General features: G+C 38.3%; 1 protein-coding gene across 1 annotated transcript; it reads right to left on the bottom strand.

Annotated features, from left to right (window-relative positions):
• Window positions 1–42,261: 42,261 nt before the first annotated feature.
• ANO2 (anoctamin 2) lies at window positions 42,262–133,454 on the bottom strand. Its single transcript, XM_053463573.1, has 25 exons — window positions 133,292–133,454; window positions 130,150–130,325; window positions 127,238–127,699; window positions 113,067–113,165; window positions 112,742–112,896; window positions 110,837–110,891; window positions 110,586–110,637; window positions 106,902–106,957; window positions 106,506–106,547; window positions 103,705–103,769; window positions 100,971–101,105; window positions 100,087–100,247; window positions 96,758–96,840; window positions 87,295–87,360; window positions 72,987–73,061; window positions 72,018–72,219; window positions 71,627–71,738; window positions 70,949–71,006; window positions 69,750–69,850; window positions 56,143–56,291; window positions 49,341–49,493; window positions 48,774–48,826; window positions 47,642–47,823; window positions 45,081–45,186; window positions 42,262–42,938 (listed from the first exon to the last, which is right to left on the bottom strand). The coding sequence occupies exons 1-25, from the start codon at window positions 133,452–133,454 to the stop codon at window positions 42,657–42,659; spliced, it is 3,243 nt and encodes a 1,080-aa protein (XP_053319548.1). The 3' UTR covers window positions 42,262–42,656.
• Between the last annotated feature and the right edge of the window lie 2,463 nt (window positions 133,455–135,917).

Raw genomic sequence — 135,917 nt, 5'->3', positions numbered from 1 at the left:
ATTTAGGGGAAACAGGGGTGGACTGAGAAGACATGGATTGTTAAGCTGTTAAGATTTTTCCAATGTGTGGCGAGCCTCACCAACATACCTGGGAACTCACCAACATACCTGAGAACTCACCAACATACCTGGGAACTCACCAACATACCTGGGAACTCACCAACATACCTGAGAACTCACCAACATACCTGGGAACTCACCAGGTTTGGTCTGGAGAACTCTGAGAGAATCGCCGCTTCTCCTGTTCTCAGGGTCAACACCCCCAAATCCTCCGGGTCGCGGGAACGGGGTCTTGACACACCCCACTCCCTGCCCATTTCCCTTCTAATGGGACTGTTTCCCGCGATGTCAGCAGGAACGCCCACTGATGGCAGCGGGAATGCCCTTAACATCAGCAGGACCGCCCCCAACATAACCGGCACGGCCCACCGACATCATCGGAACCCCCCCATGATGTCAGTCAGAGCCAACAAGCTCCCAGATATGCCCACCATATGAAGATAAACTGAGTCGCCTCCAAAATTCAATGTATAGCGGGGAATAGTGGGGGGCTGGGCAATGTTAGGGCCTTGATACAAATTTCCCTGGGATTCCTGTATGGTGTCCGTTCTTTGCTGTACGCGTATATGTGCGGTGCGAGCGTGTAATGTGCGGCCCCTCGTATTCAGCCGGCGGCTTCACATACATCAATTAGCCGGCCTTAAAGTGCCACGGCCACCTTTCATCCTCAATCTTGTGCGTATTATTTTGATGTGGAACTGTAAATGTTCAAATATTTAAAAAATAAATAGATAACAAATGAAGGTTCCTTGAATTAACATATACTTACAGCATTATTAACACACATTTAATGAAATGAAGTCACACCAACACGCTTAACAATACGTAAATACCGAATCTTCAAATATTCTCAGAACAAACAGTGCTTACATTCAAGATTCAGCGGCCCAAATGTCAACTATACGTTTCCCAAGTGCCATGATGCATATATAATTTGTGCCGCTCGGCCACAAAAATGTCATCCACGCCATAAAGAAGTCTCCATTTCAACAACAGACTTTTGTTTTACCATTTGTCATGCTTTGGAGAGCGTCTTAAAATAGTGTGTGGGGTTTGGAAAGGAGTTTTTCTCTGCGGCCCTTTTGTTAACAGTGCGGAGAATACGCTGGAAGAGATGTATAAATAAAGTCACTATTTCTAACACTGAACATGTGTCCCTTTTAGTCAAAACTGCGTTGCCTCTGCCTTCGTACATGGGGAAACAACCTTACTGTGGGGTTTATCCACTAATCAGCACATTTTAGTGGCAGCGGCATGGAAAGTTATATTTTTATATTAATTATAAATTTATACTAATGACAAAATGTGATTTTTGTAAAATAATATTATGAAGGTCATCCTTGAGTATCTCTGACTTGGAGTTGTGGTTAAGGTGTCGGACTTCCACCCCATTACTCGCAAGTTCAAATCCGGCTACTGCCGGCTTGTTCCCACACGGCTGTAAGCTCTCCGTGGCAAAAGTGGTGGTAACTGTTAACCATGTCGCGATTACCTTGGTGCCCATAAATTCAAGCAGCTAAAAGGAAAAAAAATGCTCATTGTAAAGGTCATCTCCAGTGGACATATATTTTATTTACATGACAAAAAAATACGTACATAGATTGTGCTAGTGGTATTCCAAGATGTATGGATTAATAGCAAAAAAAATGAATTTTTGAATCATTAATAAATGATTATGAATTCTTCCCTTTGTGGCAAATTATGGTCCTGTTTCCCCTTTAAGGAAAGAAGGCCAAGGGGTGACAAAAAAAACGTTTAGAATTTTAAGTATAAATTGTGTTTTCCTGCAACACTTATATAAACATATAAAAATAATTTTAGAAGATTTTTTAAAACCTTAGCGGCACTTCAGATATCACATCAGTCCTGTTTAATCCCCCCCTTCAAACAAAGTCATGGGAAATCATTTGCTCGCCGTTCTTTAAGAATCGAAACAAAAGAAATTGTGTCTTTTCAGAATTTTTTTCGGCAAGTCTAATCATCGAGTGATTAAGCGTAACAACATAACAATTTAAACAGTGGGATGTTTTTGGTACTTAATCACTAATTGGCAAATGTTCCAGAATTTCATTAATAAAAGCAAAACACACACACCCAGAGTAGCGTTGCCATATTGGACATTTTTTTCCGGGATAAATGTAAATTTTACATGGTACCGATCAGGGGACAGCTGGCATCTTCTGGCCCAGGAGGCAAGTGCAGCAAAGGGGCCCTTCCTGGACATCTCCCCCCTATTATTGCACACACACACACACAAAGTCTCACTCAAACTATCACACACTCACTCAGACATGTATCAACTTACCTACCATGGACCGTTTGTTTAACCCTCCTCACGTGACTTTGCGTTACTTGACCCCGGTGCGTTACTTGATCCCAGAGCATGATGATGAGCCTAAAATGGACCCAATTTAAAGAGAAATGTATACTGCCTCTCTTGCTGTCTACCACCCATAATGTTCTTGCATGCATTATGGAAGCCTTATAAACTTTATAAACTACACCTGAGATATTCTTCAGAATCCCCATATGCGTTTGCCGCTTTCCATGCCCAGCTAAATGTTGTGCTGGAGATTTGTCCGGCCAAATAGATCTCCATGCACGTTATATACATACCTGGGACCTTCTTCACTCCGGCTACCCGGAGACTTCCCTTTGCGGGACGCGGCCAGGACTGCCCACTGACGCCAGCGGGCGGTCCTGTGACGTCGATGGGGGGTCCTGTGACGTCGGTGGGAGTTCCCGCTGACGTCGGAGGTGTTCCCGCTGATGTCAGCAAGAAACACCCCCATTTAAAGGGCAAATGGACAGGGAGCGGGGCGTGTTGACCTGGAGAACCGGAGAAGCGGTGCTTAACCCAGAGATCTCTGGGTCAAACCCGGAGAGTTCCCAGGTATGCTGATATACTACAGCCATGCGCATGTGTGGAAAACCCTCCTATTCACTTCAAGCAGCCCGTCAACGGAATGAAGGACCATGGAATGAGTGGTTCACAAAGTACTTTAATATGCATTCTTCTACAGTGGAGGTCTGGGGGACATTAAACTGTCTCTTTAGGCAACTGATTTCCTTGTTTGAGATTATAAACCTCACATACTCCAGGGTTGCAACAAAAAAATATCCGAAACGGCAGCCCTATATGTATGAGGCATTAGTGTGAATTTTATTAATGCATTATTACCGTTTTCCTTTTTTTTCTCCACTTGCCTTCCAACGCTGTTCATGTAGGCTTGTATGCCAACGCTTCTTATGTACATACAATATTAGAAAATACAAAAATAGTCTCAAACATTTTTTCCCCCCAATGTCAATTTTTACAAGTCTCTGATGAAAAAAAAAAAGAGAAGAGAGAAAAAAAAAAACTACAAAGCAAGAAGTTTAGAAAGACCATTGTTCTAATATGAATTGCAAACATTAATCCGAATGATGCAAAACAGATGGTAAGCAGAAGGCTTTGTTAGGACTGTTTATAGGAAGGCAATGTGGTATTATTGGCTTCCAACAATCTTTTGTCAGACTCCAGTCTCCTTTTTGTTCTCGGTTTTATATTACAAAAAAAAAAGTATAAAGGCTATCATTAACCCTCTAAAAACCAGGTGCCTCTAACATGTGACCTCCGTTTTTTTCACTGGAGGCATTAAGCCTTGGTATGCGTTACATTGAAATTCTATGCAGTGTTATGTTACCCGTAAAGCCTGTTTACATATAAACAGTCGCACACGTGAAAGTAAAAATTGTTCCGGGGCAATAATTACAAATACATGCCACAAGGATTTCACGCCGCGTTCCTTCTGGGGTGAATAGACTACCGCTTTAGAGAGGACTACAGTTCTTGCTCTTTTATTGCTCGTCAGAGTACTTTAGAGTGAACAATACTTCTACCTTTGTGTATTTAAAAAAAATATAGTGTAATGAGAAATAAGAAACTGTTTTTTATATCGGCAATTGCAAATATGACCATAGGAGTGTCCTAGGGTACAAAAATCCGCAGCTGGTCTGTAGAGTTATCATCGTAGCTGTTCTACTGGAAGGACTTGCCACCATAAAATCAAAAAATACATTTGAAAAATCAAAATGTATTTATTGGCTATATTGCTATTATTTGATCCTTAAGATTTCAAGGCGCCATGCTTTTTGAGAACTTGTCCACCATACTTTTGCACTTTGGCGCTTTGTGGTGTCCTTTTGCCTATATTTCTTATAACCTAACTAGATGAGCAGTGATATCCGTGTTTCTGATAGCATGAAGCATAGCACACATATATATATCCCCTCTCCTACATTTTTGGTTGCCATCAGGATAAATAACCTACTGCGCTACTCATTCTTTATGATGTAAACTACACTTAGTCTATCCTATGGGGAAGTGAGGAGATCCACCTGTGTCAGAGATCTCCAAGCTGCCCCACTAGACATACAGGGAACTCTCTGGGTTTCACTCGGAGTCTCCAAGTGAAGCAAATCTTCCCTGGGGTCTCAGGGTCACTCTTCTCTTTCTCCGGTGTAGTTGAGTGGCATTAAGCACTCAGTGTCCAATCCCACCCCTAACCCTTTGAACATCATCTGTGGCTAGCCCTGCCCTTGTTAAGGCATAGCCCCACCCATCATGCACTTCATGTGCATAGCCACACCCTCATATCGGGCTACCCCCGCCTCTCCAAAAGCTACTCCCTTAGAAGAGTGGGCGCTCCGGGAAGTCTGCCCTGGGACGTTCCCAAGGATGCTGCTAGGCCACAAGAAGATGGGGCAGCAGAAGGTCCAGAAAGCTCCAGGTTTCCATGAAGCTTCAGTAGAATAATCATGGCATGATATATAGAGATCAAAGGCATACAAAATTATTATATCTGGGAAACTGGTAAATTTAGTATTTTAAAAATAAATAATTTTTAAAAATATTTTAATATTTAAAAAAAGTTACTGTTCATTTCTATATAATTTCTGATCACTTTTACTTTCAAGACACGCTGCTTTTTTTAGAAGAAAACATGACTGCAATGTGTTCTCTGGAGATAAGGCTAGCCTGTCAATTAATTGCCACAATTAGACCTTGATGACCCCACCGGCTGACAACAGCAACTCCAAAAATAACCCATCCTGCTCTTTATTCTCACTTAACAGGAGATAAAGGCTTAAAGACCGCTCTTAGCCTGTAAGAATTTGAACGCAAATTGCAGGTAATGATAAACTGCGGATCAGTTTAAAAATAGAATACGCAGAACTATAACGTATTACATTTGAATTTCAAAACTTTATTTTTCATGCAAAACGTCTTGCAAATAAACTCGAGTTGTCACATTAAAAATAAACACTTAACAAAATAGTAAAGGCTATGCTGCATTCCTCCGATGGTTAAGCCACCACCTTTATCACACCAATGATCATACCTAGGAGCTACCCAGCAGGTCCGGAATGGCCATCTGGCACACCGGACTAATGCCCCAGTGGGCCGCTGGCGGATATCGCTCGGTACGCACTTGGCTTGGGTGCTTCCACCTACTGGATATGCCAGGTGACATGGTATGTGAGCATAAAAAACTTAATATGTGGCTTCTCATATCAAGTGCCACAAAATGCCAGAGCTGCCTTATCATCCGCAGTCCGACACATCCGAGTATGCTACCGGAAGCTCGCCCTCGTCTGATGGAGTGGCTTTGTGTTTGGGCAGCTCAAGCCATATCTGGAAGTGGGTTACCCATGCACTGGGCAAGGCTAGTTGCATATAGGGACATGGGCTAGTGGGTAGGGGGGAAGTACATGGTGGTGTTTTAAACCGGACACCCGGTTCCCAGGTATACCTGTGATGGCTTTGAATAACAGAAGTTGTAATAAAACATGAGCTGGTGAATCCATGGTCACCTCTGATCGTCTCTAACCAGGACAAAAAAAAACCGAAATAATTTTAAAGGGATTAGAAAGGATCAAGAATTTATCACTGATTTAACAGTAAATAAGTCAGCGTGGGTGTTTTCTTACAGTAAAAAAAAAAAAAGAAGTAAGACCGTAAATGTTGGAAAGGAAGACATTTACAGAACAGCACCACGACTATTAAATGGAGGGATTAAAGGTTTGAGTTAAGTTTGTACTCTAGGCGAAAAACACCTGGATGCCGCTCTCATTGATTCAATCCACCAGACTACAAGTGCATACTTGTTTAGTGACACTAAAGGGAATTTGTCTCTTGTTGTAAAACTCTGCTGGTCTGTTTTGCTGTTCCCGTAAAATTCTCAAATAAAAAAAAAAAAAAGAGTGTGTGGGGAGAATGAGCTGAATGAATTGCATGCTTGTGTAGAACGTTAGAATGTTCACGGAGAATCTTAGATGGATAGTAGGTGACATCTGTAGGAGATCGGTGAATTTCATTGGATCAGGCAAAAGACGAGATGAAAACAGAAACAGGCAATTTATTGATGTGCTAGCTTTGCCCTATTTTGTCACAAATATCAGCTTCTCCAACTTGAGTCAATTACACTTAAAATGAAACTCTGCCCAGCTGTGTTTTCTTTTAAGTAAAGTATTAAGTACGTAAGTAATACATATTTAATGCTTATAATATTTAATTTTACTTGGATGTCTAAGATAAATATTCACCATGATTCTCTGACACCCTCCAGCCTCTACCCTCATGACCTGGATGTCTCCTGTAGCTCAGAACAGTAAAGCAATGATGTCATCGCATATGTAAGAAAGATGCCAATTGCATCATCATCCAATACGAAAGACACGTATTGTCAAATATGCAACTTCATGTAAGGTGCATCTCATAACATATGGAGGGTACCACCACCCCATTTGGTCCATTGTCCAGCTAGGCGAGGCAACTATAAAGCACAAGAAAATCAGCCGGAAATACAGCCTGGATACAGCAAGGAACCAAGCCATGACACTCATGGAAAACGTTAGGTACCAGAACCAACAACAAAAATTATGGGAAGGAGATGAGACATTTCATTGATTTAATTCTATATTCATGCCTTCATTTAAATTGACATATTCAAAATTAATATTACAGAAAAGCATGGGATATAACGATTACTGCACCAACCTTGGCACCAGAGCGAACCACACCAAGGTACACTATATGACCAAAAGTATGTGGACACGTGACCATCACACCAAAAGGAGCTTGTTGGGCATCCCATTCCAAAACCATAGGAGTTAATATGGAGTTGCCCCCCTCTCCTTTTTGACTTAACTACTAATAAGTAAAATCATGAATTGATGGTCATTTGTCCATCCTCTAAATGATGGAGCCATGCCTTGGTAGATAATCTCCTAGAAGATAACTAACTCTACCCTGTACTACCCGCGTTCCTGCATATCATTTTCACACTAAATTGAGATCTCGACTTTTGGTCAAATGGCCAACAGTAACAATCTACCTGCTTATATATGTGTTTTAATTTTAAAAATACTACTTAATTGCCAAAAGAGGTCCTTTACCATTAAAGTTGACTTGTGTATTGACACAGCTGGAAAGAAGTGGAAACATGTTGAATAAATTAACTAACTAAATGACCTTCAAAAAAAGTGTGCGTATCCTGAGTTATCTTTATTATTTTTTAGCTTTTTTTGATGAATTCATGTTTCTCATCTGATGTTTATCCAATTGTGTACATTGATACATTCCTATGAACCCTGACACTCCGACTCCACAATTGTTCTATTCTTTTGCGCCGATGGACCAACTCTGCTAGCTTCCTCTTAACTTGAGGTGGATGGGGGCTTAAGTTGCATGTTTCTTAAATACAGCCACCTGTGCCAACTCCCAGAAACCTGGGACTTAATGTGGGAAACCCTCAAGTTTCTGAATCCCACAAAAACCCATAATCTAGTAAGTAGCAATCTTATAACAGCTGATGTAATTAATCTCTTTCACTCGCAATTTCACGGGACACAAAAGAAATTAGCCTTCAGATGATGTTCTCTAGAAGCTTTTTTTGAGGGGAACGTTAAGAGTTTAGATTGACAGCATAATTTAAAAAAGAAAACGTTAATTACATAATTACTGTGCAATTCCGAATATTATGTAACTCATTCATACTCAATATTGGAGAAAAAAATATATATATATTTTTTTCTTTTTTTTAAAAAAATGTACTTTAAAAAAATCTAAAAAGTTAAACAAAATTGGAAGATTTCATAGGAACGCATAAATCATGGAAATTTATATATATATACATTTCGAACGGTCCAATTCTTTGCTAAAAAAAAATAAGCAAAAATATTCTAAAACAAAGATTATTTTTAATATGTTTTCCATATTTTTTATTTTATTTTATTTATTTTATTTTCCAGTTGTATTTATCTTTAACTAACTTAAGTTTTTGTACTAATTTTATTTTAAAATTTGGGCCTTTTATTTTTTAAAGCTGTTAAATTAAAATATTTTTAGTTCCCACGTTTAACTTGATCATAGATGTGGTCTTAGCATCATTGATGATATCCCCCCCCAATGAACTCTGAGCAATTGTTTGTGTTCTATGGTTAGTTGTTAACAATGTATGCCATGAAAATATAAATTTATAAACATATAGTTTTTAAACAAATCTGCAAAATACCATAAAATATTCAGAAGAAATTAGAGCCAAATGTTCCAGCTGCTGGCATATAAAGCAGAAGCCAGACTCAGTCTAGAAAAAGTGTTAGTTACAGTAAAGGATCCTATTTATTGCCATGATTACAACAGAAACAAAGGTTCTTTCAGTAATTTATGTGCCACTTTTTTCTGAACATGAACTAGATATTTTACTTTGCTCACCCTGTTTTGGTAAAAACTTCCACTGCATGTTTTTGTTTCTCACCGTTTATTATTTGGACAGTTCTTTAGTAACTATAAATGTATCTACTGATTTTCTCCACCTCACCAGATCTTGACCCCCCAAGCAAGAAAAGTAAAACACATAACACATTATTCACAATATTTACACTCAGGATTATAGTCCTCTGGATGTTTTTTTTTTTCCCAAGTCTTCTCCGCAATACGCACCCAATACAATCCAATATTTGAGATCCTTAACTGAGGTGCCCCAAAGCACTAGAAGGTCTATTCTAGTAGAGTTCTATTCTAGTAAAGTATGTGTTATCAAGGACTATTCACAGTAAGCTTATCCTGAAAGAAGGTCTGAGTTAGGGTTAGGATTTAGGTACTGTGGAAAATGTCTTAAACATTACCTATACATTATACAGGGGCACAGGTCTTCTGGCTTTGTCCAAAATGTCTTGGTGTGTCCCCTTCAGCATAGCAAGACATTTTGGACAATGTTATGCTTCTAATTTTGTGGGAACAGTTTGGGGGAAAGCCTTTTTCTATTCCACCATGACTGTGCCCCAGTGAACACAGCAAGGTCCAAGACATGGTTGGATGAGTTTGGTGAATGGGACTTGACGTGCCACACAGAGCCCTGACATCAACTGAGATTGCCAGCCAGACCTTCTCGTCCAACATCAGTGCCTGACCTCACAAATACTCTACTGGATGAATGGGCCTAAATCCCCACAGAAACACTCGGAAATCTAGTGGAAAACCTTCCCAGAAGAGTGGGGGCCAACTACCTATGAATGTCTATGTATTTAGAATGCGATATCATAAAAATCCCTGTTGATGTGTCCAGGTGTCCCAATACTTTTTTCCATATAGTGTATCTTGAGGACATTGTATGGAGAAACCGTGTGGCTATAAGAGGATGTTAGAAGGAGGAAACAAGCGTATTTAAGATTAAATCATATTTCACGAACCTTGTTTGAGAGACCTTCAGTTTTTGTATTTTTTATTGCATCTTGATATTTGTTTTGAAGATGAACCATGTGGATCTAAGACTGTTAATACTTAATTATGTTTTTTTCATAATGTATTTTTTCCTAATGAATTCTGATATCTAGTATTTACACAGGACTTTTATTGGTGTTTATTACTTATTTTATTACTTTGTTTCTGTTTCTTGTCGTTACTTTTGTATTATTCATTTACACTGTTATGGAGAGTATTAAGTTGAGCTTTTTATTATCCACTTCCACTCATGTATCCAATCTTGAGAAGTGTAGCTCACCATTCAGTACTTAATGGGGAAAATGTTAAAATTGTTACTCATTTTTTGGATTACTTTCTGATGTATCCTTCTGTGTACGCAATAAAATGTAAAAAGGCCAATAAAATAAAGACTCAGAATTTTTTTCCGGAGGATATCTCTTTTTCTGGACTGTTCATCAAAGCTGAAGTTTCATAGACGATATGCAAATAGTGATCGAAAATGAGAACAAACAAAAAAACAAACAAAACCAAACATGAAAAAACAGCGTATGCGGAACCCGGAGCTTTTCCTATTTACTGGTAATGGTATGTTTCATAATTTAGTTACTCTTTCTTTATGAATAGGTGCCAAGGCCTCGGGCTTTGGCAGCTTATCACGCATAATAGTGTATTGTTACATCTAACTTTTGTTCTTTGCAACCAAATGTGCCCTGCAGATGTATCTTTCTATATAATCAGCGGGGCATTCATAATGCTGTTTAGTTTCCTCGTACAATAGGATCATAAATACCATATTCATCAGTCATAATGAAAGATTTATGCAGCTTTTATATGCTGTAGATGATTTGGAAGCCTGGTGCACCTATGCAATATTTATCGCTGTGTATAGTTGAGTCAGACAAACGTAATGTTTTATTTTATGGTTCACTAAATACGTTGAATTCGACTTGTTTTATTTGCCTGCTAGGTAATTGTTTTCCACATAGAGTATGTCGTTCGCTATTATGTACATCAAAAGAATCAATACTGTTAAGTGGGAGAGAGACCCAGCTGAACCAACAGAGATGGGGGCCATGACTGTAGGACTATGCTAGGCATATCAGTCGCTAGTAACCTCTTTGCTAATTGGTTAAGCTCTTTATGTCTACAATGTTGGAAAATCCGAAACCCTATGTAACCTCAGGTTGCCCACGTCCTTTGGATCTGAAAGGCCATAGGCCTGAACAATCAAGTCTTTGGCTACTTCCATCACCCTTGTTATAACAAAGCAAGAATGCACAACAGTATAAAATAAAGAATGAACATAAAGTTACAAAAACAGTTCATATTGTAACCAGTTGCGTTATTTATGGGGCCAAAAGTTACATTCCATCCGTTTCAATGGTAACCTTCAGAACCTTGTCCTTGATGGGCCATCTGGTTGTGGTGAGCTTTTACCTACTTTTTATATATATATGTTTTTGTCATAATTTTAATTTAAGTACAGTTTCCTCGCTTGAATGCCATGCTCTGTTCATACAGTTCAGTAGATATCAGTATCAGTTTTATTTGACAAGTTTGGTCATGTGTGACACTAATATGAATTGTAACTGTAGGAGGCCTTACTATCGCTGTATTACATTCCCATAACCAAAGACTATTTTAGCTCTGGTATAATTAGAAATAAATTGTGATGTATGAAGCAATAAAGTAACAATATTTTACAAGACCTTTGCTGTTAGAGATACAGGCAGGCCCGGACTGGCCACCTGGCAAATGACCAGTGGGCTGCTGAGGGACATCGTTCCATACACACCCTGGAGGAGCATATAAAGGGCTGTAATGTGCGGTCAAAGGCTGCCATATCTAGATACGCGTTTACATCATTAGGCGACCGCTGGCTTTAAAGTGACAGGGCCACCTTGTAATCCCCTGGGTAAAGGTCACAATCTTTGTATATTCTGGCTTCAATTTAGGTACCTCAATAAATGTACTTCTTGGCCTACATACTCTCCTCAAGTTGTTTAGGCCTGCTATAAAGTCATAGAAAGGGCACAATTTAGGGGACATCTTCAGTTAGCTTGCAAGGTTCAGTGTTGCTTCAGATGGATAGTGCCACCTTCTTAGACTTTTTTTGTTTGTCTGGGTTTTATTCAAACAGGAAGTTGGAGCATGACTTCATGGGAAATGAAGTCAGCAGAGGAAGTTTGGTCATTCTTTCCATAAATAACTACCCCTTATATCAGGGAACTTTTATGAGAGGTACGCACTTGAGATAATAGGAAAGGAAATTCTAGGGATCACATTTCAATCCCTTCATCTCAGGTCAAAATGCAGAAATGTCTTAGGATGGGTAGTGCTTCTTCATAGAGCAGAACTTATTTTGTTCACAAATACATTTTTTTCCAATTAAATGGTACATGACTTGAAACGAACAAACCAAGTATCTGGTATATTCAGCCTCCACTTGCTAAAGAAGGCATTAAGTCAACCTACCTCAGTCAATGAAAGCATCTTTTTTAACTCAAGGTGAATCTGCCAATTCGCGCAAATGTTACAATTTTTAAGCACTAAGTGCATATGCAATGGTGTTTACGGGTTAAAACAACTAATATACATGTATTAGAAGCCAGCATTATGTGTATACCACAGAAGTGCTCATCATGACGTCCTGTTCAAAGGATTTGCACAATTAGCCCTCCCTAATTAATGATCTCTCCTTTATGGTAATTGCTGATTGTTGTTGATTGGCTCAGGCAGCCTTTGTAAGGGTAGGGAGAGATGACGGGAGCAGGAAATCAATTACATTATTCAAATGCCACACTGAAACAGTTTGGAGGTTGTGAGGGTCCTATGGACCCCATACCACCTTTCAGCTAGCTGATCCATTCAATCTTTCCTTAAGACCATAGGCCACAAGGGATGAAATACAGACTGGACATAAAAAAAACTGTAGCACAGAAACATTACTGAAAGGAAAAGTGGTTTTAAAGGAAATATACAAGTACTTTGTAGTCTACATTGTCCACATTTACTCACTGCATGTTCCTCTAGTAGGTTCATAACTCAACGTCTGTGTTGTATCACTGCCAACAATTTAAATTTATATTTAATCCCTCTTCTGTCATCTAGTAATGTTGTTTTATCAAGTATTTTTCTTTATTGAAAAAATAAATTTTGAGACGTTAGTAGTCAATAAAGCATCTTACAAACAGGCCACGCGTATAAAGCATAACATAAGCATAATTTATGGCTATTATGATTACACTGTTATCGATTTCATTTTGTATACATTTTTAACAATAACACAGCGGTTCGCCAAACTGTGGAAATGTAGACGAAAAGGTGGGCTCCTTTTTTTTTTTTTCCTAAAAAATTGCACATGTGTTTTCTATAATATGGAACAGGTGTTTGTTAAAAATGTCTAGCGATAAAAAATGTTACACTTAAACAAAAAAAAGCTTGATCAATGTTAAGAATGGGTGGTGTTTTAATAATGATTGCAGTGTTTTCTATTAAAACATTATAAGATCTACATGAAAATCACAAAACCGCACATAACAGATAGTGTTTAGAATTTAGTGCCTCACGGAAGGCAGCATCGCTTCTAGGGGCAAGTGGAGCTCCTGGTCAGGGCCACACGATTAGGAGGGCCCTACGGTGTCCCTGCTTACCGCCCTTGCATGTCATGGTGGGGAAGAAGGGCAAAAAAGTTTTGACCAAAGAAGCTCAAGATGGAATCAGGGTAGGCCCGTTACCAATAATCGAATAATATTGGATGATTTCAACTGGGGATTGTGGTTACCTGTGTACCCGTTAATGTCTGCAGAAGAAAAGAAAATATATATTGTCTGGGGTGAACCTACACAATAGGCACATCTAAAAACTAGAAAGGTCTTTCAGGTCCTTCTACACTATAGAAAGAAAGGAAAGACGTCTGGGTCGCAGTAGATTGAAGAATTTGAGCCCCAAGACACTGCTTTACCATTTTCAAATGATAAAACCCATTATAGATCCATATTTTAACTATACGGGCCTATCCAGAGGTCTCTAACATGTAGCTCTCCAGCTACTGATAGCTATCTGGGTTATCAAGTCTGGAAGAAGAAGGTAGTGTATGAATCGACTTCAGAAATACCTAAAAAGTCACCTAAAATGCTTCCAAAATCCCTAAAATGCCACTTAGTTCTCATTATATTTTCATTGTAGCGGTCAAAAGCCTTCCTAAATCAAAAGCAGGTCTTATTAAATGTAAGGTCAGAGACCCATGGGGTAATCATTAGCTTACAAAGTCCCTTTACTGCCTCGTTAAGTGTTATCAGAGGGACACCTTGTATCGATGTGAAGCCAAAGCTAATAACAGCATCTCTCCTGGCCGATGTCCCTCATCAGAAGAAGAAGAATTACCACTGAGCCAATTCTAACCCTAATGTTTTATACTTTTTTTATGTTTTATACACCATAGATGTTAAAATATTTCACAGCCTGGTTTCTTCATAATTTTTTTTTTTTTTAAACAGTCTTTCAACTGTTGTGCCAGAAAATTCAGAGAGACCATTAAAAACGACTGGTAGTCAGTTTAACTACTTCCATGCCGAAGGGTAGGGGTAAACTTGAACCATAACTGTTCTACAGACAATGTATTGCCCCCTGGGGGCCACATACCTTTGATTTTGTCATATAATAATAATAAACTAAATTAATCACGGATGCGTGGGGATCATATTTCATATCCACATTAATCTGTCTCTGCATTCTTGATTTACCTGCTGTTAAATAATAAGTACGCGCTAATATCAGAAATGGCTTGTTTATCTAATTTTTCTATCATTCAACATTATTATTTAAATGTTTTCCATAACAGTTACACACACTTACACACAATCACACTTACGTCAACTCATCACCGGTACAATGTACAATTTTTTTTGTCAATTGCAATACCAAATTCAATAATAATAATAAATATAATAATAATTATAATAATAATACTTTGTTTTAATTATTTTTAATCTAATATATTTTCGCACTACTTCAGAGTTAAAAAAAAAATCACCAGCAAAGCATTAATATTATTTAATTATGTTCTGTTTGTTTCATTGAAATATTGGAAGTAACATATACTTTCTTAAACTTTTACAAGCTTGTTACAAACTAGAGATTAAATTGAATTTACTATTTTAATCCATTGTCCTCTTTCATGGCTCTCCGCAGTCCTGATTATCAGCACCGTGGAAGGAGCTAACCAAGGCTGATTTACATTGTACCTGTATTTGTCAATTATTATTATTATTATAATTTTTATTATTATTATCCTTTATTTATTAAGCACTAACATATTATACAGCGCTGTACAATAAAAAGATGGACAAATAATAAATATACTTTTACACATACAGATACAGCAGATGTTCAACACGATCGGTATTATGCGTCTCAGTCGTACAAATGAACAGTAAAACTTTAAGGGAAAAAAGGCTTTTATCCGTCTTATCTGGTTCCTATCTCAAGGATATGTTTCAGAGCTATTACAGGTGAGCCCCCCCATTTCCATTAAAGAGCTTGAGCGTTTTACTGGTTTACTCCTTCAAAACCTGCGATGTGTAAAGTTCAATTTACTAAATCTTGTTAGAGAGCCTTTTTTTTCCCCAAATCGTCCTTCCTTTACAAATGTATCCACAATGAAGAACACGGCTGGATATTTGATTCCGTCGGTCTCAACGCTCCAATAATTCTTTGCATGTGCGTTCGCTCGACATACAGGAAAACCTTCGTCTGAGTGCTTGACATCCGAGTTGCTCGCATACATGAGTTACAGATGGCAGGTGATTGCTAGAGCTGGACGCTACGGCACACAATGTAATTGTGATTTCTCAGTTTTCATTAGCCCCACAAAAATAACTCGCTTGGCTGCTTTAATGTCCATTGTGCTTGGGAAAACCGAGATTACCTAGAGACCACTCGGATCCCTGTTGGAAATCAGTTAAATTGGAAACGTTCCAGGAAAAGTTGAGGCTCAATATAAACATGTTCGCTTGACAGTTTTAAACTTTTTTTTTTAGGAATTCTACTCTATAAACCCATCCACCCCACAAACAAATACATTTTTTTGGATTTTCACCTTGACTTGAGCGGAAATGGGAAAATATAATATTTTTAGTTGCTCATTTATAAACTAAAATTCCTTTTATACTTATTAACCTGGCAACCCCAACTTTATTATTTTATTGAATACCGGCTGACGCCAGTGATGACACATTGCGTAATTTCCAGTATTAAAAAAAGCTAATTTGTGAATTTTGTGTATGGGCGTTTTTAGAGGTTTTAGGTGGGCAGCTCTTTACGAAGAATTTTTATTTGATTTGTATATATAAAGGACTTTATTTACACACACTTTATCCTCGGAATCCCTGTTTGTTCTTAGGAGAGGTCTACCCTTGTTGACTTTGCCCTCACATCAAGGACCTCCTCAAGTTTGTATCTGAACCTCTGGGTCTTACAGCTACTTATAAAGCCCCTGGGGCAGCTTGGTGTTGGGGGTTGAGTGGAATGTACCATGCATGGCTAGCATTGGCCCACCCGAGCCTGTTCTGCCCTCTCGAACCTCCAATATGGAGAAGGACGCATAGAACACTGGGTCATTTCCCATGCAAAACATACCTGGTATACCACCGTTCTACCTGTTCCTGTAATTAGTTTCAAGCTTCCAGTTCGCTGAGGCTCACATGTACCATTTCAGGCAAATCCTTCAAAGTTTAAAGTCTAAGGCATCCAAACTGCATGATTGTTAAAATAGATAACAATTGAGTAGGTAGCTGCTGAAATTGTTGCAAATAAATCATACAGTGCAGACAACGAATGCAAAACATGTGAGAGCATTTATATTAAATCAAACCTGGGATCAATGGCGGGTTGAAAAAGGACAGAGAGTAGGCAGTGAATGTCTGGAATGGTTTTATGCCACTATGAACTCTCTGGAAATTATAGTTTGGCATTAAAAGGTAAAAGACCCTCTTAAGGACCCAAATCCTCTTCATTTTTCCTCATCTATGTCCCTCTTTTCTAAGCTAAGTTAAGAATGTTTGCTGGGCATGAGTGTATTACAGTGTTCTACAGCTCTAAAACACACAATAATGAGTAGCCAAACAGTAGAAAATGGAATTATAACCTATATATATATAGAATAAAAGACTTTCTACATCTCAAAAAATAAAACAATAGCAAATTAGAATATCTGGAGGTCGCCATTGTCCACCATCAATCTCTGGGCCATACCACCAAATATTGGTATGAGGTTTCGCTCCTCCCATCTGGATAAGTAGGGTCGAACCATTCTTTTGAGCTGATACACTCTAAAAATACCCATCCAAGTCACATATAGAATAGAATTATGTCTTTTGGCTACTTTTTTTTTTAACGGTAATATAAAAAGAGAGATGGTTTTTGAAATAGAAACAGAATAACGATTAATATGTCCTTATCCTATAAGTAGTATAAATCATACATGGGATATTATGAAAGATACTTAATTTAGTGTGGGATTAATTTAATGCCTCATCCGATAAAAAAATAATCTTCAGTGGTTTTTTTATTTTTCCCTAATGCACTTAGCAGTCGGTAGTAGGAAGGGAATAAGTTCACCGAATCTATAAAATTAGAACCTGCAATAAAAAAAAATAAGGTGATGTGTATTGGTTGTCAATGAGTCCTCGGATTTTCCTTTCCCAGACGGCATTTTAATGGGTGTTGGAAAGAAGAAGATGATGAATTGGCTTTGATTACTTAAAACTCTCAAAACAGAGATGTATTTTTTTCTCATCGTCTGGGTTCATCTGGAGTTTTGGGACTTATTAAATTGGGTCGCATTAGTCAAATGCAGATGTGGGAAACATATTAATCTGTGCCACTTAGCCAAATGTATTTTTTTTTTAATGTTGAATTAACGTCTTGAGCACCAGGAGCAGATTTTAAAAAAATCGCATGTTTAACACGGTCCTTTTGGAGCTAATGTATATGTTATCCTCTTATAGTATTCACAAAAAATACAAAAGGGAAGCACTGACCTAACAAGCATATGAAAATAGGTTTTGAGATGTCGCTCAAAAGACCAAAAGACACAACATTATGTTCAAAGTACTCCTAACATGACTGTATTGCCTTCCATGGAGCTGAATCAATGGGGTCTTCTAATAATATTAGGTAGTCAAGCAATACCTTCATTCATTGTCTATTTTCCCTCATTCTTCTGTTTCGTTGTTGATCTTGGCATCTTGGTAAGTGAGATCTTTAGAGTATTAAATCATATTTGAGTCCTCCCAGTTTTAATACTTTTGGAGCCATGGAAAATAGATCTGAACCTTCATACCCGTCCCTCGGCCACCTTCTACCAGAGTGCCTTTCTCAAGGAGATGGTATAGACATATTGATAGGGGGGGGTAATAAGGCAGCCTAAGAGCTTGAAATGTTGCCCCTTTGGTAGGTAAAAGTGGCTCAGTCAGTAGGAATATTCTATTTGTTGTGATGACGAATACTCAACTTCTACCACTTAGCACCAGAATCTTTTCATATATATATATATATATATATATATATATATATATATATATATATATATATATATATATATATAAAACCAGCAATGAGTGTACTAGAAGTGTGGTCTCCTTGTGGTCTTTAACTTTTGTAGATGCAACATGTGCTGGCCAATTGGGGCCCTGTTACGTCTAGAAAAATGATGTACGGAAAATATAACCCAAAGGACGAGTTCTTGATGACCACTGTAAAAGTTCATGGTTAGACTTTTCAAAATGTCATATATAACATAAACTACAATCAATAAAGGATTCTGGGTAGTCTACGTTCTTCCGAGAATTCATCACAATTAGCATATCAAAAGCTATTGTCATTAAATGTTCTCCACGCTATGACTCTTTAGACTCTTGGATTCAACACAACAGGTGTTAACGTCATAATATAAATTATGTATTTGCTGCAAGGGTTTTCTCCTATTATTTTTCCACTCATTATTTGCGCATTACATTTGTTGAACTTTAGTATTGGTTTAGTAAAGTGTTTGGGAAACGTCAGGGAAGGTAATGACTAATTTATTGCGACAGCTCTGCGGTCATGTAATTTTCTGTCATATTATATATACTAAACCCACCACATCAAGTGTTTATTTTGATTTGTTTTGAACGGGGGGGTGTAACCTGCGGTGGTCCAGATGCTTCATAGAAAGAAGAAACGCTATTAACGGTTTAGTCCGTGAGTCAAGTTTCCACGAATAGGTTAGGAAAATATACACAAAGAAAAATCTTTCATGTCTTATTGTATAGCTAGGTGGGGTCTGAAGGACATGGCTATTCCTGGATCTGTGTATGTTATAAATGCATGTAACCATTAGCCGAACGAGAATGAAATAGGGTGTGATACCAAACGGAGAAATGTTTAGATAAAAATCGTGCATCCTCCATGGAAAATCTAAAGGAGTGCCCCCTCTTAGTGAAGTAAAGAGGCTCCTCATTATAGGCTAATCAAAGCCTGGCCAGATTATCCAAATCCACGCCGTTAGTAATATATGCAGAGTAAACCTTTGTAAACCCTGGTGCAAACTCAAAGGAACGGGGGGAAGATTTTTACTTTTTTGCTCACATGTGAGGAAGCCGCCTTTGAATATTTTTGGAATTAGGAATCCTGATGACAGGAGAACGCCCAAACTTGTAAATGTAGAGGAGAAGCACCAGAAATGGATTGGCTACTGGACAACATACAGACCGGAAATCATGAAATAATAGGACAGCGGCAGGCCCCCCCCAAAAAAATAGGGCCAAACCCCCCCCCAAAAAAATAAATGTGACGGATTTGATATCACAGGGGACAATCAATAAGATCAGGCATATCCTGAAGTCGAGAACCAGGAAATCGAGCAGAATCATAAATTCCAACTGTTTGGTTGGAATAATCTAGAAAGAAAGAAAAAAATCAGAAAAGGCAAAAGTTGTCCTATGGTAAATTTTATATATACGGTTCATTTAGCGGTAAACGTAATGTTGGTGAATTGTTTAGCAGATCCATTACAGTGACTGAATTCTACTACCAACTTTTAGCGAAGAAGCTCTTAAGGGTTCCGATGATCGTTTTCCTTATTGTGCAGGGTATAGACCAAGCCAGTCATAAAAAGTACTACTTCGATAGAACATGGCTCACCTAATATTAAGTAAATCGGAGGATTTTGTTGGATTTGAGGTTTCACAGTTGATAGAGGAATTGGCAGACAGGGTTGACTATGTGGTTTATATCACTGTCAATCTGATTGTTTTACTTTCTGAAAAATTAAACTTCTTCTTTTCTTAGAAAAACCCCCAAAAGCATTAATTCAAGATCCATTACCCTCTTAACAGGCAACTTTTTCCTCCTTGAAGAAGTAATTAACAGAACCTCTATTTCAGACTTTTTCCCCTCAGAATTCTCTCATCTGTTGATTTTAATCATATGTTGGTCTCTTGTGAGCCTTTTATTTTTTGTAATATCATATTATTATGTCCTGCGTATTTTACACAGGGACCTTAGGGAGTTTATCATTATGAGGATGCTTTTTATTTGACCGCAAGACTATCGTTATTATGCCACTATTGAGACTAAAGGCCCCGGACCTTCCCAAGTTTCATTCATATAATTACTTGTGGTTTTGTCAGTGAACTTTTCTTTCTGTTAATAAAATGGTAGATTGATTGCTGGGAAGTGGTGTCAGGCTCGTGCATGGGGAGTCATTCTGCTTGATTCTTCAAAATCGAATTGATTTTCCTCTGTATATCATCATAAAGTCATGCTCACTTGCACCCAGATCTGCTCATTCTCTCATTCTCATTCTTCCACTTTGGATTCATCTAAGGATGTTAGCCATATTCCATGTTTTAACTTTTTACCTTCAACTTTCCATTAGACTTGGAGATCCCAGAGTGTCCTAACTAGATGTTTTGAAACATAACCACTGGGAATATTCCTTTCACCTATTCACAAGGGTATCGCAAGGGCAGGCTACTGGGGCTGAAGGCTGAATCTCAAAGCTATAGCCCTAAATGGAAACTCTGGGGATAAACTATGCTTTAGCGGCTAAAATACTTTAGCCCCAGAGTCCGTTGCGTGCCGAATGTTACCTTTTCGTCCATTAACCATTGGCAGATGAGCCCCCCGCTGACGACCAATAGAGTTGCTCATACGGACATTTAAACTCCCCGTATTAACCCCTTAATCGGAAAAAACTAAGAAAAAACGAACATGAAGAACGTCCACGAATATTCGCCCAAAGAGAAGACAGGAACAGGCGAATATTCGCGGAATCCGAAGATTTTTTTTTTTTGCCGAAGACGAACACGAAGAGCCCCCTGGTGCCCAAGTCTACTAATAACGCGTCTGCTTCCATGTTAAGTCAGTTGACTTGAACTTCTTGATTATTGCCCTGATGGTGGAAACGGGCATGTAAACCATCACTGGGAATATACTTTACATATACAAATATATTTTTCTCATATAAATTCCTAGAGGTGCCAATAATTGAATAATTCTGGCACACCTATATTTAACATTGTTTTGGGATAAACCTGTTTATGCATGCAAGGGTAAGTGTAAGCCAGAATGTTTATATGTAAGGGCAAGTGTGAGTGTGCATGTATATGTATGTGTTTATGGGTTTGCCTTATAAGAGTAGAGTTTATGTGGGTATTTTGTTCATCCATTACTGTTTCAGTCCTAAAGGGTATAGAATGAATACAAGGTGTGTCTGAGCAAGAGGGAAGCCTCGACTCAAAGGAGACCTGAGACCCTGAGAGGAGACCACATTGGGTGCAATCTGGGTGTAGGCTAAATCCTGTGGATGCAATCTGGGAAAGTCCTGTGGCTGCAATCTAGGTGCTGGGATCTATGTAAATATTATAGCAGATAGACTTGGTTGCATATTTCACAGAAGTTGCTAGAAATAAGGAAATTATTATTATTGTATTACTTTAGAAATGTTTTGCTCCCAAAGCAGACTCCACTGCTAAGAAATCTGCTAGGGGCTCTAACCCTAGCAACGCCCTGCCTGTTCACATAGTAGTCAAGTGTCCAGGCTATGTAAGGGTTAATTCAACTGACCACACTTGACTCAGGTTGCATGCCCTCACAAAACAACTTGCATATTGAATAATGACTTAGTGCATGGTGTATTGAGGAAGTATACTGTAAAACAGAGGTCGTTTGATCAGCAAGACAAAAAAAAAGGAAGTTGCAATAAAGGTTTATGGGGCTTTTCAGGATCCAGTCAAGAAAGTGCCCTGTGGATATTTTATGCCTCACAGAAGCTGCAAGGAATATATGCAGAAAGCAGCAAGTATGGCCCCCTGCCGAGATGAGAGCTCCAGCTCCCTCTTAGCCGTCTAGCTAAACAGCTGTGTTACTGCGAGTGAACGTCCTCAGAAAACTAGAACGTAGAAACAGATTGAAAAACCATGGGCATTACCTCTCTTTGCGTAAAGTCTCTTTACTAATTGCTGGTCTGAATCTGACATGAATCTTTAACAAATCATAGACATTAATCCTTAGAGACAAGAAGAACACCTTATGGTTTCCTCTATATAATTAAAGCCCTGCTTTGGTGCTTGTTAATAACATAGACTAGCCAAAAAGGGCGGTGCTTAAATAAATGTTTTTATTTTATTTTTATTTTTTTTTATTTGGGAACAATTTGCCCGGTACCCACATTCACTCTCATTCACTCTCTCACACTCTCTCTCATTCTCGTTCACGCTCTCTCTCTCTAAATGCTTCCCTACATTTTCTGCTTACCTATCTTCTTTATCTTGTTCTCTCTTCTATCTTTGTCCACATCTTAGCAGACTTAACCTGACGGGAACTTCCACCACATTGTGGTGCTTGCTATGACATCCTGTCCCTGGGCTTCCAATCGGGTTACGCCTGCAGAGATACAGATGAAGATAGAAAAGAGAAGATAGAAGATGAAGATGCAGAAGTGGAGGTGGTCGGCAGAAGCGGAAGTGGTCAGAAAAGATTGTAGCTAAACATTTACAGAAGGTGATAGAGAGTGAACGAGAATGTGAGAGAGTGTGAGTGAATGTGGGCCCATATTTACTCGTTTCCGTCTGATTCGTGGGGGGGGGTGATCTTGTTTTCGGGACTTTGTGCGAAGTGTAGAATTTACTAAATGTCCTAAATATATATATATATGACCTCACTGAAATGTTTAAGTACTTGTCAATTAAATCCTGAGACAATGGTCAATATTTATGCTCTCTTTTTTCCATACTTATATTGTTATTATCATACCTGGGAACCCAGACCTCTTCTACTTCTGGAGGAGTAGCTTTCCGAGGGGGCTGGGCTAGCCAGGTGTGTAGTATGGCTGGCCACGTATGGGGCATGACTGGCTGTGGGTGGAATGGGGCTAAAGTAGGTGGTGAGTAGGAGGGGTAGCGGGAGGGGAATGGGTGTGGTCACATGCCACTCCCCTTCCCGGAGAAAGAAGAAAGTGACCAATTAAAACAAGTCTTCACCTGGGTACTCTCAGATCTGCTTTTTATCTTCTATTTCCATTCAATTACAAATTTAACCATAGTCTGAAACTGTGCATCTGTCATTCGACCTTACAATATGAGGATGAAATACATACTGTATATTCCGTCTGTAAATAGAATAGAGATTGTTAGTGTAAAATTTAGGATTTAGAAAAAGGATAGATCAATTTTAAGATTTAAATTTCCATTTTTATTTCCATTATGTTGGTACAGATGGTGCCAGCCCTGCTATTCCTGTATGATGATAGTAATTCAGTTTGGAGATTCCCACAGCAGTCCTCTGAACAGCCAGCCAATAAATGTCCAGTGACATGCGAAATATCCACGCCATGCGAAACAGCCCTCGCTCGCGTGTAATGCACGTACTAAGCAATGTATTTTTGTCTTGCTGAAAAACAGACCGTAAAACAAATAGAACAGAAAACAAATTTAATCTCCTTATTTATATAGACAAAAAAAAATAAACTTGTTACTCTGTTACTCTGTTTTCCTGAGTTTGATAACCTCACATTAAGAGTTAAAAAGAGGCAAACTATATAATAATAATAATAATATAATATTCAGTACGGTTTTTGGCATCAGTTCTTAAAAAGATATCCGAGCACTAAAATCAGTACAGAGACAGGCGACAAAGTTTATTAAGGGCATGGGGTTGTCAAGTTTAACTAATGCCCTTATAGCTTAACTAAGTAATATAAACTAGATACGGTTTATGAGGTTTTTAGTTTAAGTATATAAGTATATTTATAACAGTTTAGGATTTTTTTTTATAAAAACCTTTTTTATGTGAAAGGTATACCTCTGGGATGCAACATTAACCAAGAACCAGTTACCAGCTCCAGGGCATTGATATCCCAAGATTAGGGCAAGATGGTGGGTCACCTAAGCATTATTGCTTAGGTGACCCACCATCTTGCCCTAATCTTGGGATATCAATGCCCTGGAGCTGGTAACTGGTTCTTGGTTCAACCTCATGGACTAGCTGGCTATGTAGGTGTGTGCCACGATACAACTACCAAGTACCAAACAGTCATTGGGCTGTATTTACATAAAACAATTTCTAGAAGGTTCTGACTAATGGCTCCAACTGTTGGGCATTACGAATACAGGCGGCCTGGACTGGCCATCTGGCACGCTGGCAAATGCCCATACTATGCCCGAGTTATGACACGTCACTTACGTCATCCTGCTGCCACTGGCCTTAAAGTGCCAGGGCCGTCTCTTCAATTTTGAGCGATGCATTCTATTAACGCAAAATCCTTCTTCAAAGCAACACAATTCTGCAAATCTGAGTAACTAGAGAAGAAAACATGATAGATTAACAAAAAAAAGGGATCTATACATTTGCTACATTTTTAATGGTGCTCTCACGCTTCCTAAACCACAACCTCGGACTTCCCGAGTGATGCAAGAATGAAAAAGAGGCCTTTGAAATTATGCGCAATTTTCTTTCTTTTTTTTATTTTATTTTTGGAAAGTTTCTAGAATACCCAAGAACTGTGAGATTTTTACGGTTTTATAAGGCTGGAAATGTGATCTGATATTTCCTAGAGGATTTTAGCAAAATCCAGAGGCAACGGAATTGCTAAACTTGCATTCCGTGATAGATTTCCGCATATCGAATAACAGAAGGGCGGCTATAGATACAAAGTTTGAGTAGACTAATACTAGCTAAAGTTATGTATGCAGCTGGGATGGCCATTTAAAAGGACAGCTCTCTTTAACAGACAAAAATAATTCTTAAATTTGTTAATTACCATGTAATGTATGTTGTAGATGGGTTTTCGGTGAAATCTTTGGATTAGCAATATTTTGGGACACTTCAGCCTTCATATAAAATTCATGGACATTGAGGGAATCATCTGAATCCCCCCTATGCAGTTGCTGTCTTTCCCAAGCTCCTTGGTGTAACCCAGCTTCAGGTAGAATAGGACTGGCGGGGAGAATCCACAGGGCAGAACCAAGGAGACGATACAGAATCTGGCAACAGAGGCATGGCAAATGCACAAATACGAGAGCGAGGTCTGGGGCAAGCTGAGGTCAAGGGCAGGAGCAGGCAGAATAGTCAGGAATGAGCCATTGGCCAATCCACTGAGAAAACACAAGCAAAGATACAAAGCCCAGAGTACTTGAGGAAGAAACTCTTTTGACAGGCAACTGGAAGACAGCTAAACTGTCCTTAAATAGCCCTAGTAGAAAAATAACCTCAAACCCTTCAGATGATTACAGGGGCGGGCAGAAATAAGGGTTATGTTCCTTTAATTTGTGACCTGCACATGCACAGTAAGCCATAGACTGTGGCGGTCGTCCATGTTTGATGTGGTTCACCCATGCATAGTGGGTTGCCGGTCGGCCATCTTGCATGCGGCTGAACCCGATGCGGAGCTCTGTGTCTGTCGACAGCAGGTTCCACACAGATAGGCTGCTACCTCGGTAAGTGGTTGACACTTAGGTTGTAGGAGGTGCGTACGGCCAAATATATATCCCGCCTTCAAGTCCACAATGGCGGCATACTCACCACCAGCCAACTCTAGAGCTGGCTCTCGCACAAGTTCCAGGAGCCCCATGCCCATGCGGAGAAATAATTCCCATTAGTTTAACTTTCCTGCCAGTGATTGGGTGCTTTAATCAGCCAAAACTGTGTGTGTATTCATAAAAAACAATACAGATACCTTCCGATGAGGCAATCATACCTAGACAAAAACCATGAATAGTTGTTAGGCTTCTTACCCACCTTCTTAGCTTTATATCCTGGCTTATTCTTTATTGGTTTTGACCTGGTTTATTTATTGCTTTATGAACCTGTGCTGCCTGCCCTGATCCCAGAACTGTCCGACTACAAGTTTTGTTGTACCACTTAATTACCTCGCTTTTGGATTTACTTGAGATTCTATTCTAAAAATCCCTGGATTTTATGTTTCTTCTGACAAACTGGTGCAAAATCAGACAATGGAAGGTGTGGTGAGATCTCCTAAAGGCAATACATTTTTTTCTCTTCTTCCAGATACACATATTAAAAACACTTCCAAAGTACCCTAATATTCATTCTTCATTGGTGGGGCTGCATGGGACACTGGAACACACCATTGACTATACATTGTGCAGACCCAGCACGCCCGTTATCCCAACCAAAGGTCACCAAGGTTGACCATTCTTAATTCATAGTTAATTCAGCAAGATGAAATGTTATATCTGAACCATGGTTTACTGAATACATCCGATGAACATCAGTCACACGCCAATGCAAGAAAATCAAAGTTTGGAAAGTGGATCATTACTACTGATTGACCCAGTCCATTGGTTCTTATGCCAATAAAAAGCTGGAACAAGTATTGGACTTTCCTAGGCACTGATGGATACAATATTACACTTGGCTGGTACTCAGGCCAGTTAAACCTAGTTGGATTCTCTTCTGTCTTGGTAAGGCAGACAATGTTTTTTAAAATGTATTTTATGGTTGTCCTTATAAAACACATAACAGTGGAATAGATACTATCTCCCCATACTGGAATAAATTATTCCACCTTGTGTTCTAAATCCACTGAGAATAATTTGATCACATTTCTGGTCGGTGTAGCATAATCTGCAGTAGAATCAAGGTTTAATTTCCTGCAGTGCATGTGTTGCGTGACAGTTCTTTGCAACATTTGGTTGAGTAATTCTGTTAGTTTTTTTTCATGGAATAAATCTACACTTTTACCTTTTTTTAGTGTAATCTCAGATGCAGTTTTAAATTTGACTATAGCAAGAATTGAATTTACCGTATTGGCTCGGATATAGGCCGCCCCCGTATATAGGCCGCACCCTAAAAGTTTGGTGCTTTTTTAAAGAAAACATTTTTTTCTTTAAAAAAGCACCAAAAAACATGCTGCCACTGTCCTCCCCCCGAGATATGCTGCCACTCTGTCCTCCCCCCCTCAAGATACGCTGCCACTCTTTCCTCCCCCCCTCGAGATACGCTGCCACTCTGTCCTCCCCGCGATATGCTGCCACTCTGTCCTCCCCCCCCCCGACTTACCAGAGCAGACTCCCGGGTGTCTTACGGGGCCGGAGGGGGACATCTATGCACATCGTGTATACAACTCCCGGTGCGATGCGCTTAGACAACCTCCCGTGCCGGTACTCCCCCCGTGGAAAGTGCCGGCAGGGGAGGCTGTCTGAGCGTATCAGACAGTAGGATGCAGGTCCCCTGCACCGCTGCGGGGGATCTGTATCCTAACCCCCCTGCCTGCCCGGCGCCCGGGACTGCATGTCCCGGGCGTCGGGCGCTAGACCCCGAATATAGGCCGCACCCCCACTTTAAAGACTTAAAGTGGGGGAAAAAAGTGTGGCCTATATTCGGGCCAATACGGTACTTTAAAAAAAAAAGTCATACTCAAAAATTGCAACACATAATAAGTATCAAATATATTTAAATGCTGTGGCAGACTAATAAAAGCAAATTATTTTCTTAGATTGTGTTATTGCAATTTAGGGTGCTGAGATGGCCAATATGTACATCCAGTGAAGCAAGGAATCAGCGCCCACCCAGCAAATACTATTTAAAAGTATTTATAAGTAGGAGGTTGGCAGCGTTGCTGGCACAGTTGATAAATTAAACATCACTTGTCTAAGGCATCACTGTGACAAACAATACATACTGTGCCTTTAAGGAATATGTCAAGACAATGTTGTATGAAGGAGAGCAGACACATCTTTTAGCCTAACGAAACTCTCCTTTTTGTGAAAATATCCAACTTTATGGATTAAACGTCTGAGATTTAGATCTGAGACACGTGCGAAAGCGGGTCACGCAGAATATCCCTTTGAATTTATACTACTAATGCCTGCAATTTATACAGCTGACAGGACATTCCTCTGATGTTGGCGGCACGGCTTTTCCACATATTCAGTAGTGTCAAAATATATCAGGATAACGGCAGAATGGAATGGATGGTAACATGATTTTCCCTGAAGAAGAACTTGGAGAGTATTCCATGGACCTCCTAGTTTAACATGACCGGATTTAAAAAAATGAGACCCGGGGGAATTTTTGCGATAGTATATTTACATGATTTCAGTACGTTTTAGGCAAAGGAGCAGAACATATGTACTGTACATACGTCTCTATAATAAAGAATTTATAAGGAGGAAAAAATGTTTTGTCTGCTGGTAGAAGTTTCTTAAATAATGCCAAAAGCAGGTAAACTGATGTATTTAAATTAATATATCTTCATATTTAAAGATGAATACATATCTTATCACTCTAACATGAACCTTTCACACACGATAAACATGATGTATCCTGTACGTTGCCAGATAATGAATAGATGAAAAATGTTATATTCAGATGAAAAAGAGAAAGATAGAGGAAGGCTGATCTGGGGCAGTAAAAGCCAAGAGGTTAAAACCACACACACACTGGAACACTTATTTACACACACTCACGCTAACACATGCTTACACAAACTTACAGACACACACACTCACGCTAACATACATGTACGTAAATACACTCCTTGTAACACACACACATTCATGCTAAAAAACGTACACATAGACACTCATGCTAACACTCCCTATAACACACAGACAGATACATTTATACACATATACTCATGCTAACACACTCCCTCTAACATACACACTTACACATGCACACTCATGTTAACACACACAAACACACTGATGCTATCACACACCCGCTATATAGAGTTAGGTATCAGGGGTGTGCACAGCATTAGTGCTGCAAGAGACAGAAGGTAGGCAAAGTGCATAGGTGTGAGGTTTTAGAGTAAGCCAGACTTAGAGCAAGTTTGAGTGTTAGTAAATGCGTGTGATTTAGTTGGGGGTTGCGCTAATGACATACTGCACCGAAGGCACCACTAAATAAAAAATTTGCCATTAGGAGAAAACTATTAATACTAGAATAGCACGTGCACGGTTAGAGATAAAGGTCGTTCCAAGGTTATTCATTTGGCATATATTAGGCTTCGGAATAATGGAGAATTCAACATCCTCCCGCACGCCTGAGTTGCCTCTGCAAGTCTTCCTCCTCAGGCAATTCACTAAAACTACACAACTGAGACCGACTTCAAAGTTACATTTCTTTAAGGAAATGAAAATGACAAATAATACACATAGAACAAGAAAAGGCATTTTTCTGGTCTCTGCATGTCAGGGTTGGAACTGTTCTGAGAGCACGTTGCTCACAGAACAACTCTCTTTCAGCATGATGTAATCAAGTGTTGATGACATCATGAAGGTGGAGGCCATTAGCAGCAAACATTAAGCCCCGTATTATTATATTCTGGGATAATCCTTAGGAGAACAAAGTAATAAATGGTGTCAACTCAAGTGTTCTGGATAGAATACAAATGATTCAAACAATGTAAGTTTTGACATATAGGGGAAATAAATAATATAAATATAAAAAAGGCAATATGGCATAGGAAAAAAATTGATCAGGAACCGAAAAGATCATCTCCTATCACGTTCTAAAGCGACATCTTTTGACTTAATTATGATACCTTTAGATGCCATGTCTAATTAGGTCTCAGAAGGTCTCAGAATTTGTTCCCTGAAGCTCCTGTTTTTTCCTTGAGGCGTTCATCTTCTTTTTTCAGTAAAGGCAGTTTTGTTCCCCCCTCTGACATATCTGTACATTACTTTAAAAAAGATACGGTGTCGGATAACGTTGGTGTTTAGGCTTTTGTCCCCTTCTAGTTGTTTTCTGTTGCGTGTCGCATAGTTAACCTCCAATGATGTCAGATGTATGTTGATGGCCCTGTGCAAGTCCTTCATCTGGAAGAACATGCTGTTATTTAATTGATAGCCTCGTTAGCTGTCCAAAAAAAAGCAACTGGCCAGTGACCCTGTTAAAAGTTACCCATGAAAGCAAAATCGCCACTTTCTGTGGTCAAAGTCTTAGATCCTGAATGTTAGTTTTCTTTTTACGTGGATTTGGTATCTTAAATTTTGATTCTCAGCTATTCCAATTTTAGAAAATTGTTATCGGATGGTAATTAACTTGGAACTTAGACTTAGAAGGTAGTTTGCTAGCAGAAACCTTCAGGTAACTCAGAATGTTGACTAGAACCAATGCTGGAGATAAATCTAATGTATCATAAGTATTTGAAGAGCAAGCAATCCTGTAGACCAGAAAAGGAAAAAATAGACAAAAAACAAGTGTATATTGGATCAGTTTCATTAATTCTAATATTTTTCCATAGAGAGAGAGAGTTGTTAGAAGGCTTTGGAGGACCGTTGTGGTTTTAATTCCCTTTATGATATATAATTAAGGGCCAACACTACCAAGATTCTCTATCCTGAAGTCAGGAGCTAGTCTTCTGTAACGAGTAATTCAATGCGTAAGAAAAGTGATAAAATCTCACAGTTTATAACTATACATCACACAGGGTAGCCAAACTATTCCTGCCACAGAAGGCCAATGGGTTGGAAGCACAACTCTTTATAGTGAATAAACCCCAATGGTCACTGTTTTTATTACTCATATCATAAAGCTCATATCTTTTATTCGGTCAGCATAGAAAAAGATACCCTGTAAGGTTCTTTTTAGCTTTCAGCTTATGTAACATCTTTTCCATGTATTCCTTTGGAACCTCACGTGTCTCTTTTTATGCGATTTTCCATCTTATTCTATGTTGGCCCAATAAAAAGTAAAGAGACTAAAGTCTCTTGGACCAATACGAATATATCCATTTTCCTCTTATTGAATTACTCGTGGCAGATGTGTCTTTGGCATTAAACCCAAACCAATGTATAGTCAACTATTTTGATTTAAGATTAAAAAAAGTATAATGTCAGGGACACAACAGGATCCAATAAAATGTACACTTGGGTCTATTTTTAATATCGTAGAACATATCTGAAACCCTTTCAAACCACAGCAGTGTTATAGGGTCAACCTGTTGTGTATTTTCACAGTATTGAAAGTGGAGTATCCATGGATATCTTTATTACTAACCATAGTGGGTTTCAGATTTCACTCCCTATTGATTATGGTATAAGGAAATTATGATATATGTGTCATTTTATCTAAAACATACAATATGGTGTGATTATACGAGAAAGCTACAGAATGAAAGCTAGGCAAATGACCAATTATTTTAAGTTTCTACTATAATTATTGGATCATGTGATACTCTTTTTGTTTAGCCTTGTTTCTAGTGTGTGATACTCACATTATATTCATTTTGCCCTCTAGTAAGTCTTGGTTACCATTAAAGTTGTTTAGAATGAGTCTGCAGCTGCTAAATAAATAAAAGATAATACAAATAATAATAATAATAATAATAATACTTTGGAAGCAACTAACAGTTATGAGCAGGTGACGGTTGACAAGGGGACCCATGGGGCAAATCCCCCATGGGTTGCTGTGGTTTTAAAATATATCGGAAGCGTTTTTGACTACTGGTTGCAATTCCGCATTTATCCACTGGGGTGCCTAGAGCAGCAAGGATTTAAGGCACCATTTTCATCCTGACTGGGTCCTTTATGTTCTTTTATTATTGGCCTTCTATGCATTATTTTCTGTAGATGTGTTCTGGGCAGAACCTTTATGTACACTTTGAGCATCTAACAAATATGTCTTGGGCTGCTTTATTTTGGTCCATTTGGACTTGCCCCATGGTGCAATGCAGCCTTCTCCTAGTCAAAAGGGTCTGCCCTGGGGGGCAGGGGTTAATATTCAGCCAGGCTGATCCAAAATATTAAAACGGGTCCAGGGTAGAAGCGCAAGAGCTCACATCACATGCAAGCATGGCTCCAGGTAAGCGTGAGTGTGTGTTGAATATGTGCATGTGTGTATGTACATATAAATAGGATTGGAGGGCCATTGGCTTCCCTCTGAGACAAAATGTGCCAGCCCTCCCCTATTGGTCACAACTTGATTATTTACTTGGTAGTCATCTGAAAGCCTGACCAGATGGCCACCACTAACCTCAGCCTGGCTAATGTGCGCCATCAGGGTGAAGAAAGAAAACGGAGCTCAAATACATTGTTTGTAAAAAGCGGCCCCTCCAAAGGGTGACAGAAGTAGCAGTCAATAAAGAAACATTTCAAAATCCTTCATTTTTATAAATAACTTTCCCTTTCAGCTCATATTTTTTTGATTAAACCGATCTGAAAAAAACAAACAAAAAAAAAAAACCAACAGTTTAATAGCATTTATTCCCCTGTACTTTCCCCACTGAGTCAACACCTCTTCCAAGTCCATCATCAACTAAATATGCTTTGCTGATACAGACACCTACGTTGGCATTTCACTGATCCCGGCTTTCTGACAGATTTACTTACATCAAACAAGCTGGTGGGATGTGCCAAAATGTCTGAACCAGAGGAGGAGCGCGCTCGGGAAGGTGTGGGAGATTTGAGCTTCACAGAACGGATAACTGGGGGAGGGGGGCAGAGGACAACGTGGGGGGGGATTTCTAAAAAGAATTTTACGACGGAGGAGGTGGATACATGCTCAGTGTGTATCTCTAAATCCCCAAACGTTAATGGGATAAGATTGGAATTACTATTCGTTTCAATATATTTTCACTTCCAAATACGCAAAGGAATATGAGACATCAGAAGGAAAATAAAGCTGATCGCCAACTGTATTTACAGAATATATGTCGTGAGCTTGCCGTGTGAATAATTCAAATACGGTTGAATAGTACTTACTCATTTAAATTTAAATTTCCTATATAAAATAGCTAGTTTAAGATCCTGCTGAGTTCTAAGTAAATCTTATTGGTAGCCTCTTCCCTCCTGCATACCGATAAAGAGACCTCAGTTTGTCTTTGGGACCCAAATCTTCTTCTTTTTTAGAATTTCTCGGAATGTTTGCGGGTGTATGAGGGTATCACAGTATTCTACAGCCTTAAACGTAACAGTAAGCAGCTTGTTAATTAAACTGTATAATTAAAATGGGTGGTCATCAGGCGCCAGCGCCAGGCGGTGCCCTAGCCCTGACTTGTGGCCACCATCTTCACTAAAGGTCCTCAGCATATGACATCATATCCTAACATTCTGTGTCTTAAAGGCAGCGCCTTTTAATGGAGTCTGGAGAGACCTGCGCCGGTTCTGCATAGCCTCCATAGCATAAATGGGCTGGTTGGGGATATCAGCACACCAGGAGGGCTGGTCAACCAAGAGGACAATCTGCTTCCCAGTTTTGTAGCAGTTAGAATGCTGCCTCCTGGACCTGCTGGACTAGGTCTAGTTTGCCTAGGCCAGGATACGTCACCTGCTGGTCAGTGTTAAGTCCCTGGGCCAGACAAGTGGTGTTTAGTCCTACCTTCTCCCACCCATCAATCATTCTTTATGATAAAACCTCCTCTCCTTAGGCAGACCTCTGATCGCACCCTCTAAAGTTTGCCTGTTGAAATTATGGGCGGTAGGCCTGGACGGACCATCTGGCACGCCAACCAGATGCCAAGGCCACGGTTTGGGACATGCAGTGTACGGCCGCTGATTAGATATCCATGGCCACATGTATAAAAAATATATAAAAAACTATAAAAAGGTAACATGTGGCTACGTGTTTCCAGCCAGGGGCCAAACATATGTCATTTGGTGGCCACTGGCCTCGAAGTGCCAGGACCACTTAGTCATTCCCAGTTCAGCCCTGATGATATGCCTCTCGTTCTAACTCCATGAGTACTTTGATGTTTAACGGCTTCCCCGAGCATTGTCTCTCTTTCTGGGCCTGGCAGTAATGCTCCCTTAAAGTTGAGTCATTGGCTAACGACGCCCTACGACAAGTATAATTTTCAGGGTTGAGGGCTAATAAAAAAAATTACTGAGTTAGAAAAAATATATTTTAGGCAGTTGTTCCACTAATAAATGGGGATTCCACGACTCTGATTGTCTCAACACTTGCGTTTTTAATGTAAAACACAACATTTTTGAAAATGCTTGACACAGTGTCATTGTCTTGATTTTATTGACCTATTAAGTATGATGAAAGAGAGTTTTTTCCTTTTTTCGAATTCCAAGTGGTAATATTGTTTGTGGGCTTCTGGAAAACCTTATTTTAGTAAAAATTAAAATGTTCCCCAGATGACATTTTTTAATATAAATTAGACTGTGGTATTGCTAAAAAAAAAATGCAAACAAAGTTTGCGGCTGAAGAGTTTAATGATCTAAAAGTCTAACCAAAAATTCTTTGCTGTTAGCAGTTTAAGTTTTCTTTTTATTGCTTCAGATGAGTTAATTTAAAAATTGTATATCTGTTCAAATAAAATAGAACTCTACAAAAATATATAATTGGCCTCTCATGTACTGGTTTAAACATCTACCAACTTGTAATATGGTCAGGGCCGAACCCTGGCACTTTAAGGCCAGTTTAAGGCCAGTGGCTGCCTGATGGCTTCAATTTTATCTAAAAGTCTCATGGCATTCATGGCATTGATATCTTATGTATATGTGCATGAATTAGTGGATTCATAACGCATTCTTCTTTAGTAAATCAATACTTCCTTGGCTCATATCCCTAATGTGCTTTGGTCACACTGGCATTTTAATACTAGCTTAGACATGTTCAAAATGCTTGGTTTCTTACAAAACAAGAAGCATCTTAACATTTTTTTAATATTCAAGTATAATGCATTAGAGTCATAATTCAAGGTGTTTATGGTCCAACTTATTAATAGACAAATACAATTTCCATGTTGAAAACTTACAAACGTTATTGTCAGTTTTAGCCACACCCATTTCCTTCCTACTCAAGACTGTCTGGGGCTAGCCCCACCCCTATGTGAGGCTAGCCCCACCTTTACGGCTAGCTAGCCACACCTCTCACAAACCACTCCTTTAGAAGAAGGCATGAGTGCAAGCCTCATATCCGATGCCAATTGGGTAATGTATAATTAAGGGTGTCTATTAGCTAGGGACATATTAATTAGCCAAATAACCCCACTGGTATGACATACAATGAGCTCTTTTCCCCCAAAGTGTAGCAATCTTTGGCAACTCCCAGCATTTTTGGGATTGTCTCAATTAAATTAAAACTATTCTGTTACTTTGTGGATATAATTCAGATGTGTCATGGATATGTAAAAGATAATCATGTTTGGTGTTTGTATCTATGTATGTTTGCTTCATCAGAAGGTCTTCTTCATTGTAGAAATACATTATAAGTAAAAAATAAAGCTCCATATAATTCTGTTTTGAAGATTATTTGATTATTTGATTCTGTTTATGGATTTCGGTTGCACCTTGTCTGTTAGTCTGGAAGTCACATCTGCTCTCTCTTTAATTCTTTCTTTTAACACATGCTCGTTGTGAAACACCGGCATCACAACAAAGCCGTTCAAATAAAGAACAAGTGTGGGTACATTTTACGCTGAAAGGGAGGCAGATCTGCGAGTGCGTTAAAAAATAAAATCTTAAAGTTTACCAAGATTCCCATGGAAAATCTGTTTTTTGGATAAGAATTATATCTACCAACATGCACTGTCCCTGGTGTAAAAAACAATAATCGTGTTTTTTTCCATATAATATTTCAAGTTTGCATAAAACACATCCAGCTATTTCACAATAAGGGCGCATTCGTTCCATCAAAGGAGTGGCTCGAATTTATTCAGATGGCTTTCGTAAAGACATATCAATGTGTGATGTTATTTAATAACAATACAGAATAATGTGTTGTCTCTTCTGTTGTAGTCTTGAATAATTCAGTTGTCTATCCTACCAAGACTAGGAATAATAAATAAAATAGACAATTGTGTCTGTCCAAGATAGGCTACTACAGCGTCAATCATGATGATCAACGATGTTGGCAGAGCCAATGCTCCAAATCAATCTAATGATGTCACACCCCGTTGGGATGAGTAGGGGATATTGGTCCTACTCATACTCCACCTTATCCTGTATATGCCCCACTCCTTGGGCAGGGCTTGTACTTTGGGCCTACCATGAAAAACTTCTTTGGAAGTCAAGGGTCCCGGGGTCAGCTTGGTTACAAAAACATTAGGGTAATAATAAGGCAAAAGTTGATTTAATAATTAATTTCATAAACAGATACCAGTATTAATTGCTAGAAAACAGCTGCTATTATTACATGGTGGGGTGGTACTTATTTCAAGGAAGGTTTACAAATCCTGGTACACTATGTAATTTGAGATTATCATACAGAATTGTTACTCTTTAATGAACCGTCTGTATTTGATTTCATGCAGTGTTAATGTGGTTTTTGTTAGCCTGGTCTCTGTTCATTAAAAGTGACATATGTATTAATAGGAGCGTCAATTTCCATTTATTTATGCTTGGATAACCCAAGAAGGCAAACAAAATTGAAATAATAAGAACACAGAATCCAAGTTAAACGCACGCGATTTGGTTTCTAGATGTTCAATCCATGGTGGATTAGACTAATTTCTGCTACATAGAAAACCTAATACACAGTACACTTCTGATCCCCTGTAATTTGCAGTTTAAATCACTTCATTGTGTCAGTTATTTTAATTAGCATGTGTTGGATTATAAAGACATGTGAACCAAAACATATGCTACGCAGTTTAAACTTGTTGTAGTGTGGCAGTATCTACTCTAAAGTATGAATAGGAGGGCTGGCACAACCCCCGGCCAGGTTGAGTTAGCTATTGGATTTGGCTCTACTATACATAACGGTCATGGGCCAGTCCTGTGCCAGAACAGTATGGTACAGTATGGTGCCACAGATGCATACGAAGGGACTTAACTGGGTCTACACTGCAGCCCCAACAGCAAAAAATACTCTGGCTTCAGTCCCTTAGTTCACAAGATCTGTGTCTCCATCAGCTGCTTCTCCTCAATCTGAGACTTTGAATGTAGGTTGGCCAGACATGATTCTGCGCTAGCCAGTATCCATAAAGCTCTCCAACATATACCCCATTTTATATTGCATTAGGGCCAAATAGTCATCTGGTACACATCAATTACTGTACTATTTCCAAACTGGATTTAGTGCGAGTCCCTGGTATCCAGGAGCCAGAGTGGTGAGGTACCAAAAGATCCAAGATGGCAGACCCCAGCTACCAGCAGAAGGCATGATCAGGCAGATTCCCCAGGTTGCTATTGATGGAAGCCTTGCTATGGCAATATTGTAGCAACATACCAGTAAGTTATTTTTCAAGGGCAAAGGTCACTACCCTGCCATGGTATAAATAGCCACTCCTCCTCTCCATTATTGCTTCATTATTTAGCAGCTACTATTTTGTGTTACCAATGTTCCTGGATCTTGACCTCCTGATTGCAACTTGATTATGATCCAAAACTATCAGCCCAGACCTCTGCATTTATCTTACCTTGCCTCTGTTTTTGCTCTTGAGCACCCACTCACTGTCCTTAAAGTTGCCCCTACCTCCAACTATTTGGGACGTGTGTGTGCTTCCTGACCTGCTCCTGGACTCCATCTTCAGAGGTAAGAGACCTCGACTCGACACATGGCAGGTAAAGCCATGGTTAACTTTGTAAATGAAAAGGTCTGGAAGTCCATATATCAGGCAAGCTGTCAGTTGAGTATTGGGCATTTACAAAATAAACTTCCAGTTGAAAACATTGATAAGGAAGGCTTTGTAGCTTTATGAGCTTATGTAGTGTAATATTTTTCTTGGCTGGTGTCTTTTATACATTTTGTATTTGTACATGGAGCCAAGAATCTAATTCTGCCACTTTCTCTAGGTTCATTTTGAATTCAAGAACAATGACCTCATCCATTTATGTTTAAGGGAGTTCTGTATTCATTTCATGATACTGTCTCCTCTTATGTTTTCAATTTTCTTCTAATACTCTGTATTCTGCTATCTTTCATATACTGTATTTTATACTTACTGTTTATATTTCGGGCGACGGTTGTAGATTACGACCTCAAGTTTCATAGAAACCTTCTGATTCCATCTGTTGTAAAAGCATCTTAGAAATGGAAGATTTTATTAAACAAACCCCCATCATCCCTAGTAAAAATATTGCATAAGCCATCATGGGAGTTGGTAGGAGACAGCAACTGCCTCTGCCCTAGAAATTCCTTGATAGGCCACCCTTAGATGGGGCTACACTTAGATGGGGCCTGCAGAACCTGTCTATGAGCAGTGCTGCTCCTATCCTCTTAACAGCCTTTGGGTTCTCTGAATGGTTTGCAGATGTTTTGGTCATAACTGGGAACTTGATGGCTCCGGCTACCCAGAGCCAGAGTCCAGCTACCCAGAGCCAGAGTCCAGCTACCCAGAGCCAGAGTCCAGATACCCAGAGCCAGAGTCCAGAAACCCTGAGCCAGAGTCCAGAAACCCTGAGCCAGAGTCCAGATACCCAGAGCCAGAGTCCAGATACCCAGAGCCAGAGTCCAGATACCCAGAGCCAGAGTCCAGAAACCCAGAGCCAGAGTCCAGCTACCCAGAGTTTTCCAGTGGGGAACTGGAGTCCCGTAGAATCCGTTCCCAGGTTCCCAGGTATGGTAATGAGCCTTGGGCACTTTATTACCCCATTTTAGAGCAAATACAGGCTTTTATTTGATGATTGTAATCTAGGTTTTTTTGTTGTTGGTGGTAGTGTTTTGAAGTCTAGCTGCCAGTTGACTGACTGACAAAGACTAAGAAACAGATTGGATTTTAATTTCTATAAACCACTTCCATAAGCCTTTTTTATGTGTATGGCATAATATTCAGGCTGTTAGCCCCAATCATGCATTCCTCCATGTCTTATTTTGAATCCCACTACTACCAAAAATGGGCTGTAAATGTTATATGGCCTCCCCCATATTTATTGTGCAATAAACATAACACCTGCATGTGTATGGGAAGCAGTGGTAGATAACCTTGTCTTTATGCAACTGCACAAAAGAGGTCACATAGTTGTTTTAATGAACACCCACACAGATTTCGGTTGTTCTAACCACATTGCATGCTAACAGCTAGGAGCTTGGTAAGGTTTATTGGATCTCATGCAGAATATAACGTCTGACCTTGAACACTCCACAAACCTCCCACAAAAGGCTGCCAGCACATATCATACTCCTGGCTGCCTTACAACACATGCCCAAAGCCTAAGGGTCATTTCAAACCATAACTGCTCAGGGGATTTCCAATCGACATTTTTATGTTTCCTCAACGATTGCTGTTAAATGCCTTTTAAAAATGGGCTTGGATTTGTACAATTGGATTCTGGTTCAGACAACATCCAGAGCATTCACTTTCAAATACAATGATACATTTGCTTAACCCCTTAAGGACAATGGGCGGTCCCTAAACCCATTGAAAACAAGGCATTTTGAGCCCGTACATGTACGGGCTTTGTCATAAAGGGGTTAATAGCTTTGAAATGAATCCGTTCTCCCATAATATTTATTGATGTTGATGTTGTGATGGTGTGAACGCGTGTTCATAGAGGTGAAAGTGTAATGGTCACCCAATAACCATATATTTGGTGCATTGGAATGGATGGTCAAACCTTCACTTTAGTAAAATCATCCATTTGGAACTTTGAAGCCATATCAGATGAAAACTAAGTCCACTTTATTAGAAGTATTCAGCAGAAATGAATCATCTTTTCTACCTGGCCCTCTCCTGAAACCGTGATCCTTACCAGTCTTTGGCCATGATGTTGTTTTTGTCTTCTGCCATACTTGGCCAGCAGCAGCAGCTATAAGTTGTGAGCACCAAATTATTTCATATAGCAACATCACAATCAAATACTATTTTGTTTAACTTTTAGAATGATGTGGCATTTGTGAAAATATCAGTGTAGCAGCGTTTGTTGAAGAAGACCGCCACTGGGCTGGAACATATTTTCCTAATTAAATTATCTAAAGGTCGAGTACAGCCAAGTTTGAAGCAGCATGAGTTGGATAATAACGTGAATTTGAAAGGTGTTCCACCTCTAAGAGTCCAGTGCACTATAGCAACAATTCATCCTTCCACCACTAGGTGCTGCTGGATATACAGGACTATATATATATATATATATAGACACTCTGGCTCAACTAGAAGTCGTGTTTCAATCAACATTTTTTTCCCCAATATATAATATGTATTCATAACTTCCTTTTTCATCATATTTTGGTTGGCCAATTTCTATGGTGCAAAGTCATTTGACCTTACCAGATAGGTATCAAAAGCAAACAATTAAACAGTTTGTTGGGGAATTAAAGTTTGGTTTTGGTTGGACGCTGAAAAGTGTGGACACTGAAAATGATTGCTTATATGTAGCTTGCAAATAATCTAGGCACTACATAAGTGATGGGGACAGTGGTGGCCCTGGGCCCCCTGTTTGATTTATATGGGATATTTAATCTTCCACCCCACTAAAGGAGGCAGGCTACATATCTCCCCTAGGATTCATTATATTTATCAACCCTCATCCCACAGCATAGAGGGGTAAGAGTGTGTGGGGGGGGGGCATAAATGAGTACCATACCCCAGAAGGATTCATTGTTAACCCTTAAACCAACACAGGGTTTTTTTATTATTGAAATGTTCTGTACTGACATTACCTTGCTTTTGTCATTTGCCGATGTGGTATTTCTTATGTGCCTTTGTTTTATTTCTGAACCGATAAAGAGAATTTTAAAAACAAACCACACTTAATACAATATACATTTTACACAATATACGTTACTTACATAACTTTGTTAATAATGGTTATAAAAGCATGGTTTTTAATAATAAATGAGACCTGACATTTGTTTTATTTTTTCTGTTCACTGTTTTCACTTAAAGTGGTTTTTTTTATTATTATTATTAAATTCAGTGGTATGAATTGGTTGTTCAGACAAAAAAAACAAAACCATAATTATGAACTATCAGTTAGCAGGTTGTGGATGTGCCAGACCAAATTATGGTTTGTGGTTCACCTCAATGTTTCTCCAGCTGCGAACGTTAAGTAATTCTGACAGTCCAGATTTAAACTTAAAAATGAACATATTTTAAAAAATGGAAATATCTCAAGAGCTGAAGCCAAAGCTCGGTGAGAGAAGTTTGAGTACTGGTAGCCCTAAGTTTAGCCATAAACATGTTCCTCACCCAAACATTGAGTTGAGCATGAAGGGTCCATGTGTGATGATCATACTTCTTAAAAAAAAATAAACCTTCCAGTACACTTTTGCCTTTTATATATATATCACTATTAATAATAAACCCAACAAATAAAACAAAGTAAAATGCCATTAACACAATTCAAGAAAAAAAATAGTTTATTATCAGCTCTGTCCATACAGTCTTTCTTTCGAGAATCCCAGTAACTTAAGAAAGTTTTGTTACAATTTTGTTGGATGATTGTCATATTTTCCCCAATATCAAAAGTAATCTTTGATACATCATCTTAAGTACAGATATAAAATTAGCCCTGAGGTTTTTTTTTTTTTTTTTTCTTTATTCATTAATATGTATTTAAATACATACACATAAAAATCTCATGAGCACCCAAGTGAACACAAAATAATATTGTAGTGCACTTTGTGAGTGATCTGCGTAATGTAATGGAAGTTTTCAATAAATAAAGCTGGAAGAGTTTGTCTCTGCATTCCAACATTCTAAATTAGAACACTGCACAGCCAATGGGGAAAAACAGGGCATTGATTCCAACTCCCATTGGCTACACACAACTCCTACTCCAGCCTAACTTCCTTCTCTTCATCTCAAACTGAACCAGCAGCTTTTTCTACTCCTATGATCGTCATTCTCAGTAATTCACATGCATACACACTATAATAACCCCATTCAAAGATAGTATTTTTTTAAATTAGCATGTAAATATTTTATATATATATATTCCCTTTGTTTTGATGATTTTAGCAGCCTTATTTACGACGTATTGAAAAACAATATATGCTTCAAGTGCGTTGTTATAACAGCCTAGTTGCCTTATGAGTCTTTCATAAACGCCAGTAAAGTACAATTTTAAAAGCACAGAAGCAAAGTTCTCATTAGCGTGCATTGTATTAGAAGTGATGTCATACCATTTAAAGAAGTCCGCTCATTAAAATGAAAAAGAAGAAGAATGAGCTTGACTAGCCCTATTGACTTTATGTTACAAAACCTGCGCTCCTTTTCCTACCTCGTGTATTGTACGCAGGTCCCTGTTACTCAAATAACGAAATTAACAGCAGACCAACGCGCACAGTTTACGTAAATCTGTGCTATATATTGGAACAGACGTTAAATGTTACAAAGCCTGCACAAAGGCTTTTTGGAGACATTGACGAGAGAAAAATTATTTTCTTTTTTTCTTATTCTTTTCTCGTTAGCCTTGCTCCATCCGTATGTCCTTCCGTCTCTGGTTTCAAAATCACATGCTTTTATCGTACAACTTTCTTGCATGTCTGCGACGCTCCGGAGGACTCACACGTCGGTGTGGTGTGAACTGAAAGACGTAAAACTGCCACGTTGGCTGCGGCTGAACTGGCAGAAGCTGGCTGCTCGGCTCCTTCGTCCTCTGCTTTCAGTTTTGCTCTTCTGTTTGTCGTGCATCAGGAAACTCTCTATCAGCTGGAGCTTTTTGTGCTCTTCTTTCAGAAACACGTTGACTAACACGGTCTTCTCCTTTTTAATTTGTTCGCTTATGTCCTTTGGAATGTCAGGTATTAGCCAGTCCACCACAGCACTTAGAAACATGACCAGGTTCTGAAAAAGAAAACAATCAAACGAAAAAAAAAGAAAAAATGCATTAAAGAAGGCATGGAAAAATTTAAAAGAAATGGTATCTAAAGAGAAAAGGATTTATTTTAGGATTTAGGGTTTTTTATTAAGGATTTAGGTTTATCGAAAGGGGCCATCAGCTGCTGAAATTCTTAAATTCCCATGATACTCAGGCAACTTGGCCTATATAAGAACCATGGGAATTTTATCTCTACAGCAGTCAACGGGTACATCTTGATGTTGGTTGTAAATATGTGCTGGGTTGTTTTTTAAAATATGGCATAACCTTTTTTATCTTTTTCCATCAGAATCATTAGATTTGTAGCATGCCACTGGAAAATCTAGCAATCACAGTAGAAAAATGACATTGTGGGAATGATAGTTATCTGGCGGGTGCCCAATAAAGTTGGCTGTTAAACAGACACAAGTCCCATTGACACATTGGAATTGGTGGCAGGCATGAATTCCAGCCAATTTAAAAATTAGCTGCCGGGTTCCAGTTCCCCAAAAATCGGCTTTATAGAACAATTCAAGATCTCCTGAAAGAGCCAATGCACAACTTCAAAGGTAAAACAAAAATACGAAGGAATATAATATTTAATATAAGTATACAGTTCTGTAAAATACAGAGTAAACTTCAGCCCTAATGTTCTAACCCACATTAGATAAACATAAAAAAAATCACATTGGGAAAATAATCTTTTGATACCCAAAAATTCTCTCTCAATCCATGTTTTTCTGGCTCGGAGGTTGATATTAATGAAAACATTATTAAGGAGGGGGCATAGGAATTCATACGGCTTGTAAACAGATGAATGGTAGTGAAAACACATCATGAGATTCAAATTCTAAGAACTATTTAATTCATAAAATCCCAACAACAGAAACTAATTTCCCAAATCATTCCAGAGATGTCTGTGGTTATTGAGCCACTATGTAGATTTTTTTCTCTTATATTCTGAGATTCCATCTACAGTCATAAAAAGGATTTAATTCAAAAGATCGTATAAACAAATTAGCTAATGTGGACAATAAATCTTCACGGGTTGGAGGAAAACAAAATTATTTCAGAGGAACTATCACTGTGATCTCTTTTTAAACCATTTTCCTTCTTATGTAATATCCTAGCAACAAGCTTTCAAAAACACATTAAAAACTAAAACTATTATTAATATACCTGGGAAATTCCAACCCAGGGGGGGTGGACAATACCCCCCATAGAGCAAAAAGTCTGGCGGGTCACGCTAATCCTTTGCTATACCCATAGCCTCTGAGGCAAACATGGAACATTTCCTTGGTACGATTATTAACCCCTTAAGGACAATGGGCCGTCCCTAAACCCATTGAAAACGATGCATTTTGAGCCCGTACATGTACGGGCTTTGTCATTAAGGGGTTAATAATTGAGAACGTTATAAAAGAACATAGGGCTCTTCTCATAGGAACTCCTTTGCTGTCCATCACAAAGGTTGGATGGTAGTGATTCATTTGTCACTAATGGTGGCAACCAGATGGATCTAATAATGTGTCTTATTAAAACCAGGGCTATTCAAGACAGTATTGTGAATAATCATCTACACTCAAGGAGGGATTTCAGATGTGGTAAAATCCGAAGAAAAAAACTAATTGGGATGCTTAGATATCATGAAATCAGAGTAGAATACGACGGAGACCTCCAAGCCATACAACCCCAAAACCGGGTAGTGGAGCTTGATCAAAACCGGGTAGTGAATCTTGATCAACGATAGAGACTACTTAGGAGCACCAGAAAGAGGGAGACAGGATTATACAGATGTAATACATGGAGTTAATCCTCAAATAGAGTGCATTGTACTTACTGCTCCAGAAGGGTTTAAGAGCCAAATGTGGTCTTTGGACAACAAATACTATAACATTATTTTTCCCCCTGGTTTCTATTAACTATTGCAATGTCATTTCAGAAAACCCCATAAACAGAATAGATCTACAGTATAAGGGATATGGGCCCAGTAAGTAATCAAACATATAATATCTTAACCCCTTAAGGACAATGGACGGTCCCTAAACCCTTTGAAAACAATGCACTTTGTCATTAAGGGGTTAAATTATTTGATTAGGATATTGTGCTTTTAGATTAATCACGCTTACCTGAAAAAGTATAACAAATGCCAGGCGTACAGCTAAAACGGTCCAGTATTGCTTTGAAAAATCATATTGGTTGGGGGACCAAGGAGGCTCTCTGTAATCCTTATACCTATTCAGGAACACAATGGAATATAACAAATCATTTTAATGGAGGGTTAATGCCCATTTTTTCAGGGATTACTGAAGTACAATTTTCCTATCATTTCACACAAATTCTTGCTACACGCTGGTAAATTTAGGGTCAGAAATTGTACTTGTTTAAATCAAATGCTACTTGGAGGGGAATGTGTGTATCCAGTCTGATATTTATTATTCAGTTGACTTTGATTGTTGTTGAATTATTGGTCACCCTCCCTCTTCTGGCAGAACGGCTTCCTAGGGGCATTTTTTTAGTTGGAGTGAAAGTAGGTGGGATGTAGGCATGGCTAAATGTCACCAGCCTGGCCAGGAGACCCGGGGAAGCAATGCTTCACCTGGAGACTGCGGGTCAAACCCAGAGAGTATGCCTTTTCGTAATCCTTACTTCTAACGACTGTGTGAACCAATCAATAACAATCAGTAGACCTGTGCAAATGGAACGAGAAAACTGGACTTCCCCAAAAGGCCCGAGCTTCAGGCACATCCCCCCCCCAGTTTCTCCAATGGCGGCGAGGGTGCGGCCAGGGGCTCTGCCATTTTGTGGAAGTTCAACGAGAGGCCAGATTAACGAAGGCAGATTTACAAATTGATGAAATTGACATTGAAATTTGTAAGAATCCTAATCTACGTGCGAAAGAACAAGAAAGAGTGGATGAGAGTGAATGACAACAAATTTTGTTTCTGAAAGGGCAGAAAAACAAAATTGGTTTTCTGTAAACCGATGGACCAAAAAATTACGAAACGAAAATGCTATTAGATTATTTTATAATAATTGGGGAGACGTGACAAATCCACTTGAAGCATTATCACTCGGCCACGGTCTGGGGCAGCTGACAACATTCTGTCAGTAGGTTAGGGTGACCGAATCTCCACTGGGGTAGAATGGAGTCATTAAGGATGTAGAAGCCACACATGATGTATTTTATTATATGTGACTGCGGTTATACGAGACATCTGTAATTAGCGTTACAGTGATTTTAGTGGCCATTCACATATGATATGTCAGCTTTACGATATAATTTTTTGCCTCCAAGGCAGCAGTGACATTGTGCTGAACGCACGACTCAATGTTCCAAGTCAATACGTGGACAAAGCTCTTTGGAATCACGCCTACAGACTTGTAAATATTATCATTAATACTTTCCATCTTTTTAGTCCAAAAAAGGGTTCTTCTAAACACGCACTAATAGTTTAGTACACTAAATAAACCCATGGCATAATTTTCATGTCCATTCTTGTTTTGTGGCACTGACAACATTGGGTATACAAGTCACTAGGAGATGTTGTTCCACCAATAACTTGTTAATCGCACCTGACAGAGCACATTTGATGGGTCTCTATAGATAGGACCGAGAGTCGCCTCTAAATTAACCCAGTAACTTGGCTTATTGCTTTGTTTGGGACTCAATAAGTGTGGTGCAAACCATTCAGAATCAAATAAAACTAAATAAATAATCAAATAGTATAAAAGTAAAAAACCTGTTATATTTATTAGTCAACCCAGATACACCTAGAAAGACTCGACATGCACAAGGATGAGTTGGAAAAAAAGAAAAACGGTTGTTCATTTAGTTTCCCCACCCATGTCTTCATTGTTCTTATTATTTAGGGGGTTCATATTGATGTATTTGTTATAGATTGTCTTTTCTGTAGGTGACAGTTTCCTGGCATATGTTTTTAATTATATTCAACTCAAACCGTCCAGGATAAAGACGAGTCCACGTTGAGTATTATTTCACTGCTTCGCTGATGTAGTTTGGAGTTTAAATTAAAGTAGGTGTACGAGACAGCCCCGTGTTCCGGCGGCAGCAGGCGATGCCCTATGGAAGATGTGAGACTTCTCGATAATTATAGGAGTATATGCATATGCCTTCACAACACATGGAGTTATAATTATACTCTTGTCATCCACACACTGAGGGATCTGGTATTACTTGAGTCCTCATAAAAAAATAATTAGATTTTTTTTTTGTTGCTACAAAGTGCTGGAAAATAATTGCTTCTGTGGAATATTCACTTTTTAAGTTATTCTGTCAAATGGGTCTAAAGGGACATAATATCCCAAATAAGTCACTGATAATTGGGTTTATGTGGGATATCAGTGTTTTTTGCTAATAGCCATTCTATATGTGTCACTGCATAAATAATGGATACCCCCAACATTTCAGGTGTCCATATCAGGACCCTTTTGTTGGCGTGTATCGCAAGAGGTGCCGGACCAGCACTGGAAATCGGTGGTCCTGGTCCCAGAGGTCACCTCGCCATTTTTTTTAACTAAAGAACAAAGTGCTTGCTTAAATTATAATATGAATCTGGATTAAATGCGTTTTTTCTCCATTTTACCAAATTGTTTAGGTTCCCGGTAATGTGGAATTAACACTGGGCATGCAAACATACATTAACGACTCAAGGTTGGGTCATGTTACCTGCAGAACACCACATCCTGAGCAAACTGGGAATTTTCAGGTTGTGTTCCTGGTTTCAAGTGACTGACATTGAAATAGGAAAGGGTATGATTGATGAAGCCATGCATGGTCCCATTTTCACTGTACATGTACTGATACACAAGACGAGGGATGAAGTCGGATGTGACAGATATTACAAATGCCTGAGGAACAGAAGAACAATGGGACAGTCCATTACTTTCAAACGTTTATTATGTCTTGTCTATCTCTAACTGTATCAAAATACTAATCTATACGATTAAATCTTATTTCATGTAAGGGAAAGACTGCCAACATTTGGTGGTCGAGGCTCTGAGGCCTACAGCGCAGTAATGCTCAGACCAAGTCCATGCCTTATTAAGTATAATGTAAGGATGCAATAGACAATTGGAATTTGTGGTTGAATAATTGAATGTATGGATATTTTATACATTTGGTAATTTGCATGTAAATGGGATCTTGTGGCAAACAAAATTAAGATGTGAAGGAATCTAAAGGTTTCTTTTGAAGATCTCTGTACCTGTGTTCTATGGCAATAGCTTATCACTGCCATTCCCTTATGTCACATGATTGCAAAGCTGTATTAAGCATTCCAAGAGAAAATAAGAACAAGTCCACGTTTGGCATAATTAAAAAATAATTCTGGCCATGGTTGGGTCTTCAGTTGAAAAAGGCATATAACAATGAATGAAAAAGGCAACGTAGAGCTATGGAGGCAACACAAGTTGACATCATGTGATCTGTAATTTGGAAATAGTTCTAAGGTGTGCATTTCTTATCCCAGCAACTAATCAAGCTGTGAATGAGAATCAGTGCATACATTTTATTAATTTACCAACACTAACGGCCCAGGGTTCACTACTCAGGGACTCAATATTCAATGGTCATCTAGGCAATTGGGCTTTAAAATGGCAACTTCCCAATTTCCAAGTATTGTTTGTGATAAAGAACTTGGGTTCAAGCCAGAAGTATATTTTCCTTTTTAATTCAAGTTTTTGATTGATTCTGAATTAGTTTATTAGTCAGAGTGGAACGGTTATTGCGCTAGGAGTGAATACAACCAGCCATCCGTACAGAAGACATAGTATTTATTCAAATCGTATAGAATACTTACATTTATAATCACTGAAAATTTGCCAATTCCACTCAAAATGTTGTACCAAATACCTGCAATAGAAAGAATATTATATAAATGGCTACACAGGAACCTAGAATGATAAGCATACTAGAGAGCTCTTCATGTGAAGCGTTGCATCCTGGGGTCTCCGGGTCACTCTGCTCTTTATCTGGGGCCAACACTTTAGCGTTTAACCCTGCCTACTCCCCATCCAGTTCTCCTCCCTCTCCCAGACGAGTCAATGTTATTTGGGTCTAGCTCCACCCTTTTCAGCAGCTAGCCCCACCCATTATCCAGCTAGCCCTGCCCACCTGTGAGACTTGTGCTGTTCCATTGCAAAGCCACTCACTAAGTAGAGGGAGAGTTACGGGTAGTCTGCCCTAAGAAGTTCCCAGGTACGATGATAAGAGGTAGGTAACATTTAGACCAAGAACTAACCAGTTTTGTGTACACATCATCCATTCATGACTGTTTTCTAGTTAATTCTTCACTGGCAATTCCTACTATCTACCCATACCAATGGGATGAATTACCAAGACATTTTTTTAAACAGAAATGGCCTACCTATGTCCTTAGCTCGAACTGCGTCTGGTCTTCTTAACTCCGCAACAAACTTTTTTGCATCAAGTCTTACTTCAATGATATTGTTCAGGAGAGCGAAGAGAGGAGCCAGTGGAAATGATGCCACAAATAGAGTGACAAAGCCAAACTGGATTACTAGACACAAGAATCACAAACAAAGAGAAAAATCGTGAAACATTAGCTGTTATAACTGAGTGGTCAGATGATTATTACTATAATAAAACATTATATCAGATACATTGGATGTATGCCTACTAAATGTTGTAAAGCTATTCAAAAGCATGGGAGGAAGATATTTTAGGGTAATCAATGTGAGTTTATTCCATCCCCTGTACCACCCTTGAGTCAAAGATCAAGCGAAGCTGAGGGGCAGTTGGTGGATCCATCTATAATCCAAGGCTGCTGTACATTGGCAGCCATCCTGATGGCTCCTACAGACTCTGGCCCAAGTGGAGCCTGAGACTGTTGGTACAAAGGCCCTCTACAGGCCATCTACAGGTTAGAGAATGGGATCTACAGCCCCTTACTTCTGTATCTATAGACTATGACCCTGTCTTCCACACTTACTAATCTACCCTATCCTCAGCCATTTTCAAAATTCTATCATTACTAGACATATTTTATCGCAGTTTTTTTTTGCCCACTCCACCCAAATCTCACTGTTACCTATATACTCCCAGCCTCTGCTTTCCTATCACCCCTTATTATAACATAAATCAGTTCCTAGTAGCTAACGGAGCTATTATTCCTGAACATGTGTTCTCCAGTTCCATCAAGGACCACCTAAGCGTAGAACTCAGTGGGGAACCCGTACTGGTCGGTGCAATTTTTGTAGCTTAATTTTTGAGTTTTACAAGTTTCTTGTTTCTGTTCCCTAGTGGTAGTTGCAATCCATAGGTTATTATCCTCAAAGAACTTGAACGGAGGGATACTCTTACCTAAATAAAAGTCAAGTGCACTCAGATCACCCCCCAAGTATTTCTGGAATTAGAAAGGCGTTCTTTGGTGAAATGCATGCTTCAGCATTTCACATTTATCTTTAAAAACCTTAAAATAAAATCTATATTTTAAGCTTCCGTATAAAAGAAGCAGAAAGATATTTTTGGGGAAATGTAAATTTATAGGAAATACAAAAAAAGACAAAAATCCTGAATGTTAACTACAAAAGGTCAAACATGTTAAAAAAGAATGACAAGAAAGTCATTTTAATGATAAAAAATTAAAAGAATGTGAATGGGAGTGGAATTACAAGTAAACCAACCCTGACAAAATATATATATATATATATATATATGAATAATCTGTAACGTAAAAAGAACATACACACTTGGCTCGACCTCCCATTAAGCTTCAGTAAATCATTTTGGCACAACAGTCCTGACATGTGAGATCAGATGTTATGCGGCACCCATAGGTAGGCGCTGGCAGACGGAGAGGAATTCTCTTCATAAGGCCGTGCGCTCGCAAACATTATTCCAAACCACTTATCTTAACTTTGTTGTGCTCGCAAAAGTGTTTTTCCTAATCTGGCATATGGCTATCCTAACACATGAACAAAACAAATCGAGGCATCCGTGTGATTATTGAAAGCACTTATTAAGGATATGTTTTAAAGCTCAGAATGTTGGCGTGACCATTTTGTACGAGTTTTTATGCCAGGGGCGATACTTGACGAGTCTGAAGTGGGCACGGAGCCAACGGAACAAAAACAGATTTTAAGAATGGAGTCTATATGCCAACTTACAACGATGGTTTAACTTTTCAGATACTTTGAATGCCGGTGAGTCACAGTTATTTGTTTGTGATTATTTTTCAAATGCGTTTTTTTCCCCCTTAAGCCTTCGCACTCAAGAAGAACAGGGCATGGAAATCTTATATAAGTAAATATTTTTTGCCACCCGACATAACCTTACTGGGCCAGATTTATGTGTATTTTTTCTAGTTAGAAGAACCAGGAAGTGGTCTACAGATTTTTTCATGTTATAATACATTGTACTAGAATGGATCCTGGGAATGTCAGGATAATTTGTCTTTGTCGGTCTTTGCCAACTGCCCAACCACCCCTGGGTCTCTGGGTCAGTTTCTTCTTTTTCCGGAGACGCCCCACCCATGTCCAGCCTACTCCTTGCCCACTTTGCTTTGTTCTCTGCCCATATTCCGTCCCACAAAGGTCACTGATGGGGTAGCCCCACCCACCTTTATGGCTACCCCCACCCCCACATGCAATTAGCCCCATCCCTTCATAAAGCTGCTGCCCCAAAACAAAGAGAGCTCCAAGTACCCCCCCCCCGCGAATTAAACAGATTCATTAAGCTACATTGCATATTCATCAAGTTCCAAATGTCTTTTTTTACAGTCAACGAACCATTCGATAATTATCTACTTTCTTATAGCATTTTTTTTTAAAATCATATTCTTAAAGGTCAGATATATTTGGTTTCTGGTTTCGCCATTTTTGTAGTGAAAATAAAACTGGAGTTGTAGTTCGTTACCGGGTGAGGAAGCTTGTCTGTCTATAAAGTTGGGCTTGCGTAAGCCCTGAAGCAGTACATATTTGTAAATCCTAAAAAAATAAATACAAGTAAAAAGATTTTTTTTTAAAACCGCATTCTTTAAAAAATACAAATATTTGCTCGATGTCACAGCTGTCTCAATGTATATATATATATATAAATAAATATAATGAAAGGGTGGTGTGGGAAGAATTTTCTTCTTTCATGTGTGCCTAGGTGCAACTGAGTTGTAAATCCAGCGTGTTCGTGTATTAAAAGCACTGAAGAGTCCCTGTGCGTAATTACTGCCATCCGATACGCCTCGACTCGGTAAGCAGGACTCGGCCTGCTTTGTTTTTTATTTTAAAACTTGCTCCGGTTCTGGGTAGTTTGAGTCAAATCGTCGTGACTCATTCATCAGGCGCCTCGGCTATCTGCTGTTGGACGGCGGTATTCCCTTTTTGAATGAATGTCACCGAGAGGACGAAGAATGCGAATGCTATGCGCCCGTGGCAGAAATGTTCTATGACTTTCAATACAATAGGTGTCAAGAGACCTCGAAGAAAGCATGTGTCTGGATGTTTCATCGCCAAGCAGTCAGGAGACAAGTTATTTTAGCGCGTTGCTCAAGGTTTGACACACAGGCAGCAAAATCAAATAATACTTTACATTACAACAAGGGAGGACAATGTATTGGTAAGAAGGAAAATGCTTCTATTGCAAAGTTTAGGAACAAGAAAGCAGATGCCAAAGAGACCACCCAACATTTCTCTTGGATAGAATGTAGTTTTCTTTCTCAAGGAAAAGAAAAACACAAAAACACATTTAAGGTGAAATTTCAATGAATTAGCTAAGAAAAAGCAGGTGCAAAGTCAGATCCCAGACAGTGCCGGGGACATCGGAAGGAGTAGTGCGAATGTAATTGTGGAGTAATGGTGAAAAAAAGATCAAAACATAGGAAAACAGACCCGGCGTATAAGTGACCCCTTTAAATGTGCAGCTGGAAAGTGGGAAGAAGAAATTGGAGAAAATTGACTTTTTTCCACTTAGAGTTAGTGAAGAATTTCTAAATTTTGCTCCTTTTGCAGCAACTCCATTGGGAACATAACCCCCCCCCCCCCCCCCGACATTACAGTGCAAGCAATATTTCCAGAAACAAATACCTGCAAAAAGTGTTTTAGACGAGTGCAGAATAAAAAAAAAATCTAATATTGTCTCATAGACGATCAGGGAAGCAAACGCTCAGCCTTAATGATCTCTGTCTGTATATAAATTGAAACGATAATTAAGAAATAACTCAATGTACCATAGAAACACAATGAGCAGTAGATTTATTGAAGTGCCACAGTCTCAGTGAAGCAGATCGGGACAAAAATACTTGACGCGTTTCGCTCCCAAATGGACTACTCCACCTGCATAAGCGACTACATGTGTGTGCCGATTGGGCATACATGCTAATCCCGTTGGGGTCGCAAGGGCATACACGCTAATCGTCGTATGTCTCTATAATGTATGTCCCTATAGAGTATTTTAAACAGAATCTTAATATGCAAGTGAGGAATGTTAATAATTTTTCTTTAACTTATCTTTTTCGATATATCATTCAGAATTGGGTTTAATGATGTGTAAAGGTTAGTGCTCAACGACCCAAATACTTTTGAAGCTGCCATTCCACCAAAAAAAAACTATCACTAAGAACAGATGTGTTGATATGTTTTCATTGAGTCATTTCAAAGTACTCTCATCCATCAATGTCACTGTCATTCAACACGGGGCAAAAAGAAAGGTAGAAAAAAAAAAAAAAAAGGAAAACAAAAATAATAAAATTCTTTTCTTCTAAACCTTTGAGGACAAGCAGAACATTTTGAACTTTTGCCACTTGAAATAACAAAAATAATTTAACATGCAAAGAAAATATTTAAGATTACTTATTAGCAAGGCGGGGTAGAAATGCAGAAATACTACATTACAGAACCGCATTAGATCCAATGCCATGAGTGTAGGAGATTCCTGTAGGACACATAGGATATAGAACATAGAAACATAAAATATGACAATATGTTTTGAAGGTGATTGCCAAGGGCCACTATTTGGCATGGTGTGGGCAAAGCCGGGATTGGATCATAGCCACCAAAAAACAAGGAGGCACAAGCTCCTTCAACGTGTTCTCCATTAGGTTCCCCACTACTGATGTAGGACCTCCACACTCTTTGCCGAAAATCACCTCTCAGATCAAGTTATACATTAGAATTTATTATTAATGCGTGTAATTATTTTTGGCCAATCTGGCGCTGAATCTCAGAGCTTTCATGATAGGTCAGGCAAGAGAACTGCGCCCTCTTGATTTGATGTCTTGGGTCATCGGATTATTGACTATAATACACATGACAAGGGTCTTATTATCTGCAATGTGGTTGTATGACATGGAACGTCTCTTTTATGAGAATAACGCTCATGACACTTTAGGGATATAAATAGATACATCCTTTGTAATGCCTTACAACCATGTCTGCCATACTTGTTATGGCCCTCACTTGTTGCCTGCGTATTGGAGTTACTCATAGGTCACATTCAAATATGGATTAGTAATAAGATATAAATATAAAATAATTCTGAGCACTTCGTTTCTGAAGAATGGAAACTTTGGACACATTGAGAAAAAAAAAAGGCCGCGCCAAGCTTAGTAGAATCATGCCAAGTGTCAACACCATGAATCATATGGGTAATTATCCCAAGTGAAACACTTTTCAGACATAGTTTATGGATATGAAGTAGAAGGGGTAATAAGTTGACCAGTGACATGAAAAATAGACCTATTATTTCATGCTTTAATGTTTCGCCATTATTTTCGCTCAGGTTATGTCTGAACCTAAAACTCAGATCCTTTAAGATTAACGGTGCCATTTATGGGAAATTATTAAAGCTATATTTCTAATTAAACATACATTTTGACAGTTAATGTTTAACTAGTGATGTATAGATTTTGTAGGCATTCTCGCCTTCCCCATATCCTCACTGATCAGCGATCAGAATGCACCGAGAGTATAGCCTAAAATTTCAACCTTTTTTCATGGAATTACCAAAATTATAAAGTGTTCGTTCATGACCACCAATGTAGGAATGATCCTAGCGCAATGTATGGCCATATAACGTTATATAATATGCCCCAATGTAAGTGCCCAAAGGAAAGGTTTACATTTAGTAATTGTGCTAAAGAAATAAAATATAGAGTGAAGAATTCAAATGTCCATAAGGATGGGACACTTTGTACCCTTGGTGCACCTGCTTTTGAGGGCTACATCTCCCATTACCCTTGGCATCATTCTAGTTGGGAGGTCCACAAAAGCGCATCAACTCATGTTTTTCCTCAAAAAATATTGAGCCTTTTTGCGTTTTTGTTTTGTTTCTTTTTCATTTTATTTTTACAGGGGGGCTGGGTTTTCGGGTGGGGGATGTTATCAGTGATCAGGATACCCAGAAAACTGACCATAGATCAGCTGGGAGCATGCTGTTGCTTTAAAGCTTTTTATAACGTAGATTACTATAATTGCATGAGCAATCACTTTTGACAGTCTGTCCTACCATAGTGTATATGTGCGACTCTCATCCATACACTAGAGGGCAGCACCACTCAATGTGCTTCTTCTAGAGACTTACTGACCTGTAGAGATCATAGTTGATCAATGTGCCCGATCTTATCTGACCATGAGGATCGGACTGTGTAGTATTGACACAGCCGGCTCTTGCACTCACAGAGATGTGCAGAAGAAAGCTGGTGGGTATGTTAAGAGTTTTTCTTTTTCTTAAGGTTTTTCTCTTAATATGTTAGGGGGACAATTCCGAAAAACGTACTTGTAAGTAAGGTTTACTTGTTTATTTTGTAGAGAACATTTAAACATTGACTGCTGCTCTAAACAAGCATTGCTCCAATTAGGTGAAAAAAAGAATATAACTGTTATTAATAAGCAATATTTTTTTCTAATAATTGAAAGGATGCTTGATAATGTTTGCCTCTTTGGTCTTGCTAGTACCAATTAGTGACAATATTTCTCTTTAGGGAAGAATGCTGTGTTGTGTTAATATCTTATTTGGCATTAAAAATACAAGATATAGTCATCTCGACACGAAGGTAACAACTTGATGAAGGATGTATGAAACAGGAACAAACAGTATGGCGCCACTTGTCAAGTTTGTGTTTCTTCAAGATCACAAATGTCAGCATGAAGAGGGGTAGTAGAGATATTTCATACCAACGTAACAACGTAATCAAGAGAGAGAGAGACATTTCTTACTCATTTCCATGTATTCCGGTGTAAGTCCTGTAAAGGGTTCAAGGGCATAGTCACGGATCCATTGCTGCGTCTGCCTCGCATTATGCAAATTGTTTTCTCCAGGTTCGGTCGAAACGCCTTTAAGCTTCCTGTAAAGTTTCTTTAATTTTCTGAAAAACACAGTTAAAAATGCATTTATACAATCTTTTATATATTACAAAACCATAAAACCTGGCAAAATAATAATTTCCTGATCTTTCATCCAAATATACTTCACACGAACACAATTTATTAAAATAGTACTAAATGTCAGTTGGAACATTTTATTCTTGTATTATATACAGGAGCTTTAAGCATCATTTATGTTTTCCTAGAATCCCCACAAATCAAATATTTGTTTGTGCTCCATAATATTCCACTGCCACCAAAAGACTAAACATTTTCTGGGACAGTTCTTGACAGTTTGGCTTTTGCCCCAGCTGTCAGTTGTCAAGACAAATATCCTGTTTATTGGAACATTCAGAAAAGAGGGATGGAGATGGGGTATTCCATGGATGGAAGGCCAAGGATCGTCACCAAGTTATGTAGGTGAGACAACATATGACATCATGATGTAACCCAAGCAAAGTACATGGACCCATGTTTATTGTTGCATGTGGTCCTGGCACACCATGGTTGTCATTCATCTATTCAAAATGTACGAAACCGACGGATAAAATAAATTGGCAAATTTGTATATGTATATATATATATATATATATATATATATATATATAATAAAACAATTCAAGTAAATATATGATATAACACCAGACAATGCAAATAGTATATAATGTCCAAAACACAATAGGGGAAATGCATAATTTATATCCGGATTAGTAAATGTCATGTACACATTCGTATAATCAGTATATACAGTTTGACATTTTTGAAGAATCAACCGAAATATTATATTTGTTGCTATGTTGCAAACTGTTCTTTAGAATTCAAGGCTTACGTCTGGATAAAATGGCATGGGAAAAATTTACAAAGAAAAATAATTGGAGAAGGGTCTGAAGGCCGAGCGGTCAGCATGAGTATTTCATTGGTTTCCATGGTTATTGATCAACATGTTTATTATTTAGCCCAAGAATTTCTCTTTGTAAATCCGGCCCGGTGTAACAACCCAAAGGCGTGAATTCATGTTGACGTTACTGACGTCAGTGGCAGGTATGGAGTGATCTTTGTGAGATGCATGGAATGTAATTTGGCAAATGCTTTGCTTAATCCTAGATTTATCAAAAGGTGAGAAAAAAATAACTTCACGTACACTTTGAAAAAATAAAGAGCAAACCCTCCAGTTGTAAAGATGAGGTTGTTTGATAAATAGCATGCAGGGATTGACATGGGATTTACTGGAAATAATATTTCCAACAAAATGTAAACTATTATCTGCTATACTTTTCTTATGTCTGGTAACGTGTCTTATTGTGGTAACGAGTTATCTTATTTTGTCCCTGAGTCTCAGGTTATGTTTTTATGGGCTACCTGTATCACTTTGTACCCTAATGTCTAGTCACCATAAACAAGGGGAACAGACTAAACCTACCTTAGGATCCGGGTTCCATGTGTGATGAGTTGATCGGAATTAAATTGGCCTGGGTGGAGTTTGAAGTGGAGACATAGAGCTAACCTATACCCTGATCCTGTCATTCCCATCCATATTCTGCTCATCCCCTATCCCCTGTACATTTAGATGGGAGGTTAAAAAACCCTTAACCCTACAGAGAGGCGCAGATGCCACCCAGTTCCTCTTGCCAGGCCCAAAACTAGGGATCTTGGTGTCTGGGACAAGCAGCATAAAAAGATGGTCGCATCAGGTTGTCCTGATGCCACTGTAACTGGAGGCCTGGTAAGCAGTGTTGACTGGTGGAGAAAACATAATGGAGCAGAGGGAAGCATAACGATTCCCACACAAGTTACAGCACTGCCTCTCCCCTTACATTCATCTCATATTGGGCAGTGAGCCCCATTTAAGTTAATGGAGGATGCAATTCATTCTCTAACCACTTATGGCTGCTCATGCATACGATAGAAGCCTCCGAAATTAGAAGTGGAGAGTAGGGTTTTTAAAATACATTAACAACTTAACCCCCTTCTCAAAAGACGGAAGGGATGGAGATCCATGCTTCTCCAAAGGGTAATTTATCCTCCCCATCCCAATGGGCAGGGGATAAGGGTACAGGGAAACATATATGACACTGATTTCTCCAAAGTTGTTTTTAAACCCTATAAGCCTCCCCCCTTGGTTAATAGAGGGTCCAGGGGAACATAATTTTGCTTAATTTTGTTTTCATTTTATTATTTTAATGTACTTATATTGCAAGCAGTTTCAACAGTACATTTTGAGAGTTTCAGACGAGGGCATGTGAGTTTCTCGTTATCATTGTTTTATGACTGAACTGACAATGCAACTTCTTAGTGAATAGACCCAAACCTCTTGTCTTGGAACTCTAATTCATGTATATACCGTATATCACATTATATATTTACACACATTGTTACACAATATTTTTTCACCCAGTCCCTTTAATAACCTACTGTTATATAGCATGGAAGCAGTTAAACTGATACTTAATCTGCATGTTACTTGGAGAGAAATAATGTCTCTGTTTACACATGGATTGTGCTTTCGGCACTGTTCTGCTAGTTTTCAATAGTACTTAGTGGCTTTTATACTTTTTGCTGTGTAACAAGCGTGATAGAAAATGCATTGTTTGGATATGACTATCCCTTTACTCCTTTGGGAGTGTGGTAAGCACATCTGTACATTATGTACTGTGACTATCCTGAAGCACAAGATCTACTCTAATATTTTAATTTTACAGTTATTTCAAATTACTAGGGAGAAAGAGGTAGGGAAAAATTGCCAAAAAAACCCAGAGAAAAACAGACAATCCCGAGGATATTAAGGAATGATGCATGATGGTTTTCACTCATTTATAAAGCCATCCGGCATACATGGAAAAGTAAATATCATACCTCCCAACCAGGGCCGGATACTTAGACCAAATGGCACTCCAGGTAAGAATACTCTTTGATGGTTCCCCATTCGATTTTTCATTCTAGATTATGATGTCATCGGGTTCTCACACCATTGTGTGCTAATTAATGTATACCCAGATTTACTATTTTCCCTTGCAGTTTTAAGTAAACATTATTATGATTTCATACACCCATACGCACTAAACATTCTGAGCTCTTTGAAATGAGGGATATCGGAGAGGAGAGAGGCAAACAGGGATCTGGGTTTCAGTAGGGAGATCTGCCCCTAGTGAAGTGGCCCAGGGCCTTCCACCACTTTTGACCTGTCTCCCTAGGAAGAATATTCCACGTATCCCCCTGTTTGCAGTCTGAAATGCCTAGGGCTAATACAGCTCCTGCTCCCAACCTTTCAAGTGGGCAATGAAAGACTAGGGAAGGGCTAGGGGCAATTGGTCCAGGTAGGGTGCATGATATCTTATTTTACAGAAGCTATGCAACTATTTATGATACTACAGGGATACATCTTTACAACCGTCAACAACAACCAACTAACACCCATCTGATATCTGAAGGATGTGCCCTTCTTCAGACACATGTGAGAGGCTCAGCAACATACTGTTTTGCTTAGTTGGGCAGGTGGTTGGGATCAAATAGTATTAACCCTTTTAATACTGTGAAAGTGTGCAAAACGGTATGTTGCTTTGCCTTTGGTTGTTGTTGACGGTTGTAAAGGTGTATCCCTGTAGAACGTAAATAGTTGCAAAGCTGCTGTAAAAATTAGATATTACGCGCCCTTCCTTGACTATTTGCCCCTACCCATGTCCCTAAGCACACTCTCTAGGGGAAGACTGTCTATTTTTGGCCATTTCAAACGTTGGGAGCAGGACCTGTATTAGCCCTAGGCGTTCCAGAGTGGTTTACAATGTGTCAATATCTTAGACACATTGTAAATAATTACTAATAGCTACGTTAAAAAAATATACTAGTCACAGTCTGCGACAAAGCAGGCTAGGAAATGTGGTCTCCATGTGTGGCTGGATGGGAACTCCCATGACTCCCAGGCAGATAGCGTTGATACGCGGTCAATGTACTCTTGGACACACATAAAACTTTGATAAACGAATGGTAAAAAAACAGTTATTCTTTTGGGGGCGTTATCTTTTTTTTTAAATAATTGGGTTTGACACAAATAAACATGGAAGTGGAGAGGGAAATCCACATGAGAGGACTGTACTTGTGATTTACGTTTCAAGACTAACCACCCATATGCGAATGTCAACTAAAGTCGCTTGTTTACTTACAATGAATTTATGGGGTGTTTGCAATAACATGCACAAAGCTAAGTGAGATTTGCCAAGTTTATAGCTCGCTGTTATAATAATGATCTCACCCTGCAGCAATTCAATGGACTTCTGTTCTTGAAGGAGTTAAATGCAGGGCAAGGTTGGGGAACACATTAAGCAGGGTTGACGCCGGCATAAATATATTACAGGTATATACACAATCAAAAATATGCAAAATACATAAAATACATATATTTTCTAAAATATATATTCATACATTGGAATGCACATTTTTTATGTGTCTCGTATAAGAATGAATGAGTAGATTTTCAGGTTCGCACAGAATAGAGCTGATATATTATTTTTATATATATAATATTATATATATTTATATTTATAAATAAATATTTATATATTTATAATTATATATAATATTTATATTCTACTCTAATATCAGATCAGCCCAATACATTATTGAATTCATAGAGACATTGACTGTAAAGGCAGATAAGAACCATTTTTCCTGCTTAATCCTTTATCAGTCTTGGTCTCGTCTTAGAGTCGATTTCGACTCTTGTCGAATTCCCTTCTTGTTTTTAACATCTTCCACTTGGGCTGGGACGTTGTTCCCCATATCTACTGTCCTCTCAGTAAAGTATAAATAAGATGACTTAATTCAGAAGATCTTTATAGCCTGACAAGTCATGATAAGCCATAATAAGGACCAGTATAAGAACCATGGTTGTTGTCTTGTTACTTCTTGGAGATACTCAGGGTCAGCTCATTAAAAAGTTCTGAGGTACATTATGTTTATGTAGTTGGCTTTTTGGCTGTTCCAAGGTGGATTGGTCCTATCTGCCTGTTTGGGGGTGTTTATTGTCTTCTTATTAAAGTCCTTATATGCAGGAACAGACAAAAAACAAAATGGTGGATGGTCGATATTGGTGTTCACAAGTGGGTGGAGGTACCATTAATAAATGTCCACTTGCAGGCAGCCACACCGTTACTGTTGTACTCATGCCTCTGAGAGTGGAATGGTCCTACTAGAAGAATTTTGGACTAGCCTTAAGGGCAATTGTCCCGTGGGCTAGCCCCCCCCGCCTGACTGCCAGACTTTTGCCCCAACTGCAGGCAAGCATAAAGTGGGCAAATTTTGCCGTTCTAAAGCCAAATGCCCAGTGTAGGTTGACCATGACATCACCGCACCACTACATAATGTAGTAACGTAATGAAGGGAACTCAACATGTGGCAAGTATGTCTCTGTTGACCCTTCCAAATTCCATAATAACAAATACTTTATTTGACCCACAACTCTACCATCTTATAATAACAGAAAATGTGTACTAGAATTTTAATACTTTCTTTCTAATATTATCATTTCATAAGCCAACAATTTCAGCTTTTTTTAATTGTTTTTGGGGATTTCTCCGTTACATTGATACATTTCTCCATCATAAAAAAAATGTCCTTTCAAAAATTGGAAACACAAGACACAAGATGTCAGGGGATTCGAATTAAGTAATTGAATAGCGAAAACAATGATATTTAATTAGGGGTATTCTGAGATATATCCACTCCCTAGGATTATGCAATTCCTGGCTTTAATTAGAAGCCCTAGTAACTGCTGGCGTTTGAATAGTTTTCACTACAAATGTTTAGTTCCACAAGTGATTGATTAAGTGCCACAGGTATTTTTTTCGCACTCGAGATCAAAAACATATCCAGAAAACAGCTGTATGGTAAAAATTAGGGAACTTCACCTGATACAGTGCAAAAAAAAGCTTATAATGTTAAAAATACGGCATCCCTCTAATTAAGGCTAAAATTCTTCTTCTGTGTCACCTATTGGGTTATCCTGTGACTTATTACAATTTATTGCATGATCTCCTAGAAACTAAATATCATTTTCACATGGAGAATAGGCGTTTGACTTTGCAAAAGCTTAAAGTGGACCTTGCACCATTCTTATTACTGGTATCAAATTAAAAATGTGTTTTTCAAATAAAGTACTGTTTTCTTTTTAGTTTTTGCACAATATGATGCTTTCAGACAGCCGAGTATTAGCCAGTTGTCTGTGTTCTAGCTCTGCTCTCTTAGCTGATCTACTAGACAAACACCTTGGTTCCTCATCATAGTCAAGATAATCAAGAACCATCTCAGTCTGGAGAGGGTGGAGAGAAAGGCACCTGAAATATCACAAAACATGACAACAACAGCAGCCTCCAGGTCTACAGATAAAAAAATGTTTATTGGATCAAAAAGGAGTAAAAACTAAGTTTTTTGTCAATGTCTTTCATCTTTTCTTGGGCCAATAAAAACAAATGCACGTTTTCCATCATTTGTCCTCAATTTTAAATGTTTGTCTAACCCTTTCTGATACTAACGAGTGTGTTCAATGCTTCGACACTCAAACAGTTAACTCAGGGACTGTCTTGAAACTTTCAGCCATGTAACATACTGGCAACAATATACTTGGTCTAGACGTGGTACAAAATCTGGCTAAAATACACCCTAAAAAATAGACATGGGATAATTCCTACTTGCAGGAGGGTTGTGATTCAATAAACCCAACACTGGCAGGTTTCTCCAGCAAGAAGTAGCTGGCCATACATAATTCAATGGGTGAGGACACTATAGAAATCTCACTGATTTATTTATACATTATACGGGGCCAGCCAAGCTCTTCCTGAAACAGAAGCTCAGTTGGGTTGGGGCTTCATATTATTTTGAAGGCAAAGGAATTGAAACCATAAATCTCCCATTAGTGAATACATCCTTTTACTGAATAGACCCCAAAGAAGGGCCTTCTCACTCAAAATAACAGACAACTGAAGTGCCCAAGAAACATGAGTAGGTACCGGCAGTCATTACAGCTCATTTACCTTGGCCCACCTTCTACCAGAAGACCAACACTGCGTAGGATAAGGTGTGTTGTGTACCCACACTGACTCAAACAACGCCAGTCCCTTTCAATCTTTATGGGCCACATCAATGGGATAAAGTTGGTCTCCCTCTAGGCACAAATGAGTAAGGAGGTCAATGTCTGGACCTTTACACTTGGAGTGAGTCCTAAGAGATCCTGAAGGGTGAAAATGCCCTCATTTATGAGATGGCCAGGAAAATATTTCCGTTTAGCGGATTTTTTTTAACTACACTATCTTTTATAGTCCTAAGAAACCATATTTACACTGGCGTTCCTTGGCAGTTATGCAAAAAATCCAATTAACAGCGTGTGTGTCTATGTGTTTCAAGTAAACATAATGACAAAGTGTTATTACTAAAGAGTATTTATCCTGCATAACAATGCAGAACACCAAAAGTCGTTCACATATTTCCAATTTTTGAAATTTGAGAGACCCGGACGATTCCTCAATGAGTAATTGCACTTTTGCAGGGGACTGGAATGTAGATCAGAACCTCATATCGGGTGTCAGACAGGTTTTAAACTGCTTTTGGGTATTAGGGTGAGAAAGGTAAATTGGCACAACAGATGTGATGCGTCTGGAACAGGCAGAACAAAGACGCCGATGAAAAATCAGCCGGCGGATTCTCCCTCTCTCTTTTTTTTCATTCATGGCTCACTAGAGATATAAAAATGAGAAGAAACAGGTCGAGTGCCTTACCTTTCGAGAGTAGAATTATATTTATGAATTCCCTTCTCTTAAAGGGGGGGTTGCACACTTTCTTAAAAAGGAGAAGATTTTGCTTAATTTTTCCTTAACCCCTTAAGGACAATGGACGGTCCCAAAACCCATTAAAAACAATGCATTTTGAGCCCGTACATGTAGGGCTTTGTCATTAAGGGGTTAATCTATAGTTCTAAGGCTGACCTGGGAGCAAATTAACTAAATTACTTTATTAGTTTGACTGTAAATTTAACTTGCACAATTGTATTAAGTCTAAACTCAATTTATTCAACTTGAGAGCCTGAAAAATCTCTTTTTGTAGACTTTCTGATTGGAACACTTGTAATGTTCTCAAATGTCACACAACTTTTAAAGTTAAAGGGACAGTCCAGCTATCGCATGCGCTTAACGCACATGATAGGTGCGTGGTCCCTTTAACTTTTACATGTGGTCCATTTGCCCCGTTAAGCAACCCCCAGCTAGATACGCTGTATGTGATGTACTCATCTCCGCTGGCTCTGCTGCATACAGGGATCTTTTTAGACCACAATGCGTACATATAAAGTCTTTCCGTTGATTTCAATGATTGTCAGGTAAGTGTTTAATTCATTTATAAATTTTTTTTTTTTTTCGAAGATTTACCTATTAAATTACTTGCAAGGGTAACTCACAGAGTACTTTAATATGCAATCTTCTATAGTAGAGGTGTCCCTTTAAGCTTCTGTGTTAGCTATAGAAACCATTAGGAACATAAGGAGATACTTGGAGAACTCTCGTACCTTTTATTTATGCTAAACTCTATAATAATAAAAATAATAATAATAATAATAATAAAGGGCATGTAAAATCTATTATATTAGCAAATGACAGCCAGTATGGGCACAATATTATAATATGTAAACATAAGATAACCTATTCCATAAACCTTCACATATAAAATACTTCATTTCATAATTTGTAGTAGAACGTGACTCAATGGATAATTCATGCTCTCCATTCACAATAGCTGGAAAAATGCTTTTTCTGCGAAGGTATGATTTGTGCGCTAATAAAATACATACTGAATAAAAACTATGATCGACGAATCAAATAAGTGTCTCAATGAATTCACTACAATGGCATTCTCCGCTAAATGGAATTGATTTCTCTAAAACAATACCAGCCTGATAAGGCTTGAAGTTCAACGATACTGAGCAAATGTTGCTCTCATAGTAATGTAGTAATGAATTCATCTAATTAATATAATCTAAGTCGGGGGGTCCTCAACAGAGCGTGATTTGTCTCGGGTGTCACTTTTCTGGTGGGTGTCCATAATAGCCAAAGCTACCCTAGACACGTTCTTCTTTCCCTTAAGCTTTGCCTTTGGGAAGTGGTATTATTATTACTTTGCAGTACTTAATGCAGATTATAGCTAAAAGGTCCCTTTAAATCTTGATATGGCGTCCCCCATGCAGATAGAGGGGTATTGCGCAAACCAGACAGGTGTATTTGCCCCATTCCCTTGCCCCCAGCTGTTTGCATGGTATATTTACTATCAGTCCTCTCCGTTGTTTAGTGAGCGTTTCTGGTTATAAAGAAAGTGATCCCATTGCTTTGTAGAGAGAGCTTTCCTGGCGCTGATCAGTGGAGCAAAATGTCAGACCTCTGAAGAGGCAGCGCACTGCAGCTCTGGAGCTGCAGCTTCTCCTAAAGATGTATTTTGTAAATTTAATGAATGCATACTAAAGGACTCACAAAGTACTTCAATATAGATACTTTGCTCAGGAGACTGCCCGGGATCCCTTTAAGAGTTAATAATGTGAATTAAACATATTTCGGACAATGTTTGTGTGTATTTGCTGTTCTCTATAGTGAAACAAATGTGTATATACATAACACTTAAGAATATAAGCTGGACTAGAAACTTGAAACATACACAAAACTTTTATGATGAGGATTTCCCTTATGGTGCCCTAGAGATTTGGGAATTGCCACATGAATTCTTGCTTCCACTGCTGTAATACAACAAACAGCAGGATAACAGATCAAAGTTTATTGCGGTTAAAACAAGAAAAAAATAACATTAGTGACATTTCAATTGAATAGCAATGTTTTAACCAGCTCGACCTTCGGGGTTAATGCAATGAAACAACTGCGCATTCTCCTTTTATACTCTTTCTAAAAATCGGGTGTCTATTTTACGGCAGTTTATAGAAATACTTCAATTGAAGGTTTCTTTTGTTCACTATATATATATATATATATATATATATATATATATATATATATATATATAAAGACTCACATTTTCCTCTCTGTAAAGATTTCAGAATCTGTATTAAAAGAAATCAAAATCTAGAAAATATGTATGGAGTTCATAATAACAAAAAAAAACGGTAAGGCAAACATCAAGAACCAGGGGTAGGCACAATAAAGGGATGTGAGAAGAAATCAAGAACTTTGCTTTGTGGGCATAAAAAATACCACCCTTGGAGTCTTTCGGACTCAATGTCTCTTATTTCCACCCTTGGTGTCCGCCTTTTCTAGAAGCTCGGATTGTTTGATGGTATGGTTGTATTGCAGTACTAAAAGTGTATTATTTCTATGAAGTTGTTAAGTTGATACCACACTCTCACACTCTCTCCCTGCATGTTGTCTGGTCCAGCATGCAGAAAGTGACATCGCATCCATTTCCTGCATGCTGGATCAGTCTGCACAGATGGAGCGAGACACAGGCAACTTATTTGGAGGCTAAGATGGCACAGACCAGCAGTTTGGGGCTAAGATGGCACAGGCAAGCAGTTTGGGGGATAAGATGGCACAGGTAAAGTGGGTACCCAGATTGTTCAGGCATACTGGGGGCAAAGATGGCACAGACAGGCTGTTTGGGGAGCTATTATGCCACAGACAAGCTAGTGGCTAACATGTCACAAAGAAGCTGTTTGGGGACATAGTTGGCACTGACAAGCTGTTTGGGCACCTGTTGCTTGGTAAAGTTGTGGATCTGTGGTTTCCACTTACTCCGCATACATTTATGAGTCCTATAAAAAGGGGAGACTACCAGTATTTAATATTAGGCTTATTTTAAAGTTGTGAGCTAGGGCACAAAAGACCAGAGCATACTTTTAATTTTAGAATTTTACTTAAGCTTCATCGTTTCTTCAATGCAGAAGTATGTCAGATCCCTCTTCACGGCTGAGAAACTTTTTATTTCTTATTTTTATGCTGTATATTTGTGTTCAATATATACAACTTATTCCCTCATCATGTTTAACTGTTTTAAACTGAAGGCTTCACGGATTTAACGCTGCGTTAAATGGGCTCTTCTTGTAACCACAATGGAATGCATTACTCAGGAGACTTGTTTCGGAGACTGACATCAAGCAAAACAGAATGATCATTGTATAATGAGGTCAGACACCAACAGAACTGCCGGAGATTTGATCCCTGTATTTGATGTCTGGTAACTGAGTACCAGCTCGTAAACAAACCAAAGATGTTGGAGAAGTCATAAGAATGACAATACATATGTTCCATATGTTCTGCAGACTGACTCTTGCAGGCTAAATTGAATGAGTCAATAACAAAAAATACATGGAGGTAATTAAGCGGTGGATTGTTTAGTCTTAACCTGAAAAGTATGATTAACATAATTTAAAATTTAAATTTGGATAATACTATAATCAACCAAGTTTAGCACAGCCTCTGGGAAAATTGATGACAAGTGCAGGATCCCATGGTATCATACTATTTATAACCCGTTATTGTCTCCATGAATGGACCATACATGACAACATGAGCCATTCTGAGTGTTAACTCAGGTAGCTACAACTTCAGATTCAGAGAACAACAAAATGTCCTTTGGGATACATCCAAGTTGACCAGGGACACATGGCTTGTCAAGGAAGCAACTAGACACAGTAGAGTACCTTACCGGGGGGCGGTCCACCCCGGGTGCCACTCATCAGGGGGATGCCACTACAGCCAGTGGCACAGGCAGGTTGTTTTAAGGGCAGAGGCTTACCACGTCACTGTCTGGCTTACTGTATAGTGATGGGAGTTATGCTACACTACTGTCAATGTCTGGCTCACTGTATAGTGATGGGAGTTATGCTACACTACTGTCAATGTCTGGCTCCCTGTATAGTGATGGGAGTTATGCTCTACCATATCTGTTTAGTAAATTTGATTTATTTAAACTTGTTTAATTTATTCATAAGGTATTAATTTTATTTTCAGATGACATACAGTTTACAAATCTGTGAAATAAATATGCTAGCCAACATAATTTTTTTTGTGTGTGGGGGGGTGCCACATACAGGATCCACCCCAGGTACCAAATACTCTAGGTACGCCCCTGACTACCTAGAGTTGTGTTCAATTAGAGCACCTACCAATGAATATGTCCATATAAACCCCATTTTAGGTGACTTTGGACTAACAGACCCCAAAGAGTTCTTTATCAACCAGAAGATTAAGGTAGATTTTATATGTACTGTAGTCCCTAGGTGCCAATACTCACCCCCCCCCCAATATGAGTAACAATATTGTAATGGTCTTTTCATGGGAATTTGGAGTATAATGAATATGATGTGAAGGTGATCTCTTAATTATGCATTATACAGGGTCAGCCATCATTGTAGGAGAGGTTCCCTGGAGTTTGGCCTCCATAGTGTATTGTGAATCGAAGCCTATTAGTTTAGAGAATAAACCAAAATATTCGTGGGTAATTGGTAATTGATGAAAGAAAGACAGGGGGGGGTATAACTAGGTAGAGTGAGTTCAGCTTGGGTGTACCTAAAATTAACCAATGCCAATTGCTTTCAGTGATGTATGTGCCCAGTCTGCCTTTGGCAAACCGGGCCTTTCTGTTACTTGAACAGTTTAATGAACTATTCTGAAACCAAAATATTATAAAATACCTGAATAAGTCACCATGTTACTAACACCGAGATGACAGATTATATCTATTGTTTGCATATTTAAACGGATATTCCTATTTATTAATGTACATTCCATTTATGAGTCACCGGGTCCTTCAGTCTCGGGTTTTTAATTGCTGTCTGAAGCAAGATGTTATTTACAGTTTCATTATCTAGGAACATAAATATTAAGAGAAAAGGCACACGAATAAATAGTGAGAGCTAAAATAACCTTAATTGTATCTTACAGGCTGATACCTTAACATTAAACAGCATGAAATTAACTAAATATTGGTAAACCCACTTTTTAAACTGTTCTTAGGTAATGAGGTCATTCTCTTCCATTGGATATTGTGGATATCACATCATAACTCATCTGCCAGCCCAAGTAGGAAGTTGTAACCCACTTCCTGGACACCGTCTGTATGGTTGTAGCTGCCCATGAGTCTCTTGACATTAATCACAAATGTTCAGGGGATTGTAAAGCTATTTCCACAAACATGTTAGGGCAGGGATAGCATTTAAAAGGTGATGCGTTAGCAAGATGGTAGCTTTCACATTGAAACAATACAAATAGTAGGAAATACCTACAACGCAATTCCAGGGATAGCAGAAACTATAGTGTTTGGAGCCAGAAGGGTAGCAGCACCAATGCACACATCTTGACCCATTACAAGATGTAACATTCTAGGAAACTTATGTCTGCATGTGCATTCTTTCTAACATTCTACTTTTGAACAGACATTGTTTGTATGAGATAACAGAAATGTTTATGAAATATGAATATACTTACGGTATTCCAATCTCAAATAAGTTGTTCTGTATCAGTTGTTTCCCCAACATAATGATACTCAGTTGAATGCACAGTTCCATTAAACAGCCCCCTGGTGCACACTGCAGATGAGGAGAAGAATCATCACATTTACATTATTGGAAGTTTGTCATCTGATACATGATGCAATAATTATAAAAAAAAACAAAACATTTGCTTCTCGATTCACCACTTTTGATAGATGTCTACTCTATGTTAAACATCCAATACAAAATAACTAATTAGCATACCCATCTTATATAATAAAACTGATATGCATGCACTTCTCACATTTAATAACCACTCAAGTACAATGACTGTGTCACTCATGATATGTATTATAAATAGTAAAGGTTCTGTGTGATTTCATCATTTTAAACTAAATGCAACATTAGAAAGACTGTTCCTAGTACAGCTGGATGCCCAAACCCTTACCACAAATAATTATTTGGCGATGAAAAATGTTGCCTCCATCAAACTTTTTCAGGGAATGTTTAATATAATACAAAAGCAGGCACTTGTTGCCACAAAAGTCTTCATATTACGTAGTAGTGGGCTGGCCTGGGGGAGCAGGGGATAAATTGTCCCCCAGGCCACTCCGAAATTCTTAAAACTTGGGCTGTGTGTTAACATGAATGTGTGTGGTAGCACAAGTGTGTATGTGAGCATGAGTGCAAATGTATAAGTGTGTGTTAGCATGAGTGTATACGTGTACACGTGCATGAGTGTGTGTGAAAGTTTGTGTTGGTGCTAGAGTGTGTTTGTGTAAATATGTGTGCAAGTATGTTTGCTTCTTTATTTTTATTCAGCTTTTATATTATTTTATATTTTTTAGGCTTATGAAGATTACCTTCTCGACCTACAATTAACCTTCCCTAGCCATCAGTTTCATCTTTTAACTATCTTGGTCATCCAGTATTATTACATTCCTACGTCAATTTAGGTTTTGAAGGAACACATATGTTGCATTCAAAAACGGTATGAAAGGTCAATATTCCATACAAAACAAAATATTGCAGACTTTAACAGCTAAAGAGCAGACATATACATTAAATCAAATAGATGTAGCCCAAGAGACCTTATTATCCCTCTAGATTGATATTAACACCTTTTAATATTCTTATGTTGCACCTATTACAAAACTGCCTACTAATTTAATTCTCTTGCCGTGTTTTACCTACTTCTTCAACTCTGTAATCATTGAATATATATGCGTAGTTTCCAGGTCTTCCAACAAATCTAGGGATGAAGTAAAATGATTAAGAACAATATTATTACAAAATAATTCAGATTAAAGGTAAACAATGGATCTACTCAAACAATCTCAATCCCTATTCTGCTGGCATATGATGGCCACTGTACAAATGCTTTACGCTTGGCTTTAATTGCTCCAAGAATGTAGGGGTTAGTGGATTTTGGAGCTAGAACTGGAGGGTTTTGATGGAGTTTGTGGCAGCTTTAAAGCATCTGGCAACCAAATGTGTTGTTGGAGACCTCGGTGGGAGATCGGGTGCTGCAATGTGCAGCAAGAGGCTGGGTAGACATGGCCACCGCCAGCCCGGCCCTGTCTGGGACCACTTTGGTGTGGCATTGGTTTATCATGTTTAGGCCAATTGAAAAGAATAAAATGCAAACAATAGTTAAGCCTTCCTTTCTTCTCAATCTTTATTTTTTTCCTTTACCAAATCATAGTGAGAAAATTACGTACAAGTATGTAAAATGTACATTTTGATTGAGGACCGATTCAAAATAGAAACATCATAATTGGAAACAGTATGAACTGGTGCCTTGCGTGTTCGGTTCTTATTCTTTGGGTAACTTAAATGTGGAAATAAATATACTTTAGGCATGTTGCTTACCTTCCTTTAAAAAAGGCAACATAAAATATCGAGGCATAGGAATTAACGAACTTCAATAGGAACGCCTTCAGAATTAACCGTTCTTCAAAAGTTTTCTCAGTTTTTGGTACCTCTGGAATAAATAAAACAATAATAGCACTTTTAAAATTGCTTCAGACACACAGAGAAATAAGAGATATTTCTACCTAAAACACTTTATTTAGAAAAAAACAGCCTTTATTTAGAAAAAAATTGTTTGCAGAAAATAAAAGCTATGGAATACTTATTTCTCTAAATAATCATTGTTTTGCCAAACGTATTTTATGGTCAATAAAGAATTTGTTTTTGGTTTTTACCGTCGGCATGCATTTTGTCAGCATTCTTCTCTTGGGATTTATTCACATTAACTTACCTATTTCTGTGAGCCATTTCGCAACGATTCCATAAATTTCGTCGAGTATAAGTATAACCACGAGATTAATGATAACTGCCGTAGCCGTCACCGTCACGCGGGCATTCGATCTGGTCCCTTCATCGGTGCTGAATGCCAAGGCTGCTGCGGTCGTGATCCGGTATATGATCACCCCAAACACTGCTGAAAATGTTAGCGCCATCTATGAAAGACATTCATCATTTAAATGCATTGACCCAAAACCAGAAGCCATTTTTCATCCAGATGTCAAGTTTTAATCATTAGGGATCGATCTAACGGATTTCTTCCTTACTCTTCTGTACCATAAAGTTAGCTGCTCGTATTTGGGATTACATATCAGGGAATTACTTTCCGGGGGAATAAGAGTGTAACCTCTTTAGGATGTCCCGTGCCACCATGAAAAAAGCTGCTATTAACCCCTTCAGGACTGGGACGCACCGGGTACTTCCTGGTCAAACGCCACCGCCAGACCGGGACGTACCAGGTACGTCATCGATAATGCGCGATCCAGCGTCGCTATGAACGCTGGGATCGCGAGGGGCGGCTGCTACTGACCTCTGGGTGTCCCCAGCGATCCGTAGCAGCCACTCCCCCTCAATTCCGTGCACGTGATCGCTTTGAAGCGAATTCCAAGCAAGGAATTAAAATATTTAAATAAAACTGCGGTCTTCAAGGGAAGACGCAGTACGAGGACGCCGGTCCTGAAAGGGTTAAAGCCTATTGTGAAAGAATGGAATTTAAAAAAAATATGAAGTTTCAAAACATTATTATTTCTTTCTTTTCAAATTCTAGAATTGCATTGAGTTTTAACTTTGTTTTTTTTATCTTTCATAACTTTAAATACCATTCTTTAGTTAAAGGACATCTGAAATCCCAAAGGGTTTGGCTATATCCATTGTCTTAGTTATTTCAATGAAAAATACTAAAGAAAGAAAACAAATTACTTACCATGAATAAAATAGCTGCACAATTTACTAAGTAAGCAGGAATACGATTTCTCCATGTTAGTTTTTCTAGTTTATTCTGAAAAAAACCCCCCATAAAATTACATTTATTAAGAGAGTGCCAACAAACAGAAGGTAAATATAGCTTAATATAAAAAAAATATCAAAAAGCTCAATATCAAAATTTCAGATCGACATTATATCACTGTTATATTGCATATCTGAGATTTTGTTATTGATGTACCAATTAAATTAGTTCATCTCCCCCTCCATGTTTTCACGATATCTTTCTTTGCACGCATGGATTTGGGCCAATTGGCAGAGATATATCGTAACTGTATATATATCACATTGCAGACTGGATTTAAGGTATTTATGGAACATTTCTAAAAAAAAAAAAAAAAAAATGTGTAAGTGGATTATCAGAACTTGGATTTTAATAGAAAGATGTCACTGATAAGCTAATGACTGACTAATAATATTTTAAATCTAGTTTTTATGAGTACGCAGGCATTCGGCTCTTGGGTGGGCCGTCTACTATATTAGACACATTGCTTAACCTAATGTTATTATTACGCTATTATCTACAGTATATTATTACATTTGTTTAAATATTTCTTAATTTAAAAATGTGAAATCCACCTAGGGTTAATATTGCGTTGTTTGTGAAATAATCAATATATTTATAGAGATTAATTTCTGGTTGGTTCAATGACAGGACAGGTGGTTGCTTCAAAATCTGTTCATTTGTCTTGAATCGCAAAATGAACCTTCTGTGACCTAGTGTTTCAGCATTCCAAACGTACATTTAACCCCTTAATGACAAAGCCCGTACATGTACGGGTTCAAAATGCATTGTTTTCAATGGGTTTAGGAACCGCCTATTGTCCTTAAGGGGTTAATAAATACCCCACGTGAAAGAATCATGAAGGGGAGCTGTCGCAGCTTTCGGCATAAGCTATGGTTTGGGCTTTTAGTCAATCAGTGTAATTATTTGGAGGCTATTTCGTTGAAAAGCCTTCGTCATGGAAGCTGAGATCAGTGACAGCCTGTGGCAGAGCTAGCATCATCTAATTAATTGCCTGTCCTGAAGTTATCTCAATTCTTAGGTAGTGTTAGGAAGGGATTAAAGGAAGAAATTGTGCCTTGAGGAGGTATGTAGGACACAGTGAACAGAAACGAGGGGATTAATAAAAATGGGTAATTAAGGAAAACTAGATGGATCAATTGAAAAATGAAATCACGGCGGGGATCAAAAGCAGGGAAATTATGTAATTATTTGTTTGATTTTGGCTTTTCAGGGTGTTGAAAATGTTTAGTGCTAAGGAGTGTGAGCAATCAGTTGCGCCTGCGTGCATGATTGGGATCATTTATAAACATCATGTAATAATCATACCTGGGGACTTCTCGGGGTAAACTACCCAGCGCACTCTGGGGGAGTGGTTTCATTTCTGGGTGGGGTTATTCATCTGTGGAGGCTGGGTTAGCTGTATATTGGGGCAGGGCAAGCCTCTGACAGTCTTAAGTGTGCAGAGAGTATGAGGTGGAAGAGGTTTGGCCAAACACCCCTGTCCAGAGAAAGTGACCCAGAGACCTGGAGAAGCAGAGCTTCACCCGGAGACTCCAAGTCAAACCTGGAGAGCTCCCAAGTAGGATAATAAAAGGTGATAACTTTCTAGTGATGCACTGTATATTCTCACCATACAGGACACACCGCCTCAACATCTTAATTGCTTGATCATTATGGACCTCTTAAAAAAATAACTTGTAGTTTAGACTTTCCAAACGGTTAATTATTTAACAATGTAAATGACAAAAGGAAAATTAAATAAAACACTTTTCTATTTTTTTTTTTTTACATATTTTGTACCCATCACTCCTCGAGCTAAGACTGCGTACGGTGAACTGTACGTTTTCAATCATTCATGCTAGCAAATCACAGAATTGTTACGTAATTCTATATAAATATGTTGTCTTCATGAAGGTTCACGTCCTGCTTAGAGCACTGCTTAACCATGACCAGCTGTGGGTCAGTGGAGGTCATGTAGATTGTGACCACATCCACCTCGGTCTGACCTCCTGACATTTGGGAGTGTATACAGCACGTGCTCCTTCATCAGAGCCCTCTTTCGTTGTCAAGAAGCAGCTTTCTCTGCTGGTTCTCTAGGAACCTTCAACAAACAACATCTGGGATGGGAAATGTATTAACTAACGAGGAAGGCGAGGATGAAAGTTGTGGAGTAAAAGATCCATCTTACTTCCTTTCAAACACTTGTCACACTGGAATTGTATCCATTGTCTTAAATAATTCATTGACTCGACCCACTAACGATGGATCAAAAGCGGAATGCGTCCGGTATTTAAACTATTCGCAATGGAAAAGAGGGGAAAAAAAGCTCCAAAGGATGGTTTAATTCTTCACTCCTAATAAAATTTTTATTTGAGAACAGATAAAAATGGGAAAATTAGATCAAAGATCAACAGATCCAAGTATGTGGAATATCTAAACAAATGTAAATAAACGGTGGAATTTAGTAGATGTTTTTTTACCCTCGCTTCTGTAAGAAATCAGATTTTTGTCAACGATTTTGTAAATTGTAATGAAATGTACTGGAAATGAACTATATTCGAGATAGAACTGTTAATTATGAAGAATGGGGCAATTATTTTGTTACCAGCAACTCTATGACCATTTGTTATTCATGCTCCCACTGTTATGTTTTACTGCAAATTAGGTAAAGGTGACATCTTTATTGGCTTACTGAGGTTTCAAACAATACTACATACAAAAAAATAATCCCCCCCCTCTGCTTTTGTACAAACGACCCCCAGATTTTAGCAAGGAACGGTGTGAAGCACTTTGCCATGAATTCATAAGGTGAAAAAAGTGTGCCCATAAAATCTTCTCCTCCAAATCACCCAGTGTTGGGTATCTCAGGATATGTGTTCACTGCAGGACTATTTATAACCCAATCTGGCCAGACATTAAGATAAATGATCCATAAGATATCACATGGAAATTATGGAAACAGAAAAAAAGGGCAGATACATAAATGCAAAACTATTTTTGCCAACATGGCCACAGTGGTAGAGATCTGGGAGTCACTGTGTAACGTAGGACTCCATGACCAGTAATATAGTGGCCAAAAAAGGCAACATCAACCTGTCTTACTTAATACATATTTTTAGTCTCTTCACTTGCGAGGTTTCTTCACTAAAGGGATAGTTGATCCCATGTTCTGGTTTGAACTCCTTAAAGTCCCTATACGTTATGGTCCAGCCCCATCAAGCCTTGGTGGCCCTTTTTAATGTACAGTCAAATAATGGGGATTTCTTTATAGTTTACTAACCCATTGAATTATACATTATACAGGGCTAGCTCAGCCCTTCTTGCTGTGCAAACCTGCTAATCTTGGTCCTTTATAATGAATGGTGAGGTGGGGGAGTAGAAACCACTTTAGTGTTCCATAATAGTAAGGCCCACACTTGGGAACTTTCAGACTACCTGGAGCCCTCTCTTCTCGGGATGTGGGTAGGCTGACACCGCAGTAAAACTGGCACAGATGGAAAGGAAGTTGGCAGGGAGTTGAGCGTATCACAACGCTGCTCTAGCGACCTAGAGTTTCTCACTGGAGACCCAGGGAAGTGTTGATTCACCCGGCGTCTCCAGGCCAAACTCGGAGAGTTCCCAGGTATGGTAAGGCCATTCCTCCCATAGTGAGAACTGGTAACATGGTAGAACATGGTAAGTCACCATGAGCAGCAATGTAAGAAGACTACTGAAACACAGATGACTTCTGGGAAGAATAATCCTGTTACCTATCTGACCGTGGGCCAACCCAGTCAAAACGTTTCACGTAAACTGTGTTTCTGTGTCTTTTTCTCTGCAGTAGTGAATATTTTCGTTAGGCCCTACTATCCCCAGTATGGACAGACCAGTAGGACAGTTTTCTCATAAGTTACAGTTAACAGAGCAAACGTTCAAAGGAGTCCTCCAGTAGTTGAGGGCTTTATCCCATCTGGCCCAGTTAACCCTTAATTCCAGGATTATTAACGATACTAACTAAAACCTGGTTTTAGAAACTCCAACCATGAAAAGTATTTTCTCAGGGGTGTTCTGAAAGGCTTTCGGAGAGCACTTTTTTTTTTTGGTAGCCAGAAAGGGATTTCTGTCAAACTGCATGACGTATGCCTGACCTTTCCACCACCATAAAAGCTGTTGCTTTCACTAGTCTTACACAAAATCTGTTAAATTTTCCATTTAATTTCCCATGATAATTTACTTTTAAAAGGGGAGTGATTGAAAATCTATCTCAGATTCCCTTGCCAAGAAAAGTCATAATATTGGCTGAACATGCAGATTTTTTGCCTACCACTTTCCACGTTCCTATATACAATTAATGTATTTTTTTTTTTGAGCTTTAGCGAGCTATACCGGCCCTAAGCTGCAGAGAATGATTTCATTCCGTTTTTATGTATCTGTGACATATTAAAAGCTTGTCAAATCTTGGGAGGGATGAAAATTGTTTCATAAAAATGTCTTAAAGGTTAATGTGATGTTCTGAGCTAATGTACGCCTTAACCGCTTAACTGCTGTAAACCATTGTCTAACATCAAAAATGAAGCCGTGAATGTAAAGATTATGGTCTATTCTTTTTTGGGGGGGGGTTTTCTGCATTTTCTCGTAAAACGTAGTCACCAGAGATAACACACACAGTCAGATGTGGTCAAAAACAGAATCTCTGGTTCATAAACGTGTTATCTGAAATGAACCATGACTTCAAAATGAGTCACTCAATGGACTTCGCTGTAAATCATCCAAGTACAATAGTGACTCACTAAATAGTGCTTTGGACAGATTGGAAAATATGTGTTTCATATACTCATGGAACTTCTAAAGCACTTTAATTTTATGTATAATCGCCCTGGCATGTTACATCAGTGATTGAAATGCTCAACGTGAACATACATAGGGAGACCTGGAGTGTGGTTATGTAAAAGAAAGATATACTGTAAAAAAAATGATACTATTTTATATAGTGAATATGGTTTCTTATGGATTTGGCAATCTAAAGAGGATTTAATTATTTCAACATGATTCATCTGCATGATCTGAAACCAGAATGCTTCTTACGATAAAGAAAGTGGATCTATGAAGGCTGGATTTGAGTAGCATGAAACATGCTCAATATTTTTGGATATTCCTTTTTATATATACTTTTCATTTAATCCATAGCAGCATTTCAAGGGGCAATAAATACCCTGGAGCTTTCTTCCACCGCAGATTAGGTGGGACCTTAGAGGGCAGTTAGGTGTCTAGATACACCGCTGATAGCTTACTTTGATTATCACCATACTTTTAAAGCCTTCTGTCAATGAACCCCCAACACCCTGAATTCCACATCTTTGACCCATGGAAAGGGGTCCTTCCAAGAAAAGCATATATTTCCTATAGTTATCAGACTCTGCGGGGGGTTGCGGAGCATTATGCTCCATAACGCTCTCCACCAAAAGGCAAATTATAAACTCCTCACCAACTGCACATAGGATAGGGATAGAGGGGTATTCCTCACGTATCTATCATGGAGGGCTATGGACCTTATATTTTTCTTCTATTCATTTTTTTCATTGTAACTATGTTTGCAGTTGAGGACATGCATCTTGAAAGTTGAGTTAAAGTAGATATGGCAAACAAAAATATTAATTGGACTTCCCTTAAACATATGATAAAATGTAAAATTGTGATGATGGTCCGTATTTTTTACCATAAGGAATCCTAGGATACGTGATAAGACTCCCAGCCAAGTGATTCCTCTGACTATTGCTCTAGTTTGGCACCCTGTCTGTTTGTCCAGTAGAATCATAATTCTGCCCTGGGTTCCATTTATGGAATGTTTGGAAGTTCTGTTCCTAATGCGTTTATCATCGCAAGTGTGAATGGACAATAAGAAGCATTTTCCAATTTTTGAAAATAAGGAGGATAAAACTTGTGAAATAAAACAGAACATAGGTTGTCTCACAAGAAGGAAAACATGAAAGTCACCAAGCACCCCTAATGGAATAATCATCCATGTGAAGTATAAGTAGAGTCCTCGAAGCCTGTAAAGCTAAGTTTTGCTTGCAGGCCCTAAAATGTCAGACAGCCTTAAAATAATACTTATACAATAACCAGACTCCGGTTACATGGACCAGATTCTTGGAGCTATAATCCTCGAAATGATGCATTTATAGGCGGTATTTAAAAAAATCAAAGGATAGACTTCCATTCATATGAACGGTTCCATTAAAAAATAAAGATAAATACTGTACAAGAGCTTGGGTTTGATCCAAATAAAAAAAATGTTGGTTGCCAATGCACACAAATTGGCATGTCCAGTTCAGAGAGCCGGGGGGCTTAAGCATACTGGGAATAGAATAAAATACAATAAAATATGATTTTTTCACTTTTTACTTTATCATTCACGTGTTTCTGTATTAATCTCCCCCATTAAATTTTATTTTCCCCCCAGTGTCTCCTGCCTCTGTATGTGACTGTATAGTATCTGAAACTGGTTCCAAACTGGTAACGGAAATATTTATGGACTATCATTAAATATAATGGTCTAATCAGCCTATAGTAAGGCAGGTTAATAAGATCTTTCTCTTTAAACGGGGATGCTTATAAAAAGGAAGCATCACAAGATCAATCTTTTAAATGTGTTTTTCCACGTGGATAAAATATTAATATCTCTAATACGTTAAACCAATAAACCTTAGCAGATCTGTTATTTTATTGTTTCTTCTAAAAGTTTAATCACTTAAAAGTAACACTGACCAATTTGTGTTTTCAGTTGGATTGGTAACAGCTTATCCGTGCCTGCCTGTGTGTCACATGACAATTAAGTGTTCCCAGGAAAATAAAAATGAGGCAAGATTTTATTTGACTACATATTTATGTTTGGGGTGGGTTTGGGCAGGGGAGGGCTGTGGGTGGTAAAGCTTGGTGCCACCATCAGCCCCTTGTCTCCCCATTTACACAAACATATATATATATATATACACCCTAACACACGCATACTCATTCTCATACTAACACCCATCCACATTAATGCTAACACTTACACATTGTCACAAACTGGGTCTCTACAGACAACTGTAATGACCCAGAGGGCCCAAAGATGGAGTTCTGGGGGAATTGCGCAGTAGTGGAGTTGGACAGGGCCTGGTGCAGGGCGACTGCACTCTCCAGGGTGTTGAGCACCTAGGGTTGTGCGCCCACATACCAGCGCCCTGACATAGCAGCGGAGAATTAATGGTCTCCTCAATGCCAAGAAGTACAGGAAGATACCTATTTTTCATGCAATACCATGCAGAACTATCACCGTATGGAAGAACAAGAAGACCTGGAAGTAATGGTATGGCCCCTAGAGACCTGATCTCAACATCATCGAGTCTGTCTACGATTATAAGAAGAAAGGGAAGCAACTGAGGCGCCGGAGTCCACAGAAGAACTGTGGTTGGTTCTCCGAGATGTTTGGAACAACCCACCTATCAGGGAAGTCTTAAGGTTAACCTGGTTATTGGGCTTGGAAGAGCAGGGACCCCTTCTCCTTTTGTGCCAGATTGTTATTGTGTGTGATTTTAAACTACTTTATAGGCTTTTGTAACAGCGCTATGGAATCTGCTGGTGCTATATAAATATAATGTAATATAATTTCAATTCTTTCTTTTCTAAATGCTTTATCGCAGCTTAAATGCACTCCTGAATACAGGTGACTTCATTCAGAATACCTTTGCCAACCAACAAGCCATAACTTTTATAATGATTTAGAACCATTAGCGAGTAGTTACAATAAAATCTTTGTGATGGGCTATTAAATGGGGACTATTTGATGAGTCTCGAGATCAGCTCATTAAGAAAATTCCCAGATATGTAAATAGGATGATATCAATTTACAGTATAATTAGTGCATTAAATTAGATACATTAAGCAGTCATATTCTGCTTGATTAAAATGCAGACAGCAAGGTCTCGTCTTTTTATGCTGACAGCATTTAAGTGTGTGTATGTTTAAATGAGACACGCGTTTACAAAATAACATGGCTACATGTTAAAAAGGGTGTTATTAAGGGGACTCTCACACCTAAGCAGCTTTACACTATGAACATAGAACACAGAAACGGACTAAATACTTCTACAGAGAATGCGCTATATAAATATCATTTTCCCTTTAAAAAAAATAAACTTCTTTTCACTTATAATAATCATTCCGATATGGGTCATCACAGCAACTTGACCTTGAAAGAGTGTGAATTTACAACACTCGGCATATGTACTTAATAACAGCTGTCACAATCTGATGGTTTTGACATGTGAGCCAGCAACCATCACAGATCAGATGCTGAATATATCACCGCGGGGACAGTAAAAAGATAATGGTATTGATTTTTCTATCGCAGTGTGTAGATGAGTCGTTTTCCGGTTTAAATGGAAAATACTGGATGTGACCATTAATTACGTGTTGTATGTACAACGTTGTGTGGAGCCTAAATGGTTAAACAGCCTCATGACAATTATAATTATCAAGTAGCTTAATGACTGGCGGTAAGTCTTGGTCAAATTGTATATCGGTATTGTACTGTGGGTGGAAACAGTATTAAACTGCCATTGTTTATATTTATATTCAAAAAATAAAATGTGAATTTATTATATTGACCCTGAACGCGTCTATATTATGCTTTTCATGTTCTAAATTACTTTACATCACTTACGTTACGTAGGAACTCTTGACCCCAATAACGAAATTGCTTTATCCACGATTAACAATTTTAGAGATGGTACTTATTCTATCTGCCTCGTCTTAGTGAAAGATGGTTTTGACCTTGTAGGATTTGAGGCATTTGACTTTCAAAGATGTAAAGCTTTTTAGAAATGTAATCTTCTATCACGTGGAATATTTTAACTCATTATCTCCTCTTCTTTAGATTTTCTTTTTAAGATTTCTTTAATTTTGTGGGGAACTGTCGCTGCCAAGGCTTTCACCTAAGGCCGGATTAAGGAGCTTTGGGATCTGAAGCAATTATTTAGGAAGGGCTCCTTCTCTGGCCTTCTTCAGCCTTGTTCTCTGCTTTCTCTCTCCATTCAGCCGGATGCACGCCTCAAATCACCAAGTACAATGCCAAGCGTTGGATCAAGTGGTGTAAAGCACTGGACTCTTGAGCGGTAGAAACCTGTTCTGTGGAGTGAGGAATCACGCTTCTCTTTTTGTCTGATGAGCGAGTCTGGGTTCCACGGATGCCAGGAGAACGTTACCTGCTTCACTGTGTTCTGCCAACTGGAGAGTTTGGTCTTTTTTCAGTGTTTGGTCCTTACTTCAAGACATTTTGAACAATACTATGCTTCCAACTTTGTGGGAACAGTTTGGAGAAGGCCCTTTTCCATTCCGGCATGACTGCCCCAGCGCACAAAGCAAGCTCCATAAAGACATGGTTGGGTGAGCTTTGCCTGGACATACTGTACATTTGTCTGGACTTTTCCCCCTTAGGTCAAAAGCTGCCAATATATACCAGAGTCTGGTTTCTCGTGGTTCTTTTCTAGGCATATTGTGCAAGAGATCTACTATAAGTCAATACTAAATGAGTTCAACATTATTTTAACCCAGTAAATCAGCATACTTGCCAACACAAAAACAACATTTTAAAGAGTTTTCCAAAGATTCTCTGTGGTCATATGGCGATGTTCTAACAAATAAATGCTAGTAATGGGGTCTTTGTAGTAAAAGCACACTAGAGACCTTCAAGAGTTTGCATTCATTTCCTAATCCCTGGAGTTCTTAAGCAAATAAAATCGAAAGAAGTTAATAAATAAAATTTTAAGTGGTCTGTATATTTGTGGCGTGGTAATAACAGCTTATTGTCCACTTGTGTCTAATTACTTTAACAACAAAAACAAAACTACCCTCGAGGAAATCTTGGCATTTTCGAGTAGGACAATCACAGAGGAGTCAGGACAACAGCTGTGGAATGACAGCATCATTTTTATTCCTCCTGTGGAACTCTACATATTGACGGGAGGAGTCTCGTCTAAGTGAGACATGTCAGCAGAGACTTGGAAGGACTATGGGTTATTGTATTAAGGCAAACTTAAGGATGGTCCAAATTTTAATAATTACATGATGAACGTGCTAAGAGTAGCCTTGAGTGCAATTAAAGTATCACTGTGGTCTTCTTCCAAGAATCGTGGATATGTTCCCAGTTGAATCAAGTTTCATATGATGACCCTCATAAAATATTAATATTGGCCGGTCATTACAAAGAGACCAAACTAGGCGGGCATTTCCAATAATGGGTATTTTAACGAATGTCAAACCAAATCATAGCTTTTCAAGCACAGTTGGACCTTGCTTTAACTTTATCGCATTTATAGGAGGTTTGGATTATGGGTAAATTGTTTTTTTTAAGTTATTTTTATTGTCTAGATGTCTTTGTAAGATTTTTAACTTCTGTTGTAAAATATTTCTACGAAGAAAACAAACATTGCATTCCGTATGTCTACAGTAAACTGGTGGAAATAGAACACAGCCTTCCATAGTGGTAATGGGCCAGTTGGAGTGATCAGTCGCCTCCCCATCGAGTAGTGTTGTTACCTGGAGTAATCAGGCTCCTTGTTATACGACAGAGAGGCTACTACTTCGCTGGACCTGCCGCCCTAGGCCATGTCGACATGGCCCAGAATACACCACTGATTGTACGCTTGTCTCAATATGTATTATTTGGGTAGGCGGAGAAGTCATCTCTCTTGTGGTTAAAAAATTATTTAAATGATGCATATATTTATATGATAGGATCCCTTTAATTTCTTGCCATGATGAATAAGCAGCATGAGCAACGAAGATTGTGATAAGAATGCCTATTGCTACAGTATTTTGTTCAAAATTGTCCATTGATTGCCTAAATTTAATATTTATAACTTACTGGTGCATAGAATGTTTTCATGAGAATAATAATAATTTTGTAAATTGGGATATAAAATAACCCGGTGCCAAACGTGATGAAAATTTTGCCTTAAAGTAATAATCATTAACAGTGGTGAAAAAAAAATGCAAACAAGGTTCCTTGAAAGTTCACATTTTTGAAAGTTATTTAAAATGAAATGGCTCCCATGGATCCTGAGGAATGGACTTTTAAAATTCACCCAATCAATGAATTATTCAAATGGGACACATTATATGATATTTTAAATATATCACTGATTGATTCCATATTGAGTGCTTTTCATTGATGTTGGGTGCAACTCAAGGGGACTGTAATTCTAAAGTCCGGAGGTTGTCTTGTACAAATGAACCAGAAAATAGAACACAGATTCTCAAGGAACAATCATCAATGGTAAAACCGTCTACATTCTGTAAATTTAGTGCTAATTACAGACATTTTGGAAACGTTGTATGTTGTGCTGAAATTAAGAACGTTGCTGGACACTCTAACCCTGCAAAGTAATATACTATTTTAGATTGAAATATATTAAATAATAAATTAATAATGAGTTTATGTATGAGCATATTTTTGTTATTTCAAGGCAGTTTATACAACCAAAATATCTACTATTTATATCTAGTTCTTTGTGTACAAATAAATAAATATTAATAAAGTGAAGGTCATATTTGCAAAAACATTAAAGAAGGCATTTTCAACTGAAACTGTATGGATTCCTCCATTTTTTATTACTTTAATATTTCTGAAGTCAACCATCAAACCTAGTTTAAATTTTGGACTCTTCATAACCCTAGTTAGATGCTGGGAAAAAGGGATTGTTTCAATTAGGCACTACCAAGGCAACAATATCAATGTCTTTAATGTGCTGAAGGTCCAACTGGGTATAGTTTTTTGGGATTACTAAATGAATATCCTTTATTTCAAATACTCAGGCTTGATTTTATTTCTATTTCTATTATTTATATTATATTTCTATTATTAGGGTTTGGAGCCCATTAATGTATGTGGCGTATGCAGCTTATATGTGTTAAAGGGGTTATAATATCAAATCTTCATTATTTCGCATTTGAATCTGATCTGTGAAACTAATCTTTCAGAGTGCCAGTGTTCTAAACACTTAAAGGGACCATCTAGCATCCAATACAGCCGTAACAATGAAGAATGTATATTAGAGTAACTTTAAATGAAGTAATCACCCTCCTCTGTCATTACACCAACTGGAACTTTTGCTGGCATCAGCACAGAAGCCAGCTGGTGATGAGTATGCTGCACATGCGCAGTGTTAAGCAGGAGATGTGTTTGTTATGTGAGCCACTCTTCTTCTGTGTCGGTGTCTTTACCTCTGTAACTCGCTTAGTTTTCTCTCATTAAGTTTGCCTGTCTCTCTTTCCCCAGACAGATTAGAAAGAGAGGGCTCTTTGTATTCTTAGTAATTGTCCAACTGTCTCGTACAGTGGCAGATAATCTCCCAACACACTGGCCGATGTCACACACACAATGTCGGGTGTATGGACCCAGATGAAGAGACTGGATAGTGAAAAGGAAGATCCACGGGACTGGCTCATGTAGATAGATCAACGGGGTCAACAACTAAATTAACTGGACAGCACAAAGCCTAATCAGTTGATGAAGCCATGGAGGTCAGCCAGGTCAGCAATGGAGTCAACTGGACAGCACCAAGCCAAATCAGCAGACAATATTGTAGACAAAAGAACAGGCAGAGTCAGAAACCAAATAAGCTCCCAAACTACTCAATGAAACAATGCACCAGGTTACAGCAATAAAGGGCAATGATAAAATGATGGCCTGCAGATGAAGTAGCAAAGTCCGACGGAAAGCAAAGTCCAACTCGAGGTCAGGAGGTCCCTTTAGGAGGTGGTGACATCGGAAAGCGCACACGCCTAGCAGAATGTGTGTACAGATGTGTCACTTTGTCATGTGAATGCGCTACATGAGGAAGGCCTGGATCCAGGCCTACTCATGATGTGGAGGAGTGAGCACGGAAGGAAGCCAAGGATTGTCGTGGTGCCCTGCTGCAACATAAGTAACTCAGGACAGTCGACTAGCAATGTGCAGGGCCACGTTACATGTATGCGTGCCAAGGGGTCCCAGGAGGCTTAATCTGGTACTGTAAAGGTTAGGTTTCATGATGAACACAAACAATTTGTCTAGAATTCCTGTCAAGAAAAGGTCCTAGTAACCACACAAATGGAGGCCCAGATTATATTACAACAGGAGTTATAAAAATAAAAAATAAATGATTCTGGTTTACATTTTTAATACACGGTTAAAGCATTCTGATGAATATCTGAAGAGCCTTAAGGGCTCAACGCCATCATAAAACATACATTTTGTTATTAGACGCAATCCACCTGATTGGTTATTTATAAATGAAGTAAAAAGACTACACACGATGAACTTGGAAAAGGTTGTACTTTCTTTTTCACATTTTTTATTTTAGGAGCCTTCACGTTCCAGAGAGGCAGTTGCAAGGCTTTATATGTAGAACCTCAATGGCGCATGCTTCTCCCTTAACAGCCTAATCCTATTTTTTTGTGGGAATTGTTATTTGACAATATTGATACATAGATAATTCCCAAGTCTTTGTCAACACATCTCATGGGTAAAAAAGTTACACTTCCCCACATGTCTGGAAGTGGATACTGTCCCACATGGATGACATCATATTGAACCAATGTTGATCACCATAATCGGTTACCAGATGTCTCTGGGTCATAAAAGAAATCTAAGACCTTTTTTTTTCTCTTTAACTACACCCTCATTTATTTCTTGGACTTTAGATACATGTTTCATACAGAAAGAGTCCTTATGTCTCAGATTCTGGTTGTAAAGTTCTTGGAAAACCAGATATACACATTTTTCGACTGTAAATCCGGATTTATCTGGTAACCTTATCCTTAATGTATGACTAAGAGACCTCTGGAAATTGTTCATTTTCATTATAGGGTTTGTGTTGTTTTTGAACATGAACCCATGGTAATAGATCTTAAAGGGTATTGTGCAATCTTATTAAAGGAGGTCCCACACATTCAGACATTCCACATTTAACAGCTCAATATAAAATTATTATTAAATATATATATATATATATTTATTTATTTATTTTTTATTATTTTTTTTTAATTATTATTATTTTTTATGCACCTGTTCTTAAAGCTGGTGAAAGGAGCACCCAGAATCAGTATAACAATTACCCCATTAAGTCGCCATTTTGCTTATCTATATCAGTAACAACTATGAGACAACACAAAATAAGAATTTCATTGAAATAAGAAAAAACATTAATCCTGCTTCAAAATGATAGAAGAAAGATGTACGTACCACAGTGTTTTTAGATTTCTCTCTCATTAAAAGTAACTTGGTTTCATATTCAGGTCTTGGATGTTCCTACAGAGGAAAATAGAACATTGTGAGAATATTAAGATCCACAAAGTAGTTAATTTTTGCCAAACACGATCAACAGAGACAACATTGAGGCACAAATCAGTATCGGTGGTAATACCATAGGACACAATTAAACACAGTCACTAGAATCGGAGGTACCAAACACTTGGGGACACTCAGAGGTCTAACGAAAGGGAAAGTGTGCCAAACCTTTATACGCTCCTTGGTGCATATTGTTGATGATGAAAAAGGAGAAAAATATATATTATAAATATACGCCAAGCAGGAAAAAAAAAATAGATAATTTTCACAGAAGCCAAAAGGAATATTTACAAAAAAAAAAACTAAAAATCGGAATGAAGGAAGGTCAACAATAGCGGTGAGGGTTATAATGAGGGGGGTTGTAAAGAACAGTTATGAAGAAACAAGTTTCTTATCACCATAGGGACTCTACTCTCTGATCCATTTCACTAGTTGTTATGGTGATAAGACAATTTTGCATCGGACGTGTTAATTACACATAAACCCGCACGGCATCGTATATAAAGAGAAGGACATTTTGGGGAAGGAAAAGTATACAATGAATACAATTTGTCATTTATAGTATAAGGCTCCCATAAAATGTGCATTAATCTTAATGCTGAAACGTACGCCAAGTTTTTTCAATGCCTTCTGAAAAAATAATACAATCTTTGTGATCATAAACATCTAAACCTAAACAAGCCTGGTGTGCCAGATTGCCAGTGTGGGCCAACGCTTCACAAAGCAAGGTAACAGGGAAGAATGTTAGACGGACCAGTATGTTTTAGGTCAGTAGTGGGGAAATTAATGGAAACCATCTCAAAAAGGAACATTTTGGTAAATATCTGACCGTGTCATGCAAGATCGGGAAGAGGATGGGGTTACCGTAGGGAGATCTTGTCAAACTAAACAAATTGATTTCTGTTGACTGGGTCACTCAAATTATAGACCAGGTGGAAGCAGTAGGTATAATATATCTAGAGTTATCAGTAAATCGTTAGATGCTCTCCCTCATAGAATACTCATAAATAAAAAGAATGTAAACATACATGGGATAGGCATAAGGCTATCCTAAACTTAAGACAAGGTCACAGAACAAATAAGGCTTTCCCAGCAGGAATAACAGGCAGACTAGATGGGCCAAATGGTTCTCAACTGTAGTCAACTTCTATGTTTCTATGTTCTATATGTCTTTATGATGGCTACTCTATGAAGGAGGTGCTGTTAAGGTAGCCTATGGATTCCATGACACTTCTACTAATCTTTCCTACATATTATAACCTGTGGTTATCAGAGACATTTACCGTATTGGCTCGGATATAGGCCGCCCCCGTATATAGGCCGCACCCTAAAAGTTTGGTGCTTTTTTAAAGAAAAAGTTTTCTTCTTTAAAAAAGCACCAAAAAAACATGCTGCCACTCTGTCTTCCCCCCCCGAGATATGCTGCCACTGCCCCCCCGAGATATGTTGCCACTGTCCTCCTCCTCCTCCCCCCCGAGATATGCTGCCACTGTCCTCCTCCCCCCCCCCGAGATATGCTGCCACTGTTCTCCTCCTCCCCCCCCGAGATATGCTGCCACTGTCCTCCTCCTCCCCCTCCGAGATATGCTGCCACTCTGCCCCCCCCCCCGACTTACCAGAGCAGACTCCCGGGTGTCTTGCGGGACCGGCGGGGGACATCTACGCAATACGCGTATACAAATTCCAGTGCCGGCACTCAGCGGATGTGCCGGCACCGGAAGTTGTATACGCGTATTGTGTAGATGTCCCCCGCCAGCCCCGCAAGACACCCGGGAGTCTGCTCTGGTAAGTCTTGGGGGCAGAGGTAAAACGCATCGTGCGGACGGTCACCGGCTGCAGCTAAACAACCTCCGCTGCCGGAGGCTGTTTACCTGCATCGCCGCAGCCGGTGACCGTCCGCAAGATGCACTTAGACAACCTCCCGTGCCGGCACCCCCCCTCGTGGAAAGTGCTGGCAGGGGAGGCTGTCTGAGCGTATCGGGGAGTAGGATGCAGGTCCCCTGCACCGCTGCGGGGGATCTGTATCCTAAACCTGCTGCCTGCCCGGCGCCCGGGACTGCATGTCCCGGGCGTCGGGCGCTAGACCCCAAATGTAGGCCGCACCCCCACTTTAAAGACTTAAAGTGGGGGGGGGAAAGTGCGGCCTATATTCGAGCCCAGGGCCGGCCTTTGGGGTGTGCGACCTGTGCGACCGCCGCCACGGGGTCCGACGCCACCGTAGCGTACCGCTGCCGCCAGCAGCGTACCTAGCGGGGGGGGGCTATCCGCACCGGGTGCCGCTCATCAGGGGGGCAACCGGCACCCCTCCAGAGACGGACAGTAATGTCCGCCGCTGGAGGAGAAGGCTCGCACGAGAAGGATCTCCCTTGAACCCGGCTTAAAATCACTCAAGGGAGCCGGAGGTCTGTTAAAGACCTCCGATACCGCTCCCATGTGATCCGCGCGGCAACAGCTGCTGTGCGCCGGGGTTTGTTGTCAGATCCCGGCGCACAACACTGAAGCCGCGCCCACCGCTGTCCGTGCCCTCTGACCCGGAAGAAGACAGAAGAACTGAAGAAGAGGAGCGAAGAGAAGGAAAAGGAGCTGTAAGGAGAAAAGAGGAAAGGTAGGAAAGCATTCAGTGAGAGTGAGAGTGGATTGGTGTATGTGTAGATTGGTATATGTGTGGATTGGTATATGTGTGGATTAGTATGTGTGGATTGGTATATGTGTGGATTGGTATATGTGTGGATTGGTATACATGTGGATTAGTGTATATGTGTGGATTAATTAGTGTATATGTGTGGATTGGTATATGTGTGTATTGGTATGTGTGTGGATTGGTATGTGTGTGGATTGGTATGTGTGTGGATTGGTATATATGTGTGGATTGGTGTATATGTGTGGATTGGTATGCGTGTGGATTGGTATGCGTGTGGATTGGTATGTGTGTGGATTGGTATACGTGTGGATTGGTATATGTGTGGATTAGTATATGTCTGGATTGGTAAATGTGTGAGAGTGATGGGTGTTATGCTGTACCATTTCCAATGTTTTTTTCATGATCTCATTATGCTCTAAAAGTACATCATAACTCCCGTCATTCTATACTGTTCCATACAGTGGCAGAGCTGGGAGGCAGAGGCCTTGCACCCCCACCGCAGGACTCCTGAAAGGTAAGTGAACTTCAAAGAGGGAAAGGGTAGACAGTTAGGAGGGGTAGATAGGGAGAAGGGAGTGAGACAGGGGAAAGGGGGTAGATAGGGAGAAGGGAGTGAGGAGGGGTAGATAGGGCAGAAGAGAGTGAGAAGGGGTAGATAGGGCAATCATACTCCTATCATGCCAAGTCTGCGAGTACATCCTGGAATCTGGGTATGCCTGGGCATGATAGGAATGTGATTGCTGTTAATCATATATATATATATATATATATATATATATATATATTGTTATTTAATTGTTTTGTCCTATTTTGGTGTGTTACTTACTTTAAATAAAAGTGTTAGATTTTTTTATGGTGTGTGGGGGGGGTCATATTCGGTTTTGGCCAGGTAAATGCTGCACTTTTGGTTTCAGTCCAGAATTCGTTTTGGTGCATCCCTACTACTAAGCCAGACAATGAAGTGGTAGGCCTACACTACATCAATGTTTGGCGTAGTATATAGTGATTGGGGTTTTGTTAGAAGTTTTGTTAGAAGTTTTTATTCCTTTCTTTTTTTGGGATGGGGGGGGCGCCAGAGGAGTAGTCCGCACAGGGCGCCAGAACACCTTAGGCCGGCTCTGTTCGAGCCAATACGGTATATGGAAATTTGCCCATTGGCCACATTGCTGATGGTATATAGCTGGGGTTTACTAAACATCTTCCTTATTGGTCCATCATCAAAACATATAAACCAACCTAAAGTGTCAATTATCCTTTAAAGGATTATCAGTTAAAGGAGGACGGGACATGTTGAATTTGCCAAGTGACCTTTTACGTTTGGCTTTAAACACTACTTACCTTTTTGAAGTCTACTCCCTTACATGCTTTTGGGGGATTATCAACTAAATGAGGTGCATTGTAACTTGAAATCTTTAACTTGATTATGCATTAATAAGGGCCTACCCCAATGAGCTTATTTTATAAGAAATGACTTGCATAATGCATAGTTCAAGGTTTGAGTTGACCAATCAAGAAGCCTCGATGATCCCTTCTGGTGGGAGAAGCTCACTGGATTTGATTCTTTATAATGCATAGTCAAAAGTGTTCAAAATGCAACTCCCCAGCAAACATTTCGTTTAGTGAATAAACCCCCTTTTTGTCTGAGTTTTCGGCGCGGCTTCACGTCATGTTCTAGAGGGGCAGTAGGAGACCAAGTCTGCAATGTACTAAGACAAGCAATGTGAAGCACGGAGGGGTATAGACAAGCAGTCTCTCAGGGGCAGAACAGCAGATAACACATGAATCTCAATAAAGCAGTCTGCAGAAAGAGACAGCCTTCTAAACATAACTAGCAGCAAGAAAAAAAATGGGAAGTAAGGGAACATCTCAGGTACAAAAAAAAGTATGTCTAGGACTGAGCCGACGGCTACGCGTCAGACGCTTAGAGAATTTCAGACATACTGTACAATTTGAATGACAACAAATAAGAGAACAAATTCCTCGTTGGATGAATCGTGCAGTGGTTTTCTGATCACATCACAGCCATTAAGATTTCTCCTGCCATAAATTGCTAGACTATGTAGAATGCACTGGCTATCTTTGTGTCATCTTTTATAGTATCCTATAATGCACTACAGCTGGAAGAGAGAACAAGTTTCACCCCAACGTTTCTGGAACTATGTTTGTTATACAAATCTTCATAAATGGCATTATCTTCTTGCTCCTCATTAGACACCCCTCTGTTAGAGTTTAAAAAACGGAACTAAGTGAAGGAGCGCACTCTGCTGGTAATGTAGGCTAAGTGGATGTAGGCTCGTAAATCTTACCATGTGCCAACAGGTCTGTTCACAATATTAAGAGCTTAAAGTCGTAAGTTAGGTAGCTAAAACATGGCGCATGGCCCAGGGCAACCCAACCCTATCTTGGACAGTGAAATATAGTTGATGAAAGAGTTATAGGTCATATATGTTTTATGAGGCTCAGGTTCCTCCTTGAGTCCCGTGGCCACTGAGGTCATTTTGAGGAACCCTCGCTAACTGTAGAAGGCTCGTAAGGAAAGACAGTCAAGTCCCTGAAACGGCAACCCTTGCCAGAGTGTACCCGAAAAGTAACGGGGTAGTCAACCTGCAGTCACCTTGTTATTCACCTATACCTGTAAATCTTACTTTACTGCAAAAAAAACCCCAAAACACATACACTTAGCACTTAAAAGGATAGTCTGTAGTCTAAGGTCCCCAAGACCGACCCCATACTTTAATATACATTCCTTGAAACGATCTCCGGCACACACAGTAGCTATGGGGCAAAGTTGCTGAAGCCCCCCATGCATTTTCAAAAGGAACACCATGAACATTTAGAAGGTCTGCACAGATCATGGACAATGTCTTGCGGGTCCCTTTAAAAAGTAAAACACATTTACCCCTCATTTCGTCTATTACAAGCAGATCGCGGGTATTGCTTTCCGGGATGCTATTCTGACACGTAACGTAATCTGAAGTTATGTCATGTAGGATGTAATATCGGGGGTACTATTCTACAGCGGACCAATCTGTGTAGGAAGATTCTAACTGAACATGTGGGAATAAGCTCATTAAAAAAGCCACGGGGGGGGGGGGATTGCATGTTTAAACTTGACAATGCTTGCAGACTCATAAAATTCTATTAAAAGACTTTTTTTTTTCTCCCTGATCATATCCACTCATAAATAAGAAAACACCGCTTTTCAACAGACACCCTGAGGCACTGTACCGTGGCCTTTTTAATAATTTAAGAGCAAAAACAAATACCCATTCAAAACGCATAAATATTAATGCAAAACTAAAATCATGTGTAATTTGCAATAACAAACTTTGTGTAGTTTAATTTTTACATACACACGCCAGGTTTAAGTAAGAAACGCCTTAGATGGTTATTAAAAATGAAAAAGGTAATGTTTGTCCAAAAGCTGAAAAGTCTTAAACCTTATTAACCCCTTAATGACAAAACCTGTACATGTACAGGCTCAAAAGGCAATGTTTTCAATGGGTTTAGGGACCGCCCATTGTCCTTAAGGGGTTAAAAAGTTAACATGGCATATAGACATTTTTTCTGTTGACGTATGATGCCCGCATACAGGGCGGCCCACCTTGGACAGACCCAACTGCTGAGGTAAGAAAGCAGTGGGGCCACATAAAGGTGTTAGGTGTGATGATAGAATTAGGTGTGATGATAAAGTGAGATGTGATAGAGTGTATATATGTGTGTTAATGTGAATGTGTGTTACAGTGAGTGTGTAATAGTGGGAGGGGGGGCAAGGGGCCGGGTGGCCACTCGGCTTTACCTGTCTCCCAGGTTAGAAAGTGCCAGCTCTCCCCTATTGAGCTCCTGGAAAAGAAAGACATCAGGAGAGGGTTGAGGGACAGGGGGGTTTGGGTCGCAAACATGGACTGTCCATCCTGTAGAGGGACACTTGGGAGGTATGGATGCACTTTTACATTTTTTATTTTAGTTTAAAACAGAATGATCCAAAATGTTACATAGCAACTAATGCAAAACCTGCTTAACAATTTGGTTTCATGACTTATCTTTGCAACAAACTTGGAAACGAACCATTGTTTTTGAGACACATTGATGTAGCAATGCCGAATCTCTGAGGCCTCTTTGTTTTGCTGTGATTATAGATTGCACAAGGGAGCGGTGGAGAACTTTTCCATTAAAGTCATTAACATTGTTTCCCTTCGGCCTCATTTTACTTCTACTCGCTCCGCCACAAAGTCCCAGACTCCACTAAAAGTTACTGATATCAGTTGGGAGGCAGCAATAAGGAAGGCTTTGTCGCCTCCTATGCGTCAGTGAAGCATCACACAGACAGAACAAAGTTATATAAAAGACTCTGCTAACTTTACCAAGTAGATGCTGTAGTGCAGCAGACACTCGCCAGAATATAAGGGTCTAATAGCGAGTTGAGGTGGGATGGTGAATTTAATCTCAACACATGTTGAGATTAATGGAGCGCCATCCCTTGTGAGCTTGTCAGAGCCTCAAATGTCAGCAATATGTCCAGAAATAAAATGAAATATGTTCTGCGCAAGAGATCTAACAATCAGCTCCAGATCTATGGGTTTGGCCTTCAGCGGTGAGGCTCTCATTAATGTGGTATGGTTGGGATCAATCTAGGTGAGCAAAGAGGTCCACGTCTGGACTCGGTGTGACAGGGATAATCCCAAGAGATCTCCAAAGCGGAAAAAATATGTTCTAAGAGGTATAAGACTTGGTCAACCAAGAAGTGACAACTTAACAGCCTCTTCTACAAAATGTCCCCACTCTGAGAGTCTCAAATTGTAGCTCCCTTATGTCAATACAGAGGAAAATCGCCATCACAGTTAGGTTCTGAACTTCCCTTAACATACTATAGCCCAATCGGTGCAATTGTTTTAGAGATATTTTGTTCAGGGAGGCTGGGATGTGTCAGTGTGGCATAAAGAAATATCCTTCAACATTTAAGGTGTTCAAACCAGGGCTTTATTGGTGGGCAGAGCAATTTGCAGGTAGTTGCTGAAAGCTAAGATGCCCGCATCCATGGTGTACACATAAACTGGACTTCTAATGCACATATATTGTATTATTTTTTATCATTAACACCATTACATAGGTTTATTTAAAGTTTTCAGTGCTCTGAAATACCTCTAACACCTCTTAGTAAGCATGCTATAGGGACACTCCAGCCATAATATGTCCTTTCATGCCACTGACCGACATCACTCCATGCACACCCAATCTGAGGTAGATAGGTGTTACAATGTGTACGGCCACAGGCTGGACATGTCTGGCCACACGCTACATGTAGAATGATGGCTGTCATATCCAGCCATTGGCCATGCTGAGGTCATTATGTGGCCATTGCCTTAAAGTTCCAAGGCTGCTTCATTATACTCCATCCCAGGTATCTGCCTATTTCTACGTACCTAGGCTTGCAGAAGATGTCTTTGGCCAAACATATATCCTTTAAGCCATAGAACACACACACACACTGTTTACTTATCACCAAAGCAGAAGGCATGCATGCATAGAAGGCTCTCCCATGGAACACAGCCACAAGTGGTATGAAAACAAGACCATAGAATGAGACTGTATGCTGCAGCTCTTGAACTGCAGCTTCTCCTTAAGGAAAAATCTTTGTTTTTCCATAAACGTTGAAGAAAACATATCAATAATTATAAAAAATATGTAGTATTGTAGATATTGGAAGCCAAACAGGAATTAAAAAATATATAATACATGTTATTTGTTTGCCCATACTGTCTTTACAATGAAAATAAAAAAATGTTAGATTTAATATGGATGAAATAAATAAATATATACAATAATTATAATAATGTTAATAGTGTTAATAATAATAACAATAATAATAATAATAATACTGCAAACACCTAAGGCTACTTTAACCACTAGAGAATGTAAAAATTGCCAGTATATTAGTTTAAAAAAAAAGTTCAGCTAAATTACAGGTCTCATTTTTTAACCTAATTTGGGTTATATAAAGTTGATTTTGATACCTGGCCCATTCTAATATATTAATGATGCATATAATTACATTATCCTTATTAATATATTACAATACAATATATTATTACAAACATTTCCATATCTTTTCATATTATTTGAATTCATCTAAAAATGAGCTATAGAATTATAGAAAAAGAAATATATATATCTATCTCTAGAGTGTAATCTTGTGAGCAGAGTCCTCTCTATCTAATGTACGGATTTGTTTTGGTCTGTCAATTCTAGTTTTGTCATACCTTTTGAATGTGTCTATTGTAGGAAGTGCTGTGTAAATTGTCGGCGCTATACAAACACAAGACGTATTGTAGATATATCGCTAGCCAAACAGGAAAAGAAATAAAAAAATATATAATATATGCTATTTTTTTCTCATGCTGTCTTAACAATTAAAATGAAAATTGTTAGAAATAATAAAAAAAAATACATTAATAATAATAATAATAATAATAATAATCAATACAGCAAAAATGTATTCTAGGAGATCAGTTTTAGCCCCAAACTCTAAAATGGACCAGACAAAAACTTTATTTCTCTAAAGGTGTCTGCCGTTCTAGTTTCCACTGCCTCCGCTTATAAATCATCGTATGTGGCAAGCAGTATTTGCCCCAAGGTACAAAATAAGCAAGCTCCGTCAAAGGACAGTCTTAGCGAAAAAGTTAATACATTAGGATATAAATATCTTAAAAAACTTACTTCTTCTTCTTCCAAACCAGTGAGATCCCAGAAGTAGCTCAGACGCATTTGTAAGCGTTTCCAGTGCTCAAGAAATAACGTAGCTGAAAATGATAAAAAAGAAAGGTTGAAAATCCAATATATTAAACGCTGCCAAGTAGGACTTTATAAGTAGATTTTGGTAGTAGAGACTTAAAATCCTCTACAATCAAAGGCTAGAAAAATTCTGCATGAAGTCCACTGGCACCCTCTATTGTTAATTTATACAGGGTCCGTCTGCGCAAGGCTCAAAGGAATCAAAAAGTGACATAACTTGAGTTGCTGGGTCTTAGGGTGAAGGGGCAGATTCTCAGGGTCACACAGTTCCTAACCTACACTGCTGTGATCATATCTAAGACTCCCAATTGGTGCGTTTGGCTACCATTATGTCATGGCTGATGTCGCTGCTTGAACGCAGGTGACCTAATATGCTGTATCTTTAAAGGATGACAAGGCAAGGTTTCCATGAGGACAGGTATTAGTCTGTCTAATATTGGATAACACATTTATTCAGTGACTATGATCTGAATTGTAGATTCAAGGAAAACCCATTAGTTTTCAGCTCTAAATCGCAAAGTATGTATATTTTTTTAATTTTTCTTCTCTGCCTTCCTTAAAAAAACTCCAGCTAGAAAAATCAAATCAGTTTTATAACTTTTCAATACGTACATATATATATATATATATATATATATATATATATATTTTATTATTATTATTATTTAATTATTTTTTTTATTATTTTATTTTATTTTATTTTTTTAGACATACTTATTAATTTTACAGCATATGGCAAAATGATAAACCTGATGGGATGAATACACTTTTTGTGTCAAAAATCAAATCTGTAATGAAATATGTAAATCAAATGTGTGATCTTGTTCTATTAGCCATAGCCAGCCATTGGTTGTGCTTACGTCGTTAGGCAGCCAGCGGCCTTAAAGTGCCGGAGCTCATTATCCACACTCACACCCTGTACAGGACAGTCGATATTTGAGAACGTTGTCGACACAGAGCCGACAGATGTTTTATAAGAAAGTAATCTCAAAGACTTTTCGACGTAATTAGCCTAAATAATATGTTAAATCATCTGTTAATAATTTTTATCTTAAAGGGGTATACATCATACATCATATTAAGGTATTCTAGAAGCTTTTTGCTAGGGATAAATAGGAAGGAATATTCAGCTGCTTTTAAATGTGGAAATAGATTTTTGAAGATAAATGATAATTCAGCAAAAAAAAAAGCACAATTCCAGATGTTATGTATTTTTAGTCTATTCAATTTTAAGTAACGCCGAAAATACTGCAAAAAAAAAGTATTTTTTTTTAAAAAAAATCACAATAAACAGATTCCTAAAATTTTACGGGAAAAATCGACTTAAATAGGTAAGACTACCCAGGATGTTCCAGATGGCTCGAAAATTGTGTTTTTATTGGACTCGATTCTGTGAGCTAAGGAGTTCTCCGACCATCTCACAAAATTAGGAACACACCACCCGACCGCTCGATAGGGTACTAGACGCCACGTGAGGCCACTTTTATACATATAACAGCAAAAATTAACCTGTCTTCGACATGGTTTTATGATGTGTATGGTAAAAAATGACACAAGACTGGTAATGGGATACACTGGTTATGGTAAGGTTAATGGTATGTAGCCAGTGAGCTTTTAACCCCTTAAGGACAATAGGCGGTCCCTAAACCCATTGAAAACAATGCATTTTGAGCTCATACATGTACGTGTCATTAAGGGGTTAAAGTCATTGGCGATACACTGATTATATGAGAACCCTTCTAATGAGATGAAGATTCAAGAAGCTGAGTAGAACTTTCACAAAAACTACAAAAGGCTAACAAAAGGTCCAGGTGGGGTGTTCTTTTTTTGGGTTGGTATCCCGAGCCTTCAAAAGACAGGGAACATAGACTCCAACTATTGTAATATGATAGCGCGGCAATTATCAATGCTTTTTAACAAATTGTCCGCTCTCCGAGAGAATAAAGAAAGCCTCTGTATGAATGCAATCTACCGCAGGATAAAAAGAAAAAAAACACATTAGACTAAGTCAACAAAACGAAGCTGGCATGGCATACCGGGCCGATCTTGAAGTGTACACGTGAGTAATAATGAATGAGAGTTTTCCTGCGCTGCTACGTACAACAAAAGGCTATCCAGTGGAGCCATGGCTCAGGACGGAGAGGATAGGACAGCTCAGTTCTTCGCGGGACAATGGAGCTGTCAGTCATGGGGCAGAGCGTTGGATATCTATAGGGTGTTCTGTTACAGGCCGAGTACCTGAATATATTGTCATGTCATGCTCACAATTCCAGAAAAGCCATGGCAAATTGCAAAATATATCATTTTTACATGTTTTTAGAACCTTTGTTACGTTTTAGAGATAGAAGTTGTACAGTTGGCTCGTTGAAGGCTTTGCTCGAGTGCCATTTTATTATTTGTGGCTATGGTTTCATGTATGTATCAGCAACCTACTTTATGTTGATACTATGGTAATCCGCCATCTTAACTCCCTTTTCACTGTCCATCTGTGGTGGCTCTCTTTGTAAAGGAGGAGACCTCGACGGCAGTAAATAGATATTGATATGCTAGCTCTCCCATCTTGTGTCACAGATCCCAGTTTCCATGCGTTAATATAGTTCTTCCCTTCTAAACGACCAGGACAATTGCGATGCCAAAAAACAAAAGCTATTGGTTGTTTTAATTTGAATGCTATGAAAGAGACGTTTCCTTTTTAACCACATCCCCCTGATTTGGTATAAAAATGAGAGCCCTTCAGAAGGTGTGAGAGGAGATCTCTTGGTTTTTCATTTGTGCTGATTGGTTGGAATGAGAGCAGATACCTCTCTGAGGGGTAAATTGTACATTTATTAAATAACTGTGAATATTCAGTAAAGTAGAAATTAACAAAACTGAATCATTTAAAAAGAGAGAATATGTGCAAAAAAAGAGAATATTGGAACTATTAAATGTAATTCTAGAATGTAGAAGAGATCCTCTACTCTACTGCTTATTGGATTTTCTTCTCTTGGAGTTGATTTCTATTTTTTTAGCTTCTGATATCCAGCGATGGCGTGAATGTCCTGTCCTTCTACTGGTTAACATGAGTGCTTTCCTGCCCTCCTATTGGTTAATGTTTGAAATGAGATAATATCCATGTCTAATTCAACACAAATACTAAATAGTACAATTGGTTTTTTTTTTTATTATTATTTCTTCTGATTTCCCACTTTTTTATCAAAATACCAGTTAACTTTTACTGCAAGGGATTACTGTTTTTCCTCTACCGTACCTACCCCACAGAGCCATGAAGACAGAGAAGAAGACAGTGGCTGGGTTGTCGAATAGATGACTGGCTCGAGCTGTCCCACACGCCGTGCTTAGATTCCAGTAGTCGCACGACTTGTCACACAGAGGGCACATTGTAAAGCTGTGTTCGTGATCACACATTTCTTTACTGCAAACAGAAAGCCCGACATGACTTAATACGCCGCGGGTTACTGTTCAGGATCAGAATCTCGAACCCACGCTTACTTGACTGACTTAGAACACTACTACTCGCTTGATTTACACACTAAACATACGGTAAAGGAGAACGGTCACATTCCTGATTATTCCTGATCCTAGTTCATAACCTAACTACAACATATTAATCATTTTTATTTATTTACTCAAAGCCGATTATTCACTTTCCCCAAACCCTACACTTCGCACTAAATAAGCCCACTTAACCATATTTACAGATTAAAATAAGCAATATTTATACAATAAAAACCCACATTAGGTGTATATTGTGGGAGTAGCCTCATATGTTCTCGGGAACCCCATAATTATCCCTCCTCATTAATGTATCTCTCCACTATTGTTAATTTGCTGTTTTTGGTTGGTTCAGATAGCCTCTAAAAGTAGGGTGAGTAGGAGAAAGAGAACTTCAGGACACCACATTGATTAGATAATGGACATTTGCCCCTATTTTAATTCTTCGTGTATTTCTATATCACGTAGAGACAGCTTTGGCTATTAGTTTATCACATGTGAATAGCATTTCTCTGATTATTAAGAGACTTCTTCTTGGTGTCCATGCCATGGTTAAGCATGGACCTGTGGTGTTATCTACACTTTCTTATGTTACCACGCAGTAATACCATACATCAGTTTATGTCGAAGGTTCGTTCCTTACCTAGGGATGTCAGCATCAACAGTGCCACAACCGTACAGGAAAACTATAATTCCAACTACAGAGGCGGGGATGAGCAGCCATGTATATAGACCAAGCCAGGCAAAGTACAGTCCAATTTTTTCACCAAAATACTTTCTGAAAATAAACAGATTAGAGAAAACTGGGGGAAAAAATATATTACAAGACAAGAGAAGATATGCACGAGTCTTCAAGTGCTGTAATAACCCCTTGATACATGTACGGGCTCAAAATGCATTGTTTTGAATGGGTTTAGGGACCGCCCATTGTCCTTAAGGGGTTAAAACTGAAAACGTTCAACACAATAACACTTAAAGGAGCCAGGTAGATAAATAGTCATTTTTCATCGCCTTGAAAATCTGATACTCCAACTGGCTGGTAATCTCTATAATTTATATTGAATGCAGAATAGCAACTGCTGTGAGAGGAGTAACTTCTTAACATTTCGAGCTTTCACTAGCCGTGTGTAATGATACATGATCAAGAGCCACAGCTAAACATCTCAACTCGTCTGTCACCAGAAATGTTCCAGTTCCTCTTTCCACTTCTCAGATCTTATCTCTCAGGCTCGAAACATCGGATACAGTTTCCCCGGACAGATGTTATGGTTGCCGTGCCAACTTCCCAAATGATTAACCATGCAAATCATGTTGGTGCCTTTCCCAGCTATGTTTGAAACGTTTGCATCTGCTAAATTGTACATTTCTGTGCGTGAAAAAAAAAAAAGCCTATCGTTGTCCCCTAAAGATTTTTCTTTTTTGCGACTATGCCTTATAGGAATTCAGGAGAAATACATATGGACCGATCATGTATATAGTCAGAAACAACATGGGAATAGTTTGATTCCCACATTGGTGGGTTTTCTAGTGTAGATAGGACAATGTTGGCCTTCTGGACCTTGTGGCTTCCATCATGAGCCATATGGCTTACATAAATGATTCACAATACAGGTTATTTAGCAAGTAGATAAATAAATATTGCACAACATTAGTTGAGTACAAATGCCACATGAAGCTTGTTGTCTCACAGACGTAATTGTGTGCTTATGGTAGGTCTGCTTCTGCTTTGATAAATTTGTCAAGTAGAACCCAAAATAGAAGAATGCTCTAATAAAAAAATGGAGTAGCTGGTTTTTACCATAGGTGAAAGGGAAATATTGGACCATTGTATGCATAGATGGTGTTTTTAAATGTATGGAAGCAACACTTTATCACAACCTCAGTGTTTATTGGACAAGATCCGACATTTTGTAGGACGTGCCAGTTACTATTCTCTTTGAGACAGATTACAAAAATGGAACTCCGACACAAACGGCATACACAAACTGTGTGAAACTGAAATAATAATTGTAAATGGAATCTTGGCGGGCTTCACCCGGTTGGTATTTTTAATCTCTGGGGAGTGGGTGTTTGGACCAGGCCAGGGTCCATCAACGGTCTTATGGAAAGCATCATGGGGCTTAAAAATGTTCAACCCAAAACACCTTGTGGCCTACCCCTGGAAATCACCAAAGGGTATCCTTTGCTCATTTAAGTCTGTGTTGCTTTTGGCCATTGTGTTCAGATATTGATTAATAAGCTATGTATTAAGTCTGCTTTCATGGTAATTAACTATTTAGCTTCGCAATGAGGCTTCTTCTTCCACTAAAGAAGGAGTTAGGAGGGTTGTGGTTGCAACAAAGCAACCGTCACTATTCAAAAGGGGTCAGCTGGCCCTGCCTAAAGCATATTTCCATAAGACAGGTGATTTTTCAAGCAAGATAAGTAAAATGGGGTTGTGCCATCATAATGCTGCATAGTAATTATATTAGTGAGTTCAAATACTCAATTTTCCTGTAAACTCCAGCTTTAATGAATAAAATGAAGAACACGAATATTACATTATTGTGTCGTATAAGTAACATTTCTAATAGTAAATTGAAAGCAGTGCTCTCGTTTTTTTTTTTTATTATTTTCCTTTCTTTCGCCTACAAGCGGAGGATATCTGGGGAATTCTCATTGTGCAAAGCTGCATATTATCACTACAGACAATGGGAATCCTGGATCAGCTTTCCCACGGGGGAATACGGAAGTGCGAAGAAGAAACTCTTCAAGGAAAGCACGTGCTGTTGTTTTTTTATTCCACCAGAATTAAAGCAGTAATATTCAGTATTATTTATATATATATATATATATATATATATATATATATATATATATATATTACATTTTAATTTATTCTTAGAAAAAAATTTTTTTTTTTTTAAAAGTTCCCAGGAGTGCTCCAGCTTTCTTAAAAATCATCTGATCATTTGAATTGTGCCAGGAATTTGTATGTCATTTGTCTAGAGCAGTGCAGACTATTATCTATATAAATAATAATAATAATGATAATATTAATACTGATAATACTAATAATAATAATATCTATATAAGTGTCTATATAAACATTTGGGATTTATTTCATATATCCCCATTGGCTTCCAACTTGCACATTTATTTTCTAAAAAAAATTAAAAGTAGTTGAAATAAGGAAATTTCCTGTAATTCCATGGGAGAAAGGTCGATAGGAGTGTGAATTCCAGGAAATTATTCGGAAAGGAAATCAGCCATCATTGGCTTATCGTATACCGTCTAGGGAATCTACTAAAACACAGAATACAGTCCTCCTTTTTGCTTATTTTTTATTATAAAATGATATATTGTATTTTCATATTAAAATATGTGGAGTTTATTACCTTATGAGATCAATAGGTTGATATTTGTAAAATGCTCCATATCTGGCCCATTCCCGGTGTAACAACTAAATACAAAAGAGAAATACACAAGTTTTATTTTGTGGAAAACCTCTAGGTGTAACTAGATAAAGGTTTTAGTTTTGTATTAGTTAACATACCTGCCAATGTAATTTCGTAATATTTCATTAAATGTAATTTGTAAAAATCTATAGTTTCAGTGATGCTGAATATGACGGCGCTATATAAATCAATAAACATTAATACTTATAAGAATTTCAAATTATGCTTTCTACACCCATTAAATAGAAAGTTTTTAAGAAAATTAAACTGTAAAAAATAGTTGCTTTTCTTCATTTGGTAATCAACTGAGAGAAAGAGAGAGTGTGTGTGAGTGAGAGAGTGTGTGTGTGTGTGAGTGAGAGAGTGTGTGTGTGTGTGTGAGTGAGAGAGAGTGTGTGTGTGTGAGGGAGAGTGTGTGAGAGTATGAGAGAGTGTGTATGTGTGAGTGTGAATATTGAGGGGGGGCAGGAGCCCTGGAACAAGCTAACATGGCCCCCCAGGACAAAAGGTGCCAGCCCTCCCCTGTGTACCGACTTCACTCATCACAGATGTGTCGGTAGGATTTGATTTAACGCCAACTCCATTGTAAAGCTCTAAAACTGTTTAATACAAATAGCCTGGAAATACATTTCTGTCTGGTTCTAGCGCTTGTATAACACATACATCCTTTAGGGCCAAGTCACCTTTACAAAATGTACATCTGTCTCCACATTGCTACATACAAATAATTTAATTTACCCACTTTAGCGTCATTTTATATTCTATTTTTTGTTAGAATTTTTAATAAAAATAATACAGCAATTAAGCAGGGAGAGAATTTACCTACCAAGGCTCAGTTATATCCTCTGACTAATTTAGCGTAACTTTAGGGTCCTATTTGGGTGTGAAATTGAGATATTTTTTTTTTTTACATATGTAGTGAATCTATATAAATTCAATGGGATAAATAAATATAGGGTAGCCTCAAACAAATAAATGCCCCCTCCACCATCCCATTCTTTCCAATCTGATTAGCGCTTTTCAGGAAATTAAACCCTGAAACTATTATGAAGATAGAAAACAGATGAATGCAAGAAGAAATGGCAGAGCAGGTTCCATGAGTGTTCTGGCATGTGTGAATAATCAGTACTGTACTTCTGCAATAGAACCTTTTATGTTTTTAACACTTAACACTTCATAAAAGATCCGAACGGGCAGGATAAAAGGAAAAACAGCTCAGAAAACTGCACTTGGTGGTTAAAATATTTTTCCAGACATTAATATTTTAGTTGCACTTTGCACCCCTATTATGCCTCGATTTCTTTTGGATTAACTATGATTTTAGGAAGCTACCTAAACAAGGGCACATATATAACAATCTGTAGTAAGCTAAAGGTACATATATAATATAGACGTGTAAAAAAAGATCATAAACCCCCCCAAAATAACAAATAGCATTTATGCTATTATGTTATTTATTAACAGCTGTTAGGAATTCCACCCTCTTAAGCCTAAATTTCTTCTGGGGTCATTTTTTAAAATAAGCTTTTAATTGTATATAATCTAAAAAGTAGCATTTCAAGTTTTAATGTCATGATAATAGTGATTATGGTTTTATTTGTTGCATACTTGAAATTGAACAAAATTAATGGAAAAATGAACAGAATTCAGATTTGATATACCGTAGTGTTCACATTTAGTGGATTTACCATAGGCATACCTGGGAACTCTTAGGGTTTGACCCTGAGTCTCAGGGTTTTTTACCCCATTTGAAGGGGCAGATTTTCAGGGTCACTCAGTCTAGAGCTGACTTCTTCTTATTCTAGACTGATGGCTTTCAGTATGTTATGGTTGCTATCCCTGCTCGAATGCAGGTGACTCAAGTGTTTCTTTAAATAACCATGAGTCAAAGTTTCCATGAGGACAGGTAGTAGAACCATTTGGTAAGTCATTGTGTCAAATCTTTACTATGGGCTATTAGGAAATTAATATTTCAAGGGTGTCAGTTCATTTAGAAAGTTCCCAGGCATGACCATGTTGGGCCACTATCATGAGACACTCATAGTAACCCAATGATTATGCCCAGTCAACCCCCTCCAAATACAACACTGTTGGGATTTTCTATTAATATTATTTTGATCATATGGCAGATAACAACAAATCAACCCCTTTTCCTTAAAAATGTTGATAAATGTAATATAATGCATTTGGGGCATAAAAATATAGCGAGGGGCATTGGTAGCAGAAAGATCTCTGGTCAGACCCCACCGAGAGTATTGTGTAGAGTTATGGAGACCCCCATCTCCAGAAGGATAGTGACAATTTGGAGAGAGTTCAAAGGGGGGGCGAATTTAATGGTGAACGAATAAAGATTATTAGCAAATAAACATTTAAATACATAAATTCATTTAACAAAGTGTAGGACAGAATGTTATTTCAAAGAAGGAAAAATGATGAGACAAAAGGTCATGGTCTAAAACTAGAGGGTCAGCGATTTAGATGTAATGTAAGGAGGCTTTACTGTACTGAGAGGGTGGTAGATAAATGGAACAACGTTTCATCAGGAGTGATAGAGGCGAATACAGTAAGGGAATTTAAACCTATTGAGATTGGCATAAAGCTATCCTAAATCTAAGAGAATGACCATTTAGGACCTGAGTCTTACATCATGAAAAACAGGAAGACTAATAAAACCGGATGACCATGTCAAATCTGTTCTACTTGTATTATTTAAATACATAGAAACTGTTCATCTTTCTTACCATTCTGTCATTCATTTCACCATTGTTGTGGTCATAGTCACCCTGAAAACAGGACAAAATAGGATGAAAAATATGAAAATAGTTTAACTTCACGACTGATGTTTAAACCAAGAATAACCAGTTGCGTATATATACACAAAACAGAACAAGAAATTAACCCAATGAACCAAATCGTATACCAAAAAAAACAAATCAGGAAAGGAGAATATTAAGATTAAATTGACATAACACAGTCAAAAATAACTTGGCCTTCCAATCCCACGCAGTCTCTTCTATCGGTCCAGGCCGCCATTTTGATTTCAACCTGGCGTAGTTATAATTGTAATTTATAAAAGACAAATAGTGGACCTTAATAAAATTTGTTTCGAGTTGGATAGAAAGAAAATCATAACTTACATCGTGAAGAGGATATGCAGATTCATAGACATTGTTTGCTATCAATGTGGTAATACCTTAAGAAAAAATACAGAGAAAAACATATATTCGATGATACAAATAATTCACAATATTGATCTTGATGCTATGCTGTACATGAAAAACATACATCACTGGATCTACATAGACTTTCTTCATCAAGTAAGACCATGTGCATTTCCTCAAGTTTAACATATACTGAATTGGCCTATTTTTTCCCACTTTTTTTGCAAAAATATATTTTTTTTTCATAAACAGTCCAAAAAAAAAGTATTTTAGGACAATGAGGTAGATGGGAAATGCAATGGTTTTCCCGGCTGGATCTGAAGGCCTTTAGCCTCGTCCACAATCAGTGGTTGGTTATCAATAGATGCCCGTTCCTTAAATAGTATGTCATGGAAGACATCTTTATATTATAAATAGGAACAAAATAGAATGGCGACTATTAAGAGACAAGACACAATTTAAAGAGGTGTGCATTGAACTGTAATAATTTACTAATTAATTTAGGGAACTGTTGAGAAACATTGGTACTTGGGAAGATTAAATGTGATGTGTGTGGTTCCTGAAATAATTTTTTTTTAATATTATATATTATATAATATTATATATTTTAATATTAATATATATAATTTTTTTTAATAAATTAACAGAAAACAAGGCAGGTGGGAGGTAAATTCTAGGTTAACGCAACACTTATGTCTCCAAGTTCTACTAAGTGACCTCTAGATCTCCAGGTAACGTTTAGCTCTGTTACCTTCTCCGTTGACCCATAAAGTCGGCATTTCACATTACAATAATGGAGGTCTCACTTTCGACAAAGGAAAATGCTCACAGTAACGTGGTAAAATTCAATACTCAAGAATTCCGTGTTCCGATACTGTAAATATTTTCAAGAGAGGGTACTATCAGCTCTGAAACCGATACAGGGCTATAATTAATTCATGGAAATTAAACACTGTTGATGTCAACTGACAAAAACAAAATCTGACATTTTTAAGGTCACGAAGGACTTGATTACTTCTTTCTAGCCAAAATTTTAAATAATAAAAGATTTTAGGGTTTTTTTTTTTGGCTTTTTTGCATTTCGATTTTAATAGTAACATAAAGCATAAAAATGAAAATATGACTTTAAAACGCAGCATCTGATTCAACCTTGTAGGTAGCATTGGATTATATTTCCAAGCATAAAGCCAGGTCCTTAACGGCATTTGGTGAGTTAGACACACAATTAGTATGTGTAAAGCCAGTAAAAATAAAGGCTGCAATAACAGTGAAATGATTTTTTGGAAAGCACTCACATTCTGACTTAGAGAATTTACCTGTGCTTATAACATTGTGTCAGCAAAAAAAAAGAATATTGTTAGTCTTCCAAGTACAACGAAATTCTGGAAAAATCAATATATATAGGCCATAAAAATGCTAGACAGAGAAAAATGTTCCTAGAAAAGCATTTTTCTTTAGACACATTTAAGGATGCGTAGACAATTTCCTAGGGGCTACTATAATAGAATTCACCAAGTAGATCCACAAGGAAGAAACAAGAGAGGAACTTGGAGGAACCCCTAATCCTGGCCCACTTCTGGTCTTCACATCATCCTCTTGAGGCCATACATACCCTGTTTTCATTTGCATTAAGACTACATACTATATATATTCCTCCCTCACCTACTCTTCCTCCAGTTTCAGCACATTTCTCTTTCATAAGTTCTCTCTCCATCCACTCTTCACCTCTACAAGCCTTATCACCTTCTTTCATTCTCTCCATCTACTCTTAGTGGCCTCATAAGCCTGGCCTCCCTTTGTTCTTCACAATTTCAACACTAAGTTGAGTCCTAAGCAATGTAGTCCATGCCAATTATTGAAACCTTCCAAGTGCTATAATGTACTGTTCCAACTGTTATATATACTTGCTCCAAATTCTCTTTTCAATTAATTCTAGTGTACTGAAGAACAGCGGGATTAGAAGAAGATTAAAATCAAATCTTGGTTAGTTGGTCTTCTGGTGTGCTGTCATACAATCTACTTTCATCCACAAGTCATGGAGTAATCTCATTGTGCATTGCTTACTTACACAGGGAATACACCTCTAACCTAAATTTGGAAGCGTATGTCTCTACTAATAGTAGATACATGTACAGTGTCCAGCGTGGACTTTGTCACATACTGGAAGGTGTCCATAAATAGAAAAGGCCTTCTACCAAAAATTCCTCATTAGTGGAAACCTTACAACCAATTTAGAAGCCCTACCATGTCCATTTTAATGTTAACCTGGACATTATTTTTCTCTATGTATCTCACAAAAATGGACTGGTTTAGGGATTAGGAATTCAAGACTCACCTTCCCCATATCACCTGTTATTGACTTTAGCCACTGTTGTTATCTTAAGGTAAATCAGGTTAGCTCCCAAGTTCCCTAAAGTAACATTACAAAACATGTGACCCCCCTCCCCCCAAAAAAAATCCTGATGCCTCACCTTTAACAAAGTTATTGGCCACCTTTGGCTTCCAGAATGTTTTAAAGAGCCATTGCAGTACCCCACTGTGAGCAGCAGGCGTCACTACTCAGACAAGTGCTTCCTCCTATACATTATCTTTATCTTGTCATTTATAAACAGGAATATGTTTGTGGCTATTTATATTTCTGCCATTCAAACATTTGGTACTTTTAGTTGTGAAGTTTAATTTTTTTTGCTTGCATTGTGGTGTTGTGGTTGTTAGGTACATACGTATAACACGCATCCCTCTGGAAGGATAATATCTAGAAGTTCACTGTGTTTGGAGACACATGAAATATTTATAAATGTAAGTTTTTAGTTTTGTATTAGTATTTTAACGGTATCAGTAATAATCAGTGCCCAAATGTGTTCTTTGAGGGCTAAAATCTTGGCTAAAGGTTAGAGTTATCAGTTGTGTTACTGGCTTAACTAAACCAACAGCATACAACTAGGTCAACAAAAATTGGTCTTGTCTCAAAAATGTAAGTGGTGTTGAGGTTTTTTGCTGAGATTTTCACGTGAAACTTCCTAGCAGCCGAATAATCACTGCTTTCAAGCTGGTTGTAGTATCAACCAATCCATTTAAGTCTAACAGGGCCAGACTGGTAATCACGAGACTGCCCTGGTACTTTAACTCCGCAGCCAACTGATGACGTCTGCCTCGAGTTGCAGATCTAGTGAACTGATGGCCAGCGAGTCACCAGGCATTTGCCCGGTGTGTCAAATGGCCATGCTGGGCATGAAGTCTAATATTTACTTCAGTCTTTCTATGGTGTTTATAAATAGAAATGCCTTTTTGCCCAAAATGCTTCATTAGTGAAATGCAAGGCTTAACAACTATCACTAGTCTATTTAAAAGTCCTACCATGACCCTTTTAATGTTAATCTGGACATGGTTTTCCTCTATGAGCCTCACGCAACTAAATGGTCTATTTGTGAATAGACCCTTTGATTTAAAAAAAAAATTCAATTGACTTTTCAAAGATTATCAGGAAAAATATTTCTCAATAATTTCTTAAACAGTAGAGATAACATATTTTAACTAATAATATTTTTATATAATGGCTTGCACCCCAGTACCCCTTTCATCAGAAAATAATTTTTGTCTAAAGCACTTTAAAAAGAAATAAACAGTCAAATGTCAAAACAGCCGTATAATCACACTTACCCATACTGTATTTGGCCTTTGTGCAAGACGTTCTCTTTAAAATCTCATGTACCTTGGAGAAATGAACAAACTTGATCAATATATAGATATATTGACAAAATCGGCAAATTCTGTTAAATGTGCAATTTGTACGAATCCGAATGTACTAGCCTAGTATCTATCTCTTCCAACTATCTACATAGTTCCCGTGATACCCGCCATAGTGACATCCATGTCATTACAGAGCATAAAACATTCTAACACATACTTACTATTCGGCTGCGTGTAGCATTGTCAAAAAATGTGTCCTTGTCTTTAATGTTGTATCTGGAAAAAAAATATTTGGTATAATTAAAGTTTGTAGAGTTTTTCAATTGTTTTGTAGTGTTACTGTAAAAAGGAAGTCCTATAATCACTGCATTCTCCTGAACGATTGGACCTATTCATATGATTAGTTGAAGGGGATATTCTCATACAGGTGAAGACGAAAGTATCACCACAAGCTAAAATCAGGTAAGCTTAGTTCTCGGTGAGTAGAGACCAATGTAAATATGTAACATTCTGCATAAAATTTGAGTTCCTTTAAGTAGGCCGCTCAACCCATCACATGCACATTAATGCAAACCATAGCTACGTGGTGCCGTTATATTTTTGTGGTGTCCCCCTTGCAAACACATGGGAGGATTCTGAAGGATCTCCACTCATGCATTTGCCCCTTTACCTGCCCCTCAGCTATTAACCGTGGAGTAAGTGTGTTTGGGTGAGTTCAATGGAAGCTGTTTCCTGCCACTGATTGGCTACTTCAAAAATCCAATCAGTGGCCAATGATTAGGAGGCGTTCCATGCAGCTCTGAAAAAATAAAAACTTCCATGTTTTCAAAGATAATAGAATTTCAGAGCTGTTTTAGCAAATGCACTCTTGCTATCCGTTGATCTATCCACTACCCAAAATGTATGAAGCAAATTAATATCTCGCGTCCTCAAAAAAAAAAGAAAAAGAAAATAAGCCAAGTGTTCTTGAGAAATATAATTTTGTCCGCATTTCTGGTTCAGGACACCTGCGTATCACAGAGATTCTAGGATTTTATTCACAACAGATTACCCGTCTTCCAAGCTTGTATCCACAAGGGATATTTAAAGGGCTACTTGTTAAAAACCTTTTCTGCATAAGAAAATAGAATTCTATCTTTGTTATTTGAAGAAAAAAAAACAGCTGGTTGTTAAGGGTACCTAGTTGGATAAAAATGTTTTTTAGTAACAGATCAATATTAGGAATATCAGATTAAGTAATTGATTGATTAAAAAAATATTTGGTAAAATATAGCCAGTAATTATTTGTTGAAACACGCTATATATCCTATTTATGGATGGATATTTCAGCTCTCTCGCTATGCGTAAAAATGTTTCTCCTTTAAGGTCCAAATTGGCCCTGTTTAATCCTTAATCTGATTTATGAGATGGCATTCATAAAATCTTTCGCGTGTTAACAATGGCCAGCTCCAGGGGTGGTCAAAATCTTTTAAACATCCCCAGCGTACCCCCACGCACATAAGGAAAGCCTCTGAGCAAGCTAAGGGTGTGACGTTTGAGATGTGATGGAGCGAGTATGTGTAAGTGAGTTGAAATGTTTAACATTTGTGTAAATCCCCTGTTTAGTAAATAACAGATAGAGATGATTGCTATTACTCATTTGTCAGGCAGCTAAGTAACTTAACAATAGATTGTGAGCTCTCTCTCTCTGTACTAGTTAGTATGTCTTAACATGTGTTAACTTTGTTGTACATCTTATGTATTGTCAATTTTATGTTAATTTAATATACGTTTTTAATAATAGCGCTACAGAATCTGCTGGTGCTCTGTAACAATAAATCGTAAACCTAATTCAAATTTTTTCCTATTTCTCTCCATCTTCTCTTGAAATATAAAAAAAAAGTCAAACTACCGGGTAGAGAAATTGAAATTTTGCATTGGAAGCGGTCTGATGTCATCTTTACAGCGGTTTGGAAGCCACGTAAATTAAAGCAATTTCTTTAGCTTCTATGTGAAAGAATCCAACTAGTTAGGTTCCATTTAGCATATTTTTTGAATTATACTAACTGAAACCACTCTGAGCTTCACTTCATTTGGATGACACCGCTGGCTAAAGCTGCCGGGACGAAGAAGCTCTCGATACTCACAGATGCATTTTGTCTCTGGAAAAGGGATACGATAAGTGTTTCATCTTTGTATTTTCGCTTTGTTGTGGCACATTGGGTTGTAAAGGCTTTGTACATTTATTCCATATTGCATATAATTTTACAAGGATTCCGTGTTCTTGCTTTACTTCATACATCTGAAAAGTTATGCCAAAAACAAAATGAGTAAGTATGATATAAACACGAAAGGTTCTTATTTTGGCAATGCTGACATACTGTATGTATATAGGTTTTTGTTTTTTGTTTTTGTTTTTTTAAATTGGGTTAAACTGCTGTTTCAGTTTAAATATCAAAATTTGTAACATACCTTTTTGGTGGGCACCTTTATTTTAAGGAATTCTGCTTCACGACTTAGTACATGCCATGGTGCGTGAATCCTCACAAAATTTAGCCCTTGGCTCTTATTCTGAAAACAAGATCATAACACAAAAACAGAGTCAGTATTTAACTTTCTTAAAAAAATAAATAAATAATAATAATAAAAATATAATACTATAATTATAATAATAATGTATAAATATATTATATAAATATAATTAATAATAAATAATAATTAAAATAATAAATATAATAATAATTAAATATATATATATAAATATATATATATATATATATATATATATATATATATTTATATATATATATATAATTAAAGCTAATCAAGATATGGAAAATGTTTTTAAATATTTTGTATCGTAAAAAAAAAAATCAAATTTTTGACTGCCAATTTTTAAATAAATAAAGGTCATTAAAATGTCGCACTATTTTGACATACTTTACGCAAAAGTGTCAGCCCTGATTCCCCCACTGCTAGCCACAGATTATATTTAGCCATTGGGAACATTCAGTGAAACCTATTGTTCAGCAGCAAAGTCAGATGTATATCTGTATGTTCAAATTCACAGCAGGGGCAACCACGAAGGCACAATGGGTCAGGTTAACAAACCTCCGAATAATACTTTTATTCAGGTAATGAAACACTGTTCTATGCACTGTTCACATTTTTAAAGAAAACACTTCAGCTTCACCCTCCCAGTAATTAGTTCCTTTTCATAAACATGAACTACGTTATGCTCTGGGGTATCACTGCTGAGTAAGAAGAAGTCTCCAAGAGAGTGCCGGAGAAGTCCCAGTATGATGTTTTGTACTCACGCAGAGATGTAAAGGTGGATAGGTTTTGGATTTACGCACACCTGGCCATTCTATCCAGAAAATCCTTCTTGCAAAACATTTCATTTCCTCATTTTTTTTGTACACCATGTACATGTTATAGAGTTTTATTTTTTTTATTTTTCTTTCTTTTTTTTATTTTAAACATATATAAAAAAAGTAAAAAAAAAATACAAAAAATGTACAAAGACAAGTCAATACAGAGCAAAACATCATATAGAGTTTTAAAGACCAATACAGGCATTTTAGGGACCTCACGTAAGCGGAAAAAATGTTACTTAAATTCATTAATGAACATGAATTCATTAAACACGCAATATCTTATAAAGATTGCTTATTTATTGATATATTTAAAAAATCACTATTTTCAATTATTAATTATTTATATATTTTTTTAAGTATCTGTATTTTATATTAAAAAAAATGCAAAACAAAAAATCTAAATAACAAAAAATATTATAATTGTAGATACATATTTTTCCTCTATTAAGATTTTTTTATGCTTTATGTTTTTTTATATTTATTAGGGTTTTTTAGGGAGTCTTCAACATCTTTTGATAATAACATTTCTAATTATAATTTTATAGATTTTAGCTTTTGTTTTTTTTTTTAATAATTGCAAAATATAAATATCTAACAAGCAAGGATATAGAGATATCTGTATTTTCTAAACTTACCAAGTCTACAGATGTCCTTCAAGCCTCGCCAGTACCCCTGGTGCATAACTAATGGTCTAAGAAGGACACTTTTGGGGATATGGTGAGGTGGCTAGAAGGCAGGCTTTATCGAGACTATGTGACCTATTGATAACTATTATTATTTATTATTTATTGTTTTATATAGCGCCATCAAATTCCGTAGCGCTGTACAATGGGCTATGTAACTGCATAACGCATGTAGAGGACGAATACTGTATTTTAGTTCCACAATGCAACTTAAAACACATTATCTGTTATCGACGCATGCATTATAAGGCTGCGATCCATCTACACCCAGCCAACATGCTGAGAAATTCTAGAAAAGAAGGACAGCAGGGGAGGAAATAGGAACAGAGGGATTTGGGTCCCCCCCTAAAGAGATACGCTTGGGAGGTATACAGAGCCTGCACTAATATATTTATTGTATTTTGTCGTGATTTGTTATGATTTGTAAATCGTTTGGATGTCGGCCATGTTGACTAAGTTATGGCCTCGAGCGTCTAAGTTTCCTGTTGACAAGTAAATTCATCATGCAAAACAATCTTAATGGTTTCTTCAAAAATATATTTGTCTTCGCTTGTTGTCGATAGTGGATTTTTTAATATGAAGTCTGTAGAAGTCCTTGCCAAACACATAATAGAGATTTATCTATGTGTACACGAGAAATAATTGTGTTATTTCATGGTAGCCGGCCTCTGGCTGCCTATCGTTTACCGCCGTATTATTATAGCTTTCCATGAGAAACAGTTTATCATAAAAACATTATAAAACAAAACGAATGCGGTAAATATGTTCTCATTTATGTTCTGGAGTCTGGATTTCCCATCTTCCATAAATAAATAAATAAAATATTCGCCGCGTTGCTTATTAATATTTACGGCCTGCCCAGGGTAATAATAGATTTCTATTTATATCGGCCGGTCCGCAGAAGACTTTACACAAACTTACTTGACCTAAAAAATTTGTACCTGTTTATCCCATTGCTTATTCTGTTAAAACGCTTAAGCAGTACGTCGGACAAATATGGTCCTGTTATTTTGTTTTACTGCTTGTAAAATTTGGGTTTTAAAAAAAAAAAATACAAACAGGATTACAAAAGCTATATTATGTGTTTATTTTGTAAAATCTGTATATCGCTTCGTCCAAATCACCCAAGGAGCATCTTACTTAAATAATTTTCTGAGAATTATTTTATTCTCTGCAAACAAGACGTTCAGAGGCGATGTTGTCCACAAAGCATTTTGGCCGCATTTTGGGCTAACCATGAAGCAGCTCTGCGTCTTCCCACCAAGCAGGCTGCTGGCACCCAGTGATACCCGTTCATCATTTGGAGGTATCTGCCACCATGGCACCGAGTCTAACAGCTTGCTGATTGTCAATGTTTCATTTTTAACTCTAATATTGTGATGGATCTACAGGAGTCAAGCCTCAGCCAGGGCAGCATGTCTACCCTCACTCCAGAACCATCATGCCGAAAGAGTCCTTCTCCTCTGTCTTCTCTGCATGGACTCAAGCCAGCTGCTCTTTGCTCTTTTTTGGGCGGGTGTGATATTTGTACCTGGATCTTAAGAAAAGCCAGGCCCGGAATATATTCTATATGTATCGGGTTTCCAAAGGACAGCAGTGAGGCTGTGAGCAGTGGCTTTGCTAGTTGGTATGAATGAATGATCTGAGGGCTCCTACAAACCCATTAACCATCAACAATACCAGACCTCGTCATATGGTCAGGTCCACCGATACCGTTAAAATTATGTGCCACTGAAACAGAAAGCTGGATTTTGTTTGTCAGGTTCCGTATCTACTTCAGATGAGATGCGTTTGTTTCCCCTTTTACCAAAGAGAAGCTTTTTTTTATGGCTGGGCAGGACACTTTTATCGAAATCTCTAATCAGATGTGAAAATGTTCACCAATTTCTCGAATAACAGAGCAGTCAACCTCAGAGCACCAACAAACCAGTCTAGAGTTTATCTTTTAAATAACATGAAGACATTTAATTTACAGTCTTTGGAATGTTTCAGGAAGCTGAGTTAGATTCTGTGCCGTATTACCATAGTTAATGATTAATCAAACAGGGCTATTTAGGCAGATTATGGAAAACACTTGCATATTTGACGACTTTGTAATTTTTAAAGAACTTCATTATATTTCAGACTAAAATGTCAGGTTCAACTACTTTACTTTATTACACTGTATTTTTATGGTACTTTAAGGTATGATTATTTAAAGTTAATTCTGCCAAAAAAGTACCAAGTGGTGCCAGAACTTTTGTTATTTGAATTAAGCCTTGCAACATACCAAAATAGGGCCCAGAGGAGTCATTTCTAAATCTGTTTTTGTGTGGGGGATATTTTTGTGCGGCCAACAAGTTGTCTTGCAGCTTTAGACTTTAGAATGAACAGACTGTGTGACCTCCAGAATCTGCCCCATTCACCTATAGGCCCTGAATTGGATCAAAAACACTGAGACCATGCATTTTTAAGTGCAGTCACCATGCCATCTACCATCTGTGCTGTATGGCTTTTCTATGTATCCATCACCCACTACTTTTTTGACAATAAAAAGCCTCACAGATTTCTACTCTACGCATTTGTGAGTGTGCCTATATCTATATATATATCTGTATGACTTTGCAGTATACCATACTTAACTCTCTTATATGCTTCTTACTTTGGCTGTGTGCTGTTGTAGCTACGGAGTTGTTACAAATAAGTACTGAACGTCCGAAACAACTGTGTTCTATCTTTGCAATAACCCCTGCATTCTGATCTGCGGAAACGACCCACGCGCTGGACTCAAATTAATATAGATATTTCGATAACATTTAATTGCACAATGAACATTCATATGCTGACAAGGAGCTGGCTTTTAGTGCTACTGTCAGCAGCTACCAATCCATTCCTTATGTTTTTATGAAAATTTCCCCAAAAGCTCGCTGTCTCACTACTTTTACGTAAAACAAAATATTTCTATAAAGATCAAAATCGTTACAACTTCATTATTTTCAACTCATTAAAAAAAATTACAGAGATTTTTTGAGACATTATTTTACAGAACAACCATGGGAGTTAAAGTGTACCAGAACGAATGCCGGACAGTCATAAAAAAAATGCCATAAAAAAAATGGCATATAATTTTAGGATAAAATATGTGAAATCATATCTGAGAAAATGTGGTTTGATGTGGATAAAATACCAATAATTTGAATCATCATTTAATTGATCCCCAAGACCTCAGTGATAATAGTAATAATAATTTAGAAGTGGCCTAATCACCATACTTCACAAGTGTCCCTCTTTAGAAGGACAGTCACTTTTTGGGATCTAAAGCAATGCCTCCCAAGAGTCTTGTTTTTCATGGGACAGTCTCGATTTTCGGGGACTGTCTCGCGTAACTGCCCCGTTATGATAGATCGGGTCATTATTCAGCGAGGATCACTTTTTAAACATAACCGCAAATTAAGGACGCAGTATTTGAGATATCGGAAACCTCTCTTTTGTATCGTACACCTCAAAAGCCATGAACTATTAATTTGTTCCTCTTAAAATTTGCGTCTTGGCATATAGTTCATATAGGAAAAGCTAAATAGGTGACAGTATTTATTTACTGAAGAGTGTGAATGTTCATGTTTCAAAGAGGACTGTGAATTATTCAGAGCTTTGTGTTCAACTTTGCCCTAACAAGGTGGTGCTGCAATGTAACTCCTACGCATAGCGAATAAACCTTAGCCGCTTGTCTATTTTTCCTCTAGAAGAAGCAACGCTCACTAATTCAGGCCACATCATTATCCTTATTTTATAAATGTACAATAATGAGGGTCATACTAGTATTTTTATCATTTACATTTATTAAAAAAATACCCCCTCCCACTTTCCTTAAGGGCTTTTTATACTTTGTATCAGAAACACAATGAGACCATTCTAAAGTCTTCTCCTTCACTCATGTTACTACAGTTTGCATCTGTAGGGTACAATACAAAAAGGTCTGAGATTGACTCAGGGCAGACAGCTGCCTAATAGAATTTCGTATAATACATGCCCACCTAGGACCCATCTCAAATTTTAGCTCACTTGCATCATTACAGAGGAAAAACTCCTCAGTCTGCCTCTGCCTCTGCCACATGGGCAATCCAGAACCGACATGTGAGTCAAATTTCCTATGCGCAATGGAACCAACAACCCCTGATGCATGTTTTGACCATCATGGGCCTCATCAGCGAGGTTGGTATCCCTCTAGGCAAGAGCAAGGAGGTCCATGTTGGGACGTTTCCACTGTGGGTGGCCCCAAGAGACTTCCTAGTGTCTAGAGGGATAGCAACCAGGCCCCACTGACGAGACCCATGAAGGACGAAACGTATGTCTGGGATTTTTCACTTGTGCTTCCCATTTCAGTTCTGTACTGCCCCCGTGGCAGGGTCACACTGATATATTGATAAAAATAAATAAAGGCTCCAGGCACTCAAGGGTTCCAGCTCAGGCAGATTTATTGAAGGAAGACAGCAACAACGTTTCGACCTCACAATGAGGTCTTTATCAAGTTGAACGTTGTTGCTGTCTTCCTTTAATAAATCTGCCTGAGCTGGAACCCTTGAGTGCCTGGAGCCTTTATTTATTTTGATCTACTGGGGAGCTGGCCCTTCCTGGCACAGTTAAGCACCTGAGTTCCTTTGGTGTTCCTCATGATTCCTCATTCTGGTGACTCACAAAAATACATGAAAAATATAAAAAAAAAATAGAAAGGAAATAGAAAGATGAAGAAAGGCATTGGGATTAGTGATACTTGATATAAGTCCTTAGCTAGACTCAAGCACACTTTCGTAAAGGGGAATATAAATGGAACTCTCTCTGGTTCCAAAAAGCATTTGACATTGTGGGACACTGCTTAAATATCTTTATTAATCCACATTACATCCCTACATTATTGGAGACAGGGCATTACATGGGATAGGGCAGGATTGGTCTGTAGCAGCAGTAAAGGTAGGTTTATGGTGCTCTCTGCCACCGGCCCACCACCTATTTGTCCGTGCTTGACAGGGTTAAAGAAATGTCACCTTACTCGGTGGCCTATAGTGATCTATAACACAACACATGGACTACCCCTCTCGAGACCTGCCTCCCTAAACCTAGGACTTTGTAGGCCTAGGCCAGAATGTGCCACTCATCCTAACCGATCTTAGTAGGATATATCAATATTACTTTGTAAGGAAAAACCAGAAGCCAGATTCCCCCGATAGCAAACAAATAACTACTTTGGTAAAATGATAATGTCCAGAAGCATTTACAAAAGCAGAGTGTAATTCTGCCTAAGATAAGGAAGCATAAAGAAAGCAGAAAGCGTTGAAGTCATCATCGAGAATAGCTAAGACTTGCTAAATGGTTCGCGTCTTCTGCTAACCTAATGATGTACTGTGACACAAACTCCCTCAAAACCAAGATGGAAGTTGGGAAGGCAAAGTTTCGAGAACTTGAGCACCATATGCTATGGAATTTGGCAAAATAACAAATAATTGGAACACTCAGCCTGATGGATGCTTCACTAGAGGTTCCACCTGACAAAGCCACTGTTTAGCCAGTGAAAAATACCTCAGCATAGAACAAATAACTGGCATATTGATAATGCCAGCAATGTTTTATGTTAAGCAATTCTAGGTAGGCAGATAATATCAGGAGAGGAACATAAAAAGTATGTTGGAACATAAAGGTCTCAAACTGCAATATCGGTGAAGACCAGCTGGTGAAGACCATTTTAAAACAGGGATATGCTTTTATTGATATGGATGAAATCTGAACAAGTTTGAACATCACCGGCACCTTTAAACTCTGTAGCAGAGTGGCAATGAAAACTGTAAAGCCTCCATCTGAAGAAGAGACCTCTGAGGTCCTGAAAGCTTATGTAACTTTACATAGTTTTCTATATTGGCCAAGTATCAGCTTTGACTAAAGACTCCATCTTCTCTTGGGCTAATGCAGCCATAGCTATGTTCCTTATGATGGCCTCTGTATATATATTGAGACACCTTAAATAGAATGTTCCAGTCTTCTAAAAGGAATGTTAGACATAACCAGACTTTGATAAGATTTAACGGTTTAAATATACATTTTTGTCCAAAAATTTCACATTGTCAAATGTGCGATTTATAAGCAACAAATCACCAAAGATATGGTTTTTTTGATCACAGAGGAACAAATAGCAGGTCTGAAAAATAATGAATTCAAGACAATCACAGAAGGTTTCTATCCGAAGTCCATCTGTAAATGCCACCGGTTAAATGTGTTGGGTGATGGAGTCTCTTGGACTTTAAGATAGATGCGTTGGCTTTCAAGCCAAATCCGATTACTGAATGTCCATGATAGCTATGATTTACGGCCTCCTGAACCTCTTAGCTATACAGATATAATGTTTAAAAACAGAACCCGAGACAAGAATTCTATCAGGTTACCGACATTTTTATGCGTTGCCAACTGAGAAACTGATACATTAATTGCCCGGTTTCTTGTTTCCAGTAAATGCACATTTCTTTGAGTGTCCACTATACCGAATAAAATAAACTCAAGATCGTTTGTCAAGCGGACAATGTGGTTCATGATGTGTTATCCTCAACATGTGACCCACACAAAATCTCAAATATTAAACTAGTTATTATTTCACTGATAACAAGTATTAAGTAGCGCCTTCAATAATATATTATTATCTTTTATTTACACAGCACCAGATATGTACGCAGCCTTTCTTACACACCTTCAGAAGGTTATGGCAATAGTAGAATGACATTAGGTCAACAGGGCTGTGCTCGGAACTTTAAGGCTGGTGGCCGTCTAATGACATCATTGAACATGTGTTTTTTTTGTTTAAAGATGGTGTTTTTCAACTTTAATTGTAGTCTCCAGTGTGTTAGACAAAAAAACTTTAGCAGATCTATAATTTTCCCATTTGTTGCTAAGGTTAAATACTTTTACGTGATTAAAACAAGTTGTGTTCAAACAGTGCTAGAAATGATATTGATAATGATGCGTTTAGTTATGAATGTGTTAAATTTGGTACTAGGGGAAATTGGATATACTCCATTTTAAATGTTATATACGGTATTTATCGGCGTATAACACGCACTGGTGTATAACACGCAACCCCATTTTAACAAGGAAATTTGAGTAAGAAAAAATAAATTTAAACTTGGAAGCTATGAACTTAATGTTGGAATAATATTTATTACATTATAACATTTATTATAACATTTATGCCACGTATAAGGCAAATATGAAAGAAAAAGCACCTCTTTGAACAAAAAAAACTTCATCAGAATCACTGCTATCTGGGAAACCACACACACTCAGACACACACACAGTAAGACACACACACACTCAGACACACACACAGTAAGACACACACACTCTCAGACACACACACTCTCAGACACACACACAGTAAGACACACACACTCTCAGACACACACACAGTAAGACACACACACAGTAAGACACACACTCAGACACACACACTAAGACACACACACAGTAAGACACACACACACTCAGACACCCACACAGTAAGACACACACACAGTAAGACACACACTCAGACACACACACTAAGACACACACACAGTAAGACACACACACACTCAGACACCCACACAGTAAGACACACACACAGTAAGACACACACTCAGACACACACACTAAGACACACACACACTAAGACACACACACTCAGACACACACACAGTAAGACACACACACACACTCAGACACACACACACAGTAACACACACACACACTCAGACACACACACTCAGACACATACACACTCAGACACACACACACACTCAGACATACTCAGACACGCACACACACTCAGACACACACACACACACTAAGACACACACACTCAGACACACACGCAGCCAGACACACACTCAGACACACAGACACTCAGATACACACACACTAAGACACACACACTAAGACACACACACTCAGACACACACACAGTAAGACACACACACACTCAGACACACACATTCAGACACACACACAGTAAGACACACACAAACTCAGACACTCAGACACACACACCCACACTCAGACACACACACACACTAAGCCACACACACTCAGACACACACGCAGCCAGACACACACTTAGACACACACACACAAACACACTCAGACACACACACACTCAGAGACACACACACACTCAGACACACACACACTCAGACACACACACACATTCATTTTATATATTACTCCCTACCGTTTGGGAGATCTGGTATGGGTCCTCTTTATCTTTCAGCATTTTACTTTTTGTGCTGATGCCGTGGCCGGAGTGACTTCATCACCCGGCTCCCAGCATCAGAGAGGGCGCGCGAGAGAGCTGTGCAGGGGAAGATTGTGCAGCTCTAGGATTTATCTGCGATCATATTTTAGGTAAAAAAAGTGCGTGTTATACGCCGATAAATACCTATAACAGCCAGCACTCATAACAAATACAGGTAACCATTATAAAGTAATTCTCCATTAAATACAACATAATGTAGGAATTAAGCCCTTAATTGTTAGGGGTTTTTTTTTATAATGTTGGTCAAGATTTAGATAATATGAAGAATTTTAATACATTTTTTTTAAATGTACTGTTTCTTTTAAAACATGCAGCTACAAATCCCGCAGGGACTAATTTAACAAATTCAACTCTTTTGAAGTGAAAGATTGCGTACCGGGCCAAACAAAGCCGTTTACAAAGCTGCACTTATGAGGTACCGTTTATGTAATTGTATCTTTAATGCCATTTTGCCTTTAGGGGAGGGCTGGCACTTTCTGCCCCGAGGGCAGGTAAAAGAAAGTGGTCCAGTCTGCCCCTTGGCCCCCTCCAGTAACTAATATACACATTGGCACACATACTTACACACTTTTGCACTAACATGTAATTAAACACACACATACACACTAATGTACTCATGTAAACACACCACACACACAGTCACGTTCATGCTAACACACACTCCCTCTAACACACGCTTACACACTCATGGTAACACACACACACACACACTAACATAAATATATACTCCTTCCTTCCCAAATCAACTCATGCTAATATACATGTATACAAATACACTCATGCTAACACATACACTTATGTATTTGCACTCATGCTAACACACATACACACTCACTTTCAATTCAGAATACCTTTGCCATGCGTGTTTAAATTCCCTGACTGTATTAGCCTCTACCTCCTCTGATCCATACTCTCAGTAAAGTAAACTTTCCTTAGCATTTTCTATCACATGTCCTCTCTTTCTTCTTTCCTCCAAGCTATATTTTATAATAATTTTGTGTTGGTCCTTGGTATTTTTTTGCACAATTTTGTACCATTTGGGGTTCTATTAATAAGGTGCAATTAATAGAATTTATAAATGTATAAATTGACAACCTGAGCTGCAAAGATTCATCCTCTTGCACAGGAATTAGGATGTCCCTGCCACTACAACAAAGTCAGGACGTACCTGTACGTCCTAATAGGCTTCTTGGCACAAGTTTTAAGGACGTACAGGTACGTCCTCTGGGTACTGAAAGTGTTAAAGTTTGTGAATAATTTGTTTAACATACTAGAGAGTGAAATAATGCTTTAACTAAATGGAACAGCACTTCCAAGAGAACAAGACTGTTATAAAATGTAAAGCCATAAATACAAAAAAAATCACAGGCAAGACCACGTTGGCTCAAATACTAAACTTTTCAAATTGAAAGCAACCACCCTTCAAAAAAATAGTAAAATGGTTCTTTATAATTACTCCTGCTTAAAGTAGATAACAGCGTGAAATTATAATTTTTTTAATTCACGGTAGTTTTCAATGTTGTTCTGTGAAACAAGTCTGAACATTGTATACTACTTAAAATTTATTATTAAATATTAATATACATGAATACCATCATTCTGAATACCAGAGGTAATTAATAGTATTAATTAGTAATTAGCAATATACGTACTAAAATCAAATGTGTCATTCTTCATTCAAAAAATGGGACTGCGCTCAAACATGTCCCTGCTTTTATATTTTTACGCTGTATTTAGAGTATTGGCTTTCCTACCATGCTGTTTTCATGATAGGAAAAGTCCATTTTGACTTTTTCAAACAGACTTGTTTGGAGTTTATTCATTAAGCTGGGAGTCTGCCGGACAGCTGACCATTTCATTAAACATACCGTGGAACACTCTGGTCTGTCCAAGAGGATAAAGATATTACAGCTGATTATTAGCCCCCCACTCCCTGACACATGGCCAACCTAAAGGGGTGACTTTAAGGCCAGGGGCCACAAAATTATGTACATGAGGCTGTATCTTGCCAGCGGGCACACACACACTGCAGGGTAGCACATCGGGTACGTATGGGGTGCTATCTGCCGGAGCATATGTCATATGTCAGGTGGGCCAGATAGCATGTCCAGACCTGCCCTACTTTGTCCCACCACACCAAAGCAGGGAGAAATGCACCTCTCCAATTGGAGAGGACTGGCAATGAGGTCATGGGATCAATGGTCCCCTAAGTGGCCCTGTTTTAAACGTTTTGGGCTACTAATTCAACTCAACGTGTGTTTTACTGCAATTCTGCATATAAACATCTGACATAATAAGGAAATTAGGTAGTGAATACAAACCCTGACTGTATCTTTATTTGCTTCTTTTATGATTTTGTATTTAGGCCTTCCTTGTATTTAATATGTCATAGAATCAACAATTTAGTATATACAGTCTTTAGTAAAATGAACATTTTTGACAGAGCTACTTGAAAGTAGTCCATTTAGTCCATTTATATCATACATATGAGTTATTAAAAAAAATCCTACCATGTAAATAATATTTAAAGGGAAAAAATGACAAATCTCCAAAGAGTTAGCAGATGGCTATAAGCCTGGCTTAGAGCAGGTAAAGGTAGACGCCATTAGCCTTTGGATTAATTAGACCGATGTCAACGACTCTGGCAAATAATAGAACAGAGCAAGAGCTTCATCATTAATGTTAAAGATTATGCGGTTTAGTATCAATGAACTTAATGAGAATCAGACATTGTGATACTGAACGGATGAACAAAGAACCGTCATTAATGCCAACAAAATACAGGTAATGGAAGTAAATCAGTTAGTAAGAAAAAGAGGGATTTTTACAAGCAAAGAAAAATTCTCTCTTATAAATTACAAAGAATATCTTTCTTTTTATAATGTGAGAGTTTGCCTTCACACTTTATTGAAAATTATAACAGCTAATCAGAAATATGAACGTTCTAAGTCGGTTTTAATTCTTATCTATGAATCCAGAACATATTGTTCATAATATAGACAGATGCGATATATTTGTTTGATGTCATCAACCAAATTCGAGACGCTTCAAATATTATAGTGATTGATACAAAAAGGCATTGGTGTTGACCCTGAAGCCTTTCCTAAACTTTAACCCCTTAATGACAAAGCCCGTACATGTACGGGCTCAATATGCATTGTTTAGGGTTTAGGGACCGCCCATTGTCCTTAAGGGGTTAAATTCTCTTACTGTATTATCGTCTACCACTTCTGATGAGAGGCTGTTCTATTTATCTACTACCCCCTCAGTAAAGTAAAATGTCCTTACATTACATCTAAACCTTTGATCTTCTAGTTTTAAATTATGACCTCATATTCTAACCTTTCTGCTCTTTTGACGTAAACCTCCCTCCTGTACTTTTTTAGTCTTATCTCCTCTCTTTCTTCTTTCCTCCAAGCCGCACATGCTGAGCTCCTTTAGTCTTTCCTGATCATTTTTATCCAGAAAACCGTTCGCCATATTGGTAGCCCTCCCCTGAACTCGCTCTAAAATGTTCGCCAAGTACTTTTAATTCAACTTATAACATTACCGTGAAATTAAGATGGTTACTGCAAGGCCCCCCTGTCCCTGTCAGATATAACAAAGAGTTTCTTGTGTCGCAGAGAGTTTTTTCCTAAATCATATCTCATAATTTTGGAAGACGCAGTCCAGCAAATATTGGAGCCATTAATCTTGGTCTCCTCTGCTAATAAAGGAAGTTTAGAGATTATACGTGACTTCGACATTGATCACAAACTTGCAAACAACAGAAGTTTTCTTTTGCAAAACAAACTAATCAAACACACAGAGAGAACACGGCGGAGACAGGGTATCTATTATCCTGCCAATTTTTGTTCTGTGGAGACTTCAAATCCCATGGAACTTGATACTCTCCAGAACGGTATAAAGCTTTACCCCTGGAGACTATTTCTTGCCAACTTCTCATCACTCATAAATCCCTCCGCTTATGTCTACAGACATAACCCAAACTAAGGCACAGCTTGAGTCCCATCAGTTAGGATGCCCCTTTTTAATTGAAAATATCTTGTGTTAAAATCTCAAACACTTCAACATGTTCCACTGTAATCCACTAATCTTGCTTTGTCTCACAATGAAACCGCTCATAAACATTAAAATTACTCTTCAACATAGAACAACTTTTGGAGGCCAAATCTCAGTAAGTCCGATGGTTATAGTCTGATGATAATGGAATTTACATATCACCAATGAGTCATTCATCAAGAAAACATGGAATATATTTCTGAAAGACTAACCTCAGGGTCTTTTTCCAACTCCAAACCAGCTTCGATAAGGTTGTGTTCAAATTCATCCCTCTGACACCTTTTCTCTTCTTCAAGAGCATCCTGGTGGCTCATCTCCACCACTATGACCTCCTGCGGATGACACGACTGATTTCCATTACCGTTACCAGAGGGTGGGTGATCTTGTTCCGGTGGCTTTTGATGACTCTGGTCTTTCAGTTTCTGGTGTTGGTGCTGTAATTCTCCTGGCAGGGGTTGCTCAGGCGGTGATTTCCCTATTTCCTCTGGAGTGACTGAATTCCCATTGGAAATAATAACTGCTGGTGGTCTGTGAGCTTCAGGAGATCCATTTTGTTGGGAAGAGCGGTGTCGATAATGATAGGCGAGTACATAGTCCACCTTCCTCTTACCATCCCCAAAATGCATAGCAGTCTGCTTGATGGCCTGGTTTCCATCCACATAATTGTTAATAACCTGCAATGCGTGTGAAGCAATGAGTGAGTCCCAGGGGAGTAGAAGACACAAACATAAAATTCATCCAGAATATTACCTGGGTAACATTAGCACAAGCCAATAAACAAACATTACAAAAAAATCTAAACTATTATCTTGATAACAATATGGGCTGCAATAGAAGAGGACACACTAGAAAACGTAGAATATACTATAGGAAATTAAAGACCTAGATATACAGGAAATAACTTTTAGAGAGATATGGTGAGGCTGTATTTGGATCTTAAAGTAACAATTATAAAACATATTATAATTTATAAACTGGAAAACCAACCCAATAACTTTGTATTGTGCACATTGGTGTGCTTCTATATTATTGTCAAACTGAAGGTCCATTGGCCTTCATGTGACCCTTAAGAGGTGTCCTATGGCCACCAACCTGCCAGGAAAATCCATAGGAACATTTGCATCGTGTCAAAAACAGACGTTAGACAATGCTGTCCAAGACTGTCAAGTAGATAAAAAAACAAGTTCCAAGCATATGTTACTAAACCCAGTAAGATTAGCTGGTACTTGATAACAGCTTATAAACAAAAATGGATAAAAAGGTTACATTTACCATTGAACATAACAATTCTATTGACATTGTCAGCAATAATTAATTATGTAAAACATTTAGGTTAAAACACCATTTATGTTAGCATGTTCTTAAATTGCTATGTGTGGATTGATAGAACTTAGCATGTAATGTGATCTGACTAGCTGTGGACACTTCTACATGTCATCCTTTTACTTACTGGAAGCCCTTGCAGATTCCCTTGGTCCATTTTTGAAATTCAATATAAAAGTATCCCCTCCCACCCTATCGTAAAAGAAAGAATGGCCAAAACAAATCAACGAGGAGCTTGGCGGATGTCATCCTCTTGGCTTTGAAAGACATAGGGCCCTTGAAACAGAATCCATTGCGATGCGAAACAAGATCCCTTTTCGTTTCAGGTATTGTTATGGACGATGGCGACAGTAAATGCCCAGGTTTCAGGTAGGATGAGTTGTATAACCGATCAGTGGAACATCCTTTCCTGTTTATCACTTGAAGGTAAATCTGGGCGCTGTTCTGTCATTACCTTGGTACCTAATCTTCCCAGCAAAAGAGGTCTCCATAGAAACATTAAGAACATGAAGCAACTGGATTCTCAGGGGACTATAGGGAGGGAGTAAAGTACCTCTTACCTTGAAAGTAATTATTGTGTTAGAGAAACATGGCACCTAACTATTTACCTGATTCGTAAGCCTACGTTCAAACAAAACAGGAGGAATTTAAGTCAAAAATACACGCAAAGATGGTTGACATCAAAGCTTCAGTAATTGCAACACATCTGCTGTTCTCCGGCGCTAATTTATTTCTGGGTAATTCATCTGGAAACATAACACCTGAAATGAGATTTCTATTGTGATGGACCACAGAGAGTTGAGGAGAGGAAAAAGTGGTTAAAGCTGGGTTTTAGACTTGAATTTATTTTTTTCTACCTTCCCTTTAGGGATTTGTACATTTTCTTTTTGATAAGAGCTTGCGTGCATTGTGCCTGTGTGCAAATATTTCCCCCGTAGCTGCCGACAGCCCTGAGGAGCCAGGGAATTTGTGGAACCCACACTTTGTGGTTGTCGTAGAATATAACGTATTCACTGGGGGACTCTTTTGCTTGCGCAGTACCCGAACTGGACCGTGCTTATTAGACCTTTCCATTGGTTGCTATGGTGATAAAGCCACTTTGCAAACTTTGCACAGGAAACAGTTTTAGACATAACACTGTCGCAGAACGACAGCAGTTTACAGTCTTAATGTGATATGTTTGTCTATATTAAGATTGAGGTGAATCTTGTGGCTTACAGTGTGCCGTCTACCAAAATAAATGACAGACTTCAGTGAATAAAACTTTATGCAGGCTTTGACACACTGAACACGGTAAACGTTATATATAAATACATGTTCTGAACCAAGCTACACACTATACATAACTCTACATAATGCTACTCGTGGAAGCTAACAATATGCGCCATTTCTTTCAACAATCCAACTTTATTAATAAATCGTAAACCGCATTCTAGAATCACCCTAAATGAGTGCAAACTCGAGTTCCAAGACTCACAAAATAGACACTACTCAAATGCAAGAATACAATAAAATCTTGCTTTCGTGTAAGATACATCCTCACAGAAACAAGCAAAGGGATGAGGGGGTGCTGGACCCTGCTGACCGTGGGACCTTAGGCTAGTGGGCCGTATTGAAATATATAAAGGATAGCCCTGGATGAAGGTTTGCCGAGGGGAAGCATTTGTCCCAAATCTCTGATAGGTGTTTCTTTCTGGTTCCTAGAGTGAAAAGGGCATCAAAAGGGACCAAAATCACTTTTTTTATACATAACCCTATAAGTATTTGTAGCTAGAAGTTGATGTCAACCAACGTCACTTACTGAGTTATTACGTCCGTCAAGGCAACAGGAAGAATCGAATGCCCCGTTGATGTTTCCTTGATGGGGATACGGGGTGGGGAGATACTGGGTGACTGTGAGATATTTTGATTTCTGTGCGGTACATGCACCTCCTGTTGTTGTCCTTTGCTGTTGTCCATTTTGCACTTGAGGGATATCTGAAATCAAATACAATATTATTGTTATTAAAATATAATGAAGTTATAATTTTGATATTATTTTGTATTACTTCTGTGACTTGTTATCACTTTAACAAACTACCTTACCAGAGTTTGTATATATATATATATATATACTTTTAGGATGTGTTTATGATGTATTTGGCAATGCTTGTGGGAGACAGGTGCCTGTGGAACAAGATGTCTACTTCGAATCACCCACCACTGACTTTAAGAGAGATGTTAGTACTAAGTTCAAATATACCTTATTATATTATCCTCAGCTGTGGGTGAATGTGTCCACAGTGGGAACCATCAAACTTATCTGCACCGTGATACTTATAACAATATTCTTTACATTGAACAAAAATGATACTTCATCTATCATGAATATTGTGAATATGAAATTAAACTCATATGGAGACTTAAACCACTGTCTTCACCCAATCATCCATATAAAACCACTTTCTTCACCTGCTGTCATCCAGAAGCACAGCCAAGCTCAGGCTTGAGTCCAACCACACCTGCGGTTGGTCAACCTTTACATCATACTAGCATCATAAAGCAAAACACTAGGCATACCAAAACCATGGGGAAGGGAAAGCTACCCAGATAACTGTTCAGAAAGTCCAGGCTCCCCCCAGCCCACATCTATAAACCCTGTCTGGGGAAGCGATTGCCCAGAACCCCCCTCATGTGACCCACAGTGAAGAGGGAGACTTGTGCTCCCCCTCATCATGTGGCCCCTCCATTCAATTTTACTCACTTTGGGGCTATTCTGGAATACACTACTGCAAAGGTTGATAACATTGTGTACCCCATCAATAAGAAGATGAAACCAGACTTAAGTCTAAGGTTTGACAGGGCTTCATCTGAACATGAATGTAATTATCTTAATAATCAAGTTTTAATTTTAGATCATTTCCAATTTTAATGATCTGAATTTATATACAAAAGCAACAGCTAGAACAGGACACCTAATGATGTCTACTTGTTTTTTATGATATAAATGATTTTTGTTTTAAAAGGTTAGAGCAATAATATTTAGAATAATCAATAACTTTAGTTGGGACCTCCATACTCAATAATTATGTATCCACTACAATGTGCTATGAGATCTTCTAGTTCTCTGTAAATGGCAATAATAGTAAGATAAATACTAAGATATTTAAGTGCTCAATTAGAACACAGTGAGGTGACATGAGCTTGAGCCTAACATTTGGCTTGACCCAGCTCTTCATTAGAAGTGGAGAACACACCAGAACAACTCAGAAGTTATTTTTCTTCTTTCGACTTTGGATGAGTTGCCATTATTTTTCTGGGCTCTCTCCCTCTATGTTGGCTCATCCATATCTGTGCTCAATAAATATGTATTTGTGATAGGCTGCAGTGGATACACAAATCATTGGCTACCTACAATTGCAATAATGGCATAACCAAGTCAATCAAGAGTCACTAAGAAACTATTATTAATATCTGGCCACCAACGTAAAACTTTTGGCCAACCACACAGGATTACAGTACAAGACTATGGAGGCTACAGTTGAGAAGTCCTGGCATAGTAGGCTGACATTCCAGTGCCACATCAAGTGCCACAAGGACATGTATCCTCACTGTAGGGCTCCTATATTGTAATTTGAGTGTAATGGTACATGGCTGGAGAATATTGATTTGGTTACTTGCATACAGCTCAAGTGGAGTGTTATTCCAGCTTTGGGTTCATCTCAGCCAAGCTTCACCAGAACTTGGCCAAAACTCTGTCGCTTCAACAAACAGAGCCATGCGATATGATGGGTTCAGTAAAGTTTGACATTAAGAAGGACTAAACTCAGTAGGAACTGCGGGAAATGTCATTCCAGTGAGTTCTATCCAAATGATCTGAATTCAGTTTTCCCAATAAACATAACCTATACAGTAGTTTACACGAATATCTACTTGGGTTGATAAATCAACCATGGGTTTTATCGTAGATGTAAGGCAATACTTAAAAATAAGTTGAGTGGTCAAAATACAAATATAATGTAATACATTATAAATATTTGTTACTTAGACAGTAGCATCGGATTTAATTTTAAAATTATCCAAAAAAATGATTAGTGGAACATGTTTCTCTTCACATAGTATTATATATTTTATACATATTTTATACATATATTATTTTGGCTTAGTTTACTTTACAAATGTAAATATTATCCCTTGAATCTTACTGTCGGTGAAAACGTATATTGCTATCTGAATAGTAACGCTAACATCTTTCCTCCAAGACCTGACATCAGTAGATGCTAACAAGAACATTATCCCCCACTGCTTTGTGAACATAGCAACAATTATCCAAGTACATTAATTATGAAAGAAACTCTCTTTGATAAACCACCTGCTAGAGAAAACCCTATATCCCTCAACATATACCGTGTTAGTACATAAAAATAACTTTATAAATATCAAATCCTGCAGTTAAAACCCAACTTGTCTTTTTCGTGAATAATAACAAATAATTTTTTTTCCGTTTCAAAGAAATGCTTATGGATAAATTCCTCTGCCTGGTTGGAATGTAATACGGCAGCAGTCCCTATTCATAATTATCAATGTACCATGTTAGCTGTAACAAAGCAGAGATTATATTGTGTTAAATATAACTGTAGTCAGTCATTGACCTCGGCACCAGCCTTACTAAGACCCTTGATTCAAGAAAATATCATAAGAGCTGTGCGTAATTTAAAGGCGATAAATATCTGAGATCGCTCAACAAGTTACGGACTCACATAACACACTTGAGATGCAGCAGTCTTGACTTATTGCAGTAAATTAGTCTTTGTTTGTGTTGTTTCTTTGTACTTGCTACACAATTCCATTGAGGAAGAACACCGCAATCAACGGTTACTGTATTGTTTTGAAAATTCAGGTCCCTCAACCCTATATATCTCCAGGAAAAACATGAATCAATAAAGTCAGAATGATAAACTCACCGGTTAGCTGCGCAGGGGGAGCTTCCATATTGCAGACAGGGATTTGCTTGCAGGCTGTTGAGACGGTGCTAATAGGATGATGAGGTTGTGTTGCCACAGTGTACAATCTGCTTCTGCTTCGAACCTGTCTTAATTTGCGAATGGTGGTGGCTGCTAATTCCATCCCAGCGTGAATCCAGTGAGTGGAACTAATTAACCAGACCTTCTGGCAACGTAATCAACGGGATGGAATAATAACAAAAATATTCATTCAAAAAAATAAAAAAAATCACAAACAACAGTTAAAAAAAAAAAAAAATAAATTCAGAATGTAAATAATAGTCAATTTTCCAATGGCTCGGCCACAAAAGAAAATCCAGACATTTTCTGTAGGTCAGACATCACCTTTGAAGCCATCCCATCTGTCAAAATATACAAAAGAGGAATGAAACCGAAAAATTCCATAGATGAGAAATCCAATAACCAAGTAAGATTTGGTTGTACTGGCTGAAGGCTTGAGTATTGTTAAACAGCGAACAATGTTCTTTGTTAAGACACAGGAACTCTTCTGTAATACTGTATGGGGAGTTAAGCTTTTTATAGGTCTGTTTTTTTTTTTTAAATCTCGAGTTACACTTGCTATATGAAGACGCATTCTGGCAACATTAAATATTAAAAGGCGTACCTTGTTATCACCTGCTTGTTTGAAACTGTTAGGGCAATATTAATCTGTTCTTAAAATCTGTTCACTTATTTTTAAAAGTATTAATTCATTTGTCAATTTACATACTAGAAAAAAACCTTCTTTTCTAGTGTCTTGTAGAAAGTCGCTTTAATCCAAGCGCTAAGATTCTGATTTATCAGTGTTATGGATGCGAAGGTGAAGCTATGGGGTTTCATAAGAATTGTCCTGCAAAATATAGTTATGCTGTTGCAAAAAAACAAATTATCTAGCTCTGAAAACTGGAAATGTGGCATTGCAAACTTCTTTTGTTCTCCTGTGTTTATGGCCCTTGGTCATATTGGCTGAGGGTGTCAGGTCATATTCAGACTCCCTCAGTTGCAGCTATGTTAAACCTGGTGGGACCTGTTCATGGATACGTGGAGCCAACCACTCGTTTTAGGGTTGGCAGCCGTGAGCCTGTTGAGACATTGTGCTGTTTTTTATCTTTGGTAGGGCTGGAATTTGGGTGAATGAAGGCATGAATCTCGCTTCCATAGGATTATTATAAATTGTGGAAATTCCTCCCCTCCATTCTTATGGTGCAGACATATATCTATTGTTTTACATATCAGGACATAATAACAATCATCTGTTCTAAAAATACAACCTCAGATGAACAACACAACGCATTACACTGTGTCATGATTTGTTCAACAAAAATAAAGCTGAAATTGAGAAGCCATGTTTGAAAAACACCTTATGATTCAATGGCTTGTAGAGCCACCTTTAGCAGCAATAACTTAAAGTAATTGTTTTCTGTATGACTTTATCAGTTTCTCACATCATTGTGGAGGAATTTTGGCCCACTCTTCTTTACAACGTTGCTTCAGTTCATTGAGGTTTGTGGGCATTTGTTTTTGCACAGCTCTCTTAAGGTCCTGCCCAAGCATTTCAATCAGGTTAAAGTCCAGACTTTGACTGGCCATTGTAACAACTTGATTCTTTTATTTTTCAGTCATTCTGGTGGTGATTTTCTGGTGTGCTTGGCATCAATGACTCAATTTCAGCCAAGCTTTAGCTGTCAGACAGATGGCCTCACATTTGACTCTAGAATAATTTGGTATACAGGGGAGTTAATGGTCGACTCAATGACTGCAAGGTTCAAGGGTCCTGCAAATCAAGCCCTAATCATCACCCTCCACCACTGTGCTTGACAGTTGGTACGAGGTGTTTTTGCTCACATGCTGTGTTTGGTTTTCACCAAACCTGGGGCTGTGCATTATGGCCAAACATCTCCACTTTAGTCTTGTATATTCAAAGGAGGTTGTTCCAGAAGTCTTGTGGTTTATCCAGATGCAACTTTGCACACCTAAGCCTTACTGCCACGTTCTTTTTAGAGAGAAGAGGCTTTCTCTTGGCAACCCTTCCAAACAAACCATACTTGTCCAGTCTCTTTCCAATTGCAATGTCATGAACTTTAACATTTAACATGTTAACTCAGGCCTGTAGAGCCTGAGATGTAACACTGTAGACTGATGGACTTTAAATTGTTTGGAAATGGCAACAATAATTACTTCTCTGAGATCATTGCTGATGTCTTTCCTCCTTGGCAGTGTGTTAACACACACTTGAATGCTCTAGACCAGCAAACTGCTAAATATATTTATATATATATGCTTTTATAGAGGTGATCACACTTGCTGATGATCAATTACTCAAGAACATTTGATTAGCAGCACCTGTCTGCTACTTAGAATCTTAATTCCTAAGGATGCAGTAAGGGTGTACTTAGCTTTTCACACATGGCTTCTGCATTTTGGCTTTATTTTTGTTGAATAAATCATGCCATGTGTAATATGTCATGTGGTGTTGTTCACCTGAGGTTGTATTTAGCAAATTTTTAGACCTACTAAGGCATAGATGATTGTTATTATGTCCTATGTAAAACCATAGAATTCAAAGAGTGTGTACTTTCTTATTTCA

Source organism: Spea bombifrons, chromosome 4 (genome assembly GCF_027358695.1).
Source record: "Spea bombifrons isolate aSpeBom1 chromosome 4, aSpeBom1.2.pri, whole genome shotgun sequence".
In the NCBI taxonomy this organism is placed as follows: Eukaryota; Metazoa; Chordata; class Amphibia; order Anura; family Pelobatidae; genus Spea; species Spea bombifrons.
This window is presented reverse-complemented; position numbering and strand designations above follow the sequence as displayed.

Excerpts from the sequence above, each read along its gene's own strand:
- ANO2 (XM_053463573.1), bottom strand. The coding sequence starts at position 133,454 with ATGGAATTAGCAGCCACCACCATTCGCAAATTAAGACAGGTTCGAAGC. Across the intron at positions 110,892-112,741 it reads TCCAGAGACAAAATGCATCT|ATACAACATTAAAGACAAGG; the intron begins GTGAGTATCGAG and ends TTTTTTTTCCAG. Across the intron at positions 71,739-72,017 it reads GAAATGGCTCACAGAAATAG|AGGTACCAAAAACTGAGAAA; the intron begins GTAAGTTAATGT and ends TATTTATTCCAG.